This window comes from Orbicella faveolata, unplaced genomic scaffold (genome assembly GCF_042242905.1).
Source record: "Orbicella faveolata isolate gen_17 unplaced genomic scaffold, um_ofav_v1 contig_25, whole genome shotgun sequence".
In the NCBI taxonomy this organism is placed as follows: Eukaryota; Metazoa; Cnidaria; class Anthozoa; order Scleractinia; family Merulinidae; genus Orbicella; species Orbicella faveolata.
Window position 1 is genome coordinate 11418323 of NW_028301553.1, and position 121896 is coordinate 11540218.

The 121896-nt window shown below is 39.6% G+C and overlaps 8 protein-coding genes, 1 long non-coding RNA gene and 3 pseudogenes across 21 annotated transcripts in view; 4 read left to right on the plus strand and 8 right to left on the minus strand.

Annotated features, from left to right (window-relative positions):
• The window catches only part of LOC110044042 (uncharacterized), a 14997-nt gene extending 8764 nt beyond the window's left edge, over positions 1 to 6233 (minus strand). For 2 of the 5 annotated variants that reach the window (XM_089294908.1, XM_089294909.1), the window contains exons 1-5: positions 6162 to 6233; positions 3318 to 3390; positions 1886 to 1961; positions 1475 to 1542; positions 1121 to 1195 (exon numbers count right to left, since the gene is read on the minus strand). The gene's annotated coding sequence lies outside the window, so the exon portion shown is untranslated. The other 3 variants (XM_089294905.1, XM_089294906.1, XM_089294907.1) reach the window with 3 other exon arrangements.
• Positions 6234 to 10646: 4413 nt separating this feature from the next.
• Positions 10647 to 28500, minus strand: LOC149108952 (uncharacterized). Of its 2 annotated transcripts, XM_089294945.1 has the most exons (9): positions 28252 to 28500; positions 21920 to 22033; positions 20313 to 20471; positions 19672 to 19799; positions 17954 to 18062; positions 17088 to 17188; positions 16432 to 16592; positions 12079 to 12219; positions 10647 to 10933 (listed from the first exon to the last, which is right to left on the minus strand). In XM_089294945.1, exons 1-9 carry the CDS (start codon positions 28357 to 28359, stop codon positions 10821 to 10823), a joined length of 1134 nt encoding a protein of 377 aa, XP_089151071.1. In that variant the 5' UTR covers positions 28360 to 28500; the 3' UTR covers positions 10647 to 10820. The 2 variants fall into 2 exon arrangements, with proteins under 2 accessions (XP_089151071.1, XP_089151072.1); XM_089294946.1 differs by lacking the exon at positions 20313 to 20471.
• On the minus strand, positions 12481 to 13979 carry LOC149108953 (uncharacterized; annotated as a pseudogene).
• Positions 28501 to 34333: 5833 nt separating the features above from the next.
• LOC149108954 (uncharacterized) lies at positions 34334 to 35227 on the plus strand (annotated as a pseudogene).
• A 24014-nt stretch (positions 35228 to 59241) lies between these two features.
• On the plus strand, positions 59242 to 60300 carry LOC149108955 (uncharacterized). Its single transcript, XM_089294940.1, has one exon. It carries the CDS (start codon positions 59271 to 59273, stop codon positions 60222 to 60224), a length of 954 nt encoding a protein of 317 aa, XP_089151066.1. The 5' UTR covers positions 59242 to 59270; the 3' UTR covers positions 60225 to 60300.
• LOC149108956 (uncharacterized) lies at positions 60212 to 64719 on the minus strand. The gene is made up of 4 exons (XM_089294941.1): positions 64113 to 64719; positions 62401 to 62610; positions 62104 to 62306; positions 60212 to 60564 (listed from the first exon to the last, which is right to left on the minus strand). The coding sequence occupies exons 1-4, from the start codon at positions 64344 to 64346 to the stop codon at positions 60330 to 60332; spliced, it is 882 nt and encodes a 293-aa protein (XP_089151067.1). The 5' UTR covers positions 64347 to 64719; the 3' UTR covers positions 60212 to 60329.
• A 967-nt stretch (positions 64720 to 65686) lies between these two features.
• LOC149108957 (uncharacterized) lies at positions 65687 to 66806 on the minus strand (annotated as a pseudogene).
• Positions 66807 to 67691: 885 nt separating this feature from the next.
• LOC149108958 (uncharacterized) lies at positions 67692 to 72224 on the plus strand. The gene is made up of 4 exons (XR_016208843.1): positions 67692 to 68179; positions 68458 to 68522; positions 71445 to 71511; positions 72022 to 72224. It is a non-coding gene; the product is annotated as an uncharacterized LOC149108958 (long non-coding RNA).
• A 77-nt stretch (positions 72225 to 72301) lies between these two features.
• Positions 72302 to 88133, minus strand: LOC110044044 (uncharacterized). 7 transcript variants are annotated; one of them, XM_089294910.1, is made up of 13 exons: positions 88061 to 88133; positions 86647 to 86742; positions 86067 to 86142; positions 85564 to 85631; positions 85207 to 85287; positions 82793 to 83446; positions 81999 to 82124; positions 80968 to 81093; positions 78076 to 78168; positions 77625 to 77726; positions 77232 to 77345; positions 76540 to 76641; positions 72302 to 75769 (listed from the first exon to the last, which is right to left on the minus strand). In XM_089294910.1, exons 6-13 carry the CDS (start codon positions 83424 to 83426, stop codon positions 72669 to 72671), a joined length of 4398 nt encoding a protein of 1465 aa, XP_089151036.1. In that variant the 5' UTR covers positions 83427 to 83446; positions 85207 to 85287; positions 85564 to 85631; positions 86067 to 86142; positions 86647 to 86742; positions 88061 to 88133; the 3' UTR covers positions 72302 to 72668. The 7 variants fall into 7 exon arrangements, with proteins under 7 accessions (XP_089151036.1, XP_089151037.1, XP_089151040.1 ...); XM_089294911.1 differs by lacking the exon at positions 85564 to 85631; XM_089294914.1 differs by lacking the exon at positions 81999 to 82124.
• LOC149108959 (uncharacterized) lies at positions 88061 to 96050 on the minus strand. Its single transcript, XM_089294572.1, has 8 exons — positions 96030 to 96050; positions 94902 to 94987; positions 94655 to 94762; positions 94411 to 94515; positions 93326 to 93433; positions 93082 to 93187; positions 91089 to 91160; positions 88061 to 88133 (listed from the first exon to the last, which is right to left on the minus strand). The coding sequence occupies exons 1-7, from the start codon at positions 96048 to 96050 to the stop codon at positions 91128 to 91130; spliced, it is 567 nt and encodes a 188-aa protein (XP_089150698.1). The 3' UTR covers positions 88061 to 88133; positions 91089 to 91127.
• A 111-nt stretch (positions 96051 to 96161) lies between these two features.
• On the minus strand, positions 96162 to 108538 carry LOC110044043 (uncharacterized). Of its 2 annotated transcripts, XM_089294935.1 has the most exons (9): positions 108274 to 108534; positions 107436 to 107549; positions 105807 to 105965; positions 105161 to 105288; positions 103912 to 104011; positions 100652 to 100752; positions 98354 to 98514; positions 97582 to 97722; positions 96162 to 96448 (listed from the first exon to the last, which is right to left on the minus strand). In XM_089294935.1, exons 1-9 carry the CDS (start codon positions 108379 to 108381, stop codon positions 96336 to 96338), a joined length of 1125 nt encoding a protein of 374 aa, XP_089151061.1. In that variant the 5' UTR covers positions 108382 to 108534; the 3' UTR covers positions 96162 to 96335. The 2 variants fall into 2 exon arrangements, with proteins under 2 accessions (XP_089151061.1, XP_089151062.1); XM_089294936.1 differs by lacking the exon at positions 97582 to 97722 and having other exon boundaries at positions 108274 to 108538.
• A 2179-nt stretch (positions 108539 to 110717) lies between these two features.
• LOC110044082 (uncharacterized) lies at positions 110718 to 121294 on the plus strand. Its single transcript, XM_089294942.1, has 3 exons — positions 110718 to 111176; positions 112777 to 113263; positions 120062 to 121294. The coding sequence occupies exons 1-3, from the start codon at positions 110928 to 110930 to the stop codon at positions 120199 to 120201; spliced, it is 876 nt and encodes a 291-aa protein (XP_089151068.1). The 5' UTR covers positions 110718 to 110927; the 3' UTR covers positions 120202 to 121294.
• Positions 121295 to 121896: the final 602 nt, after the last annotated feature.

Genomic DNA, 121896 nt, shown 5'->3' on the forward strand with positions numbered 1-121896 from the left:
TCAGTTCAGATATTATAGATTCGAAGATATGTGCATGTTTTGCTGACCTGTCTCGCTGACCCGTCTTCTGTTATACCCCGACCTGTTTTATCTGTTGCTGACCTGTACACCGTGAAACAATCCTTCTACACATTGTCAAAGAAGTAAGTTCTCAGTGCTGTAATTCTAGCTAATAGTTTTACTCGTGTGTTTATGTACCGATGGATCCTGTTCAGTTTCTCAAATGTATTTCGTTCTTTTCTTTAGATCGAATAATAATATATTAGAATAAATTATACGATTTGCGTAACCTAGTTGGATTGCCTGTTGGTTTTATTGGACCAATAATGACGGTGATAGGGATGGTGATGGTAATGGGGATGGGGTTCGGGATGGTGATAATGATAACGATAACGATAACGATAATGACAATGATAATGGTATTGGTAATGATAACGATAACGAAAATAATAATAATAATAATAATAATAATAATAATAAATATTTTAACAGGATGACCCATCAGTGTATCAAACACTGTTATCAAAGGGGTCCTGTAAAAGAAACTATAATGAAAATAAGGTAAAAAAGGTAAAGGCTTCTTTCTGCAGAACAGACAGGAACATAAAATACTGAACAGCAAAATGTTTTCTCGGGATCTACCCTAGTGTCCCAGAGGGTGTCTCCGTAATGAAAGTTTGTTGAGTTTGCACAAAAGAGTAACCTTCAGCATTTCTATGTGATAAACCTCTAAATTGTTAACCAATCTATCCTGGATCCAAGTTCGGGAAAAACCTTGATATTCTTTGTAATCTGTACTCTCAACACTATGGACTTTTCAATCGACACTTTCAAAGGCGACATCCACTGTCCATTATATCATTGTGTAAAATAATATAAGACCCTTCTAATGGAAATGAACCGAGTATCGGCTAATAAAGGTGGTCTGCTCAATTAGGAGTTCATTTTAATACACAAGGGTTTTGGTAAGCCAGAGTTGGGACCCTCTTCAATAGATTTTACTTACAGCATACCAGAATAAGATTAATGAGATTTTATCCTTATGAGCACTGAAGCACATGAAATTTTCATTGTACATAAATAAACACCCATAATTTCCTATGAGACAGATATGTCTTACTGTCTGTGCAATGTTTTCTTAGAAGTTTTCAATCGCCAAGAAATAAAACTGTCTCAGATCAAGTGGTGAGTTGCCCTGAAATTAAGAAATACCAAGTGTCAGATCACAGCACAATATAGGAACTGAAACAACTACAAGAAACATATTACATATTACACCAGGAGTAATGCATATTCAGTAAAGAAAAATGAGCAATGAACATCAACCACCATCAGATTAGAAAGAACAACTACTCCTGTCCAATCAGTTAAGTTAAATAGAATATGCACGACATGGACAAAGTATTCTGTTTCAACCTATGAAAAACTGTTCATGGAGTAGAGGAAATAATATCTTCTTGGAAATATTACACACCTATTGTGGAATTTCTGTTACCACTAGTTAGGACTGTCTCTATAAAGGGGAGGTGACTTTTGATATTCCTAAAAAGAAAAATGACTGAAAGTTACATAATGGCCTATACAAGGACGCTCCATTCAAAACGGTGCCTTTTTCAGACTGTAGGTAAATAAAAAGATAGGGATTTCAAAAGTTGAAGTACATGAAAGGGTGGGGAAATCTGTCTTTTAGGTATTAAAAAGGGCCTTTAATTAAATTATTTCGAGCAAACGCACCTCATGGCTGTATCATTTAATTTATTAAGCACTAAAAGACAAGGAGGCTTTCTCCTTTTCTGCAGATTTATTCGTAATAATTGGCCAGTTGCAGTTACAGTGTTCTTAAGTAGGTATGTGAGGGTTATATATGTTATGACATACTAATTACCTCAGCTGATGTTCCCCTGAACAATCATAAAGAAATATACGTGTTCCAGGAGTACATGTACAGTGGTCACTTCTTTCTGAAAAGAATAACACTCATTAAGTATGAGACATATTTAGTTACATGTGCATATGGAAACACCCTATTAGGGAGACAGAGTCTATTGTTTTGAGCTGAACTCCTGGGCAATATAACTTAAAAGTTGCCATTCATCCAACAACAATAAAGCTGAAAATAATATAATAAACAACCAAAGTGTAAAGTGAAAGATGGGAACCAAACACCACCACCAGTACCATTTGCACTAGCAATGCCTTACTGCACCCTACTTTCACCTTCACTAAAAAAAGAAACAGAAGTATCACTCTAGCACAACTATCATCTACACCACCAGAACCACCTGAATTGCGACTATAAGCAACATCAACTCACTACAACAGGGTATAACTTCACTATCTCTACCAGCAAGGTGGCTTCAAATAATTTTAATTGCACCGTGGGACATACGACTTTAATTCTCTATTTATATGCAGGTCGAACAGATTGTACACAGATACAGATAATCTGATATCTCTATTCATACACATGCCTGGATTAATAAATGTGTTGAACAGCACAATTTATGGGGAAATTTCCACAGCAAATTGTGATGTAAACTTTTCTGCAAGCCTGGACATCGAAACTATTAAAGCAAAATAAAACACAGATCCACATAATTTACGATTTCTTAACTATGTCATAGGAAACATGATCTTGATACGCAATCTTAGTGACAAAAATCTAACTTTTTTTGGTGCTCAGTCACAACGTCCAGTCATAAATAATAATGTAAAATAAGTAAGAAAGTATATTTTCTCAAATCTGGATGGACAATGTCCCATAACCAAGTGCTTTCTTCCAGTACTTCATGATAAACAATTACCATGAGCACCACAAAGACCAAGATATACCTCAAAACATCAACTAAAATCAGACACACCAACAGCAGGGTATACCTACACCATCTATAAAACCACTGACATAAGCAAATACCAGCATGTACCTACACCTTCTATACCACAACTAAAATAAGCATCACTAACACCAGAATGTGTCTTCACCATCTATACCACAACTAACATCAGCATCACCAACACCAGGGTGTACCTACAACATCTATATATAACCACTAACATCAGGATCCCCACATGCATGAATACAACATACAACAAAACAAACAGCATCAGCACCAGCACTTCCTGACCTGCTGCCAACAGCAACACGTGTACTATAATGATTATGTTCATCACCAGGAGCAAGTCTGAAGCATCATGAGACCATGATTACACTTGAACCACCATCCTGACCATCACCTGCACCATCCCAAGCAACTACAACTCACCACCTACATGACTACTTCCATCAGCACCACTTCTACTTCCACCATTAACATTACCTGATCAATTAGGCAAATTTCGCCTTCAAAGTTGTTTTCATCAGTGAAATAAAGGAATGGTTGAAAATGATTCCTGAAATAAACAACAAATGATTTAAGTGTGACATACATGTAAGGCTATATATATATAAACAACACTAAGGTGTACCTACATTAACAACACTAGGGTGTACCTATATTAACAACACTAGGGTGTACCTACATTAACAACACTAGGGTGTACCTACATTGACAGCACTAGGGTGTCCCTACATTAACAACACTAGGGTGTACCCACATTAACAACACTAGGGTGTACCTACATTAACAACACTAGGGTGTACCTATGTTAACAGCACTAGGGTGTACCTACATTAACAGCACTAGGGTGTACCTACATGGTGTATACAATGACTGACATTAACACTACACCAACACTAGGGAATACCTACACATTCTCTACAACCATTGATGTCAGTGACACCAACACCAGGGTGTACCTTTACCATCTACACAACAAATGACATCAAGAATACCAATATACCAGGGTGTATTTACACCATCTATACAACCAGTAACATCTGCCACACAAACAGCAGGGTGCACCTACAGCATCTCTACAACCATTGACATCAGCAACACTAAAACCAGAGTGAACTTTGAAATCTGTACAATCAGTAAAATTAGCCACATCAACACTGCGGTGTACCTTACCCAATTATACAACTACTGACATCAGCGAAACCAACACTGGGGTGTACCTTAACAATTTATACAACCACTGACATAAGCGACACCAGCACCAAGGTGTAGTTACACAATCTATACAATCACTAATATCAGCAACAACCACACCAGGGTGCATTTACCTTCAAAATCTATAAAACCACAGACACCAGCGATACGAACATCACAATGTACCTACACCATCCAAACCACTACTACCATCAGCATCACTAACACCAGGGTGTAACTTTACAATCTATACAACCACTGACATCAGCACCATTAAAACCAGGGTGTACCTATCTCATCTATACAACCACTGACATTAGCAACACCAAGATTAGGGTGTACCTTCACCATCTATACAATTGCAAACATCAGCCACACTAACATCAGAGTGTAACTTCATCATCTATACCACAACTAACATCGGATCACCAACACCAGAGTGTACCTGTCTCATCCTTACAACCACTGATATCAGTGCAGCAACACCAACACCAGGTTGTACCTTAAACATCTAAAGTACCACTGAAGTCAGCATCACCAACACCTGGGTATTCCTGAACCATCTATACCTCATTTAGCATGAGCATCAAGAACACCAAATATACCGACACCTTTTGCACAGCCACTGACATTAGCGACAGCAACACCAGAGTGTATTTACACAATCTTAACCACCACCACCATCAGCACACCAGAGTATACCAACACCATCTATACAATCACTGGCATCTGCGACACCAACACCAGGATGTAGCTACAACCAACTATACAACCACTGAGATCAGCTGCACCAACACCAGGGTGTACCTACAACCATCTATACAACCAATAACATGAGTGACACCAACACTAGAGTGTACCTACACCATCTATCAACCCCTGAAATTAGCCACACAAACACCAGGGTGTACCTACAACCATCTAAATAAACACTGACATCAGCCACACCAGGACAAGGGTGTATCCACAACCATCTATACAACTACTGAGATCAGCCACACCAACACCAAGGTTTACATTACCCATCTATAAAACCGCTAACCTTAGCCACACCAACACAAGGGTGTACCTACAACAACCTATACAACTACAACATCAGCCACACCAACACAAGGGTACACCTACACCATCTACACAAGTGCTGTCATCAGCCAGACCAATACCAAAGTGTACCTACACCATCTTTAAAGCCAGTCTAACCTCAGCACAACAACACCAGCCATCTATACAACCACTGAGATCAACAACACGAACACCAGGGTGTTCCTTCACCATCTAAACAACCATTAACATTAGTGTCACAAAGTGCTTGAGCACTCCTTCCAACTAAACAAACAGCATCAGCACCAGCACTTCCAGACGTGTTGGCAACAGCAACACCTTAATGACCATAATCATCACCAGGAGCTAGGCTGAAGCATCTTCAGACCATGATTACACCTCAATCACCATCCTGACCATCACCTGCACTATCACAAGCAACTACACTTGATGACCTACATGACCACTTCCTTGAGCACCACTACTACTTCTGCCATCAACTAGGAATACCTCTACCATATGCAGCACCACCACCAATAGTACTACCATCTACAAAATGACTATCATTGGCACAAAAAATATTAAAAGTACATGCACCACCACTACCTCTAGCTGTACTTGCAGCACCACTACCAATGGTACCACCATAAGCATATATACTACCAATATGTGCACCATCACTACCACTAGCTCCACATACACCACAAGACTACCAAGTATACTTCCCACCTGCACCAAATCCAACATGACCAATAACAATGTTAGCAGCAGAAGCAAGTAACTATGGCCAGCAGCAGTAACACCTCACCGGCACCGACACTTAAACTGCAATATTACACCACCACCACCTGCACTACCAATACCATCTTAAAGCTAAGCAGCTGGGACAAGAACTTGCTCCACCACTATCACATCCTAAGCACTAACACCAGCAGCAGAAGCACCCACCACCACCTACACCACTTGTAACCATTAGTTGATACAATCACCACCCAGATTATCACTGTCACTGCCATTTTCCTCTACAAAAAGATGAGCAATTGGAGATAATTAAGGAGAGATTTTGTTCATTTTTCAAACAGTGCTTACCTTATCAATTAGGCAAACTCCCCCACAAAGTTGTTGTCATCAGTAAAATAAAGGAATGGTTGAAAATGACTCCTAAAATGAACAACAAATGATTTACATGACACACATGTAAGGCTAGATATTCATTAACAAACTTGAGACAGGATAACCAAATTCATTAGCTGACTATCTTTCATTTGACCATATAGAAGATATAGAAAGAAAATGGAAACTACGAGATCGTCACACAATAGTACCCTGAGGCGATCTCAACTTTGATTAAACAGTGACTTACTTAGGAACCATACCTTTTCATATACTAAGTTGTGAACATATCATAACTTTGATCTGTTGAATCCATTTGGAGTTTGCATTCTATTGATTCATAATCCATTCTTGCATTTCAGAAAGCAAACGCAAAATCCCTTTTAGGGTTCTAAGCCGGATTTGTATTTCCTCCCCCAAACCCAAAGGCTCCCTTACTATGGTTGGCGAAATGGTGCAAAATTCACAAAGTTTATATTCATTCACATTTAATGTTGTTATTATTATTCACGAATATATTTATTCACATTCAACAACTAAATTTATATTCAAGAAATATACTAATTCACATTTAACGACGTATTTCGTATTCACGAATATATTTACTCACATTTACGGGATGTATTCATTCACATTCAACGGTTTATATTCATTCACATTCACGATCGAAATATTGGTTCAACATGGTGCAATATTCATTCAACATTTTCTGCGCACCGTCTTTGCGCATCATTAGGTCCCAGCTCACGCTCTACAATTTCTGAACGCAATATGGCGGACGAAGGAAGCCTTATTATATGAAGGGGTAGAACAAAGACCAAAGACCCCAAACACAAATGTTACATTGGCAGGAACTTTCGATCTTCTACAAGGGTGCGAAGGGGAATGGAACACCGCGGAAGTAGGATTGAGAGAGAACATCCAAATAAGGCTCGAGTGTAGCTCTCCAGCAATTACTACCTTTCGTCAGTATCATAGGGCAGCACTGAATGAAATACTGGGAAATATATGTCTTTTGCATGGAGAATGGATACGACACGACTCATCAAACTGCACAAACCTTGCAGTGTATTCTGTGACCAGCCCTGAGGTCTTACGAACTCGATATTCAATATCGGAGGTAGTTCTTGGGGAGCAGAGATGGCGCAGTGGTGACCCTCGCCTCCCACCAGTTTGACCCGGCGATGAGTTTGTGGTTGGTTCTTGCCTTGCTCGAGGGTTTTATCCGGGTGCTCCGGTTTTCCTCCCCCCACAAAAAAACAGCATCTCCAAATCCCAATTCGACCAGGATAGAGGGTCTGAATAAACGCCCGCTCTTCCTCTCTAAATATTTTAATTCTAATTTTTATTTTCCTTCTGCAACAAAGATCGTCGGGTTTCACGTGGACAAAGCTCAAATGCTTCTTGTTTCAAGGTGGACATTGAAACGTCGTATTGTGGAGTACGGGCTTCTCGATGATTTCGCATGAGCAACTAGACAATCTCGTAGAACGTTTCATGATGAGTGATCAGTCAACGGGATGGAAGAGGGAGAGTATTGGCCATGTTGACCCTGGAGACTCTAGAATCAGCTGGGCTGTCGTAAGACACCCTCACATTTTTCACCCCTATGACCACTTCGCACCCTTGATGGCCACTCAAACCTTTGCGTCGCTGAGGGAAACAAATCTAGGACAATGCTACAGTTCTGTTATTAGTAGAACATTTAAACAAAAAAACCACAACAACAACGCTAGTATAGTTTTTTTTTTACATTGTTTTAGGAGTACCTTGTTAAAGATTAAAGGTTAATTAAAGGAAAATCATCAATACCCCCATGCATGACAGTAACCAGGCTATGGTGTCCGTCAATATGCCACAAGCTATTTGGAGCAGCCACAGAACACGCTCTCCTAGAAATTACGACAGCCCAACGGATTCTAGAGTTTCCAGGGTCAACGCGGTCAATACTCTCCCTGATTCCATCCCGTTGAACTCTGAGACCTATAATGATCGAAGATGTCCGGTCACCAAGGAATACCCGAGTCCCATAATCACTCATAAAACGTTGTATGAGATTATCTACTTGCTCATCCGAAATCATCGAGCAGTCTGTTATCTCCTCTAGCCCATGTAATGTTTATGTTCAGTTGTGTATGTTTGGGGTCGTTTGTCTTTGTTCTACCCCTTCATATAATAAGGCTTCCTTCGTCCGCCATATTGTGTTCAGAAATTGTAGAGCGTGAGCTGGGACCTAATGATGCGCGAAGGCGGTGCGCAGACAATGTTGAATGAATATTGCACCGTGTTAAACCAATATTTCGATCGTGAATGTGAATGAATATAAACCGTTGAATGTGAATGAATACATCCCGTAAATGTGAGTAAATATATTCGTGAATACGAAATACGTCGTTAAATGTGAATTAGTATATCTCTTGAATATAAATTTAGTTGCTGAATGTGAATAAATATATTCGTGAATAATAATAACAACATTAAATGTGAATGAATATAAACCTTGTGAATTTTGCACCATTTCGCCAACCATACCTTACAAGCCAAATCAACAGGTCCGTGGATCCTGGGACGAACAGTTTATTAGCATTTCCGCTTTGTTAAGAAAGTATGGTTTCAATTTCCACTGTTTGTACTTCCGCTTTCAGACTTTCATTCTTGTCTAGTTCGTGTAAATGTTGTTTTCATGAATGATTGTTAAGTCAAAATCAATTTACCAACAATAATTTCGGTAACTAATAAGCTTTCTCTTATTTAAGTTAGCGATGCCAATATGAATCAAAATAAATCTGCTGACGTTTCATAAGTTCTTATTACAAGCGCTCGTCCTGCTTACCTTCTAGCTGAACGGAAAACTTCCCTTCAGTTGAAAATGTTTCCCCTCGATCGCAGTCACCAAGAAGATACAGCTGTGATCCTCAAAAGGCGATGTGTTTCTGCATGAAAGTCCAATTGAAATCAATTTACCTACAATAATTTCGGTAACTAATAAGTTTTCCTTGTTTAAGTTAGCGAGGCCAATAAATGTGCTGACGTTTCATAATTTCACAAAACAAGCGCTCGTCTTCCCTACCTTTTTGCTGGACGGAAAACTTCCCAACTTCCCTTCAGTTGAAAATGTTTCCCTTCCTTTTCGTAGACACCAAAAAGATACAGCTGTGATCCTCAAAAGGTGATGTGTTTCTGCATGAAACAAAGAACATCTTCGTTGGATCGAGATAAAGTGTTTATGCAAGAAGAGCGACTGATCCAACATGTCGTCTAGACGAAGCTGTACAAAGTCATGCGAAGTTAATAATTTCTGACTATGCTCTTGCTATTACCTGTGTTGTCAGTAAAATAAATGCTTCACGATAACTTTTTCTGCTCTTGGAATTACGAACCTCTAGGAATCCCTTTTCGCATTGCTAGTACACTGATCGCCGCTCTCCGCACTGGGCTGAGGGTGTTTCTGTACAAATTCGTGATTGCGTATTGATCACGAGACCGAAAGCACTCACCCGGAAACTGAATACAATGAAACAATTGTATTATTGCAAATCAACAAAACACTTGTCTGGCGTGATGGGGCGTCATCTACAACAGACTTGTTTGGACTGAGCAGGACTCGCGTCAAACATCTTACGAAAAAGGCCTTAGTTGCATGTGAAAAAGGCTTTCAGTTTGTAGTCTGCGTTACAGACGTAAATTTACCCGCTAGTGACCCGCGGAAGGTAGCGTGTGTGACGTAAGGACTACCGCTAGTATGTTCGTCGCGGCCTGCGCATATACCCTGGCCACGGCGGGGCACCTAAGAGCCTTGGAGCCTGTTCATAGCCCATTGAAAAGAGACCGACGCTGCCATAGCGTGACATGTTTGGTGCAAAATATGTCACACTCACGACCTACACAAACCACAGATTGGCAATATGAATGATAAGGGCAAATGATGGGAAAATATGCGGGATATTTGAAATAAAACAGACAGTTGTTGATTATGTTGTTTACAGTACCCCCACAACAACTCACCCCACCCCTCCCCTGATCCCACCCATTTTTCTGTGGTTTATTTTATAGCATAATGTCCTTCAAACAAGAACATGTATAGTTCTCAGTGTTTATTCTGCCATACTATTATAGCCAAATGTCCATACCCTGCTCACGGAAAATTTTTGCTTGACCCTCTCCCCCCAGTCCTCACCCTGGTAGTCTCCTCCATAGTCGTTTTTTGGGATGTCTGCATACGTGTCATCCCAAAAACGGCTGCCAAGGAGACTACCACCCTGGTGGAAATTCCAGTTTAGCTTCTTACTTTCCTTTAAAATATTGATGTTTGCAATCCCCCACCCCCCTACCAATTTCAAACGACCTTTCATGAGGTGGGTACGGATATTTTCTGGAACTGCACATCCTGACCTTTAATTGGTCACCCCAGACATTTGTGCGCAATTAAAAAATACTGTATCAACCAAACAAATCATCAAATTCTTATTAGTGATGCAGACTGCCATAACATTTATTTGTGAAAACATCTTGGACTGTATTATACATGAAGACAGTATCATCCAGGTGATGACAATCGCTATTCTTGCTACATGATCTACTTGACAATGACAATGATGTAAGCAGGAGAATTAAAACATCGATTGCTTCTGAAATTCAGCATGGCACAGGATCATTTAAGTCTCCCCAGTAATGAACTTCATTTGTACCCATTGCACAGCTTCTGACTAATGGATCCATTCTTCCATCATACAAACCAAACACTCCTCCTACAAAGGGAAAATATTCATAATACAGTATATGAACTTGTAGTTGAAACGTTGAAATTTGAAGCAGAACAACAGAACTACATCTGGCAGACTTCAATTTTCATTACTGGCCATGCAGTCTTCCAGATTAGGGGATCTCAGGTCAAAAAGGTATGATGATTCAGTACTGGGCAAATGTAAGTCAACACTTGATACTCAATACTTCCAAGAATCGAGTATTGAATTCGGTCTCAATTTACTTGAAGTGCTACTCCATTCTCGATGCTTGATTCTTGCAAAATTCAACACACTGAAACATTCACGGTTGGCCTGTGTTTTATACATTAGAGCGAAACTCTGTAAGAATACACACAATTTAAGACAAGACTTCAAAAACATTTATACAATGAGGAACATACAGCATAGCATGCAATCACTGTTTCTGAGAGACTAAATATGAAACTTAAGGAAGAAAAGATGAATATTAAAAGCCAAATGCAATGCTGCTGAAACAATACATTGATTCACCTGATTACTTCAGTTCCTTGTAGAAGGAAGTCACTCAAAAAAGCTTACTTTTTTTGTCTTCACTTATAGCAAGTAAACATTCAGCTTTTCCCTCACCGAAGTTTCAGCCTCTAATGTACCCACTATCCTAAAGAAATTTTTCTCTTGACAGCCAGGCTGTGTTTATGTGACGTCATTCCCTCCGACTCGAAATTGGCGGGAAGGAGAAAAGCCTGCAACTGACTTGGCATCAGCAAATCTATTTTTTTTTTTCAAATGATTATCCACTTCACTATCTTCAGTGGTATCATGTTAGAGTTTCAAGCATGTTTGGCTCAAAATAATATGGCTCAAGACCAGCCACAACCAAGAGGGGTAGTTAAAAAGCCTGTCGGAAGCCATTTTGACAAAATCTAGGACAGAATGACGTCACAAAAACATGGCCTGACTGCTCAGTACTATTCAAAATGGCGGCAACAAAGTTCAGATTTTGGGCTTGTTTGGAAACAAATTTTATAAGAAAAACCTGCACTTTAGAGACTGAAACTTCAGTGAGTGGCTAAAACTTAGCGCAAGGTTTTTATTAGCGTTCACAAAAAATATACGCTTTTTGGAGTGACCTTCTCCTTTAAAATAGCATTATTCCACTTATCACTTGCCGGTGTGAATGTAGAGTATTCTGTGTCCTTTAAATCTCCCAGGATTGTTTTTCATCTCATGAAGCATCCCTCTAATTGCCTTAATGTTGTACACAGGGTCCACCATTATTCCTGTAGTACTGGAGATCTCTAGAATGCTCTCTGCACATCATAATTGATTGGATTAACAAATTAGTGGCTGAGAGAATGCAGAATGACTGAAAGAGTTTCAAGATTGACCTTTTGCATGCTGAAACATACAGTAATGTATGTTTCACCGACACTTAAATAAAGTGATTATTATTACTATTATTATTATTATTATTATTATTATTATTATTATTATTATTATTATCGTCCTCACGTAATGTTTGCTTAGAGTCCTTAGGGCCGAGACCAAACCATGGTCCTGGGGCACCAGGGGATAGCCAGTTTTTAGCTTGATAGCACCCTCCTCAAAATGTGTGCTGTACCTAGCAAGGTTATCTTTTGTAGTTCACTGATGCTTAATTGGCCGGGAATTCTTCCAAGATAAGTTTCTAGTCCCTTTTTGATAGCTCCAAGTGCTCCAATGATAACTGGTATCGTTTCCGTTCTCATGCCCCACATTCGGCTTGTTTCGATTTCCAAGTCCTTATATTTGGATAGTTTTTCACTGACTTTCACGGATGTGTTTCTGTCTGATGGTACTGCCATGTCAATAAAGTTACAGGTTTTCGTTTTGTGGTCTTTAATCACTATATCGGGTCTGTTGGCTGTTATTTTCCTGTCTGTGTGTATTGGCATGTCCCATAATATCGTGACATCCTCGTTTTCTGTAACTGTTTGCGGCTCATGGTCATACCACTTTTCTGATGTCTTTATATTATAGTTGTGACAGACTTTCCAATGTATATACGCGGCTGCTTTATCGTGTCTGTGGGTATATTCTGTTTTCGCAAGTTCAGGACACCCAGACATGATATGGTCAATTGTTTCGTCGTATTTGTTACACATCCTGCATAGGGGGCTAGTACCGTCTTTGATAATGCTGGCGTGGTATGATCTGGTAGCTAGGCTTTGGTCTTGGGCTGCGATTATGAATCCTTCCGTTTCTGCCTTCAGTCCACTGCTTTTGAGCCACTGGTTGGTTTTGTGGTGGTCAACATCTGCCTCCTTTATTCTCTTTGGGTATCTTCCACGTAGGGCTTTGTTCTCCCACTGCTTTGTTAATTTTTCTTGGGTCTTATTTCGTGCCATTTGTTTGGTTCTCTTTGCATATTTGGTGGTTGTTTCTTCTGCTTGTTTATCTGGTATTGTTAGGTCTAGTTCTTGTTTGAATTGTTCTGCTTGCCTTTGTATAGAGTACAATTTCTTTCTGCCATCATGTTCTTGCACTAGTTCGATTAGGGCATCATCAGTGTTCTTTAGGTATGTATCGAGCCCTATCGTGGTTGTTTTGTAGGAGGCTTCTAATTGGATAAGACCCCTACCACCAGCATTTCTTGGGAGGTAGAGTCTGTCTACATCTGCTTTTGTGTGATGCATTTTTGATAGGGTGAGTAGTTTTCTTGTTTTTGTGTCTAACCTCTTGATTTCACTCATCTTCCAGTCGATTATGTTAAAACTGTAGGTCACCACTGGGATAGCTAAGGTGTTGATTGCCTCAAATCTATTGGCAGCATTGAGCTCCGTTTTTAGGACCATCCTTACTCTGCGGTAGTATTCCTACCTCACTCTTTCTTTCATCTTGGCATGCTGTATACCATCACCTTCATCCACGCCAAGGTATTTATATGTGTTCTCTTGGTCTAGTTCCTTGATACAGGTGTCAATGTCAAGTTGTAAATCGGAAGTTTCTGTCAGCTTTCCTCTTTTGAATGTGGCTTTAGCGCATTTGTCCAGCCCGAATTCCATCTTGATATCATTGCTGAATGTCTTTACAATATTGAGTAGGCCGGTTTGCTGGCTGTCACTTTTTGCATATGTTTTTAGGTCGTCCATATAAAAGAGGTGGCTGATTGTTCTACCCTGGGCTTCATATCCATAAGTGGTTGCCTTTAGTAATGAGCTCAGTGGAGCAAGGGCAAGACAGAACAGGAGTGGAGAGAGAGAGTCTCCTTGAAAGATTCCACTTTTGATATTGATAGGCCTTGATGTTATTGACCCTTCAGCGTGGTTGAGGTGTAACGTTGTCTTCCAACATTTCATGCTTTCTGCGATAAAGTTGACAGTCACAGGGCAGATCTTATAGATTTCCATGCACTTTATTATCCACGTGTGAGGTACACTATCAAATGCTTTCTTATAGTCTATCCAGGCTGTGGATAGGTTCTTTTTCTTGGTCTTACAGTCCTCCAGAATCATCTTGTTTATCAGGAGTTGGTCTTTGCATCCGTAGCTCCCTCTCTTACAGCCTTTCTGCTCTGACGGTAGGAGCTGGTGTTCATTCAAGAAAGTGTATGTTCGTTCTGCTATGATGGATGTCAGAATCTTATACATCGTAGGAAGACAAGTAATCGGTCTATAGTTCTTTGGGTTTTTTGTTTCTTCTGTTTTTGGTAGTAGATATGTAATACCTTCAGTAAGCCATTCTGGTGTTTCTTCGGGGTGTTCAATAACCTTTGTGTAAGCTTTTGCTAGGTCTTCATGTTAGCTGACAAGATGTTTAAGCCAGAAATTAGAAACTTTATCCTTTCCAGGTGATTTCCAGTTGCTGCTTTTGTTGATAGCACAGGTGGTCTCTTCGACATTTATTGCTCTCCATGATTGGGCCTTAAGGTCTTTGTGCAGGTCTTCTTGCCCTTTTATCCATGCAGAGTCTTTGTTATGTGATTTTTCTTTCTCCCAGATGTTACTCCAGAAATCCAAAACTTCTTCCGGCTGCGGTGGTTCATCCACACCAATCTTTTTCTTTCCCAGTTCACGGTAGAACTTTTTGCCGTCGTCTTTGAAGATCTTATTTTGCCGGAAATGTTTGTTTCTTTTTTCAAATCTCTTTATCCTTTGCGCCTTAGCTTGTATTTGTTGTTTCAATTTTTCTTTGATAATTGGCACATCCCCAGGTTTTTTTATGTCGTAGCGTTTCTCAATCTCTTTCCTTTTTCTCTCCCTGATGTTTGAACCGTTCTGTATTTCCGTCAGAATCGAAAGGTCACTTCGCTTTTTTTGGATCTCTTTCTTAATTTTTGCTTTCCAAGCAGGCTCTTCTGTTTTTTTGTGTATGCGACTGTGTTGTCTTGGTTTTAGGCCTATTTTCTCTGTTATTATCGAGGCAGTGGCGTATACAATTTGGTTTATGCCAGTTATAGTGAGTGGTCCATCGATGCCTTCTTTGATTTCTTTAATGGCTTTGTTGGCTGTGTCAATTGTATCACGGGCACGGCGATCTTTCTTTATCTTTGGCAGGAGTGGCCTCTCAGTCATTTCCTGGTTTTTGACTGTTTCCCACTTTCTCAGTATATCATTTTTCATTGCTATCATACTCTCCTCTTGCTTCGTTTCTGTAGGTTTTTGTGTTCTTCCAGCACTTTCAGGTAATGTGGAAGTGTTTTCGTCCACATTTGTTTCAACCATCTCTTGTTTGTCAGTGTCTTCAATCCCAAGTATTGATCTGTTCAATTCCTCTGGAATGGAGGTGGTTTGCCTTACCTTTGCTCGTATGGTTTCAAGTTCCATTTCAGTGAGTCTTTTACTCTTGATAATGTCCCTGCGAACATTAGCGAGTTTGTTTGCATCAAGGTTTGGCCTTGCTGTGGGGTTTTGTAGCCGCCAGATGTTATATGCAGCCTTAGTGGTAGTAGTCTCAGAGGGGTTATTCGTAGCTTTGTAAAATGCTTGTAAAATGCTTCCATCACTAGAATCCCCTTGCATTATTAGAATCCCCTTGCAGGATGGCAACAGAATGCAACACCTCCAGAACAGTGACCTCGACCAGTGACAAGCAGGACTATCCTTTGTTTGGGATGTCTTAGTGAATATCTTACCATCCTGCAGCATGGTGGATTTTCTACCATTTGGCCATAATTAATTTTTTGTAATTTACACATGTACATGCACACCCACATTTCACAAAGAAATAGTGGTCAAAATTATGCAGGAAAAAATAATTTCTAGCTGATAAGTAATAAATTTTGGCCCTAGAGCTTGGGGGCTAAGTCTCACAACCACGAAAAAATAGAATGTAAAAGTGTAGTGACATATAAATGCATACATGTACATTGTGTAGTTCAGGTGCTGATCACCGCTGAAGCCAATACACATGTAATGCTATACAATGAAGGAGCTGTTATAACAAACTATGTTGAGAGACTACTCAGATCTTGAGTACATATGGAGTACATTGTGTATATTTTCAAAAATGTCACAATATCCAAAATAAAATGAGACATTTACCTAATTCTTCCTGAGAGGATATAGCATATCCTTTTCCCTTGTATCCTTCAATAATATCAATTATATCTTCTGCTTGGACGTCTAATCCTCCCATCCTTAGGTCCTCATTAATTTTGTCATAAAAATATGCTGCATTATCACACACATTTACAGCATGACAGCTACATGCACAAGAGACAATCAGTTAAGACGGTCAGGTTTCATACCTATGTTTTAATAAAGAATAAAGTGATTAGTCTTAGTGTCCAGTGACTACTGTCCTGTTTCTGCAACTATTGTGTAGTGAACTGTTTCTGACACACATGCACACACTGTAGTGACCAGTGTCTAGTTCTCAGTGTGTGGTATTTCATTTTTATGTCAAGTGTCTAGTGACCAATGTCTATTGTAAAGTTGTGGAGTATCCATTGCCTACTGTCTTAAGTACATTGTATCCATAAGATATATATTCATAGCTGGCATTCAGTGTCTAGGATGTGGTGTCCTGTTTCTTGTTGCAAATGCCGAGTGTCTCCTAACTAGTGTTATACATCAAATGTCTGTGGTGTCCAGCACCCAGCATCCAGTATCCTGGTGCCCAGTGTCTAGTGTCTAGCATCCAGTGTCCAGTGTCTAGTGTCTACTGTATCTTCTGTGTACAAAAGTAAAAATCTTACTTCAGTTTTGATCCTGTCAGATAGTTAGCGATGGCAATTCCTGCTGCACTTCCCCCACTGCCAACTGTTATTACAATGTCATCAAAATTCTCCAATAGGTTCTGAAACATGCAAAAAAATATTTTCAATTCCCCTTTTATTGCACAAACTACGTAAATACAAGAAAACTGTTTTAGCTCCAAGACTCGGGTCAACCATACACTGTATTTTTTTTTTCCTTTCCTAGTTCATTGCATAGTAAGTTGGGTGTGCAGGTTTACGAACCCAGGCAGAAGGTCTTCATTTAACACACAGTTCATTGTTGTACATTGTACAATATTGCAGTGGAGCAGCAATAAAGTAGAAGAAGAAGACCATTTCCAAGTGTTAATGACAAGTGTCAGAATAAAACAAGATAGATTAAGGTTTCTGGGACCTACCTTAACATGCTAATATGGATACAACCTGTGATCCCCCCACCCCCTGCCCCCTCTGCTACCAATTTTCCTCACAGAACACTATACCTCAAACACAAATAGCCAAGAAACAAGTTTTCAGGACAAAATCATTGAATTATTTGTGACTTCCTAACAATAGCCATGCAACAAGTTTGACACTATCTTGTAAAATGTCAGTACATGTACATTTCCAAATCACATTAAATGCTGCTTGAATGCCCTACCTCCCACATGCAAGCTCTCCAAGTTAAAAGCCCATGCAAAACCCTTATGTATACGTATGAAGATATACAGTCAGCAGCAATTCTTTAATTATTAATACAGGTCACACATGTATCTAGATACTATTGATAAGAGAAACAGTTTAAACCACATCTACTCCTGAAACTATTGATGTCGAAAACAACATTTATACACAGTTTCCACTACTTGTTTCCCCTGGTTCATCATTTCTTCAAATGCTGTTAAGCAACCAAAAATTCCCATGTATGAAGAGCCCCCTACCTCAATTAGATAGGCAGAGGAACCCTGTTGTTTTCTGAAAGAATGAAAAAAGTTCAAAGAAAACATACAAAACAATCTGATTCAGTAAGAAAAGCAGAGGTGGATTTAGCATTTCATGTGTGGAAAACCTTTAAGCTTTGTGTACTCAATTACACTTCAATGCCTACTAGGTGCAAATATGGTCAAGCCTTCTCCCTGACAGCAAAGTGTGAATTTTGCAGTTTGAAACTTCATGAATAATTCTCCATTTCACTTTCAACAATTCTGTAAATGAGGCTGAATCCAAAAACTATGCATCTTGCAGTTTCAAGGGTTTCATGACTGGATTTAAATCTGGCATAATAGTAATATGCATGTTTATATTGTTAAGTAGCTACTTACAAACAAAGAATTTTACAGTAGCTATTGTATAGCATTATTAATAATAATTTATTACTTAACTAGTTATTTCAAATTTGTAATTTAATCATAAACTGAGGTCACCGTTATTTTTCCTCATTCTCTTTGTTGCCAACATTTCTTGACCTTCTTAGAATACCAAATAGCTTGTTAATGTCGTGCGCAATAGAAAAGACACCATTTAAGTGGGAGAAAGGTGTGGGGATAAGAGTTGTCCTGGACCCGAGAGCTGCCTGCGATGTGCAAGGCCAGTACTCGGGGCTAGTGTCAGCGGGTGGCATATAAGACCGTGAGATGGGTGTCATGGGGCACAGAGGCAGGGTGGCATGTACCTATGCCAAGCTCCTGGAGGGATGATAGCGAGGGGAAGTGGATGTGACCACTGTTTCTCACCCAAGCTAAGGCAACCCAGGCATCGCTTCAGTGCGGGACTGAAGGGTTGTCGCCAGCAACACTTATCCCCAAAACCATTTATTAACAACAACTTTAAAGGTTTTTTTATGCATGTGTATATAGAAACATACATAATGTCTATATAAGGTAACAAAAACGAAGCAGATAAAACGTAGGCACCTATGTAAAGAGCTACGCCTAAGAGTGGTAACCCCTGGAAATGCGAGATGAAAGTGGAGGGTGGGAGGGGAAATAAACGCTCGGGTCAAGCAAGAAGCTGAATTGTGAGTGGAGATCGACTGCGATCGGTGTACTCGAGCATGAAGCAAGTGAAACTACTTGGAGCTGATTGGCTGGTGATCTGAAAGCACGTGCGGATCAATCTTTTGATTGGCTGAAAACAATGGCGCGGGAAATCGATTGCCGGAAAAACACCTAGGCGTGGAGCGTAGGGATCTATTGAGCTAAACATTAACTCCAGTTTAGGCTTTGGCCAAAACAGCTATCAATAAAGACATTTATGTTCTTAGCAAGTTGGAAAAGATGGGCAGTTAAGGAGAAACAAGGGGAAAACACCAGATACATTTGTACCAGTTAACTAACAGCAGCCTAGTTTCTTAATATACAAAATAAAATATCTGTTCAAAAAAACAATAATTAAACAGACAATGAGATCCAATTTAATTAAATTCGTTCTTAAAATCTTCCTCTTAGAAGAATGCAAAATTGATTTTTTTCAGACCTCTCGGTAACAACCTCCTCCCAAACCCTCCCTGGCTGATATTAACTGTTACTTAAACAAAAGAGTGCTAAATAGGACCTTGATACATGACTGTATGCATGCTACTTACAACTTTTCTGCCAGCTTTTCCATCATTTGTTCGAGACCTGATTTGTACTGAAGTGGTGGAACAACAATAACATGACTTCCAACCATTCTGTTTAAAAGAAGATTCCCTTTACATCCAATGTTTGTAATCTGTATTGTTAATAGCAGCAAGAAAACCTTGATCAGAAATTATCAACTTCAATTAACTCTGTCACATGGACTTCATTCTGCTATAGGTCATTGACTGTCCCAAGAATTAACGCAACCTTACATGTTCTTTCAGGTTTTTGTAGCAATGTACAGAACTTCGCAATACAAATTCTTCTTAACTGGCAAAGGCAGTACTCAAAATTTCTTGCGAATTTACCTGCACATCAAGAGATCTATTAGATCTACAACAGGCAACAAAGTTCTGAGATATATACACTGTATAATTATGTTTTTGAATATTTTAGACAAATTTTCCCTCTTTTCCTCAAGCAATTGCTTTTTCCTAACCATGCAGACCACAGCACTAATTGCACAACATCGAATTTGGGGCTGGGGTAAACCAGGAGTCATCACAAATATGGCCATGGCTATTGAATTAATTAATCAATATCAAAGCTACCTGACTGTGAAATACAGGCTTTGTTTGCAGTTAGGAGTTTATTTCAGACATGCCTGTTGACAATTCCATAGGAACAAGTAACAATTCAAGCCAAGTTGTCTAGCAGCAACTGCAGTGCTTCTACAATGATTGGACTGAATCCCACCACATGTCAAAATTGTGTCGCACTTCTTGCCTAAAGCATCAGCCAATAGAAACTCCAACTTACGAACCTAAACCAATTAAGAATTACTAGTAGCTGGTATTTAATTTAACAAAAGATCTGAATAAAAATTATCTCCTTCATGAAGGAATTAGAGGATATTGTAGCTTATTTTTTTCTCAAGCATCTGAGCAGGCCGGAATCCTAAATCCTTGAATTTGATTGCCTAATGACGTGCTCGTGATCAGACCAGCTTTTTGCAACACAGCCCACGGGCCAGAGTTTTTCCCCACTGTAGCGATTACAGCTCCTAAATTTTGCTCCTAAAGGTTAGCAGTAATCGTCAATCTTTTGCTTTGTTTACACCTCCATCAACAATTAGTCAATACAAGTTTATATCTGTTCACTTTAAAATGCCAAGGAAAGTCACTGTAGGTAAATTCAATTGAGTGTTTTGAAGTTGTGACAGTTTGCTTGGTTGTTTGTAGCTTGGCACTGTAACCAAGCGTTTCTCTCACCATAAAATTGGAGTCAATTTCAGTCGAGTTTACCTGTCTGATCGTTGTCGTACATTTAGGAGAATTTCTGTGGAATACACTTAACAAATTTCCTCACTTTCTGCTACTCAATTTACAGTAGAAAAGTCTGATTTCAAGTGATTTTAATAGCAGTGACTGACAGAAATTGTTTTTGTAGTAAAACTTCAAACTTCACACAAAATTTCACACCGGAAAAACAATTTTGGAGAACTAACATAAAGTAGTTCGAAAAATAATAATTTGTTCTTTAATCAATACATCTTTCTTTGTCTAGTATCACAGTTACTTGCTTGTTGCGAAGATTTTTTACAAATCCTTGGTAGATGGCCCGGAATCCGATTCAATGTATAAAGTTGCGGAAACAAACCCATTTGTAATCTGTAAAACAAATTTACTACAGAAAAAAAAAAAAAACATGTTATTTGCCGGCTTAGGGTCGATCCGTATAGTGAAAAACTGTAACCTTGGGCTTGCATTTTCAAGACCTCTGTCACAGTTTTCCACCATACAGACCAACCCTAAGCCAGCAAATAACATAATTTATATGTCATCCGAGGTAATGTTGCAATAAATTAATGGCAGTCGTGCAGTAAAGAAGATAAACAATATACACTCAGTTCTTTACTGGTATTCAATTCTTTTTCTTTAGGAATAAATTTGGGTTCATTTAATGTATCTAAATTGAATATGAATGTGTCACTGGCCTGTGATTTTCAAAACATCAAAAATCCAGGGCAAACTTTCAGTATATGACTGGGAAAAGGAAATCAGTGATCCTTCCCATATCCACCAGTTAACGACAGTTACTCACTTGGCTCTTTACACTCATTTAAACTGTAATACAATGCACCTGGGGGTGGGATGTTAAAGGTACTGTAAAAAAATGACCACTACTGCAATTGATTAATGTATTTTCACATTGACATGCAATCTTGACAAGCAACTAAAAAAACCTGTTGGGAGTGAGTAAACTTCGTACCTTATTTCCAGACAGAGTGCTCCCTGTCAAGTCATCCCTTTTGATAAACAATGAAAACTCCTTTGGATAGTTTGGAATGTTCCATGGATGGATTGGAGTGTTCCGCTGTGCAAGCTACAAAACAGCAATACCTACAGTTAGATCAAAATAACTATTGTCAGTTAGAACTGCTGTTACATGTAGATTACAGGCTCATTAAATTATAGACATATTTTGTTTCCCTCCTTGGCAAAATGACAGTTTTTTAGAGTTTGATTAAGCATTAAAAAAGGCAGAATGCTTGACTTAAGTGAGATGTTGTCAAGGCAAATCAATCAAGAACAAGGCTATCTGTAGTTGAAATACCAATAAATTGAAGCTCCAGGTCTGACCATAAGAAGAGAAATAGTACCATTTACTTTTTCTTTAGCAATCTCTCTCCCAGACCCTTTGCTCTTCCCTAATATTCGTACTGTTGAGCAGCTGGCTCAAGCAAACACAAAGCCATCGTTTTTTTCATAATTGTAGTGATATAAGTGATTTTCATTCAAACCAATTGTAATTTTTAAAGGCAATATTTTTAATTTTTTTAAAATTATTATCTGTAAAAATAGTCTTTAAACTTGGTACAGTATGAAGATCCTCTCAGGGAATCTAATTTTTTTTGGTTTGTCCCATCCCGTCCCGTCCCATCCCATACTGTACCAAGAAAAGCAAAGATTCTGGGAATGAGAAAGGCACAAATAAATAATCTCATTCCCAGAGGCCAATTGGTGAGCACCAAGAATCAGCACCTCTGGGAGAAATCAACAAGAGTCAGCATTAGTCACAGCAGTCACTCTCTAGGCATGTTCAAACCATTATTGAACTTGAGAAGATGAGCACAATTAAACAGAAACCAAAATTTTCGGGTTCTGGTGCAGAGTGTCACACATTTGGTCACCGCTGACCCAAAATGTGCCAGCTCTGGGGACAAGATTGCTTTATTTTCAGGGCGGGTAGCCTGCGAACGCAGACGTATTTCAGGCTGTTGCTATCTTGATTAAGAATGGCTTTGATTGTACCATCCATCAAAAGATCCTGGACCCTTTGGGACGCTTCATCATTGTTAAGGCTGATATCAAAGACAAAACATATGTTTTAATAAATGTTTATACACCGAACAAGGACAAAGATCTCATCTCGTTCTTCAATAATTTACTTGCAATGCTACAAAGAGAAAACTTAGATACGGAAGATAATATTATTATAGGAGGCGATTTCAATTGCCCTTTAAATCCAGAAATTGATAAAAAGGGAGGTATACTTATTCAAAGAAAATCAGTTACTGCCTGCATTGATTGCCTACAAAATCAACTCGATCTGGTTGATATTTGGAGAATTAAAAACCCAGACACAAGGAGTTTTACCTGGAGTCAAAAGTCTCCAAGAATGTTTTGCCGTCTTGATTATTGGTTGATTTCTAATAATTTGAATGATTTAGTGAAATCAAGTGATATAATTCCAGCCATTCAAACAGACCATGATGCAATTTTGATAGAGATTGGAGAGCTAGAAAATAAGCTTAAAGGTCCCGGGTATTGGAAAATGAACTGTTCCATGTTGAAGGATGAAGAATACGTAAATAATGTTACTGAAATGCTTCCAGTTAATGGACGGCAGAGGGACGCAAAGAACTTTCGGACAGTGGTAACGTTTGGGATTGGATCAAAATAATATAAGATAAGGGCACATGCCATTAACTACTCAAAGGAAAAAGCCAAGGAAGGAAATGCAACAGAATCAAATCTCCAAGATGAGCTTAGAAAGGCAAAGCAAGAATACGAAACTACACCCAGTGACTCTATTGAATTCTATAAGACATTTTGGCCAGTAATTAACGATAGCTTTATGAACTGCATTAATGAATGTTTTGAAAAAGGTGAGATGTCTAGTTCTCAAAAACAAGCAATCATCACACTAATTGAAAAGAAAGGGAAAGATCGTTCACTTTTAGAAAACTGGTGTCCAATCTCCCTTGTTAATGTAGATACAAAAATAATGACCAAAGCAATTGCATCAAGGATAAAAGAAGTCTTGCCTGACATTATTTATCCTAATCAGACAGGTTATGTAAGAGATCATTTTATAGGCAAAACTATTCGATCTATTTACGATGTCATGGACTTTACTGGGAAAGAAAACATTCCCGGTTTAATGCTATTCATTGATTTTCAAAAGGCATTTGACAGTGTTGAATGGGAATTTCTTTTTAAAAGCCTTGAGGCATTCAATTTTGGTCCAGATTTCCTTCACTGGGTTAAAGTCTTCTATAAAAATATACAAAGCTGTATCTTGAACAATGGTATGACTTCAAATTTCTTTACGCTGGAACGAGGAGTTCGGCAGGGAGACCCACTGTCTCCATATCTGTTCGTAATAACTGTAGAAACACTGGCTATCGCCATTAGACAGAATTCAGAAATTAAAGGAATTTGTATCAGAGAAGAGCAAGACAGGAAACTTTTACAGTATGCTGATGACACCACAGCGATATTAGCAGATGCTACATTGTAACTCAGCCGAAGTTTTAATTGAACTACTAGACAGGTTTCGAAACATTTCACGTCTCAAGATCAGTTGCTCAAAAACTGAGGGTATGTGCATAGGATCTTTAAAAGAAAGTAAAGAAGAATATTTGGTATTAAGTGGCCTAAAATCCTGATTAAAGCTCTGGTTGTATATTTCCCATATGATCAGAAATTATTAAAGGAGAAGAACTTTATTGAAAGGCTAGATAGTATTAAAAAATCATTAATATTTAGTCCTCTAGGGGCCTGTCTATTTATGGCAAGGTGACAATAATTAAATCTTTTCTGATCCCAAAGTTCGTCCACATATGTTTGTTACTTCCTACACTAAAGGAAATTGTGAATAAACTGAATCAGTTGTTATTCAAGTTCTTATGGAAAGGTACAGACAGAGTAACTCGCATGTCAGTAATAAACGATTATGAAAAAGGCGGTCTAAGAATGATAGATTTGGAAAGCATGGTGAAATCTTTAAGGTTGGCCTGGCTAAAACGACTATTTAATGACTCAAATGCAACATGGAAGATGTATTTACTTCATCTGTTAGAGCTTGTAGGAGGTCTGTTCTTTCTAAATTGTAATTATGAAGTTTCTGATTACACAATATCTTCTCAATTTTACCACGAACTTTTGTCATGGTGGCTGAAGTTCCGCAAATCTTTTGCTTCAGAAAGTGATTGGAAAAATATTATTTGGAATAACAAAGAGATCCGAATAGACAACAAGCCGGTTTATTATAAAAATTACTTTAAGTTGGGAATTGTTTACACACACAATCTTCTATTCAACTTAAATACAACAGACTCCTATAACTATTTTTCGAACAAAATCAACAAAAGCAATTTTCTACAATGGGCGGCCCTCTGTCATTCTATACCTTCACATTTAAAAGAAATCAGCCTAGATACACCAATCATATCTCCATCACTTATAATTGAAAATAAAATATTCGATATTAGAGACAAAAAATCAAAAGATTATTACTCACTGCTGGTTTCAAAAAAAGCTCAACCTCCTAATAATATCCACAAATTGAAGAGTGATTTTAATTTCGCAACCCAACAATTTAAAGAAATCTTCTCGTTACCACATTTAGTTGCACTGGAGTCGTATGTCAAGGCCTTCCAATACAAAGTAATTAATTCTATTTTCTACACTAACAGCAAACTATGCAAAATTGGATTTAGAATTAATGATGCATGTACTTTTTGTAATGATGAACCTGAGAATTCATATCACCTTTTCTGTGAATGCCCTCACTCCAAAACGGTCTGGACTGATTTCGAATCGTACTGGTACCATATATCGGATCAGCCAGTCCATCTATCTGCACAAAACGTTTTATTTGGAGTTTTATCCAAACAATGCCCTATATCAAATTTATTAAACTATTTCATAGTAATTGGAAAATTATTTTTGTGGGACTGCAGAAGAAGCCAAACACTTCCTAAAAAGGACTGCAACCAAAACTTAACATTAAATACGAAACTGAAAAAGATATCAACAAGAAAAACTTCTTTGAAAAGAAATGGGTGTTCACTCCAATATAATTAATTATGTCCATCTTATTTTATTGCCTTTTTATTTTAATATGAATGTATCTTTTATTTTGTTGCTCATTGCTTTAATATGAATGTAAGTAGCATCAGTAATCATATTATTTTGTAAGTAGTGTAAGAAGTGGTATCATAAGTTAAATAAGTATTTGTATTGTTTAGTAAAGTAAGTTATGCAAATTGTATTATTGTAAGTAGCTCCTGTAATTGCATTGAATTGTAAGTAGTGTAAGTAATTGAATTGTAAGTAAGTAATTGAATTGTATAAAACCATTTTGTCAGTAATGTAATGAACTTTAGTATTTGTATTACTTTTGTAAATAGTGTAAGTAGACATACCATTGTTTGTAAGTAGTGTGAATCACAATTAAAGTGTCAAAACTTTCAACAACAAAAAAAAAGGCTGTCGCTTGTCTCTGCTGAAAATAACATCTGCGAACCCGAGCCAGGAAACAATTTCTGTGATGTAATGACTTTTGTTTCTCCTTGGCTAATCAGATTCCATGATAAAATGAAACTCAAGTGCTCCTCGCAGTGAATACCTTGCACAGTAGTTCTGGGGCTACTTGAGCTAAACTGTGATAGGCTTAAAATCCCTACGTCAGAAAAATCGTTTCCTGGCTCGGGTTCACAGACGTTATTTTTCAGCGGAGACGAGCAACAGCCGGAAATACGTCTGCGCTCACAGGCTAGGGGAGGGGGGGGGGGGGGGGATGCATTCTGAGCATGTGCATGTAGTTATCTTGGACTCTCTTCTCCTGCCTGGGTTCAATTCCGATATAGAATGTCAGGGAAGGGAAGGAAACAGAGGGATTAAGCGGTCAGTGTAAAATGCAGACTGCAGACCAGGGGTAAAATGCAGACTGAGGGTAAAATGCAGACTGCAGACTGCAGACTGCAGACCAGGGGTAAAATGCAGACTGAAGGTAAAATAAAATATTAATAATAAAAACGCAAGGATCAAATCCGGATCAAATGAAGACTTGGGAGTGTTCGTACGCATATCCGTAATTTTTTTTCCAAAATCCAAAAAACTCAAACCAAAAGGCGTTTCCTAGCCTTAGTCAAACATTATATTATCAACCTCGAGTTCCTGAACTCCCCATTTTGTTGAACCAAGTTTCCCACAAGGGCCCAAACTAATTGTAATTCTATGCATCTTAACTTTGTTTATGTGTCAGCCATTTTGAATTTTGTTTACACGATTAGGTCTGGGACCGACGAACTCTTGCAGCGCATTTCCTTCATCCTGTTTTCATCAACAAAGTCTTAATAATGTTCAAACCACCACGTGTCTTAGTTGCTTCAAATGGCCTTGGAATTGTTCGGAACACAAGGCAAGCAAAACACGACAGCACAACAACGGGGCAAGCTAAACTTGTAGGTATCGAGCCTAGTTGGTGAAAGACATTCAATCTTTGTACTCGACTTTAATATATCAAGAGGTTTGTGAATTGGTATTTGCTGAAAGGTGACAGTCGGCTATCCAAACACAAGAAATTATAACATTTCGGCGTTCTCAAATAATCGTTAGTATGACCATTTTGATCGAAGATATACCGAAACTCAACGTATACAAAATTCAACTTCATTTAATCACGCAAAACATTTTACGGGTACGAACACTCTTTATTTTATCCTTATGACTCGTTTTTTATTATTAATATCTTATGTCACTCAGTCTGCATTATTTTTACCCCTGGTCTGCACTCTACAGTCTGCATTTTACCCTCAGTCTGCATTTACACCCAGTCTGCAGTCTGCGTTTTACACTGACTAGGGATTAAGTACATATGCCCTGATTAACACCTGCAAATCATGACCAGTCCTTGTCACATCTCACATGGAAAATCTCAGTGCTATACAATATAGCTAAACATATTTATACAGTGGGGAAGGGGAGATTCCATTTTTTATCTGCACACCCCCTATGGAAGGCAACCTCTGACACAGGGCCTGTTGGAATATTTTTTCAAAGAAGCCGACAAAATTTTGAACCCCTCGGATGCAAACTTCAAAGGTTCTGACAACAAAAAACTAGGGTGTCGGAATCTGCCCTTCCATAAGGGGGGTGCGGATAAAAATGGAATGTCCCAAGACCAACTCACTCACCCACCTATCTACCACAAGGTATGCAATCGATAAAAATTGATAATCAATGACAAGCAATACCAATCAATACCAAGCTCGTTTCTAATGCTATACTAAGAGCATTTTAATACCTAACCTTCACAAAGTGCTCTGGAATATTTTTGAGCGAAGAAGCCCATTTTGGAGGCTCATATTGGTGGAGTTGTGTGAGCATGTTTATGCCTCGAACAACCTTCCTATTCATCTCCTGAGAAATTATCCAGTACCAACTGAAGCTTGTTCTTCATGATTATTTCATATTTTGCAGAACGACGCCAGATGATGAGTTTGTTGCGAGGGTTTGCGAGTTCCTCTCGTTCCTTTGCACTTTGCAGACGCCATTGACAAAGTCAGCGGTTTTTTGGATACAAAGTACCTGTTATGTAAGAGAATATGAAAATTCTCCGTGGAAGAATGAGCGGGCGTACCGTTTCCTCTCGAATGCTATTAAACGCTGTTTTAGGCTATCTGGAGTACTTTTAAAGCTCCCTAGTTTAATTTTAGGTTGCGCTAAAAAAGTTTTATCTGTTTGGTTATTCTAGGGGAACTTGAGTATTCTCGAATTTATTAGGGATTTTTTTCCATTTCCCGAAAACCTTAAGTCTTATCGCCTTTCCGAAAATGATAGCTGACCTTTTTTCGGTACCCAAAACGACATTTTTGACAATCCCGAAACAACAGACAGTTCGAGGTGACAATTCCCTTAAGAAAATCAGAGGGGATTAAAGGCCTTCCGAACAGATAGTTTACCGAAGCGATCCGTTGGGTGCGCCGGTGCCCGTGTACGAGCAACAGTTTTATAAAATATAGTAACGAAAGGTAAGCTTATTACTGTTGCTCCTGGATAAAATGCTACAGCTACAGTAATCGCACAAGATATCCCCTAGCAACCAAATCCTTAATTTCAGTTTCCCCTTTTCACAAGATCTCACAAGCTTTTACGCAGAAAAAGTAATCACAGAATGTTGTTCAGAAAACCAGTCGAGAAATTGACTTACTGGAAAACAAAAGTGTATGTTAAAAAGCTTATTCAGTAAAAAGAAAAAGAAAAAAGCCTTCCATGAGTAATTTATCTTTTAAACAGCCGCCAGTACTAGAAAAGATGTTCGAAGTAAAAGATAAACTGGCAGTCGTATAAGGTCCTATATTCCTGCCATCAGTCGTAATCTTCAGCTCTCCAAACACCATGCAGAAAAATTCCCCGAGAGCCTACACCAGATGCAGACAGCTGTTTCTGCCTTTTTACAACAGCTTGTACTCAGCCATGTTCCATTCTCGTCCACAGTGTTACTCGTTTTAAAACCAAACGAAATGGAGACTCTGTCGAAAATGGGCATGTTTCAAAAAGCGCAGAGGAGCTAAGAGCGTTTTTGTGTTTAAGGTGGACAGCCAAGCTCCCCGAGGGGCTGTGCAATGCTTGCTGACCTACAGGCTCATCCATCATAGTGGCTGGGAGTGCAAAGCCATCTAGATGGTTCACCTAAGGTAGGGAACCCCTACTCAATGTAGCCAGTTCGCCAACTTCGCCGGGGAATCGAACCCCGCCTACTTCGGTCAAAAATTCAAACACACTACAACACGACAGGTTTTACACGACAAAAAAGCCACCACTGTGCAGTACACCAATGAAGGAGACCCAGCACGAGTGGTCAAGGGACGATCACGGGACAAACATAACAGGACACGACAAACATAACAGGACACGACAAACATAACAGGACACGACAAACATAACAGGACACGACAAACATAACAGGACACGACAAACATAACAGGACAAAACAGAACTGATACAAGTCTCTGTGCAGTACACCAGCTAAGAAGACCAAGCACGAGAGGACACAAAAACAAAAACACCCAGATTAGGACCATGCAGAAACTGCCCAGATTCGAGCAGACAAAAAGCAACTGTCTAGATTCAGACAGACAAAAGACCCACCACCCAGATTCGGACTAAAGATGAAGAATGAGACGATCGCCGACCACGGATGCCACAGCACCTCGGGCCCCCCACTAGCGATGGAAATAGCGACGTTTCCTGGAAGAGACAAACCTTTTGAAATGAATAGGGAGATAGAAGTGAACACGAGTTTTGACATTCTCGACGACAGAGGCAGCTCCAGGACGGACATCGCGAAAGCGAAAATCATTCTGAGCATGCCAGAGGAAGAATTTACAGACGTTGAGAATGTAGACAAAAACCCGAGGAACCACCGACAACTCATCAGAGTTAAAACCAAAAAGGGCATGACGACAGACCAGAGAAGGAGCCAACGACCCATCACATTCTCGAATAAGCTAATAAGGAAAAAGAATACCATCAGCCATTAAAAAACCGAAAATTTAACCATCAACCCTCAAAGCCCTATTTTGCCCCCCATTGAGATCCTTTGTAAAGGCCATCAAATATACTTGATAACTATTCAGTTTTCTCTTGCATTTTGAGTAGCATGTAACCAAGATGATCGTTTATCGAAGGACTGTTTGGAAAACAAGACACAAACAACAAATTTTGTACTGGATCATTTCATACTAAGTTTTCGCGTGTATGTAACCGTGTACATAAAGGAAAGGCATATCCCTCCTCTTTTATTCGCAAGAATCACCAACAGAAAAGAAAAAAAGAGAACAAAAACCATGGTTCACTCTGACTCCGAAGTCAATTACAGTCAAACCTGTATTAGGCGGACCGTGCTAGTTTCCGCTTAATAATATAGGGTGTCCGTTGAAAACAGGTTTCTTCCGAATTCGTCGTAAGAGGGTCATTTTAATATTCTCGAGGCGGTTTCATTCCCATTCGAAAACCAGAGCGATGCAACCTTGGAAAAGTAAAGAACGTCTTAAAGGACCCTAGTCCGCATCCACCATTTTCGATTCCCTAGAAATGATTGATATTACACGTTGAAGCGAAATCTTATTGCTTTACAATAAGTTGTGTTCCTGAAAGTATGTTTAATTTTCCTTAGTAGTTTCACAGTGATTTCCCTCGTTTCGACAGGCTCCGAATATCATACAGTAGCCAAACTCTCGCATGTAAACAAAAACAAAAGGTGTGGCTGACTAGGGCCCTTTAATTTCAAGCTCAAACGGCGAACAAAAAAGAAATTAGACGATCTTAGAAGAAAAGAGTGTATCATGACAAAGTCAGAATTTTTTTGGAAAAAACCCAATAGGAAAATAGCGGTAATTAACATCAGGGAACAAGCGTGATCTAAATAACGGATTATTTGTAATCGAATCCTTACAGGTTCGAACGCAACGTGCAACGCAAAAATGGCGGCAAGGATGAGATCAAGAGTGGATGTATGCCACACCTTTATCTCGTGTCTCATTTTGTATCAATGCGCCAGTTAAAATGCAAAAGAAAATTAATTAAAATCGCTATGTACAACCTGTAAATATGACTAATTTACAATATCTAAGTAGCAAAAATGGAAAACTGCTAGATACTAATAAATGATTGAGTAGTAAATTGATTTTTTAAAATTGATTTTAAAAGTGATCCTTTAAAATGCTCTGTGCTTAGACTACGCTTAAGATCGACATTTAGCTTGTTCCATTCTTGGATTGCTCTTACGGTGAACGTCCTCAGTGTCACCTTCCGTGCTTCTCTTGTAGCGAGGACAGCTTAAATTTAGATTACAGTATCTAGTTGTTTTATTATGCATGTCAGAGTTTTTGGTTAGTAAGTCATTTTTATATTCTAGAGTATCACCATTTAGTCTTTTGTAGGTTAAAGTGCATCGATTTACATACGACTCGGCATAGAAAAGAATCCAGTTTAAGGTATTGAACAAATGAACGGAAGTGGCCGTTTTTTCGGCATTCAAAATAATTCTAGCCGCACGTTTCTAAAGACGAAGAAGTTTCTGAAGATTTTCCTTACTACAAGAGGTCTATATTGAACTGCCATAAAGGAGCACAGGTTTTATAATTGTGGAGTAATATATTTCACGTTGATTCCGTTTTAAGTAAGGACTTATATGACGAAAGGGACCTATCCGTTTCACCAGTTTTTTGCTGAACTCCTCAATCGGACGATCAAAAGCAACGTCTTGATCTAACGTTATGCCAAGAAGCTTAAAAACGGTGACATTCTCAATAGGATTTCCATTTAAATTGACATCAATTGAAGGAGAGGCAACTTTGTTCGGTACGCGACTCCCTGTTACCAGCATGGACTTGGTTTTTTGAGTGTTTATGAACATCTTATTCTGTACCAACCATTCAGCTAATTGTTTAAGATCCTGATTTAGGGCGTGATTGATGTGGGAGATGTTTTCCCAACTAGCACTTTTAGAGAAGGTCGTGTCATCAGCATAAATGTCCAGTTTAGAGTCCCGTATGCTCCGAGGCGTATCATTCATAAACACAAGGAAAAGAATAGGTCCTAAAGTTGATCCTTGAGGAACACCTTGAAGTAACTGTTGACTGGAGGAGCAGCAGGCATTTACACGAACATATTGGTTCCTACCTATTAGACATAACCTCAACCATTTCACTGTGAAGTTGTTGGCTCCATAAATTGATAGTTTCTTTAATAATAACTCACGATTTATCACATCAAAAGCTTTTTTGAAATCAACGAAAGTTAAACCTGTGACCATATCATTGTCCATATTAAAGGGCAGTTTGTCAGTTAACTTAATTAAAGCAGTTTCAGTAGAATGATTCTCACGAAAAGCTGATTGAAGATTATACATCAGATCATAGCTGTGAAGGTGATCAGAGAGAGCTATTGCCACGTGTCTTTCAAGTACCTTGGACAAAACAGGTAAAACGCAAATTGGTCGGTAGTTTCCTGTATCTCCACGAGTGCCATTTTTGAACAAGGCTGTGACTTGAGCAGTTTTCCATGTCGAAGGGAAAGACCCAGTACTTACAGACAGATTCGTAAGACGGCAAAAAGGGGAGGCCAGAACTGGAGCCGCTAATTTTAGCACTTTCGCGCTAAGGGCATCACAACCAGTAGCCTTACTGGTGGGAATCTTTTTTAATAGGTCTAACATCCGAGCCTCGGTAATATATCGTATTTCAAACAACTGATTTCCTAACTTGGGCTTGACAAATTCGGTAAGAGCCACATCATCGAAAACTGCGACACACTGATCACTAGAGGTAATACGGGAAACAGTATTAATGAAGGCGTCGTTCATTTTCTCGGCAATTTCCTGTCTGTCAGTGATAGTGTCATTTTCCGCATTAAGTTCTTTAATAGTAGCTGATTCTTTTTTTACACCACTTAGGGTTTTAACGCCCTCGAGAATCCTTTAGGATTCCCTTCGTTCCTATTTATTGATTCCTGAAAAAAAAAAAGAAAAAAAAAACGCCGCTTAGCATGCTTTATCAAATTGGATGTATTGCACTTTGCACGAACGTACAGAGACCAATCGGTTGAGAGATTTGATCTACGTGCTTTTTTCAGCAAGTTGTTCGGGAGCCGGTTTTTCGCTACTTTTATTTCGCGTGGTTTGAGATACTCAAACTTAAAACAGAAGGCCAAACAATGTACAGAAAACCTCACCGCAAAGTTACAAAACTCAAATCAAAATTCTCGCTTATCCTGGGTTAGCTTAATCGGGCTTTGAACAACCCGGCCTAGGAGCTCTGCTTTTAGGCTGGCCTAAATCTAAATATTAGTGCATGACAAGTTTCTCTCGTTTTTGAAAGGGATGATTCAGCGCGCCTTTCCAAGTTGTATTCCCTTCGAACGGTAACAGGTGTTGCAGTAGAATGGAAACAGAAAACAGCGTTGCCCTGATTGCCATAGAACACAAGCAAGGTGTTCAGAATATTTGATATTGATGTGTGTTTGGAGATTGTCTCCTAGTAGTCGTTCTCAAGTTTTCGAGTTTTACGAAACGGTACAGTCGGTCAGCAGAGTAAAGAATAAAATTACAATAAATGAAACCGGAATGGTTTCTTAGAGCACTCCACTTGTACATCACAACCAAACAAACTTAACCATTACTGTTAAAAGTTTACTGAGGTATTTAATTCACAAAAAAGTCACTCGAACGCCTTGCGTGCCTATGTTTTCATTTTTTTTTTTTTAAATGGCCAATTACCCGTCTATAGTTTCTGAGCTATTATAATATTCGTCAGCAATGCAGTCAAAAGGCCAAGTTGTTCTTCACTATCTTGATGATTTGGATATAAAATAAACCTTCCACAAACTGATTTCAGATGGCCTACAATCTGCTTCGCGGCGATTTTACCTGAGGTTGACGATTGTCGCTAAAGCAAGAATGAGCGATGGATTCTGTTACATCGGTTGGGACATGGACAGAAAATAAACTAGTAAGGCCTGTGCTGCGAAAAAATTCTTGTCGTTGGTTTCCGGCGAAAGACAAAGATCTAAACATCGGAGAGAAACATCTATTTAAGGTAAGAATCCCCGAACTTGAAGGAATTTCACATCCTCATCGAGCGAATGATGTCTTCGTGAGTTACAGAAAGTCTTTTGATCAACCAGCGAAAGACGTGGACGGTTCTGATGTGTTGATTTGTACGATATTCTGATAGAACAAAGTCATCAAACAGTCAAAGAGGTGTTCAACAACCCAAAACAATTCAACGGGGAATACGTCTTGGAGCACACCGAGTGCCCGTCTGTTGGAGTGTATAAGTGCAAAAGAGAAAAATTACGGATAACAACGGGGAACGATAGCAGGGGAGAACGGAGATGTGAAATCACTCAAGATGCAGCAGTTCAGGTATACAGTTATAAGATCACTGCTGTAGATGACAAACTTCCGGACGTTGACTCAAGCGAAGACGTGTTGGTGATACTTGGTTTGACGAGACCCTACAAAGGTTCTTCCCATCAGTTCACCAAATTGTGCTGTTTTGTCATAATCGTGGGTTTTGTGATTAGGTCCACAGATACTGAACAACAGAGTCCACTGAGCGTGCTCGATGGTGAAAGCGCGAATGATGTTTCTGTTTCTGAAGTTCTTTCGACACAGTTTCTAGGAATTGAAAGGAAACGAAAACTCGAAACTAACTGCGCCATTGAAGACAAATTCATTTCGCGAAAATTAACATCAGAATTTTTGGAGACCTCTCATTGAAAGTAGCCTGAGGTATGGATATTTGTATCGAATAATTTGCACAAACCTTGGATATCAATCACGGTATAATTTTGGTTTTTTTAAATTTGCGCTACGTACGCTGATCCAAGAGCAAAATTGGGCAGACCTTCTAGGTGGAATGATGCAATTTTACCTCGTGTACTGTGTTAAGAAATGTGATCTTGATTCAGCATGAAATCAACATGGACGCGGTCTTAGCTAAAGATTTAATGTTTATTTGTTCTGGAAATTTGTGAGCATTTCTGTCTTTTATTACACGTACTTTTATACACGCTTCCTCTGTTATTCGTCGAGAGTTTGATCAAAACAGCACTGCTAACTGATGAATGAATAGAACTCTCAAAGACCCCTTGAAACCTTTGTGATAGCTGTCCTAAAAAAGACAGCTTTAATCGTATGCATCAGCAACGATATTGAGACAAGCAGAATGCGTGACCTTAAAAGTCCTTAAAGCCCTTTCAAAGAAAATCTCAGTGTAAATCGTGAGAAAAGTGAGGACTGCAGACTGCGGACTACTATACGGACTGGGTATAAAACACAGACTCAGGTATAAAACGAAGACTAAGCATTACGGACGGGGTATAAAACACAGATTCAAGTGTAAAACGGGTGTGGACTAAATGCGGACTATCGACTGCGGACTGGGTACAAAACACGGACAACAATACAATTTAAAACGCCGATTTTCCTGCTAAGTGACCACAGTGCATGAAGGGAATGGTATTTTGGCGCCAGAAATGTCACTTGGTAAATCTGCGCGCGTGCTGTCATCCCAAGATGGCTGGCATTGGAAGTAAGGGCTGCAATTGTTTCATATATGTATACTAATGCTTCTTTTCTCGCAGAGTTTCGATTTCCAAGATAGCAAAATTATGATAGTATAGGGTAAAGTGCCTCACTGACTATTGATATCTTCACGGGGAAGCAATCGACAGTTTTCGACTTCAGGTAGTGCAAACTTAACCAATAATGGCGATTATATCAAACATATGTACCTTAGTCAGTGTCCGTTTTGTCCACGTCCGTTTTGGTCATAAATAGGGTATGGTTTTTGCACGCTAGTCTTGAATTGGGTTTGTTTTTAAGAAGAAGTTACTTTTTCATCATTATCGCTGAGACCATCAACAAAAACTCTTCACAAATTATGTTAACGGTAATCTTACATCGGTCTGAACTAGGGAACTAATTATAAAGCAGGTATGAAACAGGGTATTTATTCAAGGGTCAGGTCACTGAAATACGTTATCCACTTTTTGGTCAGGTCAGAAATAGGCCCGGTAGGGTAAGGAAAATCGCAGATTTTGGTCATAAATAAGGTAAGGGTGTTGGGAAGCGAGCCGCACACCCTCACCCAATGTTTCTGGGAGTAACCACTCCGGGCTTGGATCTCTTCAAAAATATAGTACGTACTGTAACGTACTCTTGAATTGAATGCAAGAGACACAATTGGAGTCGAGGTATGTGTTTGAACAATTGTTCTCTAGTCAATGCGAAATGTTTAATTTGTTAACAGACCTTTCCCGCATTCCACTTCAGTCCGTACGAACAATAGTACCACAGCGAGGTTGGGGTGGACAGTTTCACACATTTGCTGTATTTTTGTCCACCCTGGCCTGATCTCGACTCGGCGCCATTGTTTGTCAGAATGGGGGAAAGGTCCATTAAAAGAATTCCCTGGATGGCTGTCCGAGTACTTATATGAAAGCGAATTTTTTAAAATAGCTATCTTTCACTTATTGGAGAGAGGTTTGTTCCTGACTGTAATTCTAATGCTCAAAAACGGTTAGAAATACAAACCAATCTAAATACAAGAAAAAATGCCTTGAAGCATGCTCATCGCTGAATGTAAGTACACCAGTCTTGTGTAACTGACCTAATCATGGAAAATAGCGCCCGGTTTTCTTACATGAAGACCGTGACAGTTATCCCTCTTCTGTAAACGTTCCTTATCATTGGTATCGTTCAATCACTACCGGTGCAGTTGGACAGGATAAGAAGGAAACTTCCACAGACATAAAATCAACTAATCCCATCTCTTAGGCTTTAGGTATACCGGTTTTAAAATTAAAAAGCGTTTCTTTTCCCGCCGGAGATTCCACCACAAAGACTAATGAAACCATTTTGTTTAAATTACAAACCTCCCCTCCTCAACCCCAATCCGCCACCCCGCCCCCCTCCCCCGAACACACACACAAAAGAAAAACTAAACAAAGGTATCAGCAAAGTACCCAGACACAGTTATAAATTGGGAAAAGGTTTGTTTCCTTCCTTTACGTGTTACAATTGAGTCAACGTAAACAATTTCAATAGAAGGTTCTACATAACTTCGTCTTTACCAATGGTCGGCAAAGTGAAAATAGAAGATGACTTCTACTTGATTAACCATATTTAGTGGGTAAATATTATTTTTACTTAAGGAAACTCAACGGAAGAAACAAACTTATTACACATTTTCGCAAAAGTCCCAAAAATACTCAAAACTCCTTGCTAATTGTGTGCAGGACCAGTAAACTATTCATTTATGCTTGTAACCTGGTAATTCGAAATTGAGAGCAGAAAGTTGACATGAAATAAAATTGCATGTGTGTTATTAAAAAATAGTCTAATGTTTTTTCTGGTGCAATTTGGAATAAATCAAGCACAAGTAAATTTTTCAAAGACTAAAAAAATTAGACGAGCCCATAAGGCGAGTGCAATTTGGAGTCTGAAAAATTTGTGAGTGCTTATTTATTCCAAATTGCACGAAAAAAATCACTAGATTATTTTTTTAATAACATACATGCAATTGTATTTCACCTTTCCGTTCTCAATTTCACCTTTTTACACTCAGTTTCAACTTTCTGCCATCACTGTGTTTGGGATTCATTGACGTGCTCTCAGCCAATCACCACGCTGAAATGTTTACATGTATATTATATATTCACTCGTAGTTAATTCGGCGGCCAGCGAGCGTGTGTATGTGCTGTGTAGTATCTTTGTACGTGAGAGTAAGAAATTCGTTAGTACGAAAAAGAAACAAAACACAAAAACAGAAAACAAGTGTGTAAGGAAAGAATGTCGTTGTTTTAAAATTAAAACTGACGAAAGAAATCCACAATTTTTCTGAGCGACATATGTTGAGGTAAGTACAAAGGGTATTGGAAACACTATAGCCGGCTAGCGCTGGCAGGTTTCCTCCAACCCCACCTGTCCCCACCCCGCCCCCCCCTCCCCAAACCTGTCACTAGCGTGAGATCTTTCTCGATGAAACTTTCCCTTGGCAAATAGCAATGGTCATCTCAGTCTCAGAAAGCCAGGACTTGCTCCGGGCTCACTCTTTACCATAGCGTTTAACCTCAGAGAATACAATTCTGATGACGTGTTAAGAGATAGCTTGCGCGTGGAACTCTAGATTTTATAAATTTCGTACACACGTGAAAGTAGTTATGAGAGTGTATTATTCAGTTATGCTGTACACTGAAACATACGCTTCCTTAATTTGATTCTAATCATGTGAACCGTCACACAATAGAGCATTTTAATGTCAATGCAAGCATGAGTTTTAAATTTCCCCATCGTAACTTTCTTCCCTGCACTTGAATTGTGGCAAATAATTCTTATGTTCACTTTTATCTACACCACCCCCCCCCCCCTCCTGGGGGTATTGGGCCGTAGGACAAATAATTACATTATCTTTTGATTTTCTCGCCGACTTCACTTGTACTGTAGCCTACGAGTAGTCGCTCTCTCGCTTAGTCCGTCGAGCGAGACCGCAAATAAACCGCGAGGAAAAAATGGCCGCGTGAAATCTTGGAGGCGAGACGCGCGCGAAACGAGGGGCTACCGCCTAAGCTAGGCTTGATTTCTGCCGCTCTCTTGCGTCCGCTTGCCTCCTGGAAACAGCGGCTGGTAATAAAGCCTACACCTAAACCAGAGAGTTTGAATTATGCGTTGCTCTCAGCACGCAAAAGTATGATTGGATTATGTTAGGAGCGTTGTCAACACGTTGTCAACATTCGATATACGTGCGAAGTCTTGCAGGAATGTTTATCTCGCTCTCTGAAAATAGAAACCGGAGCAAATCAAAGCGATGGAATTGCCTCTCACAGGCCATGATGTTCTTACGATTCTGCCAACAGGTTATGGAAAGAGTTAAATTTATCAAGTATTTTGTTTGGCAAAGCTTTTTGCCTAGAACTCGAATGCGAGCGTGTTAATGATTTCGCCGCTCAACACCAGGTCTGCACCATCGTCGAAGAACAATTCCGAAAATATGAATTGACTGAGCTTGGCCCTTCTGCCGTCCATTTGAAAGATTGAACCCGACTTTCAGTACTTGAAACCTGACGTCCACTTGACTTCCTATTATTTGGTTGAAAAGCTTTAAAAGTATTGTAGTATTGTTTGCCCCATGTAGGCGTAAGAAATGGTTTTTATCAATAACGGCTCAAGGTCGTTGGTAATTGTTTATGCAAAGTGGAGTATCAGGTGTTTTTATACTTCGTTGCTTTTTTATTTCCCTATTTTCCCTCGCCGCCACCAATTTTTCCTGGGTGTCATAGCATGAATATGTCCCAAAATGAGCTAACATATATCATACATATGGAAACAGGTATGTCAAAAAAATGATGAAGCATCAGCATTAGGAAACATTTCTGACTGATTCTACAGCGTGGAATACCAGCAACGAGGTTCATCTCACATTCACATGCTTATATGGCTAGAAAATGTACCAGTATTTTTATTTCCTTATAAAATGATGATGATGCTATTGTTACAGAGTTTATTGACGGATCATTGATAACAGTATTTGTTGTCAATTACCAGTTAATGACCCGGAACTGCAAAAGCTGGTTAACAGACAGATTCACAGGCACTCTCATACCTGTAGAAAGTAATCAAAGAATGAATGTCGATTTAATTACCCACAACCACCTATGAGGGCAACTGAAATACTTTATCCTTTGGAGAAAACATGATACTCCTCGACACAACATAAAACAACACAAAGACACTTGGAAAACTAAATTAAATGATTTGAAAGAAGATGAATATGTAACATTTGAGGAACTGCTTCTGGAGTTAAAAGTTACTGAAAGTAACTATAAACTGGCTATGAAATCAGCATTTAAAACTCTCCAACCACATTTTTGACACAACAAGCAAATGAATTAAGGATCAATAATTATAATGTTACTTGTCTTAAGGCGGGGAAAAATGTCTGCAATCCATCTACTTTAACTGTGCCACTTAGAAGAAAAGTGACCAATAAAAAAATTGTTTGAGAACTAGCGATTACAACTTTTTAAAGGACCAATAAGAAGCATCTAGAAAATTGGACTCAAACGAAATGTTGAAATAGTATCATGCCTATAATCAGATTGGTTAGTTTGATGCTAATTTTTGAGCATCAGTTTCAAAGGTCACAAGAATGACTCATTGAATGTATCTTCCTCTCAGGCCGACTTCATTCTTTAAGGGAGTGTAAGGCATCTATATATCGTGCATCTGTTGTGGCATTTCTCCTGGCCTCTGTCTAATACAGGTCATTCTTCCCCATTTTATCAACGGTGCTCAGCTTGCTCCTCCAGGACTGCTTTGGATGGCCCCTCTCCTGTAACCCTGAAGGTTTACATTTAGTTTGAGGGTCAATCTGGTCATGTTGCTCGCTGGTTTTCTGTATGCTTCACTGTTATTGGTCTGTTTAATTATGAAAAAGTTTGAAATTTATTGTTATCAATTTACATTATCATACTTTAAATTTTTTCACAAATTTGCTGGTTCAAGATAACTAGTATCAAGAAATTAAGAACTTGTACTAAGTATTTAAGAAATTGTTATGGTCATTAGCAATTATTAACATGCTGAAGTATTTTTTGAAGACATGTTCTTTTTCCTAATTCCCCATCTCTTCCATTCTTATTTGATACTTTATTGTTCTGAACTTGTATGAACACAATATCCATGGTGGACTCTGCAAACAATTTAGCCGTTTTTCCGAGTATTTCTTAGTATATCTTCTTAATTGTTAAATAAGCAGAAACTAATGCAGTAGTCGGCATATGCATATTTGTTGTTTTTCTTGAATTGGTTATAGGTCCATTCAATATCTGTGATAAGCTGCTGGTTGCCTTAGCGATCCTTGTCCACTAGAGGGAATTGTTTAAACGTAGTGTTCCTCTCACTGCTGCTACTGAAAGTAGCCTTGAAAGCTGGAGAAAGTGTGGCCAGGTATTGTCAATTCTGTAGCAACATATAAGGCTTTAGCACAGTAACGTAAGTTTTTACTGTAGATTGTTATGCCCTAGATATTTATCTTACATTCTTGCAAATCATCGGTAAACTGTTTGTTCTTTATCCTTTCATTTTCACTAATTTCTAGTTGCAGTTTAAAAATATTGTGTGATGACATTGTGGAGTTTGTCATATTTCTTTGAATGGAGAGGGCACTTATAACCAGAATACTTTCATGAATTTCAGTGAAAAGATGTGTTCCTTAAAGCTGGAGGCTTATCATCTTATTTCACTAGCCAAATTAGATTAAATAAATTTAAAGTTTTCCTCTTTTAAATTTTCTTTTGCTTTGTTCTCTTTTAGATGGAGCTAAACGATAATGAGCAGAAGTACATCACAGGATTGCTGTACAATGGTTTCTATGCATTTGAATTGATTTCTGAACGAAATATGGATGATGTAATCTGTGGAATTTGTGGTGTTGTTGGTCAGGTTTATCTTGGTGATGGTCAATGAAAAGAGCAAAGATAAGCTGAAGCAAAGATAAGCTGAAGTAATATTCAATATCTTTATTTTTAAAGTAAGCTTTACACATACAGCATGTTTTTCTGGTTCACTGGATGGCAAAGGTGTTTTCCAAGTTTGATAATGATGCCAGTAAATGTTCACAAAATACTAAAATGGGCAGATTTGGGCCCACTCACAAGGAGCAGCAAGAGCTGCAAGAATTAGCTACTGTGTTCCAGCCATGAGCCCATTCCGGGTCTACTATGGTATATCTTTCAATTAACCCATAGAAACTTGCATGTGATCATGTTAAATTGTTCTTTATGAATACTAAACAAGTAGTAACCGCGAATGAGAAGCGTCAGCTACTCCACCAAGTGAAGTTGACTTGCAGGCTACTTTCTTTTCATGATTCTGGTTATTTGAACAAGTATTCTGTCAAAGCTAACATAAAATTTGGTTTGCTGATGGATTCATTTTTTAAACTTCTTGATGTAATGGGCCTTTTGCAACGGTCACGTGGTGGAAAATCCGCCATACTGGAGGGCAAGCTTATTAATCCCGCACTGGGAAATCCAAAACAAGGAAACGTTTTGGAGGCTGTCACATTCTTTTGCCCTTCAGCATAACGGATTTTTCACGTGGTCGTTTGTTGCAAAAGGCCTATTATCGAAGGAAGGGACATTCTGTTTTTCATACGTTTAAGATCTGTTAATGATTTTCTATGTTTTAAGTCTAACCATTGGCATAAAATCAGTTGAAACACAAATTTCATTTCTTTCCATGTTTTCTTTTTTTGTTTCGAAGTTACAAAACAAAATGGCTTGATTCAGAGCGTAAAAGCCATCTGCTAGTCTGGGCCCTTCCTCTGGATCCACCACTGGGATTCAGGGGCAGATCCAGAAAATTTAGAAAGAGGGGGCCGAGTACCCCACCCTCCCCCCGAATGAAAACTTCACTTTTCAGGAGATGCATACAGCCTTGTAGGCGTATTCGTGATGCAAAGATAAGAAGATAGAATTAAAGAGCATTTTATAAAACGATTTTCAAAACAAAATCGTAGTGTTAGTGGTAGGCGAACTGTTAACAGAGTCATTGCATTGCATTTATACATCCAGTATTAATCGAAATAAATCACTGCAGTGGATTGATAAATGTCATCCTTCTCTGGTTTCGGTTGGCGTACACGTCAACAACTGCATTATAATTTAAAGGTATGTCTTTGTGAATAAAGAGCAGCAACAGTGCATTTTGACGTTCATCTCCCATGGTGCTGCAATAAACATTCTTCACAAAGAGTTGCTACGTTCAACAGTTGCACTTGTGACTGGGGTGATCAACAGGAGGCGCAGAATTGTGTGGACATTGGGGTAGAGGCTTGAGCTGCAGGCTTTCAAAGCCTCTTGCAGTGTCGTGGGTTTTACGGTAGCGTTGTTCCTAAAAATAAAAGCAAGAATTAACACACATTTCAAGACAAGGTATAATCGGTTTTTTTGAGCTTATCACAGTTTCACTATAAACTTGGTGACCCATGTATAGTATTAACGCAGAATAACATACCAGAAGCACTTCCACAGCTCCAGCTCCTGCATGCGACGCACTGCTTGGGGACGGCAGATCAGGGGAATAATGCTGAATAAGTTAATCTTGAGAAGACTCGTTAAGCTGCTGTAAGTTGGCAGGTATCAGTAGCAATCCAAGCAATGCCGCTTCTGATAGTCCATTAAAGCGGGTATTTATTTGCTCCAACAAGTTGTCAAGGAAGGGAAGAAATATTGCCCGTCGAAAGTAGGCGACTGGTGTCCTGGCATTGGTGTTGTTTCTTAATGTCTGCCTACCACAAGTTCGAGGGATGCTTACCTTGACGTTTGCCTTCTTAGCCATCTTCTTAATCTTTTCATACACAGAACTCGCAAATGCTGTTTTAGCATTCTTGCGCATACCTTTCAGCTGTTCCTTCACAACGTTAACATGCTTGTATGCCTCAATAACATCCAGTGTGGAACCCTGTAACCAACGGCTGAGTCCTACGGTGAATCCAAAAAGGTGCTTGGCAGTGTAGAAGGCAGCAATGAACACAGTGTTCTTGATTTGATGAAACATTCCCTGTGCCTCAGTCTTAGACTTTCCATCCCAGTTCTTTCCGCTTTTGTCTTGAGCAATAGTTTCGAGGCATAGCAGACGAGCTTTCAAAACTTGCTTTCACCTGGCTCAAGTAGAAACAACTGATCCATTTTTGAAACATCACCAGCAAACTCTTATTGCTGTAATGATTCTAATCGTTTCTGTCAGAATTTTCTATCGAGAAATTAACTCAGGATTATAAATCAATTTACGCAAAACCTTTTGCGACAGATCATTACATTGATTGCTTTAATATAAGCTAAACTTTAATATTTTTACTTCATTTGCGTTTTTGCTGGGGCGGATGATCACCAAACAAAGTCTCCAAGGCAGAGCTCGAACGTTGCCCGCCAACAGACAGATATAAATCTAAAAACAAAAACCGATTACGTTTAACTTAGGTCAAATAAGTAACGTTCTCACCTGGTTCACGATGAAATGTAAATATTATCTTCTTTGCTTTCTCGAAAACTTCAGAAAAATATTTCACTCTTTAGCAGTGCAGCAAGGGACACGGCGTGACAATATTCGAGTCCAGTGTTCCTCGTCATTTCAAACCGAAAGAAACGCCTGCTACATTTGGCGTTAACAATTAGCGCGAATTTTAATTTTTGGGTTACGTTTGTTTGAATATCTGATTATATATTATAATCGCTAACACAAAATATGTTTTAAATAAGGAAAGCTCCGAAATTGAATAAAATTGAAACCTGATTGTATAATTATAACAACACTCAAAGGACGGTTAGAAGGGTTGAGGTCGTACAAAAAGGTTCTGAAAAAACAAGAAAAAAAAAGGGGGGGCGCGGCCCCCTCGGCCCCTCCCCTAAATCCGCCTATGGGATTTGCATATCGCTGGCTACATTTATCTTACCAATTTTTATTATATAGCTTTTGCTTGTGGCCGATATAACGCGCGCTCTGATTGGCTAAGAGAGAAATCTGAGCGGTCATTATGCAGCCGTAATGCCCACGGGCCGATTACGGATTATGCAAATTAGGAAGAGCCCGGCTTGGAAAATTCAAGCGCATTGAAAGGATGAAAGCTGATTAAAAACAGTAAGAGAAGTAAATTTAATTCCGAGTAGATAGAAGTTTAGGGATTTTTCCTCAATAAAATTTATATAGAAGTCGTTTTTGACTTACCAGCCGGTAACCTTGGCGGGCACTAGTGAAAACAAATCAAAGTTTGCCGAGTCTTAAGGTTACAGTATACCTTCAGATCGGCAATTTTCTTCAAATTTGGATTTTTGGTTCAAAGTAATGGTCGAAGAGTAATCTCTAATTTCTGAAAACAAAATTGAAAAAAACTCAATATTGGCGAAGAAATGGAGGTTTTACGTTACGGCCGGAAGTAAAAGTTCCCTCTTGATTGACAGCCCTATAACGTGTACGCAATCAACCGAGACTGCTTTCGCGGGAATATATGGATACCACGAATTGGCTGGCTACTCAGATCCAAGCATTTTTCGTATTAGATGTAATTCTATTAAGTTATAAGTAAACATGGACCACGGAAAACTCTGTTTACCAGTTCGAAAAAGCGAAGAACGAATGAAAACACATCAATGAGTGAAGAAGCGAAAGTTGGCCTCACGGATGAAGCTATAGCTATCGTATCAAGCGGGCAAACAGATCGAGTCAAGAGTAGAGAAAGATTCTGTAAAAGTTTGGGAACTCGACAGCTATAACAGCGACGTGTGCATTGACTCTTTTGTTGAGTCCGATACCGATGAATCGCCCAACTCATTGAGATCCATTGGAATATTATCCATGCACATTTGCTCCACCGCGCTTTCTTTTGTTCAGTTTGTTCTCGTCGCCCAGCCACTCTAGCGTTCGTATCCTTTTTCGTCTTCCCCATTTTGCCAGACCAGCTTCAAGAAAAACCGAGCTACAGAAAAATTATCTATCCGCCTTGAGCGCATTGCGAAACACAAGGGTTTTTTCGAGATTCACGCGCAAATTTCACCGCGAGTTAATGGTAATAAATTTTCCAAGCGCTGATTGGCTCAGTGATCTGAGAACCCAGTTGAAGGCGTTTCTGGGCGGAGTTTGTTTGCGAAGCAAGAGATTTTTCTTAGCGCTGTTTTCTCGAATAAATTTTTTCGCTTGAAGCAGACACTTTAAAGAGTTACAACTCAAAGGGGATTTGTTTGATTGCCCTCAAATTTGGACAGTAGCTAGATTAACGTATAAAAACCAAAAACGTGTCTGCGAATTGTTTATTTCGAAATATTTTTTCTCCGAGAGCAATTTTTGTACGGTCACTTCACATTTTTTAAATCCTATTTTGAAAATGTTCTGTAACTTTTTACTGCAATTGAATATGGCAAAACGCAGACACTCTTTTTTAGCGCTTTTTGTCGTGAAACCGAGGAAAAAAATAAATTGGCGAAAAACAAAATTCGCTTTGACTTGTAGCTTCAAAAAGGTGATTAGGACGCTCGCATTTAGTGGCCGTGAAAAACCGGCACTTCATTTTATTTCAAAATTTTTGGTATGGTTTGATAGCCAGCTCTATAAGCTTTAATTTGATATAGGGGTTTAGGTATCTACAGCTTAAACCGGACGCGGTACATCGCTTGGACGTGAGACACCCCTGAAGGTATACGGTAACCTTAAGTAAAGCTAAAATCGTTAAGTGAAAAACACCATCGGCTGATCTGTCATGCATCCTGAGCAGAACACCACGAGGAAATTTATAAGTTATCATCTTAGTCACAACAATTACCGAAATATTGAACTTCGTCACAGTTCTCATCAAATAGATTCCCTCTCTTTAACACAAGCAAGTGTAAATCAGCTTCCAGGATCATCAGATGTCAACAATCGGGCGGTTTCTGTCGGTGGCAGTGTTTCTGATAACTGCAGGAAGTTTTAGACGTTCACAAAGCTTGAAAAGTTAATCCATAAATCCCAGAATAAAGAAGGCGAAGATATGTCGTCGAGAGCGAATGCGAAGATCGAGTTATTTTAAGCAGTGCATTCTGAAGCATTAGTATTTTGTTTCACCGAAAGGCCGTTGGTTTGGACTATTTTGAAGCACTTTCTGTCTTTTACATGTGCGTTGACGTTTCGCCACAAAAGTTGGAAAAACTCTCCCATCAAGTTGTGGCACCACGATACTAAAATACCTTTTTGAGACTGGGACAATCATTTTTCCCGTAAAGAAATGTGTACTTTTAACGGAAGACGTAATACAGTGGTGAAGTTCACTGACTGTGTAGTTTTGCCCTGGGTTTGAGACGATGAATGAATCGGTAAACGCGCGCATCCCCGGATGTAAATTGACGACTTCCGCTCGAATAATTTTTTCTTTTCTTTAATTCATGAGCCATATAATAAACAACTTAATAACCTCGACCGTTCGGTCGTAACGGGAAAATCTCAAACCTCGGCCTACCGTATTGACCTCGCTATCGCTCGGTCAATACGGCAAGACCTCAGTTTGAGATTTTCCCGTAACGACCTCACTCTCGGTTATTAAGTAGTTAATACTGCCAGCACTGTTTAGTTATTTGGACTTATCAAATCAATTGGCATCCTGTTCAGAGAGTGGCTAAATTTGGGGATGATCATTTGACCTGGGGAACATAACCATGTTGCAAATCTTTATTGTTGTACCCCCAATAATTATTGCTGCATTGAGTAGTTTTACAGGTTGGCCAATGTTACAGCTATAAAGTGTTAATAACTTTTTTTTTATTTTCCTCAGATTGACTATTGCCAAGAATCAGACAAAAATGGTCAAGAACTGCCTCACTCATTGGATTCATTTCTATTGTCCCTGAAGTCAGTCTTTGTTGAGAAGATGATCACCTTCAACGTCTTCGAAACAAGATAACACAGTTAAGGCTGTTATTTATTGTTCCAGGCATGATAGGAGCAAAGATTTTCAACAACGAGATGGAAAAGAAAAGTGTTTATTTGGGAGACAAATTTTTTGAAAAAGATAAAATTAATAGTACTTATATCTTCTTTAATCTTAATCAGTTGAGATTACTGTTTCTTATAAGTTATTAGTACATACCACACAAGTGAATAGTACTTTTCGCGCACGCTGATTGGCTAGCTCAGAGATGATTAGCCAAGTAGTATTCACCTCCGAGCAGGCGAAGAAAAACTGGCTTCCCGTTCCAAATAAAGTTACTCTTAAACAAATAGAGTTACTCTTTGGTCCGCTAGTTATTTAGCTTGTGTGGTATATACCAAGTGGTGGATATTTACCTCCAGTTGGGTGAATAATTGTTAATTAGTAACTACATGTATGCAATCAAATGTTTAAATCAAAAGATTAAAGATTTCATTTACCGGGTAATGTTGATCTATTAATATGGATTTTTATCAAAGGTTTGGAGCATGTTAGTTTATCAAAATGTTAGTTTTGTTCTCAATGTACACACTTACTTCTTCATGAATGTGATAAGCAAACTCCATTGCATTATAGACATCTGTTAGTGACGATTGATGTACTATTCACCCAGCTGTAATTGAATTATAAGCTACTTATTATTAACTAATGTGAAATGTACATTGTATCGAATAATTTTCCTAAGTTGTACATTTCTTTCCATTTTATACAACTGTAGGTGATCCAATGCTCTTATATTATGTTATTAAATCTAAACATCTGGACATGACACCACTGGAGAAGTTGACACAGCAAGAACTACGTAGCATTTGCGAAGAATGTAAAATTGAAAAAGTCTCACGTCTTTCAAAGGTGATTATTTGAAAAATTTTCAATCGGTGAACCATTTTTTTAGAGATGAATTAAGTTTCAGATAAAGTGTACCACTCCGCCCCAATGGCCTCAAGCCAAACAAGGTTGAGATTTTCCGAGTTTTAATTTGTTCTCTTGAAATGTCATAAGCCAGGGCAAGACAATCATTAAACTTTCATTGGTCTCAGTCTCGTTGTTTGAGCATTTCTGTTTGTATCACATCCCTATTTCTTTGGAAAGCTTCTTTTTAGTCTTGATCTTGATCTCGCAAGTTAAAAATTGAAAAAAGTCTTTGCCTCGCAGAGAAAAATGTTTAATTCTCGGCAATGCTTGATTTTACCATTCTCCACCCTTGTCACTGTAGTTATGAAACCCAAAAGCAGTGAACCTTAAACCATTCATATAATAACTTTTGATCATATAGTAGTTAGAATAGAATGTCAGTTTATGTATGAGAGTCAAGCATAAAGTCTTAAAGAAAATGTGAGATGTGATTTCTGTCAAATATTATCATTTTTTAATTTTATTGTTATTATGGAAAAAATAGGTTTGTAAACTTTGAATGTTAACGTGATGTTATGGTGTTATGTCTCCTTTTCATTAGGCACTGCTTATCCAAAGACTTCAATCTCTTTACTCTTCATTGCTAACTGGATCTTCGCCATGCCATGGTTTCACCCATGTACGTGGCCACACTGGTGGATTCTATCACATGGTGTGCCGCCATGGCGTGTGTTTCAATTTGTTTTTCCCATTTCTACATTACATTCAAAAAAACTACTGCAGCATATTATTTTCTCTTACTTTCTATATTCACAATTTTGGATGAATTTGTATTGAAATTACAGTGATACTGAACCCAAAATACTAAAATTGCAGTCAGGAGTGCACAGAACAAAAACTTAAATGTGCCTTATGCAAACTTACACAATTAAATTTTAAAAACAATGTTTGCGTTAAACTTGAGTTTGTGATCACTTTTCGTCTCGGCTTGTAAGAAGTTAACTGATTTACTTAGGAAAACTTAAATATGGGTTTTAGGCTTCTTTTCTTTACTTGATACCTTCACATTGCTTGAGCACCCTATAAAACATTTTTTAAATTCTCTCCTTTTAGACAACTGTGGCATCAAAGTTCCTACTTTTGCAGGAATCTGTTAGAGATGCTGCTGATCTATACCTTTCCTTAAAGTATCCTCCACTCCTTTTGGTGAATGACACACCATGTGGATTTGCTCGGCATTTGGACCTTAGGGAGCCCGTCATTGCATCATAGTTTTGGGGTGACCGTTTGGGCTGTTTTGAAAAACCCACTCTAGGCACTAAACCAAAGGAGGTACAATGTTGCTCTTATATTATTTTTATTTAAATTATAAGCTTATTGCGTTGTTACACAAAATTATTTTTTTGTATGTTAAGCTTCATGTATGATCAACATTAATAATTATCGATCTTAATGTTGTTTTGGATATTTTGATCTTATATTGCAATTATCATTTCTTGTTTTTTGATTTACACAATTCAGTATTTGGTTATATTTTATTATAGGCCCATCTGTAGGCACTTGTATGCAAGACATTATACTGCTGTTTTGAGACGTCCGCATATTGAATTGAGTCATGCTTTGATTTCAATTTTTTTACTGCTCCATACAAAGCAGTACAACCAGAAAAACATCATCCCTTTGAGTGATCAGTTTCAAGAGGTTAATACTACAGTTACAAGCCTGAAAAATTTTTCATAAACATAGGAGGTGGTAGTCACCATCGTGGTTAGAAATGTTACTGTCATACGACCGTTTAAAAGCACTGAATATACACGTCGAAATATGAATATGTGTGCGAAGACATTGAGGGGCGGGGGGTGGGGATCACGAAATTTATCACTGACTATGATGGGGATATACTTCAATAAAACATTTAAAGGTGGGATCAGCTAAATGTTACTGCCTTAAGCCGAAAATTCTCTGCCACCCCCCAGGCGATAAATAATGATCGGTCCTTTAGTCGTGCTGAACGCTCAGGTCTACAGTCGAAAGTGATTATTTGTATAGAAAGGCTCTTTCATGGATAAAAATACTAAGCAAAACAATCTTTGTTATTTCATTATTTCTTTCTCAAAGGTATAAAAAATCATTGCAAGTTAATGCGAAAAATAAAATAAGACGCCCCATGCAAAAGAAAACCCTGCACGGCACGTTGGCTCTTGAACGGTTTCTACCTCGCGAAATGTTTAATTTGCTTTTTTGATCAAAAAGCGCCTTTCACGCCAAGAGGCTGAATTGATTTTCATTGCAATTTAAAATAACAAAATTTCGACTTCTCATTTTAGAGAGGAAAATTCATATTTTGGCAAAAAAATGGTTCCCCCGTGTTTTGCAATTAGACCCCGTGTTTTCTACTTAGACCCCGTGTTTTCCACGCCCCGGCAGCCCGTACCCCGGGACCCCGGCCCCGCGTTTTCCATCTAGCCCACTTTTACCGCAGGCCATTATGTATTCATCGCTAGTTCAACTTTACGTGCAGATCGTTATCTGACATTCGATCAAACTTAGTTTTTTTATCGAGCCATTCGAAAGCCACCAAAGTAAACCAAACATGCGAAGTACGCGCGTGAATACACTGCTCTAATCTTTGATTACTCGGGCTTCCGGAAAGGCCAAGTCTGCACTTGGTGGGTCATAGTGCGAGGCGTTCCTAGCGGAGAGCGCGAAAACTGGGGATGATAATTGCAACACGAAGACGGAACAGTAATGACAAAACTATGGCTACTGACTTAACAAGTAACTGTACGATGCTCCTACGAACACCTCAGATGTTGAAGAAATCAGGGATCAACAAAGGAAACGCAATGAATTACCTGGCATTCATCGTTCGAATCGTCCATGTTTGTGTTAAAAACAAAGTGCTCTAAAGCCACGTGTGACGCAATTGGCGGGAAAGAAGAGAAGCCAGCACTCATTGTGGTCAGTCCCCACCCCTCCCCTACCAACTCCTCTACCCCCCAAAAATATCTTTTCATATTTCTTTCTTTTTTTTTTAACTTCATTTAGACACGGTAAAAACATCAGTTACAAGATTGAGATAATTATATTAAAAAAGAAAAACTGATTTACATGTTTGCCGTGTGGGAGTACGAGGAGACAGTTGGCGATCTATCTCATAGAAATCAGACTTGGTGATAACCCTTATGGCGCGATTTTGTAGTTTTTGTAATTTGTCGGCTAACTCGTTGTTGAGACCGTCCCACACACGACAGCAATAATCAAAATATGGTTCGATAATAGCTCTATATAGCAATATAGCTGTATCTTCGCAAATGAGTGGCCTCAACCTTTGAAGTGCACCTATACCAGAGGAGATAATCTTGGCAGTCTCATTAACATGTTTGGACCACGAAAGATTTTGATCGATGTAGACTTCTAAGAGTTGGCGTGGGGCACTCTATAAATCTTGTGACCTTCAATTTGTACAGTAAGTGAATGGCCAATTGTAGCAGCAAGTCTCTGACGTGAGCCTGTTAACGTTAGTTCGGTTTTAGCAATATTCAGACTAAGCTTATTTACATTAAGCCATTCATGAAGATTAGCTAGTTCAGTATTTAGTGCTGATTCAAGCTCTGGTAAGCTACTGGCGGCGATGCTGATACTTGTATCATCGGCGTACATTCGTGGTAAGGCTTTACTCAGGCAGTTCGGCAAGTCGTTAATGCAAAGCAAGAAAAGCAGGGGACCAATTAGACTTCCCTGTGGGACACTACACCTGTGGGACACTACAGCACGCGCACCAGATAACTCACCACTAACTAGGGTCCTTTGTTCAATGCCATAGCTAGCTAGCTCTCGTAAAAGAATCTTATGGTCAGTGGTGTCGAAAGCCTTTCTTTTATATCTATGACTATTACACCATCTATAAGACCGTGGTCGATATTGACAGACCAACTGTTAGAAGCTTCAAGCAAGGTCTGCTATGAAGTGATCTAAAGCCGGACTGACAGTTGGCTAAGAGATCGTTATCATTGGGATGCTTGTAAAATTCGACGTAAATCATTCTTTCGAACACCTTAGCGACAGCTGTGAGGAATAATCGAGATTGGCCAGTAGTTGTTTACTTCTTCTCCTTTGCCCTTTTTGAAAACTGGCGTCACTCTAGCTAACTTCCATTCAGTTGGAACAATACCAGAGGAAATCGACTGATTGAACAAGAATGCCTGGGATGGTGACTGAACACCGGCCGCGATTTTAAGCATTTTGGATGGTAAATTATCCGATCCGGTCGCTTTCTCAGTTTCGAGTTTTTCAAGTAGTTTTCGGACTTCATTGGAACTACAACTTTTAAAAGAGAAAGTCGTGTTTGTTGAGGTACCGTAGATCTTCGAATTAGCTCCCTCCCTCGAATAAGCGCCCCCTTCGAATGAGCGCCCCTCCTATTGGCCGAAATTTAAAATAAGCGCCCCCTCCCCCCATTTTGTGAACGAGTAATGAGACAAAAAGGATGTATAGTTTTCGTCATGTAGTGTTAGATTTGTACATTGTTTCACTTTGTGAACACGTTTAGTGAACACGTTGAACACGCTAAGTACTGACGGTGCCGCGATTTAAACTTTAGGATCAGCTATTTATGTCAATAAACAGCTTATGTTGGTGTTTACGCGCAGGTGATGTATTAAAAAATGATCATGTCAGGCTACGATTTGGGAAAAATTAAATAAGCGCCCCCCTCGAATAAGCGCCCCTCGTCTTCTCCTAAATTTGAAATAAGCGCCCCCGGCGTTAATTCGAGGGTTTACGGTAAAATAACTCCCTGGAACATTATCAGCAGGAGGTATGTCCCTTGCCAATTCAAGTCCAATGTTTGCAAAATGGCAGTTGAAGGCTTCCGCCATTTCAGATGCAGAACCAATTTTCGTGTCCTCGATTTCGGTACCAGCGATAACTTTCTTCATACGTTGACGAGAGCTCAGCTCATTAATTAGCTGCCAAGTTTTACGGGGATCTTTTCTGATAGCAGCGAGGTTATCGCTGAAGTATTTGCGTTTGGCATATTTAACCCAACACTCAACATTAACATTCAACTTTTCACGGCAACCAGAAAGAACATGCAACGCAAAAGGTAGCCAGTGTAAAAGGGCCGAGAAAAACAGAAAGGAATGGGGCAACAAACAAAATTGAGAACGGTTAATGGCAGAAGTCCAAATTTTGGCTTATGCGCATGCCCGGAATTGAAATATTGCTCAATTTTGTACCTAATCCTCGAAAAATCTCTCCTTTTAGTAAAAAAGGCTTTCTTAGCAAAACCTAGGCTTATTTAGTGTCATGGCAGCTAAAAAACCTGACTGAAAGGTTAAAATCGGTATTTTTTGGCGAAAGTTTGGTATTCAAAGGGTTAATTGAATTGTTAACTTCATTTCTCGCTGTTTTGAAATCAGCCCAACAAGACTGATCTTTAGTTCGTTTCGCCTTCTTTATCAGGAAGTCCCTTTCATTCATTTTACGTCTTAACCCATACGTAATCCACGGGGACTACTTGCTCCCAATTTTTTTCGATTTCATAGCAGCATGTTTATGGATGCAGGTCAGAAATTGATTCTTCCAAAACTTCCTCATTTCGTTGGGGTCAGAGAATAGACTAATGGCATCCCATAGTATAAATTCAAAGTCCGTTAGAAACTCCTCCTTATTGAAATTTTTAACACCTCGAGTACTGATAATCTCAACACACCCAGGGATGGTATAATGTGTTTTGCGAATTAGATGGACAAGGGAGTGGTCGCTGATACCTAACGGCATAACTCCTGATCTAACTGTTTTGTCTGGGGTATATTAGTTACGCATAGGCCAATTAGGGAGTGAGAATGAGCTGTTACTCTCGTCGGCTCCGTAATCAGTTGACTAAGACCAAAAATCTCACAAACATTGATGAGTTTGGAAGAATTGCTATCTGCAACACCTGATAACAGGTTTGTATTCATATCACCGACAAGTTGGAGCTCCCGATTAGAACCATCAATTTTACCAATGAAATTTTCAAAGTCGTTAAACAGGTCAGGAGGAGAGTTGGGAGGTTTACACCAGTTACTGACAAGAAATGGCCAAGAGTGGGGATTACTTATTTCGATAGTTAAACATTCGAGCCTATCAGTCATAAGCTCCTCTCATACTTTAAAATTAAGGTCACGGTGTAGGTAAAAGCAAACTCCGCCACCTGTTCGATCATTACTTTGTCTGTCTCGCCGAACAATTTCAAAACCTGTTATATAGACTTCCTGGTCGTTAATGGTATCATCTAATTTCCATTCATTGATGGCGAGAATGCCAGTTCTGGAATCTCTCATAAAAACTCTAAGTTCGTCAATATGAGCAGTTAAACTGTTAATGTTTGAGAAAGCGATAGCTAGGCCTCGATTAACCGATCAGCACGGAGCTCTCGAAGTCCTCGGACTCCGCCACGGCAAACTCCTACTGACCATTAATATACGAAATAAAGTTCTGACTCAAAAGACAGGTCCCAGTTCTGTTCAAATGCAGGCGATTAAGATGTTAGTCGGTAGTGATGTTATGATCTAAGAAGCCCCATTCGTTTTGACAGCAGAACTTCCTTAGAATCTTGTTGACCTCCTTGGCTCTTTTAGCCAGTTCATTGTCGTCAGCGCGTGCAGTTAGTGCAGATCAACCATGCGCCCAATGTCAACGATCTCATCCGCACACTCGCGCGAAAAGTTTGAGTTTCGAAGGCTGTTAGTTCCGACATGGATGATTATTGAATCAGGATTCCGGGTCATAATTGGCCTGATGTGATCAGCCATGTAGTTCGTAGTGCAGCCAGGAAAGCTCGAAAGTTTGAAAATTTCGAGCTGATACCAGTTTATTTTTGCTTCTTTTATTTTCGAAAATGTAATTTTACCTATTTTTCGCATAATTATCATAGTTATTTGATGTTCCGGGATGATCCGGAATGTTCTATGTTCCTGGTTTTATCGATTATACGTTCACTAGCAAACGTGACAATCTTGCTTTTCACGGGAACGTTTGTAACTTGATACTTTTGTTTTCCTCGTAAAGGTAAACCACACGATCCCCTTGGTTTCTCGAAAACTTAAGGGCGATGTGCTTTTTTCTTCACTTCTGGAGATAAATGGTATAAAGTTAAATATCTGGGAAAAAATGGAAGAGGAACGATTTTTTTCAAAACGCTAATCATCATTTCACGGATAAACAAAAACTAATCTAATTATCAGATAGTCACGTCTGACATCTCGACGATCACACAGAAAGAACTAAAGACTGTTTTGTAAGCTATACCTATAGTGAAAGAATTATCTATCTATCTATCTGTCTGTCTGTCTGTCTATCTATCTTTCTATCTATCTATCTATCTATATCTATATCTATATCTATATCTATCTATCTATCTATATATATATATATATATATATATATATATATATATATATATATATATATATGTCTGAATTTATGAAAACCGTGTCAAATTTGGGGCAAAACTTTCGCGCCTGCCTGCCGGCGATAGCCGGCAGGGAGGCCTTTGCGGTGCTTGAAAAGCCAGGGGGGCTTCCGTCAAGGAGGGTGGGGAAAGATAGCCCTGGGACCTGGCTACCCGCTGATACCAAGCGGGGCTGCCAGGAGCTAACCCCAGGGGGGTGGGGTGGGTCACAGAGAGAGGCACATTCCTCAGTTAAAACTGCTCATTTTCTTTGCAGGACAGCCTTGGCCGGCAATGCCCTGCAGTCTTAGGGGCTGGCAGCCAGCCAGCCAGACACAAGCAAGTGGACTTTGATCGTAGACGTTGAAGTTCTATTTGTATTTTTTAAAAAATACTTATCACTAAAGACATGTTTTTGTGTGGGAAGGCACTTTTTCCTGCAACAACTGAGGTTGTAGGTGTTGGATCTAGGTTTTAGAATACAATGCCCTTTCTCGTTCTCTTTAGTTCTATAGGAAATGTATTGCTTATTTATTGTTTACTCTTAGATGTCTTGAGTCTTAGATAAAGAGGAAGATTTTGACATTTGCATTTTTCCGCGAATAATTTAATGTTGGATCCTACGTAATTAACTCGGTATACAATCATACAATGATCAACTAAGGCGGCTTATATTAAGGAATCTCTTATTCTGTGTTAAGCTTTCCTCAAATTCATTGGATTGACTTGTTCAATGTAATGTAATTTGGAATTTGTCTGAAAGATTAAAGATTAAAGATTAAATTCGCGCTTGACATTGCCTCTTTATGGATCAATCCTAAGTATATACTAAAAAAATTAGCATTACACGGTGTCTCGTACTACTCTTTATAACACCGAGGAATAGAAAAATATTTAATAGTTTGAAGCATTTTTCCACAACTTTGCACTGAAGCACATGTACATTCGCTGATCCGTACATAACCAGCCTCCTAACATATGTACATCTTATTTAGTGAGCCCTTTTATTGTGTAGCATCGCTTTATAAATTTAATTCTACCCTTAGAGCTCGAAATAAAAGGGATGAGTACGTTGCAGGTCAAAGGAGATAGAAATGTTTCCAAAGAGCGAAAAGCTGGAAAAAACCGTGTTCAAATTAACCGGTGCTAAACGCCTAAAAGATAATAGGCAAACCCAACGAAATTGATCAGAGTTCGAAATAACGGAGAGAAGTTTCTTTCTTCGAGTTAGCCTAGTAGGGATTAAGTTAAATTTGCAACTTACACTACCCGCGTTGATCAGAAGTTCCAGGTGCAATCTGCCTTGATACTTCACTGAGAGATGGATTTGAGAATGGATGTCACGATGTTTTTTTTTTCGCCTTTCGCGACTTCTTCGCGAAGAAATAGTTCAATTCCGCTAAAGTCGTTTGGATTGGTCACATTCCATTGCAGCTCTGCAGCATCTAACGGGGTGGGGGTTTTCCAGCTGCTCGTATATTTTCTTACGATAAAGCGGTGTTTTTGGCAAAGTTTTGAATTGGCGATTATCGGTATCTTTTAGTCACCGTTAGGAAAGGCAGGGAGTTTATCTTTTTTATATAACAAAGGGCTTGTAAGTGGTTTTACTTTATTTAGGTGGGGCAGTAAAAACTTAGAATTTCAAAAGGTACCACCGTATGCATTTATATTACAAGCTAACATTTTCCGATAAAATCATTCCTTCATATGTCCCATCTAAATTTCGTTTTTCGGCCTTTTACCTGGTGCCGCGAGTTAACTTTTATGTAATGCGTTAACTTGTACCCGGCCAACAGCATTGTTTTGGCTAGCACGCCTTCAAAACGTTCCGCGACAGTATGTTCTTTTCATCCTTACTTAGCACGTACAATCTTTTTTAAAAGAATATTGTTTTTAGGCCCAGGCTGAGTATTCTTATCAGTTTTCTGCTTATTCTAGGCTGAAAAAATTCTTGTGAATATTCCTAGATTAGATAAAGGAATACAAAGTCGACTTTGCCGATAAAACTTCAAATTTTAGCTGATCTAATCTTTTCCCCTCTTCCAAGGGAATTCAGCATTAGGTTGATATACTATTCCATTTAAAAATTATCAGTACTGAAGTAAGAAGATAGTATATTTCGGGATGGTATCTTTAACCCCCAGGAAACGTATTTGTGCTTGTAGTATTCACAACGAAATGGCAAGGTGCCTGCCGGTTACACTCTTTCTCTTTAGAATATTGAGGCTGAACTTTGCGAAATTTTAAGAATATTTTAAGCATGAACCCGAGGCTGCGATTTTGAAGCATGGCTCTGTTCTGTCATACACTATAATGTCTATATTCTAAGAATATTCACAATAATATTTTCAGCCTACAATCGGCAGAAAGACAAGAACATTCAGCCAGGAAAAAAAAACTATCCTTATAAAAAAGGAGTGTAATGTCCCGTGTTTAATGCCCGTTTTATCTATATCTCGGCCAACCTAAAGCCTTCATTTTCCTCCGAAAGGTTTACTTGTTTATTTCCAACTTAACGTTTCTTGCAACTGTGAAGTTCAAGAATGGCTTACAAAATCAGTATGCGTGTTTGCACAGGTCGAGCAATCTTTATTTGTTTTTGTTGAGGTTTGAATCCCTCGATACGGGGTTTCGCTGTATTTAAAATTGAAAGAGTTTTATATTAGTCAATTGTTTCTTTATCTCATGAGCTCACTTGTTTTGTTTATCTTACCAGCCAAGCTAAGTATCCACTCCGCACTATATAAATTGTAAGAAAGAATCGACGTCTCCGGAAAGAGATCATTCAATTGCATAAACGTGACCCATTGACCTTCCAAGTGTCAACACTCTGATAGGTCCTTATAGACGTCACCCAGAATCAGTACGTGTCTTAGTGAAGCAACTCCCAACAACTTCCAACGTAGATTAAGTAAAACGCTTTACCGCGAAGAATCGTGAACTTTCTCCGTTAAAAATGCAAATCACGTAGTCGAACGAATAAACAGATACATAAACGCACTCTAAAAGCAATGACAATTCACAAACTTAAAAATATGTTCCCAAAAGCACTCGTCTTGCAACTTGATTATCACAAGACTTTGCCCTGTCCAAAGATCTCAGCACAAGATAGCCACTATTCGAGGAAAATAAGAACCAATCTTCTCGGAATATACTGTGCAAATGAAGAAACTATTCACTGCTTCCTCTACGATGACAGTGTTGGTGGAGCAGGACCGAACGAGGTAATATCTTTGTTGAACAATCTACTCGAAAAAATGGAAACAAAATATGGCAGATTTGATCAGCTAACAATCTGGTGTGATAACTCTCCGGGCCAATTTAAAGAATGCTTCTTGTTTTTTTACCTCGATTACCTGGTGAAAAAGGGACAGTTTCTGAGAATAGACCTCAAGTTTCTTTTAGAGGGACATTCCTACTCGATATGCGACAGGCGTTTTGGCTGTATTCAGAAGTTTTTTGACACAGTAGAGAGGGTTGAGTTACCACAAGAATGGGCAACTTTGCTGAAGAACAGTCCTTTAAAAAATATCGAGGTACACTGGGCAACTTTAAACATGATCAAGGACTATAAATCCTGGCTTAGGATGCAGTATATATCCAGGTGTGAGGGTCTAGATAAGGAGAAATTTGAAGTCAGAAGGTTAGCGTGGCTAAATTTTGGTTATGGAGAAGTTGCAGATTTCGAGGGGAAATTGGAACTTGTACACCATCCTGAGACTGTGCTTATACGGTTTAATATTGACACTAAAGAGAAGCCAAGAATGGTTTCGTTCTACAAAAAAAAGCAAATGACGGAATTGAATTCCGATTTACTCGTACCTGCAAGACATGAACAGAGGCCTGTAAATAATCAAGTGAAAAAAGACTGTTTAAAGTTAGCGCGAAAATATTTATCTGAACGCGCACAAGCTTTTTATGCCTCACTAGCTTGTGAAGAAGACTCCTCAGATGATGAAAGTTAATAACTTTTATTATACTTTTTCTACCGAGGATGTTCACTTTATCCACAAACTTGAATAAATACACAATACTTTTTTATACATGTATTTGTGCCACTAGAACTGAAGTTACTGGCCATGGGGAAGGGTCTGGCTATTGGAATACAACGCCCACTCTTTGTCATTGTAGTCCCATAGTAGCTCTACTGTTTCTGGGATGTCATGCAGGGCGACAAGAAAAACCCTTGGATTTCTTGAGTTTTTGTTGGCGATGAAGGGCCTTACATTAGCGTTGTTCCTCGAGTGATTCAATGTTGCACCCCACGGTAATTCGCCCCTCACATTGCCTCTATATGGATCAATCCTAAATATAAATACAAAAAAGAGAACATTACACAGCGTTTCGCACTACTCTTTATAAAATGAGGAACAGAAAAACATTTCATTGTTTGATGCAGGTTTCAACAACGTAGCACTGAAGTACATGTACATACGTATATCCGTACCCAGCAAGCCTCCCAACAGATATGCATCTTATTCAGTGAGTCCTTTTTAGAGTGTAGTATCGCTTTATAAATTTATGTTTACGAGACTTGTGGCTCTTTTGGCGAACACTTAGCACGAAGGGCAAGCAAAGATGCAAATTGCGAGTTAAACGTACCAAGTGCTAGCGTTTTCAAGTGCCACTTGATTCATGGCACTCTAGAACAAGGAAATGTATCGCTTATGTCGGGAAGCGCCGTGAAATGTCACTCGTGCTTCATCAGTTAATGTTGCGTCGTGTTAAAACAAAATCCGCAGAATTTCATCAAGTAGCAGGAACGTACTATCGCAAACTTTGATTCAAATTAATTTCATTTTAAGCAGGAGCGTATAAGAAGGAAAGTTTCTTCAATTTTATATTGAAAATTCGACCAATTCGAATACTGCGAACTAACATAGCAGTGCGTGATGAAGTAGAAACAGTTTACGGTATCTGACTAGCTTTCCTGACGAATCACTGTAACACGGTCTACGCATGAAGAGCCCACCCATATGGCAGCAACATAGATTTAAGCTAGAACGAAGAATTGTGCCTCATATTTTGAGTACTTTTTTAACGAATTTCCGTCTTTTATTTCGTAAAAAGATCTCATTCCTATCAACTTCTTATAACGCTTTTTTCTCCCGGAAAGTAACGATCCCTCGAAAGTAACCACAGCCCGAAAGTAAGAAGCTCCAAAGACTGCTAATTCCGAAAGTAACGTCGATCGTTACTTTCGGAAGTTTACGGTATCATACTAAATACTACAATGCTTCGTAAAAGATTTATGCAACGTTTTCTTTCCTTAAACGATGACTTCGCACCGTTTTACGCGCACGGTTAAGGGCTACAAAAATCCGTTTAATTGTTCTCCCACAATACAAATTGAACAATGTGAGATGTCTGAACTTCTTTTACGCGTTACTCGTACAACTGCTTCTAATGAGTACAGCTGGACAACAATAAGAACACCTAGAAATGAGGACGTGATTGGTGAGCAAAAACGGAAAAACAACTCCTTATTAGCTTGCATCTTGAGTCCTCATTTACAGTGTGTCATGTAAATGCTGTACGTAGACTTTGAAATTGCTTTTGTATCATAAGCTCTGTCACCAATCTTGTAGTTTTCTGTTCAAAGTGGTCTATTTAAGAGCTAACCTACTATATATCTTATTATCTTGATTATAAAAAAAGCGTCTCTGTTTATCCCACGGAGTCGCCATTGAATAAATTGATATGTTCAAATTTCATTTCATTTCATTTCTAAACCAAACTACGTTAATTTTCCAATTTGCCCCTGAATTTTCAATATAGTATACATAGCAAATTATAAAACAAATCTCAAAACACGCTTATGTACACACTTATAATAGCACTCACGCAATCTGGCGACCCGCACTCTCGAAAACCATGAGGGCGCAAACTTTCCCTTCCTCTCGGTAGATCTCCTCACGCCTCTTAGCTTCTTCCAAAGTCAGCACTTCTCCTTCATATTCACATAGGACCTCGCACTTTTTAATGTCCCGCGAGGCGAAGGCGCATTTTCCCGCTTTTCTTACCGGGTCACTCGGCACATCGTGGAGCTTTAGAAATAAACATAATGTTCAGCATTCCGGCGACAGGTTAAATGTCCAGAAAGATAACACGAGATAGCTGATATTATGCATAACTGCTTACCTCAATTGGTGGAGCAGGTTTGGGGTTGAGGGACATATAATGCTGAACTCTCTCAGCCATTACACGCCCCCCAAATTCAACGGCTGGCTCTCTCTTTGGACGCTGTAGGGCTATCCCCGTATACCCTCGAATGTTTCCACCAGCTTGGGTAGTTGATGCTATTGGCCATAGCCTCTGTTGGCCATATACAAGAACCGCTTTCTTAAATTGCTGATAAACACAAGGTAAAAAACATACAATGTTTAAATGCTGATAATGGTTCGCTCAATTTACATACATTTTTTCTCGATTACTATCATTCTTAACGACTTAGGAAACTGAGTTAAAATCGGGCCTACAATTACACAGGGCGGACATATATCTTAAACTGTTGAACTACTTGTACAAAGAACGAAGTAGGTAATCCGTAAAGATCAGCTACAGTTGGACTCTGCTATTTCGAACTCTCTGATGAAAAGAAACCCTCATCGTTTAGCTTATCTCTAGTTTAAAAGTCATAGCTCCTAGTATCAATAATATGTAAATAATAACCAGTCAAAAATAGTTCGTAACGCTTGTAATAAACATTTTCGTAAATCTTTCTCTAAGTAGTTGGATAGTAAGCTTATTGTATATTAATGGTATAATTAACAATTAGACCCGTAGCCTGCAAGGGCTATTAACCCGTGGCCCTTGAGGGCGAAGGGTCTAATTGTTTTAGTATCACCCAACTAGTCGGACAGAAAAGGCAATAATAAAGTTAGCAAATGCAAGTTGAAGAAATATTTGTTTGGGAATAAAACGAAAGAAAGCGTCATGCTCGATTGCGCCAATTTCGCTACTCGAGGACTATTACTAATAGTCCTCTACTAGCGTAGCCAATTAAAATGAAGGATTTGTATCAGTCCACTAGTTGGGTGATACTAATATAAAATAGATCGATGTGCGGGTTCATGCTGTTATTATATTTACGTTTCTAACTCAATTATTTTTAATTATAAAGTGTAGATGAAAGACAACTCATTTGACTTTTTGAAGCGCTTAATTTGCGTTAGCTAACCATCTGCAATAGCAGCTCGTTTTGTGTGCGATATCGCAGCGTGTTCAAATGGAGAGAGGATTATTATTGGAGCATGTACACACAACTTATAAACAAGAAAAGGTGATATCATGGTGAAATGAAGACCGAATCGTACCGAAAATAGTTACAACTTTAGGCTCGACAAAAATAAGGCCACCATAAATCGTCTGTGTAAACGGGCTTTAAATGAGCCTAAAGTTGAGGAGGTAATTGATAATTGGTAATTCTTTATTTATCGTGACAACTCCGCTTAGCTAAAAAGCTACTTTACAGGAAGAGCATTAAGGTAAAAGATTAAAGTACGATCACATTAGTTTCTCAACGGTGATCTGATATATGTTTCAATGTTGATATAGTTTTCAATTGTATCATTGCAGTTGGAAATAAAAGGGATTGGTACGTCGCAGGTCATGGGACACAAAAATCAATTCCAAAGAGCGGAAAGTTTGAAATAACCGAGTTCGAATTAACCGTTGCTAAATGCCTAAAATAACACCGGGGCACACCCAAGGGAAACAGATTAGAGTTCGAAAAAACGGGGAGTACAGTGTTTTTTTCGGGTTAGCCTAGTAGGGATTAAGTTAAATTTGTAGGGTCCAACTGTAGTCACAATAGTTTAATGTAATCGGGTTCCAAGAATTTTAATACTTACCCTGTAAAAACTTCCCTTTTTCATGAGATACTGAGTTTGCCCGCGCGTACTGTCCTCTTCTGTCCACAATGAGACGACCCTGCAATATTCCTTAAAAATTTCTTCAGAAGAAACAAAACTTGTCTCTTCTGTCAAAGCAACAGATTTAAGGATAAACTCTTGTAAAAACGGACATTTTGCTGCTCGTTTGTGCTTAAGCATAACTCTTCTAACATTCGCAAATTTGGGCGGCATCTTTGCAGTGCTCCTACAGGTGTTTGTGAGCTGACGATCAAAGCGTTTTATTTATAGGTACTGAGATTTACCCATAAAAATCGTAGGAAACAACTGGTGCTGGCTGATTAGCCAATCAGAAACGCGAATCAGAAATTTCACTAGTGAAGAAAAATCAGCAACTGAACCGGAGCAATGAATTTTCACTAGTGATACTAGTAAAGATGCATACATGCCGTTGGTCTATCGTAGAGTGTTGTTTAGCCCAGAAAACAATAATTGCTATTTACAAAACTAAACAACAAATCAAATTGCTGGAAAGCTACTCGAGGAAAACGATTTAATGCTTCGAGGACGGTAGAAGATTTCTGTATGGGATGAGGCCGGGGTGGGGGTAGCGGAGGGGGGTTGTTTGCGCAACCTTGGTCAAAGTGGACGAAGCAATCAAAATGTACTTATTGATTGTCTGAGGCGTTTATTTAGGATAGTAGCAACTTTATGGACCTATGAAACATTCAGTGAAAACATTGACCTGTAAGCTTTCTTTTTTTTTATTTATTTATTTTCCTGTTCGGTGTTTACCATACAAAGTAACATCGGAACTCGTGCAAAAAATAATTCAAAGGCGACGCGTCAGGAGACATATCTAGCAAAACCCGTGAGAGCGCTCTCCGCTATTGTCACCTTCTAAAAGCAACTCAATTGGATCATTTCTAATTTTGAATTTCTTGTTCAGCTTTGATGGAACCACCGACGTTTTCAAGTCGTTTTGTTTACTTTTTAATCTTGAAATATCCAAGTACCGATGAAATAAACAAATTACCAACGCAGCTGTTTCTAAATTGCTGTGAAGTTGCACACGGAAAGTCTCTATAAACATAAAAAGGAGAGCATTTATTATTGGAATGTTAGTTACAATTCTTAAGTTTGATTCCTGTAAACTGGAGGTATATTTCGTGACAAGGTCAATCAGTTGCCACCGCCTCGTATTTCGTTGACGGCCCGTCAGGATTTTTCAGCTAAATTAATCTTATCAGGCTTCATCATAATTCGAACTCCGTCAGCAAATAAACGTGTCTACACACTTAGCCTAGTAAGTGTATAACAGCGAGGGTACTTGTAAAACAGCGAAGTACATGCGTATAGATAATTTGTCTGTGTAAATATTCCGCGAGGTTGAAGATATTAAGACCCGGTAAAGGTACCGACTTAGTGATGTCAGTCGAATGAGGGTCCTGTTAAATTTCTCAACTTCAGAAAGATTGTATCTATATTTAACACATTTTGGGATTTGGGTTTGAAGTTGAATGCATCAGTCTCTAATGATCAAGCTACAATAAATCAAAAACAGGAACAAGAAGTCCATTTCAATATAATTTTTATTTATTAAATGGCCTGTTGAACTTTTGTAGCGAGAATAGTTACATCGTATTTTAAGGAAGCGAATCTAGCCTCGCTTTCTCTTAAGTGAGACTGGCGTTGAGTTCTCAGCCGACAAATTTCATCTTCGGACCTGTGCCGCCCAGTTTTCCTCAATTGTTCCTTCAATTTATTGGAATTATTGTCGCAAGTTTGACAGGTATCTTGTCTCGCTTTTCTAAAACTAAGCATTTCCTTCAATTCACTGTTAAATATGTTTCTAAATGACGAAAAACTTAAAACTGGACCTTTATTGTTTCTTCTTAAACTGGTTGTCTTTAAATCTGGGTTTTCCTTAAGGAACTCAGACCACATTTGACGCATGGACACTTTTGAGTCAAAATACTTCTTAGCATTAGTTCGTGACTTCCGGTAATGGGATTCGCTTGCCTCGTATGAGCAAATAAAGTTTATCACCATGTTTTTCACGAGGGGCAAAAATTTTCTTGGCGTTCTCTGGCCCCTCTGGTCGGGTTCTACGGAAGGATTATCCAGATGAATTTTTTTCAGCAACACTTGTATCTTGCTTGATGACAATCCATAGCATTTTCTAAATGCGGTCCGACATACCTTTCCCAGTGGTGGTATGGTATAATTTACCCTCCGTTTTCCTCCTACGGTTACTCTTATTTCCATGAGCTTGGAAAAGAGGTAATTCTGTTCATTGTATGACTTTCGATAAACCGTGTTTCTTTGACCTCGTATAATAATTCTTGTTTGGAATGGACCTCTCCTCAAAAGGCAACCACTGTGACAGCAGGTCAAAAGTAGCCGATTTATATCTCTGAAAGCAGCATTTTTTCGTCTCAATATCGTTCGCCTATCCTTTGCCACGTAAGTCTTCTGGAGCTTGTGGCTGGTAACCAATTTCCTCCTTCCCTTTTCGACTGAACTCGCGATTGGATCACCATGGACAAAATACTGTCACGGCCTTGCGGAATCGAATTTGTATACAAGGTTGTTTAGGTCTTTTCCATCGCCATGGAGAGCGCCTGTTAGAATCGAGGGATTGTTGGAAGTCGTCATATTGTGAACGCAGTTTTGGCGAGCTTTCTGAAACGTAAAAAGCTGGCGTTTTTATTCTATGGCCTGACGTGACCGAACGAATGTGCGAGCATTGTCCAGTTTGTTTACAAGCCTGACACGTCGACTGGCTGTCAAAAATTGCGAAATAGAACAGTCTGGAATCAGCCGTCAGCGAACACGCCCACCTATTTAACTCAGGCGAACACGTCCCTTATTTTCATCGCAAATATTCTGGAAAATATTACTTCCTTAAATTAAACCAAATCCATGTTTTGAAAAACAAATCTCCAACGAACTCGAAGGCAGAGGTATAATAATTAAACATTATACGAGGCTTGAATTACTTTCGCAGCCTCTGGGGTGGACCACAGCCTGCTGTGAATATTTTTTTTCTTCTGTCGCCGATTTGCAAGAGATAAGTTTGAAATACACTACAAAGTGGTACACCGCATTAATTATTAAATACTTCCCTCAACGGACATTTAATAAAGTTCTTTATTATATGGATGAACATGAACTAGTCCGCAATGAAAAACAAAAACTTCGTGAGCAGTCGATCTGCAGTCCATATTTTGTAATATGGACCGCTGAGAAGGACCGCCCACGAACCAATTACGGCAAATTGCGTTTTCAATTCATTCCGCAAAATAAAGAGTTTTTTTTAAGAAGAAATCTTGTTACCTTCATACCACAAAAGCGACGCGAGAAACGTAAATAAATGTTAACCTTTCACGCGCTCGTTACCGGGAATGCCTATTCGGAGACGCATACTTGGAGAGGCGCATCAATTTATCAGTCCGATATTACATAGAAGCAAATCAGATAAAGTAGACTGTTCAACAGCCTCTCTATTTACGCACGCGAAAGAAAACGCGAGCGCGAAATAAAAAGCGAGATCCCTTTGTTCAAGTCGATTTTATGCGCGAGTTCGACGATAGGCTCGATTACCAGCCGCTGTTCGGGAAAGGAGCCTAGTTCGACGATCGAATAAAAAAACGTGAAAATAGAGGGCCGTGAACAGTCTAAGATAAATAGAAAACTTTTATATAGCAGTCTTATACACCGAAATCCAAAGTGCTTAACACCCAAGAAATTTATCAAAACCATCTCCATAGAGATAAACTATTTTGAGTGTTGTTTCTGACTATAGTTTGCCTGTGACTTTTCGCTCATACGCGGGAAAGACCGCGCGCAGGACTGGAAATTGGCGAACATGATAACTTCTGATTGTAAGCTCGTGGCGGTCAAATTAAATCGTGCTATGAAATGATATTTTTCGATGGTTTCACAAAGGTAACCACCTGAACGACGGCCATAATTCCATTCTATAAAGCTACACGGAATAGACTGACTTCAGGCGTGGATTATAAGCTCCCGTTTTAGCTCTGCTGGGATACCTGGACTGAGCGGTAAGTTTGCTTGCAATCTGATAATCTTTAGCTTATCTGAGTTATCGGCTTATGTTTTAGCAAAGAACTGGGTAAAAGCCTGGCGAAATTTCCTCCACTACTGAGTAATATACATCCTGGGATATAATTTTCAGCCTAAATGTGTTAAATGCAAGGCGAACCGAAGTGGAAAAACCGCGAATCTTTACTACCGCAGCCCGAAGCCTGCAAAATTGTTGTCAAATGAGTCAGAGCTGTCGCCAATGAAATACTTCTTTAACCACGTTCTTTGTCTGAAGTTACAGAAAGCAGGAATGGCCATCATCCGATTGTAGCTGTTGTTGAGAATGACAAATGTCAAAAAGTGAGTTTGAGCGTTGAATAGTAGTGACACATGCTAAGTTGTTACCGTTGAAACCAATTATCCTTAAGGGTACAGTTGAACCTTTATTTTCGAATATAGTTTCCTGTATGTTCGCTATAAAGCTAAGTTGTGAAAAACGGCCTTCGTAGCTTTCCTCGGCATAATGCTCAGTTAGGCTGACATATTATTATGATTTTAAAAGATAAAATAAGTTGTCACTACAGCTGATTTATGTGAGTTTCAATCCTTCGTCAGCTAAGAATGAACAGAATGAAGTCGTGAAATATTGGCCAAGCTTATTTTGGCCCGTCTATTTTCTACACGTTTATCACTAGAAATAAATCGATAAATGTATACCCTCTTGATTTAAAAGACCCTTTAAGCAATCTCCCGTTCGTTTTGCTATTGAGTGACCCGGCCTAGTAATTGGGCAACTATAATAAGCTAAGTTTAAATTTAAGCTTAAATACGGGTTATTCAACGATCACGGACGTTACATTTGCACGAATATGGCAGGAGAAAAAGCATTAAAAAAGATACAAAAAAAATCATTCCCTCTGACTTAAATTCTTTATGACAGATAGAGAAGAGTTGCATGTTTAGTTGAGAACCCGTCAAATTGACTCTTTTCCAAAAAAAAAAATATATTGAAGCTTAAATAAATGGAGCTTTCATGGACGTTTAACAGCTGAGTCAACCAAGTTCTCAAGTGTAAATCTTAAACCGTAATTTCCTGTGAATTGTGAAAACATAAAAACCATTGATATTGTTTGTTTAGGTACAAGGTAACACTTAAATTATGTACTGATAAATATTTCTTTCAATTGGTGCTTTTTATTTGATAATAAAACATTGTCATGGACGTCACATTCCAGATCATGGACTTAATACAGTGTTTCAAAAAGAAAATGAAATTAATGATGTTGAAAATATAATTTCCCTGTTCCTTCTTGACTTTTCCCACATTTATTAGAAAACTGGCCAAATGAAGCAAATATCAATCGGTTCAAGCAGCTTGTAAAGACAGACAATGTTATGTTTAGCTTTTTATTGATATCTGGTTAGCTATTTTATTTGAAATTGTACCATGTTTTGTACTTTTTAGCAATCATTGCATGGTACATCTACGTCTTTAAAGATTAATTTTAGTTTCATTTTTATGATGTAAACCATACTTAAAAATTTCATGGAAAGCTGCACTATTAAATTTTTTTAATATTAGGGCCTGTTTACAAGGAGAGAGGGTTACCTTAGAAGGCGGGTTACCCTAGCACTCACACATTTCCTTTTTTTTTCTTCATGTTTACAAGGCAGCTAGGGTAAACCCAGTAGGTGGGTTACCCTATCTACGTGCTAGGGTTACCCTGGCAGGCGGGTTAATTTTTTCCCTCTGTAAACACTCCAGATAGGGTTAACCCGCCTACCCCGATTAACTTTCTAATTGTTTCTAGACCCTTTGAATATAACCGTGCATTAAGTTCTCCCCGGTTGTAGGGTTACCCAACCTGTAAAATTTTGCTTGTAAACCCGGGCTATCTTTTGCCTTGCAGTTAGGTTTAACCCGCTCGCTAGGGTAACTCTCCCTCCTTGTAAACAGGCCCTTATTATTATTATTATTATTGTTATTATTATTACTATTATTATTGTTATTATTAGAAAAGGTTTTTCTAAAAAACTGCATTGTTTCAAGCTCTTTTTGAACATAGCTAATTTGATCTAGAATGGATAATAAGTTACTAGGTCTTTTGTTGAGAGTATGTTTGCATGGTTTCAGACTAATAACCTTTGTTCAGTTCTAAATTCTTAAACTTAAGAGACAAACACAAGTCTTATATTCAATGACATTAAATTTTAATCACAGAGCTATAATGACCATTTGTTGTGTTCACTTCAAAAGAGGAAAAAAACTTACGCTAATTACTGTGATGATCAATCATGTCTTCATACTTTGACATTTTGTTGACTATTACATGTACATTATTGTGTTGTTGCTATTATTATTCTACTTATTATTATTATTATTATTATTATTATTATTATTAATTCAACGGTAATTGCTCGAGTTCTAAGTCCTAATTTTTTGTTGAACAAAAAACTAACTTTTAGAACCAAGCTTTTTGGGCAATTATTACGAAGCCTCTTGCATTTACTGTTGTTCATGGTATATCACATCCATGAATGTAACATTCATGACAAATTTAACGGCAAGTTTTTTGAGTGACCTTTTGGAACTGATAAGTTTTGTTGCGACAGATGTATGTTACTTGGTCAAGTAATTAAAAAAAAACATCTAGTATGTTATTTTTATATCGGGCTTAGATACAAGCCATGAGAAAAAACAAATTGCTCTAAATTACAGGGAATACTTTACTTGACATCCATGACAAAATTTTTGGCAGTTACACATTTCTTTAAGAATAGGTAAGATGAAAATACTTTGGTTCTAACCTGGACATTTAATATTACATTTAATGTGTACTAAACTCAGTTGTTTGACTTATGGTTAAAAGATTATTGCATCCATAATGCCAAAATACAAGGAGTCTATTAGTAGTCCCTTAGTTTGGGGAGGGCCCCCCACCCCCCAACCCCTCAGTAATGCATGATGATTTTTAAAACAGCAGTCCTTGTGCATTTTGGCTATGGACTTAAAATCCTAGAATAAGGTATTTTTAAAATGGTCCTTTCCTTTATTCTCATGTGGAATGGGCCATACATACAAGAAACTTTAATAGAAGCAGCAAAAAGAAACAAAATAAACTTGAGTGTAAAAGAAAACTGAGAAACACTCATCCTTTGTATTTCAAGTTCAAAACACACAAAATTTGTTAATTTTATAATGATAACATTAATTTCCACCTAAGAAAATACATTGTGTTGCACTGTGCACCTGTTCATTAAAACTGCTCATCTTCTTTGCAGGACAGCCTTGGCCGGCAATGCCCTGCAGTCTTAGGGGCTGGCAGCCAGCCAGCCAGACACAAGCAAGGTGGGTGAGTAGGCTGTGCGTTGACAGAGTGCCTGTGGTTGATCGAGTGAAAAAGCCTGTGTATTTTCTTGGAAAAGTGTCAGGGTGGTTGTGTTGAAATTAGCACGGTTTTCATAAATCCAGACATATATTGGGGCAGAATGATTTAGGGGGGGCTCCAGTTTAGCTGCTGTGGCCCCAAACCAGTCATGGGAATCACTTCCAGCCGGCAGGTGCATGCTGGGGGCATTTCCCGGGCATTCCCCGCCAATATATGTCTGAATTTATGAAAACCGTGTCAAATTTGGGGCAAAACTTTCGCGCCTGCCTGCCGGCGATAGCCGGTAGGGAGGCCTTTGCGGTGCTTGAAAAGCCAGGGGGGCTTCCGTCAAGGAGGGTGGGGGAAGATAGCCCTGGGACCTGGCTACCCGCTGATACCAAGCGGGGCTGCCAGGAGCTAACCCCAGGGGGGTGGGGTGGGTCACAGAGAGAGGCACATTCCTCAGTTAAAACTGCTCATTTTCTTTGCAGGACAGCCTTGGCCGGCAATGCCCTGCAGTCTTAGGGGCTGGCAGCCAGCCAGCCAGACACAAGCAAGGTGGGTGAGTAGGCTGTGTGTTGACAGAGTGCCTGTGGTTGATCGAGTGAAAAAGCCTGTGTATTTTCTTGGAAAAGTGTCAGGGTGGTTGTGTTGAAATTAGCACGGTTTTCATAAATCCAGACATATATATATATATATTTTTTTTTTTTTTTTTTTTTTTTTTTTTTTTTGCGAAGTACATCGTAACCAAACAAACTTGTTGGATCAACATTATCATAACTGTTAGAAGTACAGTGAGTGCTGTTACCTCCAGGGTTTTTAATTCACAAAAAAATAACTCTTGCACGTCTTGCAGAGAAATAGCTAGAATGAATTGTACCATTAAAAACACCGACCAAACAATAATTGTCTCCGAAAAACCTATCAAAAAAGAGCAATGTCCTTTTCAGTTTCGGATCAGTTTAAAAAAGTCCTTGCATTAAAAAGTTCTAAACGAGCTCTCCCTATTTGGCGGTAATATGAGATTCAAGGAAGATTCACCAATAGCGTATTGTCACTGTTGTGTTGACTTTCATTGCCTCAGGAAGGGAAGCAGCAAAAGCATCACCAATATTATTATTCAACAGAGCCAGCTGTGTCACAGTCGTATTGAATTTCTTTGCCTCAGGAAGGGAGCAGCGCCAGCATCACCAATGTTATTAGACGACAGATACAGCTGTGTCAGTGTTGTGTTGACTTTCATTGCCTCAGCAAGGGAAGCAGCGCCAGCAGCACCAATGTTATTAGACCACAGATACAGCTGTGTCAGTGTTGTGTTCACTTTCACTGCCTCAGCAAGGGAAGCAGCGCCAGCAGCACCAATGTTATTAAACTCCAGATCCAGCTGTGTCAGTGTTGTGTTGACTTTCATTGCCTCAGCAAGGGAAGCAGCGCCAGCAGCACCAATGTTATTAGACCACAGATACAGCTGTGTCAGTGTTGTGTTCACTTTCACTGCCTCAGCAAGGGAAGCAGCGCCAGCAGCACCAATGTTATTAAACTCCAGATCCAGCTGTGTCAGTGTTGTGTTGACTTTCATTGCCTCAGCAAGGGAAGCAGCGCCAGCAGCACCAATGTTATTAGACTCCAGATCCAGCTGTGTCAGTGTTGTGTTGACTTTCATTGCCTCAGCAAGGGAAGCAGTGCCAGCAGCACCAATGTTATTAGACCGCAGACCCAGCTGTGTCAGTGTTGTGTTGACTTTCATTGCCTCGGCAAGGGAAGCAGCGCCAGCATCACCAATGTTATTAGACGTCAGATACAGCCGTGTCAGTGTTGTGTTGACTTTCATTGCCTCAGCAAGGGAAGCAGCGCCAGCAGCACCAATGTTATTAGACCACAGATACAGCTGTGGCAGTGTTGTGTTGACTTTCATTGCCTCAGCAAGGGAAGCAGCGCCAGCATCACCAATGTTATTAAACGACAGATACAGCTGTGGCAGTGTTGTGTTGACTTTCATTGCCTCAGCAAGGGAAGCAGCGCCAGCATCACCAATGCTATTAGACTCCAGATCCAGCTGTGTCAGTGTTGTGTTGACTTTCATTGCCTCAGCAAGGGAAGCAGCGCCAGCAGCACCAATGTTATTAGACTCCAGATCCAGCTGTGTCAGTGTTGTGTTGACTTTCATTGCCTCAGCAAGGGAAGCAGCGCCAGCAACACCAATGTTATTAGACCGCAGACCCAGCTGTGTCAGTGTTGTGTTGACTTTCATTGCCTCAGCAAGGGAAGCAGCGCCAGCAGCACCAATGTTATTAGACGTCAGATACAGCCGTGTCAGTGTTGTGTTGACTTTCATTGCCTCAGCAAGGGAAGCAGCGCCAGCATCACCAATGTTATTAGACGACAGATACAGCTGTGTCATTGTTGTGTTGACTTTCATTGCCTCAGCAAGGGAAGCAGCGCCAGCATCACCAATGTTATTAAACGACAGATACAGCTGTGTCAGTGTTGTGTTCACTTTCACTGCCTCAGCAAGGGAAGCAGCGCCAGCAGCACCAATGTTATTAAACTCCAGATCCAGCTGTGTCAGTGTTGTGTTGACTTTCATTGCCTCAGCAAGGGAAGTAGCGCCAGCAGCACCAATGTTATTAGACTCCAGATCCAGCTGTGTCAGTGTTGCGTTGACTTTCATTGCCTCAGCAAGGGAAGCAGCGCCAGCAGCACCAATGTTATTAGACGAAAAATGCAGCTCTCTCAGTGTTGTGTTGACTTTCATTGCCTCAGCAAGGGAAGCAATATGCAGTTCTCTTAATGTTACATGATAGACCTTAGCATTTTGAAGTTCAAGACCTGAGCCAAATACTCGAGCCAGCCTTACATGAAGATTACTTTTTTCTCTTTTACATTCAGCAATGCACTCTAATGCAATAGGCACAGTTTTGTCGCCAAATTTGTTGACTTGTGTTGTTATGTTTGCTATAAGATCCACAGCTGTTTCTTCGCACTGGACTGCTAGAATGCCACATGAAAACAAAAGCACCTGTTTCAGCTCACTGAAATAGATCGCGTCAGAAACCAAGCTTTCGGGAGTATTTTCGTGCTTGAGGAGCTCACAACAAAGATAATAGGCGGCCAAAATTTCTTGGAAACTTTTGTGTAGAAAAGCGTAACGACGACATGGTCTCATTTTGCTGCCTCCGGGCTGCACTGACAGGAATCCAAATCCAGATAATTCACCATTGTGATTTCTAAGCTCACCTTCGTCAAAGTCCAAGTTGCCTTCGCGCAAACCATTCAAAGCTATCCGGCCAAGCAATTTTAGTTCCGTTTTGTATACTTCGGTCAGTTTCTCACTGGTTTCTGGTAATCCTTTCTTTCTCCTGAACCTTCTCAGAACACACTCTATTATATCTAGGTACAGTTGAGTGCTACTTTCCGGAAAAATGCCCTGACATTCTTCACACAAAAGACAAAGAAGTGCAGTGTTTAAAGGATTCGCCATCAAGTCCTTTAGGCTTTCATCTTTCCTCAGCTTGAGCAGCAACTTTTGAGCGAGATGCTCCATGTTCTTGAAGTACTTGTAGATGAACTTTCCTGCATCCTCTACGGTAAATCCTTGGATCTCTAATATGGCGTCACAGTATCTTCTTATCTTCATTCCAACCTCGTGGCGCGATGTTACAACTAAGTGACATTTTGGCAGTACTCTTCCCTGAATTATTTCTGAAAACTCTGGCAGTTTACTGGCAGATAACTCATCCAGTCCATCTAGTACTAGCAAAACGCTTGACTGATTGTGACGAATAAACGTGAAGAATTTCTCTCTGATGTCTTCTTGGATATCTCGGGGCAATAGCTGATCATCAATGGCCTCCCAAATGTCAGACTCGATATCTCGACATTTCAGCAACAGGACGGTTTCGAATTTTGGAAAACAGTCGTCTGCCACTGGCTTCCCTGTAGCCCAGTCGTAAACAAGCTTTTTGCAGTACGTTGTCTTTCCCATACCAGGCTCCCCCTCAATCAATACTGTTCTTGGCTGTGGACATTCTTCATGTGGTTTGAAGATAGCCGACATATTGACCATTGCGTCAGTCGCTATTCCTCTTGTTTTCTTCCTGCTTATCACTTTCAGCCTCGTATAAATATCATCAAGCTGAAAGTGAAACTCCTCACACCAAGGAAACGGTGACAGCCATCCCTCGCGCGTTTTGTAAAGTTGGCGAATTCCGTCATTAAGCTCAGATGGATCAAACGGATCTACAAGTAAAATAACATGAAAGACGTTGTTAGTAAACAGTGGCGAAGTAAAATTAGGATTCTATTCAACGGGGTCTTTGAATTAGGTGTCAGTATTTCGTCCCTCACTGGCTAATAAGATTAAACATGAACGATAAACGTCCACATGCTTTAAAATTAGAGAGGACGGGTTATATTTTCACTCGTCCCCTTGGAAATTCGGAGCTTCTTTTCACCAAATGTGAGAGAGAGAGAGAGAGAGAGAGAGAGAGAGAGAGAGAGAGAGAGAGAGAGAGAGAGAGAGAGAGAGAGAGAGAGAGAGAGAGAGAGAGAGAGAGAGAGAGAGAGAGAGAGAGAGAGAGAGAGAGAGAGAGAGAGAGAGAGAGAGAGAGATTACTCGTTACATGCATCTGTCAGAACAACCGAAAGAAAACCGGATCACCATCGACTTTGCAGAGCTGTTTGAGTGACTGCCCTTGGTGTTGTCGTGCTGTTCAGAATTCTGTTTGGTTAATCGCGCAATCGTTATTTTTTATTGCTATGGAATGCTGGTCAGTCACTACTCAGTCAGTCACTTTATTATGCTATTTTTTGTCATGACAAGTGGTACGCATTCTTGGTAACAAATTAGTGCTTTAAGAACGTCTGCATAAGAGGCTACAAGTTAAAAGGTCCAGTACAGAATTTCTTATCAATTACCGGACGTTCTTGTTTCCGTCAAACCATCTCCCTCGGTAATCGCAGTGTGGCAATGCGCAGTTTTATCTATTATTAAAATTTTGTAAACTGACCTTTGTCCTCGGTTTCTCCGCCTTGCGTCCTCAAGTTCTCCAACCTTTCCCCGAGAATTGCAATTTCATCTTTTATCTGCTCAAACTTGTCGTTGAGGTTTTCTGTGGATCAACATTTACTCCACTTTAATAAAGATTCTGCGTTGAAACCTTTTGGGAACTTACCTTCATCCTTTGTTCTGTTTTGTCAAAGACGGTTGAGATGTTGGCTTCTATTAGAATTTCTGTTCTCTATATCGATCCTCAATTATGCCCAATTATTGTATTGGCTGGGTTCCCTGCTTTACTTTTCTGCCTTTGAGTTCACATCACCCCTTTCATCTTGAATGCTTCACATGTAATCGCGAACGTTTGATTTTTTATATGGCTTATACACGCAGCATTTACTAGAAGTATCTAGGTCAGTGATCCTGAGCAGTGAGCTTGAGTGTAGATTGGTGTTTTGACCCTAACAATTGCAGGCAACAAACACGACTAACAAACCAATTTGTTAATTGACAAAGAGAAATTCAAAAGTTACAAATCAAGATATGATCACACACTCAAGACAGTGTTTGACCACATTTCCAAACACCTCGAAGTTCGCCAAAAATACTCCGCTACGCGTCGTATTTTCAACTCTCTTCACGTTGTTTGTGGTCAAACACGGTCTTTCGTGTCTAATATCTTACTTGAAACGTTTTACAACTAACCTCTTTCGTCGCTTTCTCCGCTTTGTAGCCTCAAGTTCTCCAGGGAGTTCTCCAAACTTTCCCCAAGTTTTACCATTTCATCTTTCAGCTGCTCAAACTTGTCTCTGAGGTTTTCTGAGGATCAACATTCACTCCACCTTTAGGCCATCTAGTAAAGATTCTGTTTTTAATCCTTAACTACAATATTAGCACAGACATTAGTCACTAACTGAATAAGTTAGTTCTACCTAAACGGCCGCTTTTGTTAACTTGCATTCAAATTATTTTTAAACGAAAAAACAAACAATAACAACTAGTGAGTGTCCTGGACTATACCTTCAAAGAAATACATTTTACCGAATCTTCAGTTTACAGTTTCGATCAGTGTTTTGTTTGTCGGGTCTGCCAACCTACCTTCATCCTTTGTTTCTTGTCTTGATACTGTCAAAGCGTCCAGCTTGTCACTGATATTTTCTATTTCACTTCTCATCTTGTTGAGGTCATCTCTGTATCGTTCTGATGATTGCAAACGTTTATCACTCTTTAATTTAGGTGTTAAAACGAAAGAAAGTTAAGGGGTGAAATCCCATAGAAAACTTTGTTTCTATAATAGAGCCTCAATCATTACCATTTATTGGCACAGATATTATTCACCAAGTGAATTGATTGTTCTACCTAAACGACAGCCACTTTTGTTAACTTACATTCAAAATTATTTTTAAACGAAAACACAAACCACAACACCAATAACTATAATAAAACGCTGCAAATGGCCTGGACTACACCTTCAAAAAAAATACCTTTTTAACCGAATCTTCAGTTGACCGTTTCGAGTGCGTTTTGTTTGTCAGGTTTAGCAACTTACTTTCATCCTTCGTTTCTTGTATTGATACTGTCAAAGCGTCTAGCTTGTCACTGATTTCACTTCTCATCTTGTTGAGGTCATCTCCGTATGGTTCTGAAGATTACAAAGGTTTATCACTCTTTACTTTAGGTGTTAAAACAAAGGAAAGTTAAGGGGTGGCATCCCATTGAAAACCTTCTTTCTAGAATAGCGCCTCAATCATTACCATTTTTCGGATGGTTTTCCGTGAAACTGGTTCACGCTGCTTCGCGACTCAAATTTGATCGAAAAATATAAAAACTGAAACATTAATCAACAATACTATGGCGATCTTAACAGGATGGTAAACACGGAAAATCCTACGGTGAATGCGTTGGTTACGGGCGAACAAACCAATCAGACTCACGGATTTGCAACACCGCAGGTCTTTTTTGCAGGGTGCAGGGTGCTGGTTGCAGGTTGAAATTTAATTATAACTGGAAAACCGCTTGTACTAAAAATAATTAATAACCTATATATTCGTCAGGTGTTCTTACATAAAGTAGTTCGCCTCTTTCACATAGTGAAAACACGATCGATCCGCTATAAGTACTTATCGATCGACACGCTGAGACAACTGACATCTCTTCAAAGCCATCTGAGTGGCCGCTCCACAGATGTTTCCATCGATTCCAGAATTGGCTCGGGTCTTCCTGTAGGACTCCACGTGCGAATTTTTATTTTAGCTTGCCATTTATGTATGCAAATTAGGATCGTACTTAAACGCTACGGTTTCCTAGCGCGCCAATCTTTTCAACGTTTTCTATAGCTTCAAGTTAATATTGTTGCAGAATCTATACTCTACCTAGCTTCACCGTCATCGCTACAGTCAGGAAACATTTGTAAGCCTTTATATTCTGTCCTGTATTTTTCTTATCGCTTGGCTCTTCTTCACATGTATTTTTATTTATTTTTCTAGTTGAACCTTGCTCGATCTTTCAATAATCAACGGGCTCCTCAAGTCTCTTCAACAGAGTGTGAGTTCGAAATCTCTAGGCGTAGCGTCAACAAGAAGTGTAAGCTACACTTCCCTTAACAACAGAAGATTGCCATCACAAGTGAAGCAAACAAATAAAGAAGTGAAATAATATAAGATTTTAACCGTCGGAATATACTGGCACAAGCTCAGTGTGCTTTCATTTTGGTACTCACAGGGAAGAAACCAAATTCAGCAGATATTTCAGATGATATTTCAGATGTTTCTTCAAAAACAATAATTCATTGCAGGCTTAAAATCATAGGAATATACTCTGAGGATCCCCAATAAGTTTAGCGGGATGCGGGATTTGGTTTTTTTTTCGCCGTGACATTTGGGATTTGAGCTGAAAACAGGGGCGGGAAGCGGGAATTACAGTTAGGAGCGGGAGCGGGATTTCGTGTTTGTATGTGGTTGGGATGCGGGATTTATAAGGGGAACAGAGCGGGATACGAGATTTCAATTCTTACATGACCTCATAACTTATTATTGACCAGCGCAAAAACCGGCGGAAACGTGCGTATAGCTGTGTCGGGTTTCAAGTAATGAATAGCAACAGCTCTGTATCCTGTCAGGTTCTGTCAAACGTATCCATTATCGCTTGACTACGTTAGCATCATGAGACTGTATGAGGACCTATGAGGTCTTTGAGTCCTATTCCTACTGATTCCGATCATTTGTGTTGACCTCTGACATCAATGACATCTGTCCATTTCCGACATTTTCGACACTTGTGTCTGTAATCTTGGTGCCCCGATCCTTTTTAGTTTTTCTAGTCTTTCGACCTTTTCAAGAGCGCTTGGTTTGTTTGGGCCAGGATAGCCACACTGGATGGCAGTGATAGTGATTTACCGTACGAAGTATGCAACATTATGAATTGCGGTGCCACTGATATACTACGAAAAGGATGCGCGAGCAAGAATGCCATCATTAGGAAAGAAAAGTTCTGAGCCCGGATTTCAAGGAAAGTGAAGATGCTGAAAGCTTTAAAAGAAACTGTCAAGTGTATTCACGGGCCATCTCCTAAATATGGGAATGAACAATCTTTTTCTTTCACTGATACGTGGACAAAGAAAACAAAGCAGTAAACCTTTTACGGAAAGAAACGTTATAATCATTTCTGCTTACTTATCTGCTACCCACTGAATTCTTTTGTGATCTTTTATATGATATCTATTTTTAAAAAGTTTCTGTGTTAATAATTAAATTAATTATTAATTTAACAAATTAATCATTAACACAGAAACGTCTTTGAAAAGTAGGCGGGATTGGGATTTCCAGGCAAAAAAGAGCGGGATAGCGGGATTAACAGGGAAAAATGGACGGGAAAGCGGGATCTGAGAGCCCTATTGTGGGTCCTCTACTCTCCTCCCATCGCTTCGGCGGGTTTGGCACTTAGGTGGAAGCCACCTTTCTCAGCGATCGTAAACAGCATCATGTAACAGTCACGGTAAGTCTACCACCTGTACGTCTCTTCTAAGTGCCAGCAGTTTTCCCGTTAAAAATAAATTTCAACCTGCAACCTGCACCCTGCAAAAAAGACCTGCCGTTTGCAACACAACACGAGAAGTCTCTACGTACGAAAGAGTGCAACAGAAATCTGGCCGAGTTTCTTTCCACAATTAAATAGACCATTTCCGAGTTACCTAAGTTTGCCTCTGTTTCAAAATGAGTCTTCGTACAAAACCTTTCATATGAAAAAGAGTTTGATTTCCATGAAAATGAACCTGTCGTCGAGAAGCATTTTCATGAGAATGGGTTCGCAAGAAGACTTCTTTTGACACAGGGGCAAGAGGCAACTCGGAAATGGCCCATTACACTTTCAACGAGAAAGACGCAAGGGTCGTTTGGTAATTATTGGCAGCAATAATTTAATTTAAGTCTCTCCTACAACTGACCTTCATCTTTGTTCTCTTCCAATGAGGCAGTCAGGGTGTCCAGTCTTTCCTTCATTTCTTTCATTTCACTTCGGATGTCGTTTTTCATTTCACTGTTCATCTGCTCTAATTTGTCCCTGATGTTTTCTGAAGAAAAATATTGACCTTGGCTTAAGCTCAATTTCACATTTTTAATGCGAAAAACAGAATAAATAGGTCGAGTTTAGGTGTCTGATACATCGAGCCGAGATGAATATTTTCCCTTTAGACTATTGACCCGTAGTCTTGCGGGCTACGGGTCAATAGCCCATGAGTCCTCGCTACTCGAGGACTATTACTAATAGTCCTCTAGTAGCGTAGCCAATTAAAATGCAGGATTTGCATTAATCCACTAGTTGGGTGATACTAATTAATGTTATAATCCATCAAATATTTTCGCTCGAGCGCGACTGGTCTAAACACGGCCCGTGACCGAATATTCCCCAGCTAAACCTGGGGAATATCCGAGAATATCCCAGAATATTCCCCAATTTTCAAAACTGCGCGGGTTGCGAAAAATATTTGAAGGATAATAAACACAATAGCCTCCATTCGACTTTGAAAATATGCTCGGATGTTTGTCCTTAGGCAATATCTGTTCCCCAAAGCTCACAGTTTTCCGAGAGAGTAGCTCGAGGAAAACTGTTCGCCTCTCGGAACAGATAATGTCCGCGGACAAATATCCGAGCATATTTTCGCGCCGAATGGAGGCTATTGTTTATATAACGAGGGGAGTTTTTATTTAACAATTAGACTTTGGATAACAAAGGATAACCAAGTAGCCATATTGTTTAAACTCCTGTCGTGTTTTTCTGGCACTGAACGATACAAAGCGACGATAGTTTGATGACCTCGAAAGATCGCTACAGAGAAAAATTGGTCCGACAAGACGCTCGATCAAGTTCGCCACATTACGGAACGAAAAGGCTGCACACATGTTGAACTGATAGCGTAACCTTTCTAGGAGAATTATAAACTTGTGTTTATCTTTGTAAGTTTCTCCTACAACTGACCTTCATCTTTGTTCTCTTCCAACGAGGCCATCAAGGTGTCCAGTCTTTCCTTCATTTCTTGCATTTCACCTCTGATATTGCTTTCCATTTCACTTTTCATCTGCTCTAATTTGTCCCTGATGCTTTCTGAAGAATAAATTTTTTTTTTTTTAACGTGGTTTAGACCTTGTCTGCGCAAATAATGACAAATAGATGCATTGAGCCGAAATGAATCTTTTCGCAATAAACTTTAGAAAGCAGCAACTATGGCTGAAAATGAAGGCTTTTATTTAACAATATAGACTGCGAAATCTATGCTTCTATCGGCGAGCCTTGAGTGGACTACAATAGATAACAGAAGCTAAGAACAGAACGTCTTACTGTCTTAGGATAGCGCAGTAGCCGTTTTGTTTCAACTTAGCCATTGACGGTGACGAACGTGAACCCCAAATCGTCTTCGTTGCCGTAAGTAATTAGTGAATTATGTAAATAAAGAGGAAGAGGAAAGTCCAAAAAGCGTCACAGCTGATTTGTATTTCGTTGTTGATAACTTTTGTTTCATCTTTCTTCGAATTGGCGCAGTCCACGCAATATCCTTCCAAAAATCTTATTGGCCCACGAAGTTTACACATCTGAAAATAGCATACTGTTGAAGGTGATCTCGCAAATCATCATAAGAGATGTGGACTTCTAGCTTTACACACCTCTGGTCTTACCTACAAAGGAACTTGCGTCACTCAGATTCAATTACCCCTAAGCCGTGGAATAGAATTCTTAGTACCTCTCTAAAAGTATCAAACTAAAGTTCATATTACCTTCCATCTCTTCAAGTTTCTCCTTGATGCTGTCGTCATCTTTCTTCCATTGTTTCATGAGTTCACGAAAATGTTCCTCCATATCAGGATCCATGGTATCATGCTCAAGATTGTCGATGTATCCTCTAAAACTTGTTCCTCCCAATCTTACCAGGGCTTCACGGATTTCCTGCCAGTAAGCATTAAACCTTACATCATCAACAGAGGCTTGATTGGCATGGCCGTACACAGTGTTCCTGTAATACTTCACTCGGGCGATGTCATCCGCGGTGCTTGTGTCTGTTGATGGGGGAAGGCTATCCCAACCTTTGGTAGGAGGACTGAAACCACAAATACTTCTCAGCAGCACCGTTAAAAGTGTGATATCAAAGCTTGCTGATGTCACACGTGAATGCTTGGGATACAGCTTTCCCCACTGTGTAGGGTTAAGGACTTTCTTCCTTCCTTTATAAAGTGACTGTAGTGTAGAATAATGTACAGGACTTGTTAAAACTCCGTGAAGAGTCGATGGAGGATGTACTTTATCAAATGTTTCTCTCAGTACCTCGGATCCCACGTCCACCAAAAGACGGCACAGCCTGGCATAATTAGTCGTCTCTTTGGACGACGCGAATGGCGATGGAGCAGCCGCCATGGATGGGTGACCAAATAAACCTACAAAAGTATTATTTTTACTTATTATATTAAATTGCTAACACAAGTAAACTAAACAGCTCTGTGGCAAATATTTAGCATTTAATTGGGTCGAATACTAATACTACTACTACTGATAATAAAAATAATAATAATCATAATACTTATGATAATGAGAATGATAATGATGATGATGATGTGAATGGGGATGGGGATAATGATAATGATAATGATAATAACAATAATAATTATTTTAACAGGATAACCCATCAGTGTATTCAACACTGTTATGAAAGGGGTCCTGTACAAGAAACTATAGTGAAAATAAGGTAAAAAAGGTAAAGGCTTCTTTCTGCAGAACAGACAGGAACACAAAGTACTGAACAGTGAAGTGTCTTCTCGGGATCTACCCTAGTGTCTGAGAGGGTGTCTGCCTAATGTAAGTTTGTTGAGTTTGCACAAAAGTGTAACTTTCAGTGTTTCTGTATGATAAACTTCCAAATTGTTAACCAATCTATCCAGGATTCAAGTTCATGATAAACTTTAATATTCTTGTAATCTGTACTCTTAACACTATGAACTTTTCAATTGACACTTTCAAAGGCGACATCCACAGTCCATTATATCATTGTGTAAAATGTTATAAAATAACTGAGCTGCTACGCGCGCTCTCATTGGTCGATAGGTCTGTTTAGATAAGAGTATGCAAACACGGCTGTGACGTTTCAGATTCGCGCGTATTTTTAAGAACGTCTCGGGTTTGCATAACTGTCTTGAATTCTCCGAACCCTCCTCGTGTTTAGATGAGACTATGTAAACACGGAAAACGTGTTCTATTGCTTAAATATAAGACCCTTCTAATGGAAATGGACTGAGTATCAGCTAATAAAGGTGGTCTGCTCAATTGGGAGTTCGCTTAATTCAGAGGGTTCTGGTAAGCCAGTGTTGGGACCGTCTTCAATAGATTTTACTTACAGCATACCAGAATAAGATTAATGAGATTTTAGCCTTATGAGCACTGTTACCGCTGTTACGCGTGATGTTACACACTCTTTAGTTACGATCCCGAGATGCGTTACCGTCACCATTATAAGGACACAAACGTATTTACAGTTGCAATTTTCCTTTGTTTTTAGTTTTCGAAACCGTGCAAGATTGTAAAAGTCGTACCATCGTACAAGCAACGAATTACAGGTACGCGTATTAGTAGTTTGTGTAGTTCAATCGTTTTATGCGTCCAAAAGTACTGAAGCACATGAAATTTTCATTGTACAGTCAAACCTCTAAAGTAAGCGGTCACCCTCGGGAATGAGCCAACTGACCGCTTAGTAGAGGTTGACCGCTTAATAGAGGTTTCCCAAAATGTAGTATAAAATATGGTAAAAGTGGAACTGTAGCATGTATAGTATATTGTCTCGCTTAACAACAACAGTATATCATGTTGTGTTTGATGAGCTGTTGAAAGAAACTGGACATGGTTTGCGGATCATCGTGTCAAAATATCCTGAAATATCGCATTGTAATTGACCACTTGACCGCTTAATAGAGGTGAAATACAATAAAATTCGCCAATTGGGAATTCTAAGTGGTGACCGCGTCCGCTTAATAGAGGTGACCGCTTAATAGAGGTCAAATTTACAGGAAGTAAGGGGACTACTTTTTGGGAATTTGATAAGTGTCCGTTTAATAGAGGGTGATCGCTTAGTAGAGGGCCGCTTAATAGAGGTTTGACTGTATATAAATAAACACTGATAATTTCCTATGAAACAGATATGCCTTACCGTCTGCGAAATGTTTTCTTAGAACTTTTCAATCGTCAAGAAATACACGTAACACTGTCTCAGATCGAGAGGTGATTTGTCCTGAAATTAAGAAATACCAAGTGTCAGATCACAGCACAATATAGGAACTGAAACTAAAAGAAACACATTACATATTACACCGAGAGTACTGCATATTCACTAAAGAAAAATGAGCAATAAACATTAACCACAACAACAGATTAGAAAGAACGACTACTTCTATCCAATCAGTTAAGTTATATAGAATAAGAATGCCATAGATAAAGTATTCTGTTTCAACCTATAAAAAACTATTCATGGAGTATAGGAAATAAAATCATAAACCATATTACACACCTATTGTGGAATTTCTGCCACCACAAGTTAGAACTGTCTCTATAAAGGGGAGGTGACTTTTGATATTCCTAAAAAGAAGAATGACTGAAAGTTACACAATCATAAGGCTGGCATCCCGTGAAAGGCGGGGAGGGGGGGGGGGGGGGGGGTCAGTACTTCCAATAATGGCCTATACATACATACAGGGAGGCTCCATCCGAAACGGGTGCCTTTTTCAGACTTCAGGTATACAAAAAGATAGGAATTTCAAATTAAAAGTTAAGGTATATGAAAGGGAGGGGAAATCTCTCTTTTAGATATTTAAAAGGGCATTTAATTAAATTATTTCCAGCAAATACACCTCATGGCTGTATCATTTATTAATTTATTAAGCACTACATGAAAAAGACAGGAAGGCTTTCTCCTTTTCTGCAGATTTATTCATAATAATGGGCCAGTTGCAGCAGTTACAGTGTTCTTAAGTAGGTATGTGAGGGTTATATATGTTATGACATACTAATTACCTCAGCTGATGTTCCCCTGAACAATCATAAAGGAATATAAGTGTTCCAGGAGTACATGCACAGTGGTCACTTATTTCTGAAAAGAATAACACTCGTTAAGTATAAGACATATGTAGTTACATGTGCATATAGAAAAAGCCTATTAGGGAGAAAGAGTTTATTGTTTTGAGCTGAACTCCTGCGCAATATACCTTACAAGTTGCCATTCATCCAGCAAGAATAAAGCTGAAAATAATGTAATAAACAGCCAAAGTGTCGAGTCAAAGACGGGAACCAACACCACCACCAGTACGACTTGCACTAGCAATGTCTTCCTGCACCTTACTTTCACCTTCACTAAAAAAGGCAGAAAAATCACTCTAGCACAACTACTATCTACACCACTAGAACTATCTGAATCACAACTATAAGCAACATCAACTTACTACAACATGGTATAACTCCACTATATCTCTACAACCAAGCCAGCTTCAAATAATTTTAATTGCACAGCGGGACATACAAGTTTTTAATTCTCTATTTAGGTAAAATGGATTGTACACAGATACAGATAATCTGATGGTTCTATCCATACACATACCTGGATTAATAAATGTGTTTAACAGTACAATTTATGGGGACATTTCCACAGCAGATTGTGATTTAACCTTTTCTGCAAGTCTGGACGTCAAAGCTACTAAAGCAAAATAAAACACAGATCCACATAATTTACGATTTCTTAACTATGTCACAGGAAACACGGTCTTGATACACAATCTTAGTGACAAATATCTAACTCTTTTTGGTGCTCAGTCAAACGTCCAATCATAAATAATAATGTAAAATAAGTAGGTCAGTATATTTTCTCAAATCTGGTTAGACAGTATATAATTTAATGTCCCATAACCGAGTGCTTTCTTCCAGCACCTCATGATAAACAATTACCATCAGCACCACAAAGACCAAGATGTACCTTAAAACATCAACTAAAATCAGACACACAACACCAAGGTATACCTACACCATCTATAAAACCACTGACATCAGCAAATACCATCATGTACCTACACCTTCTAAACCTAAAATAACCATCACTAACACCAGAACGTATCTTCACCATCTCTACCACAACTAACATCAGCATCACCAACACCAGGGTGTACCTGCAATGTCTATATAGCTACTGACATTAGCCACATCAACACCAGGGTTTACCTTCACCATCTATATAACCACTAACATCAGGATCACCACATGCATGAATACAACATACAACAAAACAAACAGCATCAGCACCAGCACTTCCAGACCTGCTGCCAACAGCAACACGTGTACTATAATGATTATGTTCATCACCAGGAGCAAGTCTGAAGCTTCATGAGACCATGATTACACCTGAACCACCATCCTGACCATCACCTGCACCATCCCAAGCAACTACAACTCACCACCTACAGGACTACTTCCATCAGCACCACTTCTACTTCCACCATCAACTAGAATACCTCTACCATATAAAGGACCACTACCAATAGTATTAACATCTGTACAATCACCAGGATATGCACCAAAAATACTACCAGTACATACACCACCACATACACCACCACTACCACTAGCTCTTAACCTGCCGCACCATTACCTTATGCTTCCCACCTGCATTATAACAATCACCAACAACAACAACACCAAAGGGAACACCAGCAGCACATTAAGCAACATGACTAGAAGCAACAACACCAAAAGCACGGCCACTTGAACCATAATGTTACAACACCACCACCTGCACTACCAATATCATCATAAGCAACTGCCACAGAAAAAGAACTTGCTCCACCATTACCACATCATTAACCACTAATAACAGCAGCAGTAGCACCAGGCACCACCAGTAACCATTAGTTAACACAATCACCATGAAGACTATTGCCATCACTGCCATCTTCCACCACAAAGAGATGAGCAAATGGAAATACATAAGGAGAGATTTCGTTTGATTTTCAAACAATACTTACCTTATCAATTAGGCAAATTTTGCCCTCAAAGTTGTTTTCATCAGTGAAATAAAATAATGGTTGAAAATGATTCCTGAAATAAACAACAAATGATTTAAGTGTGACATACATGTAAGGCTATATATACATAAACAACTCTAGGGTGTACCTACATTAACAACACTAGGGTGTACCTACATTAACAGCACTAGGGTGTACCTACATGGTGTATACAATGACTGACATTAACACTACACCAACACTAGGGCATACCCACACATTCTCTACAACCATTGATGTCAGTGACACCAACACCAGGGTGTACCTTTACCATCTATACAGCCAATGACATCAGGAATACCAATATACTAGGGTGTACTTACACCATCTATGCAACCAGTAACATCTGCCACACAAACACCAGGGTGCACCTACAGCATCTATACAACCATTGACATCAGCGACACTAAAACCAGCATGAACTTTTAAAATCTGTACAATCAGTAACATCAGCAACATCAACACCAGGGTGTACCTTATCCATTTATACAACTACTGACATCAGCGAAACCACCACTGGGGAGTACCTTAACAATTTATACAACCACTGACATAAGGGACACCAGCACAAAGGTGTAGTTACACAATCTATACAATCACTAATATCAGCAACAACCACACCAGGGTGTACCTTCCAAATCTAAAAAAAACACTGACACCAGCGATACCAACATCACAATGTAACTACACCATCTAAACCACTACTACAATCAGCATCACCAAGACCACAGTGTAACTTTACAATCTATACAACCACTGACATCAGCACCATTAAAACCAGGGTGTACCTATCTCATCTATACAACCACTGACATTAGCGATACCAACACCAAGGTGTACCTTAACCATGTATACAACCACTGACATTAGCAACACCAAGACTAGGGTGTACGTTCACAATCTATACAATCACAAACATCAGCCACACCAACATCAGAGTGTAACTCCACCACCTATACCACAACTAACATCAGGATCACCAACACCAGAGTGTACCTCTCTCATCTTTACCATCACTGACATCAGCGCAGCAACACCAACACCAGGTTGCACCTTCAATATCTAAAGTACCACTGACATCAGCATCACCAACACCTGGGTATTCCTTAACCATCTATACCTCATTTAGCATGAGCATCAAGAACACCAAATATACCTGCACCTTTTGTACAGCCACGGACGTTAGCAACAGCAACACCAGGGTGTATTTACACAATCCTCACCACTACTAATATCAGCACACCAGAGTATACCTATACCATCTATACAATCACTGACATCTGCGACACCAACACCAGGATGTTACTACAACCAGCTATACAACCACTGACATCAGCTGCAACAACACCAGGGTGTACCTACAACAATCTATACAACCAATAACATAAGTGACACCAACACTAGAGTGTAGCTACACCATATATACAACCACTGATATTGGCCACATGAACACCAGGGTGTACCTACAACCATCTAAATAACCACTGGCATCAGCCACACCAGGACGAGGGTGTATCTACAACCCTCTATACAACTACTGAGATCAGCCACACCAACACCAAGGTATACATAATCCATCTATAAAACCAATAACCTTAGCCACACCAACACAAGGGTATACCTACAACCATCTATACAGCCACTGTCATCAGCAACACCAACACCAGGGTATACATTACCCATCTATAAAACCGCTAACCTTAGCCACACCAACACAATGGTGTACCTACAACTATCTCACAACCACTGACATCAGCCACACCAACACCAGGGTGCAACTAAAACCATCTATATAAGCACTGACATCAGCCACGCCAACACCAGGGTGTACCTAGAACCATCTATACAACCACTGTCATCACCGACACCAACACCAGGGTATACATTACCCATCTATAAAACCACTAACCTTAGCTTAGCCACACCAACACAAGGGTGTACCTACAACCATCTATACCACCACTGATATCAGCCACACAAACACAAGGATACACCTACACCATCTACACAAGCGCTGTCATTAGCCACACCCAAACCAAAGTGTACCTACACCATCTTTAAAGCCAGTGTAACCTCAGCACAACAACACCAGCCATCTATACCACCACTGAGATCAACAACACCAACACCAGGGTGTTCCTTCACCATCTAAACAACCATTAACATTAGCATCACAAAGTGCTTGAGCACTCCTTCCAACAAAACAAACAGCATCAGCACCAGCACTTCCAGACGTGCTGGTGACAGTAACACTATAATGACCATAATCATCACCAGAAGCTAGGCTGAAGCATCTTTAGACCATGATTACACCTCAGTCACCATCCTGACCATCACCTGCACTATCACAAGCGACTACACCTGACCACCTACATGACCACTTCCATAAGCACCACTACTACTTCTGCCATCAACTAGAATACCTCTACCATATGCAGCACCACTACCAATAGCACCACCATCTGCAGAAATTACTATCATTGGCCCAAAAAAATATTAAAAGTAAATGAACCACCACTACCTCTAGCTGTACTTGCAGCAGCACTACCAGTAGGACCACCATAAGCATATATAGGAACCAGAAATACTACCAGTATGTGTGCACCATCACTACCACTAGCTCTACCTACACCACAAGATTACCAATGACAATGTTAGCAGCAGAAGCAACTGATTATGGCCAGCAGCAGTAACACCTTACCGGCACCGACACTTAAACCGCAATACTACAACAACTCCACCTGCACTACCAATACCATCTTAAAACTAAGCAGCTGGGACAAGAACTTGATCCTGACCACCACTATCACATCCTAAGCACTAACACCAGCAGCAGAAGCACCCACCACCACCACCTACCACTTGTAACCATTAGTTACCACAATCACCACCCAGATTATCAATGTCACTGCCATTTTCCTCTACAAAAAGATGAGCAATTAAAAAATAATTAAGGAAAGATTTTGTTTGTTTCTCAAACATTGCTTACCTTATCAATTAGGCAAACTCCCCCACAACGTTATTGTCATCAGTAAAATAAAGGAATGGTTGAAAATGAGTCCTGAAATGAACAACAAATGATTTAAGTGTGACATACATTTAAGGCTAGATATACATAAACAACCTTGAGACAGGATAACCAAATTCATTACCTGACTATCCTTCATAATTGACCATATAGAAGACAGAAAGAAAATGCAAACTACGAGATCGTAACACAATAGCACCCTGAGGCGATCTCAACTTTGATTAAACAACAGTGACTTATCAGGAACCATAATACCTTTTAATATACCAGGGCATATCTAATCGATAGAAATCGATCATCGAAAATGTAATCGATTAATCGATAATACTCGATAGTACTCGATATTTGTCAATTGATTAGTCAATTTAATCGATTGAAATTGATACTCACAAATCTTTTGTCACATCGATGGAAATCGAAAATCAAAAACGTGATATGATCTATCAAAACACTGCGTAACATTTACCTTCAAGCTTACCTTCGAATCCGCTTTGTTGATAAAGATGATGTTACTTCTTTCTCCAATGGTAGCTACTTTTCTTATTTTTTTTTTTCACCAGGATCACTGCTGTAAAGCTGTTTAAAGCAATATTTCAGCAGATTTCAGCCCAGCAATCCTATGGTGCTGTGTACTGTGTACTCGGATCGATCTTTGCTGTACTTACGGGTATTGAATAATGATAACTAAGAAACAAAACAAATGAAAACTTGTACTCTAGAATCATCAGAATCGTGGTTAATATCCGGAGTCACTACTGTAGAAATTGGCAAACTGTCGTCCGTTCTCCGAGAATTTAGAAGGGTAATTTTCGAACGCTTTATGGGGAGGCGCGCAGGGTGGCTTACGGAGGGCGGAGGGCTTGTTTAGATTTGTAAGCCGCTGACCACAAAAACGATAACCTTATTCAAACAACATCTTTAATACACTAGAAAAGAATGAATTATGGTAAATTCTCGAAAACGTTTAGAGGATTACAATTGTGGAACGGCTTACTAACCGAATTGAAGAGAACGAGAAGAGGACTCAAGATATCGTAACAACAAGTATGACTCTAATTGTGAAGGCGGAAACGATAGTTTCGTAACAGTTGCGTTGCTCATGTTTTAATCCTTTTCAGTTTCAAAATTTACTAAAAGTTCTATAGTCAATCTTAAACAAAGCCGTGTAAAGGGAATGCTTATCAGTTCAGTTTGGACTACTGTGTATTTGTTGATCTTTGTTCGGGCGAGTTGTGACTCATTCTAGCGTAAAACTGAGATCTCTATGAAAGAGAATCTTCGTCCATTTTCTTTTCAATCATTGTCGAACAAATCGATACAATCGATAGCTAATTACAGAAATCGATCAAAATCGATAGTCACAAAGAGGCGAGTGATCGATTTCTATCGATTTCTGATATTAATCGATTGATTAGTATTGATTACGATCGATTACGTTCGATTTCTATTGAGTATCGAAAATATCGATTAGATACGCCCTGAATATACTAAGTTGTGAACATATCATAACTTTGATCTGTTTAATCCATTTGGAGTGTGCGTTCTTTTTATTCATAATCCATTCTTGCATTTTAGAAAGCAAACGCAAAATCCCATTTAGGGTTCTAAGCTGGATTTGTATTTCCTCCCCCAAACCCAAAGGCTTCCTAATACAAGCCAAATCAACAGGTCCATGGATCCTGGGGCGAACTGTTTATTAGCATTTGTACTTTGTTAAGAAAGTATGGTTTCAATTTCCACCGTTTCTACTTTCGCTTTCAGACTTTCATCCTTCTCTAGCTTGTGTAAATGTTGTTTTCATGAATGACTGTTAAGTCAAAATCAATTTATTAACAATAATTTTGGTAACTAACAAGCTTTCCCTTATTTTAGTTAGCGATGCCAATATAAATCAGAATAAATTAAATCTGCTTACGTTTCATAATTTCTCATTACAAGCTCTTCTCTTGCTTACCTTTTTGCTGAACGGAAAACTTCCCTTCGAATTTAGTTGAAAATGTTTCCCCCCAATCGCAGTCACCAAGAAGATACAGCTGTGATCCTCAAACGACGATGTGTTTCTGCATGAAAGTCAAAATGAAATCAATTTACCGACAATAATTTCAGTAACTAATAAGTTTTCCCTTATTTGAGTTAGCGATGCCAATAAATGTGCCGACACTTCATGATTTCTCATAACAAGCGCTCGTCTTCCCTACCTTTTTGCTGAATGGAAAACTTCCCAACTTCCCTTCAGTTGAAAATGTTTCCCTTTGATGGCAGACACCAAAAAGATACAGCTGTGATCCTCAAAAGGCGATGTGTTTCTGCATGAAACAAAGAATATCGTCGTTAGATCGAGATAAAGTGTTTAAGCAAGAAGAACGACTGATCAAACATGTCGTCTGGACAAGCTGTACAAGTCACGCGAAGTTAATAATTCCTGACTGTGCTCTTTCTATTGCCTGTGTTGTCAGTAACATAAATGCTTCTTGGTAACTTTTTCTATTCTTAAAGAGTTACGAACCACTAGGAATCTATTTTAACATTGCTAGCACACTGACTGCCGTTTCCCGCACTGGGCTGAGCGTGTTTCTGCACAAATTTGTGATTGCTTATTGATCACGAGATCAAAAGCACCACCCGGAAACGGAATACAATGAAACAATTGTATTATCACGAGATCAAAACTGCAAATCAACAAAACACTTGTCTGGCATGATTGGGCGTCATCTACAACAGACTTGATTCATACCAAGCATCAAACATTTTAAGAAAAAGGCCTTAGTTGTGGAAAAGGCTTTCAGTTTGTATCAGGAACCATAATACCTTTTGATAAACTAAGTTGTGAACATAATCATAACTTTGATCTGTTGAATCCATTTGGAGTGCGCATTCTTTTGATTCATAATCCATTTTTTGGATTCTAGAAAGCAAACGCAAAATTCCTTTTATGATTCTAAAGTCTGGATTTTGTATTTTCTCCCCCAAACCCAAAAGCTCCCTTTCAAGCCAAATCAACAGGTCCATGGATCCTGGACGAACAGTTTATTAGTATTTCCGCTTTGTTAAGAAAGTATGGTTTCAATTTCCATCATTTCTACTTTCGCTTTCAGATTTTCGTCCTTATCCAGCTCGTATTAATGTTGTTTTCATGAATGACTGTTGAGTCAAAATCAATTTACCAACAATAATTTCGGTAGCTAATGAGCTTTCCCTTATTTTAATTAGCGATACCAATATAAATCAGAATAAATCTGCTTACGTTTCATAATTTCTCATTACAAGCTTCGGTCCTGCTTACCTTTCTGCTGAACGGAAAACTTCCTTCGAATTGAGTTGAAAATGTTTCCCCTCGATCGCAGTCACCACGAAAAGACAGCTGTGATCCTCAAAAGACAATGTATTTCTGCATGAAAGTCAAAATGAAATCAATTTACCAACAATAATTTCGGTAACTAATAAGCTTTCCCTTATTTTAGTTAGCGATGCCAATAAATGTGCTTACGTTTCATAATTTCTCACAGCAAGCGCTCGGTCTTCCCTACCTTTTTGCGGAACGGAAAACTTTCCAACTTCCCTTCAATTGAAAATGTTTCCCTTCGATCGCAAACACCAAAAAGATACAGCTGTGATCCTCAAAAGGCGATGTGTTTCTGCATGAAACAAAGAATATCGTCGTTGGATCGAGATAAAGTGTTTGCGCAAGAAGAACGACTGATTCCACATGTCGTCTAGACAAGCTGTACGAAGTCACGAGAAGTTAGTAATTCCTGACTATGCTCTTTCTTTTACCTGTGTTGTCGGTAACATAAACGCTTCTTGATAACTTTTTCTGCTCTTAAGGAGTTACGAACCTCTAGGAACCCTTTTTCGCATTGCTAGTACACTGACTGCCGCTCTCCGAACTCGACTGAGGGTGTTTCTGCACAAATTTGTGATTGCGTATTGATCACGAGATCAAAAGCACCCACCCGGAAACGGAATACAATGAAACAATTGTATTATCGCGAGATCAAAACTGCAAATCAACAAAACACTTGTCTGGCGTGATTGGGCGTCTTCTACAAACAGACTTGATTCATACCAAGTGGACTGAGGAGGACTCGCGTCAAAGGACCTTAGTTGCATGTGAAAATGGCTTTCAGGTTGTAGCCTGCGTTACAGACATATATTTACCCGCTAGTAACCCCCGATAGGTAGCGTGACTGACGCAAAAATTATATACCGCTAGGTATAAGCTCTTTTCTATTCCAGTATGTTAGTCGCGGCCTGCTCATACACCCTGGCTACGGCGGGGCACCTAAGAACCTTCGAGCCTGTTCATAGCCCATTGAAAAGAGGGAGACCGATGCTGCCATTGGCAGGCGAGCAAACTTTAATTGTTTAATTATAGCGTGACATGTTTCGTGAAAAATATGTCACACTCACGACCTAAACAAACCATAGACTGGCAATATGCATGATTAGGAAATATGATGAGAAAATAATTATGTGATATCTGAAATAAAACAGACAGTTGTTGATTATGTTGTTTACAGTACCTCCACAACAAATCCCCCCACCCCTTCCTTGATCCCACCCCCAACAAGGAAAGACTAAATGAGCCCTGTGAAGGCAGTTTTCTATGGTTTATTTTATAGGATAATGTTCTTCCAACAAGACCATGTATAGTTGTCAGTGTTTATTCTGTCATACTAATATAGCCAAATGTCCATACCCTGCTCGCAGAGAATTCTTGCTTGACACCCTCCCACTAGTCCCCACCCTGGTAGTCTCTTCCGCAGTTGTTCTTTTGGGATGTCTGCATGTGTGACATCCCAAAAACGGTTGCCAAGGAGACTACCACCCTGGTGGACATTCCACTTTAGCCTCTTACTTTTCTTTAAAAATATTGCTGTTTGCAATCCCCCACCCCCCTACCAATTTCAAATGACCTTCCATGGGGTGGGTATGGATATTTTCTGTAACTGCACATTCTGACCTTTAATTGGTCACCCCAGAAATTTGTTCGCAATTAGAAAAAATACTGTATCAAAGAAACAAATCATCAAATTCTTATTAGTGATGCAGATTGCTATAACATTTATTTCTGAAAATGTCTTGGACTGTATTGTACATGAAGACAGTATCATCCAGGTGATGACAATCGGTATTCTTGTTACGTGATCTACTTAACAATGACAATGATGTAAGCAAGAGAATTAAGACATTGATCGCTTCTGAAATTCAGCATGGCACAGGATCATTTAAGTCTCCCCAGTAATGAACTTCATTTGTACCCATTACACAGCTTCTGACTAATGGATCCATTCTTCCATCATACAAACCAAACACTCCTCCTACAAAGGGAAAATATTCATAATACAGTAAATGAACTTGTAGTTGCAAGGTTGAAATCTGAAGCAGAACTACATCTGGCAGACTTCAATTTTCATTACTGGCCACGCAGTCTTCCAGATTAGGGGATCTCAGGTCAAAAACGTATGATGATTCAGTATTGGGCAAATATAAGTCCACACTTGACACTCAATACTTCCAAGAATCGAGTATTGAGCTCAGTCTCAATTTACTTGAAGTGTGACTCCATTCTCGATGCTCGATTCTTGCAAAATTCAACACACTGTAGCATTCACAGTTGGCCTGGGTTTTATACATTAGAGAGAAACTCTGCAAGAATACACACAATTTAAAAGAAGACTTCAAAAACACTTATACAATGAGAAACATACAGCATAGCATGTAATCATTGTTTCTGAGGAACTAAATATGAAACTTAGGGAAGAAAAGATGAATATTAAAAGCCAAATGCAATGCTGCTGTAACGATACATTGATTCACCTGATTACTTCAGTTCCTTGTAGAAGGTCACTCCAAAAAGCTTACTTTTTTGTCTTCACTTATAGAAAGTAAACATTCAGCTTTTCCCTCACCAAAGTTTCAGCCTCTAAAGTACCCGCTATCCTAAAGAAATTTTTCTCTTGACAGCCAGGCTGTCTTTATGTGACGTCATTCCGTCCGACTTGAAATTGGCAGGAAGGAGAAAAACCTGCAACTGACTTGGCATCAGCAAAATCTTTTTTTTTTTTCAAATGATTATCCACTTCACTATCTTCAGTGGTATCATTTTAGAGTTTCAAGCATGTTTGGCTCAAAATAATATGGCTCAAGAGCAGCCACAACCAAGAGAGGTGGTTAAAACGCCTGTTGGAAGCCATTTTGACAAAATCTAGAATGGAATGACATCACAAAAACACAGACTGGCTGCTCAGTACTATTCAAAATGGTGGCAACAATGTTCAAATTTTGGGCTTCTTTGGACACAAATTTCATAAGAAAAACCTGCACTTTAGAGGCTGAAACTTCAGTGAGTGGCTAAAACTTAGTGCAAGGTTGTTATTAGCGTTCACAAAAAATATATGCTTTTTGGAGTGACCTTCTCCTTTAAAATAGCATTATTCCACTTATTACTTGCCAGTGTGAATGTAGAGAATTCTGTGTCCTTTAAATCTCCCAGGATTGTTTTTCATCTCATGAAGCATCCCTCTAATTGCCTTAATGTTATACACAGGGTCCACCATTATTCCTGTAGTACTGGAGATCTCTAGAATGCTCTCTGCACATCATAATTGATTGGATTAAAAAAAATAGTGGCTGAGAGAATGCAGAATGACTGAAAGAGTTTCAAGATTGACCTTTTGCATGCTGAAACATAGAGTAATGTACAGAATCCCCTTGCAGGATGGCAACAGAATGCAACACCTCCAAAACAGTGACCTCGACCAGTGACAAGCAGGACTGTCCTTTGTTTGGGATGTCTAAGTGAATATTTTACCATGATCTGCAGTATGGTGGATTTTCTACCATTTGGCCATGATTAATTTTTTGTAATATACACATGCACATGTACATCCACATTTCACAAAGAAATAGTGGTCAAAATTATGCAGGAAAAAATAATTTCTATCTGATAAGTAATAAATTTTAGCCCTAGAGCTTAGGGGGCTAAGTCTCACAACCAAGAAAAGTTAGAATGTAAAAGTGTAGTGACATATAAATGCATACATGTACATTGTGTAGTTCAGGTGCTGATCACCACTGAAGCCTATACACATGTAATGCTCTACAATGAAGGAGCTGTTATAACGAATTATGTTGAGAGGTTACGCAGATCTTGAGTACATATGGAGTACATTGTGTATATTTTCAAAAATGTCACAATATCCAAAATAAAATGAGACATTTACCTAATTCTTCCTGAGAGGATATAGCATATCCTTTTCCCTTGTATCCTTCAATAATATCAATTATATCTTCTGCTTGGACATCTAATCCTCCCATCCTTAGATCCTCATTAATTTTGTCATAAAAATATGCCGCATTATCACACACATTTACAGCATGACACCTACATGCACAAGAGACAAAGTAAAGCCTGTCAGGTTCATAGCTATGTTTTATGTCAAAGTTGACCATCAAGAATAAAGTGTTTTGTCTTAGTGTCCAGTGACTAGTGTCCTGTTTCTGCAACCATTGTGTAGTAAACCATTTCTGACACACATGCACAAACTGTAGTGTCCAGTGTCTAGTTCTCAGTGTCTGGTGTTTAATTTTTTATGTCTAGTGTCTAGTGACCAATGTCTGTTGTGACGCTTCTGATATCTAGTGTCCAGTCCTCATGTTAAGTGCCATGGGTCTAATAGCTCCCTAGGGTCCGATGTCTAGTGTCTATCATACTAAATCTTCTATTGATTGAGTGGCTAGTGTCTAACATCTTAGGTCTACTTTCTAGAACCCAATACGTAGTGTCCAGTTTCCAGTATCTAGTGTCTACCATTATGCACGTGAAGTGTCCATTGCCTAGTATCTAGTAAATATACATTATACCTAATAAACTAGAAAGAAGGCTGAAGAAGGCTGAATAGCCGAAACGTTGTTGTATTAATGCTGGAACAGTCAAGAGTTAGTCGTCATCCTCGTAGAGTTAGTCCAGAGTCAAGAGTCAAGAGTTAGTCTTCATCCTCACACAGATCTAATAAACTAGATATATATACATATAGCTAGCATCCAGTGTCCCGGATGTGGTGTCTTGTGGCTTGTTGCAAATGTCTAGAGCTTCCTAGCTAATGTTGCATATCTAATGTCTGTGGTGTCCAGTGTCCAGTATCCTGGCATCCAGTGTCTAGCATCCAGCGTCCAGTGTCTAGTGTCTCATGTCTCCTGTAGCCTGTTCCAGGCTCTCATTAGCTAGGGATGAGGTGAAAATGAGCGAGAGAAAAAAGCAGGGAGGACTAAGGCGAGGAGCGATAGAAGAACCTGTAAGACTTTCTTTAACAACCCTCTTCTGGTATAGCAGGAGCTACTATACCCTGTGATTGGTTGATTTTGACAGTACTTTAAACACTCTGTCAGTTCCCTCTTTTATTGTCAATCAGAAAGATGGTGAGTGTGGTCTGTCTTGGACGACTGTCTGCAAGATATTCCCAATTTTCAAGCGCTAAGGAAGAAACAAGAATTTGCCTTGTAAAAGTTCCTCTTGGGAAAGAAGTTTCATTTTTCAGCTCTTCACCCGGAGTCCATGACTGGCTAAGACTGCGATGAAATCAGAAATGTGAACAAAGCCAAACAATAACTTACAGTGACATATACAGTACGCAAAACAATCACCAGACTTTCATGTAAACAGCTACATTTGAATCATGTGGTGCCAGAACAAACAAAGGACGAATAATCCTATACTTTGAGCTCAAGAGACATAAGCTCGATCAGAGAGCTGCAAGAAACATAAGAAAGTCTCTAGACAAACACATAGCTTTCTCGAAGTAAAGGTATGGCGTCTCCAAAGAAAACCCACATGAGGACAAATAAAGCTAATAAATATGATATCCGTGACAAGAATCACCATGACCTAAACACTTCTAATTAAACAGACGGGCCCGTCACAATATAGAATGCAAGCATGCTCTCAGAAAATTTCATATTTTGTCCATTGAAAGCAAATACATATATGTGATAATGTGGCATATCTTGCAATAGAAATGAACCTAAACACATAAAGCTAAAGCTAAGCACAGAACAAATTACAGAGGTGTCAAATGCAGCGAAGCGACATGCAGATAACAGCGGGCAGACCTAGGACCTTTAAAAATTAGCTGTAGCACAGTCTAACGGTTCAACTCTACTTAAAATTCCTTCTAATAATTTCAGAACATAAAGTGCCCTTCATAAACACGAGTGAAGCAAAGAAAGGTCGAGAGACCACAAAGAGAACAGCAAATGTACAAATGTCACGAACCGCAGGAGTCATGTAGACCCAATAGAAAACATGCAGGCAATAGGAGAACGTTTCCAGCTAATTAAAAAGTTGACATTTTTAATTTTCACAGGCTCTCTCCCTTCCCTTCCTCGCCTTAGTCCTCCTTCATTTTTTCTCTCAGTCACCCTTTTGTTCGCTTGTCCCCAACTACCGAGAGCCCAGTTACCGAGAGCCTGCAACAGGCTATGTCTCCTGTGTCTTCTGTGTACAATTTAAGTAAAAATCTCACTTGAGTTTTGATCCTGTCAGGTAGTTAGCAATGGCAACTCCTGCTGCACTTCCCCCACTGCCAACTGTTATCACAATGTCATCAAAATTCTCCAATAGGTTCTGAAACATGCAAAAAATATGTTTTCAATTCCCCTTTTATTGCACAAACAAGGTTAATACGAGAAAACTGTTTCACATGTAGCTCCAAGAGGGTCAACCATGCACTCTATATATTTTTTTCCTTTCTTAGTTCAATGCATAGTATGTTGGGTGTGCAGGTTTACGGTCCCAGGCGGAAGGCCTTCATCTTACACACAATTCATTGTTATACATTGTTGCAGTGGAGCAGCAGTAGAGCAGATAAGAACTTTGAAGACCATTTATTGGTGTGCAAATGTCAGAATAAAACAAGATAAACTAAGCTTTCTGGTATCTACCTTAACATGCTAATATGGATACAACCATCCCCCCACCCCTGCCCCTTCTGGTACCAATTTTCCTTACAGAACACTATACCTCAAACACAAATAGCCAAGAAACAAGTTTTTAGGACAAATTCATTTAACTATTTGTGACTTCCTAACAATAGCCATGTACATGTACATGCAACAAGTTTGGCACTGTCAGTAGCGCACGCTACCATTGCCTGCCAGATGATGGCAGGCAATATTGATCACGCATGTAACTAGTGAGACAATCTCAGATAGTGCAGAGCGCAATTGATAGCTCTGATACAGTAGTCCCATAAGTACTCACCCCTGCTCTGTTCACTTCCGGTTTGTGTCTACCTTGGTAGTCTGCTACAGCTTTTCCCCTTTGTAGTGTGTATGTTTCAAGGTTGTATTTTCATTCAAGGTCCAAACATTACGCACAAATTAATTACTACTGGTGCTTTAAGTTGATTTTCGTTCATTTTAAATTCAACAATACGCTGAAGCAGCAAACGTGACAATTTAGCTCTTCACGCCAACGTTGTAACTTGATACTTTTGTTTTCCTCGCAAAGCCATGTAATATGAAACCCCTGTTTTCTCCAAAACATACGGAAGATGTCCGTGTTTTTTGGAGATAAATGAAAGAAAGTTAAATATCTGATGTAGTGATGAAGAAACGGAACAGAGACGATGTTTTACTAAAAATGCAAATTTTTAGCGATGAACAAGAACTAATTTAATTATCAGATGGTCACGAAATACCACTTTCTTTTTCTGTTGCCACCTTTGTTGTTAACAATAAAACAATTCAAAATTAACACACAACGATATTGATGGCTGAGAAGCTTTTCAACGAAAAGTATTGAAGATAAACAGCGCTACTTGGGCCGATATGAATGAGTCTCCTCAAAGACTGATTAAATTAATTTGAACTTTCATTAGGTGCCACGGCGTCTGCAGCAATATTTGAGCATTTTGCTGGTTTCTTTTGTTACAAATTTACAATTTGCGGAGTATTAAAGCCACTAACTTGAGAACTTTTTGGTCTCCCTTACAGACACAATTAAGGCAAGAAATAAACAAGTCGCTAAGGAGAAGCAATATATTTGAACCCTGACAAGCACACTATTGTAGATTGAAAACAGCAGATGATATTTGTTGAACCGACCTGTTTGTAATTCTAAAAGCTACGCAGCCACAGTAACGTTTCACTTTTGCAAAAAAAAAAAAGGGACAACTGGCGCTACCTGAAAAATAACTGCCGTCCTTGGTCACATGACACGATATATAAAATACTGCGTGTAAAGATAGTGTATAACACTAACAATGCTAGAACGCATGCGTCTTACATGTTGAGCTCTACCATAAGGAAAACCACTCAACATTTGTGCGTGATTCCGTATGCAATGTATCCTTCACCTAATATAGAAGCCACGAACCCTAACTAATCTACGCATGCGTTTAGGGCAAATTAGTTTTGTTCTAAGGAGAATGGTACCACAAGGAGAGCGAGGGGTTACCTGAAACAAATATATAGCTTTGCGATGTTCAAAGTTAAGCTACGGCGATGGAATGTGTTTTACGTAGAGTACACATGTACCTTTCCCACCCTACTCCCACTACTTCCTTGCCTCTAGACTAATTAATTAATTGAAATTAATTAATTAAACAAACATTAAAGTTTACACCTTAGCGCCATAGGGCCATAGTGCCATAGTGCCATAGCGCCATAGCGCCATAGCGCCATAGCGCCATAGCGCCATAGCGCCATAGCGCCATAGCGCCATAGCGCCTTAGTTCCTTAGCGGCAGGCAACCCCCATAACCATCCCAATAGTGCACTCTGCACTAAAAATGACACAAGTAACCCTAAGAAGAAACGAAAACCACTTCAGCACTTGAAAGGCGTTTAATCACTTCGGTATACGTAGTAATAGTTTCAAACTCCATTCAAACATGTGTTTGAACCTAGGGCCAAAAAATATGACAAAAAGCACTATAAATAACCGGTTAAAGAGCTCTAATTTACTCTTGCTTTCTCGCACGAGATAAGTGGCGTCACATGAGCGTGCGCTTAAATAAAGGGCATGCGCAATTTAATTCTCATCCAAGGTTGTAAAAGCTAGTCTCTGATCGAGGATTGCTAAAAAAGCTACAGTACCGTACAACCCATGATAAAATTTTCACATTTGATTTGTAGGGGTGAATCCCATTTGGAGCCAAAATTTAAAAAAATCTGTAAGACAGATTTTGAGCTATTTTTGATCTCACATTTTCTTAGTTTACAGAAAATCTGTCCTAAAGATTTTTATTTTACTCTGCACAAATGTTAAATGAGAGCCAATTTTTTATTATTGAAATTTTGAGGTGGGGTCATACGAGTAGATTTTGAGAAAAACGTGATTTAACGTACTAGTGCCCAGTCTCTCGTTAGGTACTCAACAGCTTATTTTGGCCATCTGTTGATGCTGAATTGTTCAAGTTTCACATAGAATGGTAAAAGACTTCAGCAAACAGTAAATAGAGAAAGGAAAAACATCCTGGAACAATTTTGAAAAGAGTTAGAAGTTGGGCTGTTATAATCCATCAAAACTGTAGTAAGCCACCTTAAAAGCCTTTTAGTTACCTCTCAGGTACAAGCTCTCCTAGTTAAAAGCCCACGCAAAACCCCTGATGTGTACATATGAAGTTGTACCGTATATTCAACAGAAATTCTTTGGTTATTAATTACAGGTCGTACATGTATCCAGAAACTTTTCATCAGAGAAACACTTACAACTAAATTTACTCCTAAAACTATCAATGTGGAAAACAGCTTTTATATGTAGTTTACACGACTTGTTTCACCTGGTTCATCATTTCTTCAAATGCTGTTAGGTAACCAAACATTCCCATGTATGAAGAACCCCCTACCTCAATTAGATAGGCAGAGAAACCCTGTTGATTTCTGAAAGAAAGAAAAAAGTTCATAAAAAAACATACAAAACAATCAGTAGGAAAAGCAGGGGTGGATTTAACATTTCATGTGTGAAAAACCTTAGCTTTATATACTAATTAAGTTATAATGCCTACTAGGTGCAAACATGGTCAAGCCTTCTTCCCAAGAGCAAAGTGTGAATTTTGCTGTTCGAAACTTCATGAAAAATTCTTCATTTTTTTTTTAATTTTTAATTTTTATAATTATATTACATTCATTTCATTACATTTTAAAAAAAGGGAACTTTTACACACATACTGTAAAGTACTTACTTACAATACATACAACTTGACTCTACACCTACATTGTATATTACACTACCACACACTACTACACTACTTAGTAAGTTACTTAATTACTTTACATACTACGTAACTCTACTTTACATCCACATTTTATACTACACTATTACACACTACTACACTACTTATACTTAACACCCGAGAAGGAAATAAATAATAGTAATTCTTCATTTCTCTTTCAACAATTATTTTTTAAATGAGACTGAACCCAAAAACTAATGCATCTTGCAGTTTCATGGGCTTCATGACTGAATTTAAATCTGGCATGATAGTAATATGCATGTTTATATTGTTAAGTAGCTACTTACAAACAAAGAATTTTACAGTAGATATTGTAAAGTATTATTAATAATTAGAAGTGACTTAATAAATTTCAAATTTGTAATTTAACCATAAACTAGGGTCACAGACATTTTTCCTCATTCTCTTTGCTGTTAACTTTTCTCAACCTTCTTAGAATACCGAATAGCTTGTCAATTAAGACATTTATGTTCTTAGCAAGTTGGAAAAGATGGGCAGCTAAGGAGAAACAAGGAGAAAACACCAGATACCAGTTGACTAACAGCAGCCCAGTTAATTAAGATACAAACTAAAATATCTGTTCAAAAAAAAAAAACAATAAAAACAGACAGTGAAATCCAATTTCATTAAATTCATTTTTAAAATCTTCCTCTTGAGAGGAATGCCAGAATGATTTTTTTTGAGACCTCTCTGTAACAACCTCCTCCCCACCCCTCCCTAACTGATCTTAACTACTACTTAAAAGAAACAAAAGAGTGCTAAATAGGAACAAGATACATGTATGCATGCTACTTACAACTTTTCTGCCAGCTTTTCCATCATTTGTTTGAGACCTGACTTATACTGAAGTGGTGGAACAACAATAACATGACTTCCAACCATTCTGTTTAAAAGAAGATTCCCTTTATATCCAATGTCTGTAATCTGCATGAACAAGAACAACAGGAAAACCTTGATCAGAAAAAATCAATTTCAATGAACTCTGTCACATGGACTTCATTCTGCGATAGGTCATCGACTGTCCCAAGAATTGAAGCAACCTTACATGTTCTTTCAGGTTTTTGTAGCAACATACAGAACTTCACAATCCAAATTCTTCTTAACTGGCAAGGACAGCACTCAAAATTTCTTGTGAATTTACCTGCACATCAAGAGATCTATTAGATCTACCACAGGCAACAAAGTTCTGAGCTATATACATGTACACTGTATAATTATGTTTTTGAATATTTTAGACAAATTTTCCCTCTTTTCCTCAAACAATTGCTTTTTCTAACCATGCAGACCACAGCACTAATTGCACAACATTGAATTCGGGACTGGGGTAAACAAGGAATCATCACAAATATGGCCACAGCTATCGAATTAATTAATCAATATCAAAGCTACCTGACTGTGAAATACAGGCTTTGTTTGTAGTTAGAAGTTTATTTCAGACATGCCTGTTGACGATTCCGTAGGAACAAGTAACAATTCAAGCCAAGTTGTCTGGCAGCAACTGCAGTGCTCCTACAATGATTGGACTGAATCCCACCACATGTCAAAATTGTGTCACACTTCTTGTCTAGAGCATCAGCCAATAGAAACTCCAACTTGCGAACCTAAACCAAGTTAAGAATTACTAATAGTTGGTATTTAATTTAACAAGAGACCTGAATAAAAAATTTCCTTCATGAAGGAATTAGAGGATAATGTAGTTTATTTTTTTCTCAAGCATCTAAGTGGGCCGGAATCCTAAATCCTTGAATTTGATTGCCTAATCACACACTTGTGATCAGTCCAGCTTTTTGCGATACAGCCCATGGGCCGGATTTTTTCCCCACTGTAACAATTACGGCTCCTAAATTTCACTCCTAAAAGTTAGCAGTAATCATCAATCTTTTGCTTTGTTTACACCTCCATCGACAATTAGTCCATGAAAGTTTATCTCTGTTCACTTTACAATGCCAAGGAAAGTAAAGTCACTGTAAGTAAATTCAATTGTCAGTGAGTGTTTTGAATTCGTGAGATTTTGCTTAGTTGTTTGCAGCTTGGCGCTGTAATGGCGTGTAATCCTGTATTCCTCTCATCAAAAAATCTGAGTCAATTTCAGTCGAGTTTGACTGTCTGATCGTTGCCGTATTTAGGAGAATTTCTGTGGAATACACTTGACAAATTTCCTCGCTTTCTGCTATTCAATTTATAGTAGAAAGGTCTGATTTCAAGTGATTTTAAAAGCAATGACTTACAAAAATTGTTTTTGTAGTAAAACTTCAAACTTCGCACAAAATTTCACACCAGAAAAACAATTTTGGAGAACTTAACTGGTAAAATAAATTCAACTAACATAAAGTAGTTCGAAAAATATCTGTTCTCTACTACATCTTTCTTTGTCTAGTATCTGAGTAACTCACTCATTGTGAAGATTTTTTAACAAATCATTGGTAGACAGCGCAGAATCTGATTCAATGAACAAAGTTGCATAAATAAACCCATTTGTAATCTGTAAAACAAATTTATTACAGGAAAAAAAATAAACATGTTATTTGCCGGTTTAGGGTCAGTTCGTATCGTGAGAAACTGTGACCTCGGGCTTCCATTTTCAAGACCTTGGTCACAGTTTTTCACTATGCAAACCAACCCTATGGCGCAAATAACATATATGTCATCCGAGCTAATGTTGTTAGTAATAAATTAATCACAGTCGTGCAGTAAAGAAGATAAAAAATATACACTCGGTTCTTTACTGGTACTTAGTTCTTTTTCTTTAGGAATAAATTTGGGTTTCATTTAATGTATGTAAAATAAATATGAATGTGTCACTAGCCTGTGATTTTCAAAACATCAAAAATCCGGGGCAAACTTTCAGTATATGACTGGGAAAAGGAAATCAGTGGTCCTTCCCATATCCACGAGTTAACGACAGTTACTCACTTGGCTATTTACACCTGTTTAAACTTTAACACAATGCACCTAGATGTGGGATGTTAAGGGTGCTGTAAAAAAATGACCACTACTGGAATTGATTAATGTATTTCACATTGACATGCAATCTTGACAAGCAGCTAAAAAACCCTGAGTAAACTTTGTACCTTATTTCCAGACAGAGTGCTCCCTGTCAAGTCATCCCTTTTGATAAACAATGAAAAATCCTTTGGAAGATTTGGAATGTTCCATGGATGGATTGGAGTGTTGCACTGTGCAAGCTACAAAACAGCAATACCTAGAGTTAGATCAAAAATAACTATCGTCAGTTAGAGCTGTTGTTACATGTAGATTACAGTTTTTTTAGAGTTTCATTAAGCATTAAAAAAGGCAGAATGCTTGACTAAAATGAGATGTTTTCAAGGCAAATCAATCAAGAACAAGGCCATCTGTGGTTGAAATACCGATAAATTGAGGCGCCAGCATTAGTCACAGCAGTTACTCTCTAAGCTTGTTCAGACCATCATTGAACTTGAGAAGATGTGCACAGTAAAACAGGAACCAAAATTCTTGGGTTCCGGTCCGGAGTGTCACTCATTTGGTCATCACTGACCCAAAATGTGCCAGCTCAGGGGACAAGATTGCTTTATTTTCAGGAGGGAAATGCATGCCAGCATTCTGAGCATGTGCATGCAGTTCTCTTGGACTCTCTTCTCCTGCCTGGGTTCAACCCCTACACAGAATGTCAGGGAAGGGAAGGAAACAGAGGGATTAAGTACACATGCCCTGATTAACACCTGTGAATCATGACCACTCCTTGTCACATCTCACATGGAAAATCTCAGTGCTATACAATATAGCTAATACAGTGGGGAAGACCAACTCACTTACCCACCTTTCTACCACAGGATTTCCAATCGATGAAATTGATAGTCAATGACAAACAACACCAATCAATACCAAGCTCACTTCTAACACTATACTAAGAGCATTTTAATTCCTAACCTTCACAAAGTGCTGTGGAATATTTTTGAGCGAAGAAGCCCATTTTGGAGGCTCGTATTGGTGGAGTTGTGTGAGCATGTTTATGCCTCGGAAAACCTTCCTATTCATTTTCTGAGAAATTATCCAGTACCAACTGAAGCTTGCTCTTCATGATTTTGTCATATTTTGCAGAAGGACGCTGGATGATGAGTGTTCGTTGCGAGTTCCTGTCGTTCTTTTGGCCTTGGCAGACGCCACTGACAAGGTCGGCGGTTTTTCCGATGCAAAGTAACTTATATGTAAGACAACATGAAAATTTTCCGGTGAAGAATGAGCGGCGTACCACAGGTTCCCCAAGCTCAAAATACGTGATGTATGCGACAGCTTGGGTATATATATAGCTAATTATATGGGAAAATTACCGATCGTAAAAAAAATTGTGTAAATAACTATCTCATTTGAAATAATGTTTTCCTACCTCAAACGTGTCGTGTATTTGTCTCTTGTGTCTCTTGTGCTGACGCCGTTTAGTGAAGTTATTCGAAACCGTTGTTTCTAGAAGGAGAGACAGCGGTTTCGAATAACTCCACTAAACGGCGTCAGAATGGTTTAAAATCGGTACAAGAGAAAGGTACGCGACACAACTGAGGTAGCAAAACTTTATTTCAAATGAGATAGTTATTTACACAATTTTTTTACGATCGGTGATTTTCCCATACAATTTTCTTTATACACAAGCTGTCGCATACACCACGTAGTTTGATCTTGGGAAGCCTGTGGGCGTACGAGCAACGGTTTTGTAGAATATAGTAACGAAGAGTAAGGCCAGTAAGCTCATTGCTGTTGCTCCTGGATAAAATGATACAGCTGTAATCGCACATGATCTCCCCTAGCAACCAAATCCTTAGTTTCAGTTCCCCTTTTTCACAAGATCTCACAAGCTTTCACGCAGAAAAAGTAATTTTGACAAAAGGTTGTTCAGAAAACCATTCGAGAAATTGACTTACTGGAAAACAAAAGTGTATGACTATATTAAAAAGCTTATTCTGTAAAAAGAAAAAGAAAAAAGCCTTACATGAGTAATTTATCTTTTAAATAGCCGCCAGTACTAGAAAAGGTGTTTGAAGTAAAAGATAAACTGGCAGTCGTATTAGGTCCCATACTCCTGCCGTCAGTCGTAATCTTCAGCTCTCCAAACACCATGCAGAAAAATTCCCCGAGAGCCTAATGCAGATGTAGACAGCTGTTTCTGCCTTCTTACAACAGCTTGTACTCAGCCACGTTCCATTCTTGTCCCCAGTGTTACTCGTTTTAAAAAGAAACGGAGGCTCTGGGGACGAGAATGGGCATGTTCCAAAGAGCGCAGAGGAGCTGGGATTAATGGAACATGCGCAGTGACAGGTCTGCAGCTCGACATATCACGTTCTCTCTCGTGTTCTTCTTCTCCGTTTGTATTACAGATTACAATCATTGACTTTGTTTCCCCCATTCCCCTTTGATCTTCACAACTTCTTCTACAATAGCGAACAATTATTTTACGTAAAATTATATGTCAAAGAGGGATCTATTTTTCTCTCTGCAGGTGTCAAATCTTCTTTCACTGATCGACGTAACCGGCCACAGTAACATCCGATCTAAAGACACATTGCAAAGGGGGTACGTCTCAATGGAGTTAACCAGCAACCGTCAAACGGCCTAAAAATTAACCGCCAATCGCCGAATAAGCTAATAAGGAAAAAAATACCATCAGCCGTCTTACAACCGAAAATTTAGCCGTCAACCGTCGAAACCCTATATTTTGTTTTTTAACGCTGTCAACCGTACCCGCGGTGTACGCGTCGAAAGGTTGCTCCCCATTAAGATCCTTTGTAAAGGCCATCAAATATACTTGATAACTTTTCAGTTTTCTCTTACATTTTGAGTAGCATGTAAACAAGATGATCGTTTATCGAAGTACTGTTTGGAAAACAAGACACAAACAAGAAATTTCGTACTGGATCATTTCAAACTAAGTTTTCGCGTTTATGTGACGGTCTACATAAAGTACTTTGTATATGGCGTGTGAAAGGCGACCGCTTTTAGCTTATCCCTCCTCTTTTATTCTTAAGAATCGCCAACAAAAGAAAGAAAAACAGAGAGCAAAAACCTGGTTTCATTCCGAAGTCAATTAACCAGTGTTGAGTATAATCAATCTTATCCTTGAAAGCATTTCAATAACAACCCGTTTGTTGTTATCATTAATTTTGCATCAGTAAACAACCCCCCAGATGGAATATATTGCGCTTCGTCATATCACAATGGTTAACTTTTCAAAACAACATAATTTGAGTGAAGCTGTTAATTGCGACTTTATTGTGTTGCCTTTCGTATTTTTATCCTGCTAACGTAAGCATGACGCAATTAGATTTTTCTGTTTTGTATTTACTCATGAATAAACTAATTTTTGATTGAGTTATTATCTCGAGGCCATTTCACAATTTGGTGTGAGACGATTTGATCTGAAAAAAAATAACCGTTCTGTTTCAATTCGGATCGAGTTCTTTCTAAAATGAATATGCATAAGTAGTACTTTACACTGGATTTCAAAACACCAAACTCTCATAAGCTATATTTTTTTTTGACTTACGCAAGAGTCAGCGCCAAACGGTGAAAGCCAAAAGAAAATCAAACAGTGTATGTTCCAAGGTTTTGAACTCAATTCTCCCTTTAGAGCTGGCCATCGCGACACGTTAACAGACCGAGGTTCAGACGGTATTCACTGCACAAGAGGACGTTGCGACATGAAGAAACTTTCATTAGCAAGCAGTCCAACTCTTTTTGATCTTGGACTGTATTCGAAAGACGAGTCAGAAAGCACTGTTGTCTGCAAGGGCCAAACGGCTAAGCTTCACTCAAGAAATGGAGGGTTACAGGATGAAAAACAGGTCAGTGTGTCATGGAAAACGAATTTATTTACATAACTGTAAATTCCATGAACGGATAATTAGATCTCCGATCGTACGTATAGTAGTTTCAGCTCGTTCTGTTCACCGAAGTCACGAAAAGTTTCGTGGTGCCGAGGTAAGCGTCGATGATCTCTGACACACTTACCCAGTTGTTGTTGACTGAAGAAGGAAATAAAATTTCATATAGTTATTATAAACATTCTGGGCTATGCGTATTCTGAAGGCAACCTATTGGAAGGTCTATAACATAACTCCTCAATGATTCCAGATCTTTTGAATGTAAGTCAAGTTACCGAGTTATCCAAAACTTTCTACTAGCGGCTTGACTGCGGTTTTGTGTTGTTAGCACTAAGATTTAATAATGATCCATCAAGTTTACGGACCCTTCAAATGACATACTAGTTTTACTACCTTAAAAGCTGATTTTATTACTACAATAATAATTACAATGAGAAAAGCAAACTGAGGATTTAGCTGTGGAAGTAAAATAACCCACAAAAACTACATCAGTTTAGTCTTTGCGCTTGCATTTTTTCCTTGCGTGCCATGGCACTTAGCTTTGTTGCCTTTGAAATCTTCTAAATGCGGGTTAATGTGAAAAGAAGTTGCTTTATATATAGCTCTGCGGTTTTCAGCCCTTCAAATTCACTCATCAATCAATAGCGTATTGCTTCGTGTTTTGTCGTTTAAGTGAACAATAGAGCAAACGATTTTGTCGAGTTATTGTGTCCTTGTGCACAAAAATACTGCTTACTGTATTGCCCAATGAAAAATTAAAGGAATCAATTTGAACTGTTGTCCCTTAATTTTGGGGTAATCTCTTTAATATCTTAATCGGCTCAAATCATAGGGGAAATAAATAGAATTACCTCCCGTAGCTCTAATAGGTTTCGCTTGCCATGACAATTTAAGTTGCCTGGTTACAGATAAGCACACATCAAATATTTGACAAGTACTAATCTGACCATGCAAGCGTGAAACTCTGATACGATTTTATTCGGTTTTCGTTAGCTTGGAAGCACATCTGAGAATTATTGAAAATTGAAATGATCTATAGTCCGGAACCCAACGACTGGAAAACACAGACAAACAAATAAATCCCCAAAATGGCTCAACTTGACAATTTGCGTTCTATAATCTATAATCTATAATCTATAATCTATAATAAGATCTTTTGTTTTTTTTTCCCGGCACGGCTACTTCAACACGTGGTCTGCTTTTAGAACAAAATACGATACTGAAGGGAATTAACAAGAATTAGGTCTTTTCGGATCCCTGCAAAGAGCGAAACAGAAATTTCTCGAGGCAGTTTCATTCCCATTCGAAAACCAGAAGGATACAGCATTAAAAAAATATATATAGCTTAAGAATAGCTTAAGAACGACTTGATTTCAGGCTCAAACAGCGAACAAAAACAGGGTCGACACTAAGAATGTCCGCCTTTGACCGAAAATTGGATGTTCTTAGAAGAGAAGAGTGTATCATGATAGGGAAGGAAGTTTTTGGAAAACACCCATAGAAAAATCGCGTTAAATTTTATTTTTAGTTACTCAAATAAGAAATATACTTTAATATGTAGGGGACCAGACTGCGGAAAGAATCACTTATGCCTCCAATACCATCAGCGAGAAGTTCGCCTTTCTTTAGAAAAGCATCAACTCCTCGACGGCAGGATGGCCAGCGCCCTAACACACCAGTAGATCAAGAAGGTGATCAAAGCAACGCAGATAATGGAATCATGGTGGTGGGAGAAACTGGTTATTTACCGCTGAAGTCTAGGAAGAAAAGTTCAGCAGAGAAATTAAGTGACACTGCATTTCAGCTTTATACCCTTGAAGACTCTAACAAACTTCCTAGAATCTTAAAACCCAAGAAAAAAGTTTCCAAGGGTTCAAAACGAAAGAAGATTGCCGCCACGAATGATCAAAACAATAATTCAATTGAAGAAAGTCAAGAAGACGATATGGAACCCAGGTTGAAAGCAATCGAGGTGGAAAAACCGGGGACCTCAGAAGACGAAGGGGAATTGCACAACAAATACGGTTTGGACTTGAAGAAAGATTTCAGTAAGTTTATCCGCTAACTAACTGGCCATGACTGACCAATACCATAGTAATAACATTAATTTTACGAATAAAAAAAACTGTCAAACTCCAAACAAATTAATGAAGCCAATGTAACGAGCAGAGCAGAGAAGACTCGAGTAAGAATGGATTTGAGTCGAATCAAGTAGAGTCAAGTCGTGTCGCGTTGAGTAGGGTAGCGTAGTGTAGAGTAGAGTATGTTAGTGTAGGGTAGAGCAGGGTAGAATAGCGTAGAGTAGAGTAGAGTAGAGTAGAGTAGAGTAGAGTAGAGTAGAGTAGAGTAGACTAGAGTAGAGCAGAGTAGAGTAGAGCAGAGTAGAGTAGAGTAGAGTAGAGTAGAGCAGAGCAGAGTAGAGTAGAGTAGAGTAGAGTAGAGTAGAGTAGAGCAGAGCAGAGCAGAGCAGAGTAGAGTAGAGTAGAGTAGAGTAGAGTAGAGTAGAGTAGAGTAGAGTAGAGCAGAGCAGAGCAGAGTAGAGTAGAGTAGAGTAGAGTAGAGCAGAGTAGAGTAGAGTAGAGTAGAGCAGAGCAGAGTAGAGTAGAGTAGAGGAGAGCAGAGTAGAGTAGAGTAGAGTAGAGTAGAGTAGAGTAGAGCAGAGTAGAGTAGAGTAGAGTAGAGTAGAGCAGAGCAGAGCAGAGTAGAGTAGAGTAGAGTAGAGTAGAGTAGAGCGGAGCAGAGTAGAGTAGAGTAGAGTAGAGTAGAGTAGAGTAGAGCAGAGCAGAGTAGAGAAGAGTAGACTAGAGTAGAGCAGAGCAGAGCAGAGCAGAGCAGAGTAGAGCAGAATAGAGCAGAGCAGAGCAGAGCAGAGCAGGGCAGGGCAGGGCAGGGCAGGGCAGGGCAGGGCAGGGCAGGGCAGGGCAGGGCAGGGCAGGGCAGGGCAGGGCAGGGCAGGGCAGGGCAGGGCAGAGCAGGGCAGAGCAGGGCAGAGCAGAGCAGAGCAGAGCAGAGCAGAGCAGAGCAGAGCAGAGCAGAGCAGAGTAGAGTAGAGTAGAGTAGAGTAGAGTAGAGCAGAGCAGAGTAGAGTAGAGTAGAGTAGAGTAGAGTAGAGCAGAGCAGAGCAGAGTAGAGTAGAGTAGAGCAGAGTAGAGTAGAGTAGAGTAGAGTAGAGTAGAGTAGAGTGGAGTAGGGTAGAGTAGAGTGGAGTAGAGTAGAGTAGAGTAGAGTAGAGTAGAGTAGAGTAGAGCAGAGCAGAGCAGAGCAGAGCAGAGTAGAGTAGAGTAGAGTAGAGTAGAGCAGAGTAGAGTAGAGCAGAGCAGAGCAGAGCAGAGTAGAGTAGAGTAGAGTAGAGTAGAGCAGAGTAGAGTAGAGTAGAGTAGAGTAGAGCAGAGCAGAGTAGAGTAGAGTAGAGTAGAGTAGAGCAGAGCAGAGTAGAGTAGAGTAGAGTAGAGTAGAGCAGAGCAGAGCAGAGTAGAGTAGAGTAGAGTAGAGTAGAGTAGAGTAGAGTAGAGCAGAGCAGAGCAGAGCAGAGTAGAGTAGAGTAGAGTAGAGTAGAGTAGAGCAGAGCAGAGTAGAGGAGAGTAGAGTAGAGTAGAGTAGAGCAGAGCAGAGCAGAGCAGAGCAGAGTAGAGTAGAGTAGAGTAGAGCAGAGCAGAGCAGAGCAGAGCAGAGCAGAGCAGAGCAGAGCAGAGCAGAGCAGAGCAGAGTAGAGTAGAGTAGAGTAGAGTAGAGTAGAGCAGAGCAGAGCAGAGCAGAGCAGAGCAGAGTAGAGTAGAGTAGAGTAGAGTAGAGCAGGGTAGAGTAGAGTAGAGTGGAGTAGAGCAGAGCAGAGCAGAGTAGAGTAGAGTAGAGTAGAGTAGAGTAGAGTAGAGCAGAGCAGAGCAGAGCAGAGTAGAGTAGAGTAGAGTAGAGTAGAGCAGAGCAGAGCAGAGTAGAGGAGAGTAGAGTAGAGTAGAGTAGAGTAGAGTAGAGCAGAGCAGAGCAGAGCAGAGCAGAGCAGAGCAGAGCAGAGCAGAGTAGAGTAGAGTAGAGTAGAGCAGAGCAGAGTAGAGCAGAGCAGAGCAGAGCAGAGCAGAGCAGAGCAGAGCAGAGTAGAGTAGAGTAGAGTAGAGTAGAGCAGAGCAGAGCAGAGCAGAGTAGAGTAGAGTAGAGTAGAGTAGAGTAGAGCAGGGTAGAGTAGAGTAGAGTAGAGTAGAGCAGAGCAGAGCAGAGTAGAGTAGAGTAGAGTAGAGTAGAGTAGAGTAGAGTAGAGTAGAGTAGAGTAGAGCAGAGCAGAGTAGAGGAGAGTAGAGGAGAGTAGAGTAGAGTAGAGTAGAGCAGAGCAGAGCAGAGCAGAGCAGAGTAGAGTAGAGTAGAGTAGAGTAGAGCAGAGCAGAGCAGAGCAGAGCAGAGCAGAGCAGAGCAGAGCAGAGCAGAGCAGAGCAGAGCAGAGCAGAGCAGAGCAGAGCAGAGCAGAGCAGAGTAGAGTAGAGTAGAGTAGAGTAGAGCAGAGCAGAGCAGAGCAGAGCAGAGTAGAGTAGAGTAGAGCAGAGTAGAGTAGAGTAGAGTAGAGTAGAGTAGAGTAGAGTAGAGCAGAGCAGAGCAGAGCAGAGTAGAGCAGAGCAGAGTAGAGTAGAGTAGAGTAGAGCAGAGCAGAGCAGAGTAGAGTAGAGTAGAGTAGAGTAGAGTAGAGTAGAGTAGAGTAGAGTAGAGCAGAGCAGAGCAGAGCAGAGTAGAGTAGAGCAGAGCAGAGTAGAGTAGAGTAGAGTAGAGTAGAGCAGAGCAGAGCAGAGCAGAGCAGAGCAGAGCAGAGCAGAGTAGAGTAGAGTAGAGTAGAGTAGAGCAGAGCAGAGCAGAGCAGAGTAGAGTAGAGTAGAGTAGAGTAGAGCAGGGTAGAGTAGAGTAGAGTAGAGTAGAGCAGAGCAGAGCAGAGTAGAGTAGAGTAGAGTAGAGTAGAGTAGAGCAGAGCAGAGTAGAGGAGAGTAGAGGAGAGTAGAGTAGAGTAGAGTAGAGCAGAGCAGAGCAGAGCAGAGTAGAGTAGAGTAGAGTAGAGTAGAGCAGAGCAGAGCAGAGCAGAGCAGAGCAGAGCAGAGCAGAGCAGAGTAGAGTAGAGTAGAGTAGAGTAGAGTAGAGCAGAGCAGAGCAGAGCAGAGCAGAGCAGAGTAGAGTAGAGTAGAGTAGAGCAGAGTAGAGTAGAGTAGAGTAGAGTAGAGTAGAGCAGAGCAGAGCAGAGCAGAGTAGAGCAGAGTAGAGTAGAGTAGAGTAGAGTAGAGCAGAGCAGAGCAGAGTAGAGTAGAGTAGAGTAGAGTAGAGTAGAGTAGAGTAGAGTAGAGTAGAGTAGAGTAGAGTAGAGCAGAGGAGAGTAGAGTAGAGTAGAGTAGAGTAAAGTAGAGTAGAGTAGAGTAGAGTAGAGCAGAGCAGAGCAGAGTAGAGTAGAGTAGAGTAGAGTAGAGTAGAGCAGAGCAGAGTAGAGTAGAGTAGAGGAGAGCAGAGTAGAGTAGAGTAGAGTAGAGTAGAGTAGAGTAGAGCAGAGTAGAGTAGAGTAGAGTAGAGTAGAGCAGAGCAGAGCAGAGTAGAGTAGAGTAGAGTAGAGTAGAGTAGAGCGGAGCAGAGTAGAGTAGAGTAGAGTAGAGTAGAGTAGAGTAGAGCAGAGCAGAGTAGAGAAGAGTAGACTAGAGTAGAGCAGAGCAGAGCAGAGCAGAGCAGAGTAGAGCAGAATAGAGCAGAGCAGAGCAGAGCAGAGCAGGGCAGGGCAGGGCAGGGCAGGGCAGGGCAGGGCAGGGCAGGGCAGGGCAGGGCAGGGCAGGGCAGGGCAGGGCAGGGCAGGGCAGAGCAGGGCAGAGCAGGGCAGAGCAGAGCAGAGCAGAGCAGAGCAGAGCAGAGCAGAGCAGAGCAGAGCAGAGTAGAGTAGAGTAGAGTAGAGTAGAGTAGAGCAGAGCAGAGTAGAGTAGAGTAGAGTAGAGTAGAGTAGAGCAGAGCAGAGCAGAGTAGAGTAGAGTAGAGCAGAGTAGAGTAGAGTAGAGTAGAGTAGAGTAGAGTGGAGTAGGGTAGAGTAGAGTGGAGTAGAGTAGAGTAGAGTAGAGTAGAGTAGAGTAGAGTAGAGCAGAGCAGAGCAGAGCAGAGCAGAGTAGAGTAGAGTAGAGTAGAGTAGAGCAGAGTAGAGTAGAGCAGAGCAGAGCAGAGCAGAGCAGAGTAGAGTAGAGTAGAGTAGAGTAGAGCAGAGTAGAGTAGAGTAGAGTAGAGTAGAGCAGAGCAGAGTAGAGTAGAGTAGAGTAGAGTAGAGCAGAGCAGAGTAGAGTAGAGTAGAGTAGAGTAGAGCAGAGCAGAGCAGAGTAGAGTAGAGTAGAGTAGAGTAGAGTAGAGTAGAGCAGAGCAGAGCAGAGCAGAGTAGAGTAGAGTAGAGTAGAGTAGAGTAGAGCAGAGCAGAGTAGAGGAGAGTAGAGTAGAGTAGAGTAGAGCAGAGCAGAGCAGAGCAGAGCAGAGCAGAGTAGAGTAGAGTAGAGTAGAGCAGAGCAGAGCAGAGCAGAGCAGAGCAGAGCAGAGCAGAGCAGAGCAGAGCAGAGCAGAGCAGAGCAGAGCAGAGTAGAGTAGAGTAGAGTAGAGTAGAGTAGAGCAGAGCAGAGCAGAGCAGAGCAGAGCAGAGTAGAGTAGAGTAGAGTAGAGTAGAGTAGAGCAGGGTAGAGTAGAGTAGAGTGGAGTAGAGCAGAGCAGAGCAGAGTAGAGTAGAGTAGAGTAGAGTAGAGTAGAGCAGAGCAGAGCAGAGCAGAGTAGAGTAGAGTAGAGTAGAGTAGAGCAGAGCAGAGCAGAGTAGAGGAGAGTAGAGTAGAGTAGAGTAGAGTAGAGTAGAGCAGAGCAGAGCAGAGCAGAGCAGAGCAGAGCAGAGCAGAGCAGAGTAGAGTAGAGTAGAGTAGAGCAGAGCAGAGTAGAGCAGAGCAGAGCAGAGCAGAGCAGAGCAGAGCAGAGCAGAGTAGAGTAGAGTAGAGTAGAGTAGAGCAGAGCAGAGCAGAGCAGAGTAGAGTAGAGTAGAGTAGAGTAGAGCAGGGTAGAGTAGAGTAGAGTAGAGTAGAGCAGAGCAGAGCAGAGTAGAGTAGAGTAGAGTAGAGTAGAGTAGAGTAGAGTAGAGCAGAGCAGAGTAGAGGAGAGTAGAGGAGAGTAGAGTAGAGTAGAGTAGAGCAGAGCAGAGCAGAGCAGAGCAGAGTAGAGTAGAGTAGAGTAGAGTAGAGCAGAGCAGAGCAGAGCAGAGCAGAGCAGAGCAGAGCAGAGCAGAGCAGAGCAGAGCAGAGCAGAGCAGAGCAGAGCAGAGCAGAGCAGAGCAGAGTAGAGTAGAGTAGAGTAGAGTAGAGTAGAGCAGAGCAGAGCAGAGCAGAGCAGAGTAGAGTAGAGTAGAGCAGAGTAGAGTAGAGTAGAGTAGAGTAGAGTAGAGTAGAGCAGAGCAGAGCAGAGCAGAGTAGAGCAGAGCAGAGTAGAGTAGAGTAGAGTAGAGCAGAGCAGAGCAGAGTAGAGTAGAGTAGAGTAGAGTAGAGTAGAGTAGAGTAGAGTAGAGTAGAGTAGAGTAGAGCAGAGCAGAGCAGAGCAGAGTAGAGTAGAGCAGAGCAGAGTAGAGTAGAGTAGAGTAGAGTAGAGCAGAGCAGAGCAGAGCAGAGCAGAGCAGAGCAGAGCAGAGTAGAGTAGAGTAGAGTAGAGTAGAGCAGAGCAGAGCAGAGCAGAGTAGAGTAGAGTAGAGTAGAGTAGAGCAGGGTAGAGTAGAGTAGAGTAGAGTAGAGCAGAGCAGAGCAGAGTAGAGTAGAGTAGAGTAGAGTAGAGTAGAGCAGAGCAGAGTAGAGGAGAGTAGAGGAGAGTAGAGTAGAGTAGAGTAGAGCAGAGCAGAGCAGAGCAGAGCAGAGTAGAGTAGAGTAGAGTAGAGCAGAGCAGAGCAGAGCAGAGCAGAGCAGAGCAGAGCAGAGCAGAGTAGAGTAGAGTAGAGTAGAGTAGAGTAGAGCAGAGCAGAGCAGAGCAGAGCAGAGCAGAGCAGAGTAGAGTAGAGTAGAGTAGAGCAGAGTAGAGTAGAGTAGAGTAGAGTAGAGTAGAGCAGAGCAGAGCAGAGCAGAGTAGAGCAGAGTAGAGTAGAGTAGAGTAGAGTAGAGCAGAGCAGAGCAGAGTAGAGTAGAGTAGAGTAGAGTAGAGTAGAGTAGAGTAGAGTAGAGTAGAGTAGAGTAGAGTAGAGTAGAGCAGAGGAGAGTAGAGTAGAGTAGAGTAGAGTAAAGTAGAGTAGAGTAGAGTAGAGTAGAGCAGAGCAGAGCAGAGTAGAGTAGAGTAGAGTAGAGTAGAGTAGAGTAGAGTAGAGCAGAGTAGAGTAGAGTAGCGTAGAGTAGAGTAGAGTAGAGTAGAGTAGAGTAGAGTAGAGTAGAGCAGAGCAGAGCAGAGCAGAGTAGAGTAGAGTAGAGTAGAGTAGAGTAGAGTAGAGTAGAGTAGAGTAGAGTAGAGTAGAGTAGAGTAGAGTGGAGTAGGGTAGAGAAGAGTAGAGTGGAGTAGGATAGGGTAAAGTAGAGTAGAGTAGGCTAGAGTAGGGCATGAGGAGGATAGGTTAGGTTAGGTTAGGGTAGGGTAGGGTAGGGTAGGGTAGGGTAGGGTAGGGTAGGGTAGGGTAGGGTAGGGTAGGGTAGGGTAGAGTAGAGTAGAGTAGAGCGGAGTAGAGCAGAGCAGGGTAGAGCAGGGCAGGGCAGGGTAGTGCAGAGCAGAGCAGAACAGAGCAGAACAGAGCAGAACAGAGCCGAGCGGAGCAGAATAGAGCAGGGTAGAGCAGATCAGGGGAGAGCGGCGGAGAGCTGTAGAGTGGAGTGGAGTGTACTGCTATTTAATTTCTCTCTTTTCATTTCCTTTATTTTCAGATATAGAAGTGACTAGACCATATACCTTCTCATATTTTCCTGAAATTATCAAGAAAAAGAAAAAAGTCGGGAACAGCGAGGCAGAGAAGAAAAAGACACGGAAAATTTCCAAGGTGGAGATCAAAACTTCACTGAGTTAAAATTGCACAAAGAACTGTACGGCCCTTCTCATAAGAAACAGTGGCGTCGTTTGGTTCTTTCAGTATCCATATTGTTCGTATATTGTTCGTCACCTGCCGCAGCGTACTTTCTCTACTCCAGTGGCGACGTATTGGGTGACCAAATGGCTGGTGAGGTCAGTTAATTTATGGATACGAATAAGCACGGTCTATAGAGACAGAGAACAAGAAATCAACCATATGATGTTACATCGCAACTGTTGTATTTTCAATTTTCATACCTAATGTATTTTTCAGCTGCATATCAGTAATTAGCCTGCGATCAGAGTTCAAATTTGGTCAAGCAGTGGTTTAAGATCATGGCAAGAACAAAGGAGACTGATATGCATTCGAAGCGTACCAGAGAGGAACAATTAAAGTATTTACCGGGCGTCTTTTACTCGACCTAGGCTTCTGCAGGTCTGTAACTCAGTCGATCAGACAGGATATCAGGATAATAGAAAGGCTCCTGGTTGGCCCCTTGCGAATTTGGGAACAATTTCCATAAAAATAATTAAATGTCAAGGGAGTCTCACTCCGTGAGAATGTTGAGAGGAAGCGATGTTTTAGTATTAGAAGTTGAAGAAATAAATCTATCAACTCAATGAAAAGAACAAGGAATTTAGTCTTTTTTTCTTTCGTTGGGGCAATCTTGTTCCAGAGCCCTCGTTACCCTTGTCCAGCGGTAACGGGGGCTCTGGGAAGGAGGTTTTTGTGGCAATCGCATCACTATATTGCCTCTACACTTGGCCTTCTCCTCCCACCCTGAAAACTGAGTTAAACTATAGAAGTGAGAAGTCTACTCCTTGCATTGAAGAAATTTTCTACACAATCTACTTACCCACCCTCCCTTGATCGTCAACCATAGCTGTCACACAGCCGACAACAGGAAAGACCAACAAACCAACAATTTTTTGAAAATGTTGGTCAACAGTTGTCAATATTTTCTCTCCTCGATTTCTCATTATTTGGATTAGGTTCGTATTAAAAAAATGGAAAAACATATGATATAAAGTAACTAAGGCTATGCAGGTACAAAAAAAAAAAAAAAAAAAAAAAAAAAAAAAAATGAAAATAGCTCTAGCCCGACCTTTATCCTCGTCCCCAGTGACCAACCTGAACTTTGGTCACTGCGCACATTTACTTTCTATTTATTGTAATTTTTTTTTGTTTCTGTGTTCTTGTTGCTAGTATGTAATATTTATTTATAGATTGATTGTAAGAAATAGTGTAGAACAATAAAAAATCTAAATCTAAATCTAAACCGGGCGCTTTTCTCATTTGACGGGAATAGGACCCTGGAGACAAGGTTGACATTTTCCCTTCCTCACCATTCTTGTCCCCATGCATAGCCCTTTTTGCTTATCTTAGCCGGCGGGGCCTTGGCACGAGAAACAATTTCTCATGCCAAGGCCTCCGCTGGATAAGAGAAGTGAAGAGAGCTATGGGGACAAGAATGCTTACACACTCCTTTGAGGCTCAACCACTCAAGCAAATAAGTTTCATTGAACGTTATTTCCGTACTTTTAGCCAGTCTGTCGTCCATGGCCATACTGACACGATGAAAAACGATGATAATATTTACCTGAACAGGAGGATTTTGCCACCAATGCTTTCAAAAGTGTAGACTTCTTAGAACAAATCTGTATCGTTTCCTTGTGAACGCGTGACCATTAA

What these genes read in the sequence shown, in the direction of transcription:
- LOC149108952 (XM_089294945.1), bottom strand. Translation starts at nt 28,359, where the DNA reads ATGAATAGGAAGGTTGTTCGAGGCATAAACATGCTCACACAACTCCAC. An exon ending in GAAAAGCTGGCAGAAAAGTT is followed by an intron (nt 18,063 to 19,671) that starts GTAAGTAGCATG and finishes TCATTCTTTCAG; the next exon opens with AAAACAACAGGGTTCCTCTG. An exon ending in AATACTCTACATTCACACCG is followed by an intron (nt 10,934 to 12,078) that starts GCAAGTGATAAG and finishes TTCCCTTTGTAG; the next exon opens with GAGGAGTGTTTGGTTTGTAT.
- LOC149108955 (XM_089294940.1), top strand. Translation starts at nt 59,271, where the DNA reads ATGACAATTCACAAACTTAAAAATATGTTCCCAAAAGCACTCGTCTTG.
- LOC149108956 (XM_089294941.1), bottom strand. Translation starts at nt 64,346, where the DNA reads ATGCCGCCCAAATTTGCGAATGTTAGAAGAGTTATGCTTAAGCACAAA. An exon ending in AAAAGGGAAGTTTTTACAGG is followed by an intron (nt 62,611 to 64,112) that starts GTAAGTATTAAA and finishes TGTGTTTATCAG; the next exon opens with CAATTTAAGAAAGCGGTTCT. An exon ending in AACCTGCTCCACCAATTGAG is followed by an intron (nt 62,307 to 62,400) that starts GTAAGCAGTTAT and finishes TTATTTCTAAAG; the next exon opens with CTCCACGATGTGCCGAGTGA.
- LOC110044044 (XM_089294911.1), bottom strand. Translation starts at nt 83,426, where the DNA reads ATGGCGGCTGCTCCATCGCCATTCGCGTCGTCCAAAGAGACGACTAAT. An exon ending in ACAAGAAACGAAGGATGAAA is followed by an intron (nt 77,727 to 78,075) that starts GTAAGTTGCTAA and finishes TGCAATCATCAG; the next exon opens with AACGATACAGAGATGACCTC. An exon ending in ACAAGAAACAAAGGATGAAG is followed by an intron (nt 77,346 to 77,624) that starts GTAGGTTGGCAG and finishes GTTGATCCTCAG; the next exon opens with AAAACCTCAGAGACAAGTTT.
- LOC149108959 (XM_089294572.1), bottom strand. Translation starts at nt 96,050, where the DNA reads ATGGAAGGTCATTTGAAATTG. An exon ending in TTATGTTACCGACAACACAG is followed by an intron (nt 94,763 to 94,901) that starts GTAAAAGAAAGA and finishes TGTTTCATGCAG; the next exon opens with AAACACATCGCCTTTTGAGG. An exon ending in GTTTTCCGTTCAGCAGAAAG is followed by an intron (nt 93,434 to 94,410) that starts GTAAGCAGGACC and finishes TGTTTCATGCAG; the next exon opens with AAACACATCGCCTTTTGAGG.
- LOC110044043 (XM_089294935.1), bottom strand. Translation starts at nt 108,381, where the DNA reads ATGAATAGGAAGGTTTTCCGAGGCATAAACATGCTCACACAACTCCAC. An exon ending in TTCCACAGCACTTTGTGAAG is followed by an intron (nt 107,550 to 108,273) that starts GTTAGGAATTAA and finishes GCTGTTTTGTAG; the next exon opens with CTTGCACAGTGCAACACTCC. An exon ending in ATCCTCTCAGGAAGAATTAG is followed by an intron (nt 97,723 to 98,353) that starts GTAAATGTCTCA and finishes TATGATGTGCAG; the next exon opens with AGAGCATTCTAGAGATCTCC.
- LOC110044082 (XM_089294942.1), top strand. Translation starts at nt 110,928, where the DNA reads ATGTTCCAAGGTTTTGAACTCAATTCTCCCTTTAGAGCTGGCCATCGC. An exon ending in GGTTACAGGATGAAAAACAG is followed by an intron (nt 111,177 to 112,776) that starts GTCAGTGTGTCA and finishes TTTAATATGTAG; the next exon opens with GGGACCAGACTGCGGAAAGA. An exon ending in GGACTTGAAGAAAGATTTCA is followed by an intron (nt 113,264 to 120,061) that starts GTAAGTTTATCC and finishes CTTTATTTTCAG; the next exon opens with ATATAGAAGTGACTAGACCA.